The sequence below is a fragment of the Triturus cristatus genome, chromosome 1_2, assembly GCF_964204655.1.
Source record: "Triturus cristatus chromosome 1_2, aTriCri1.1, whole genome shotgun sequence".
Classification (NCBI taxonomy): domain Eukaryota; kingdom Metazoa; phylum Chordata; class Amphibia; order Caudata; family Salamandridae; genus Triturus; species Triturus cristatus.
The window spans coordinates 410,579,990-410,724,168 of record NC_140580.1 but is presented as its reverse complement, the minus strand read 5'-3'; positions in this window follow the sequence as shown (position 1 = coordinate 410,724,168).

Here is a 144,179-nt window from a genome sequence, read left to right as displayed (position 1 = left end):
GGACACATGGGCACGTGTCTCCCCTAGCTTGCCTACACAGTGGAACCCTCAGGTTTGTCGACCGGGGGGGGGCATCATGTGGGGAAGGACCAGGCACCGCAGGGACAGGAGGTGTAAGGGTAGGTGTGGTGGGTGCAGGGCTGGACGCCTCCACCACAGGGGGTGGGGCAGCACCAAAGGTGGAGGTGAGCTCGGCGCTGCACACTTCTGCCAGGTCGTCCAGAGTATCCCCTGCACCGGAAGAAGCCACAGGCACAAAGGAGGGGGGGTCCAAGGGATGGGGTGCAGCGCTTCTGGGGGAGGGGGTGGACATGGGGGGCACTCAACTCCCCTGCCCGTGGAGTCCCTTGCCCGCTTGCGGGGTGGTGACACAGTGGGGCTGAGGGCCAGCACAGACATGTAGCTTTTCTTGTCTGACTGTGTGGCATGGGAGCCAAGGGGAGTGCTTTTGGAGGTCCTGGGTCGTGAGGCATGCGGACTCAGACTGTGGCTGCGTGTATGTCTGTGTGCCCCAGACCCAGTGGGTGTGCCTTTATCCCCCTGAGTATGCGTGCCAGGAGGTGTGTGCTTGCCCTTACTTGGTGTTGTGCTGCCTGTGTCTGGTGGGGTGCATGCTTGGGAATGTCTGGGTGTGCATGGGACCGGTATGGGAGTGGGAAGTGTGGATGGGGCTGGGGTAGGGGGGGACGAAGCGCTGCAGGAGACTCACTGCTGCCGTCAGTAAAGAGTACATGGACCGCAGCAACATCTGTTGCTCAGACATCGTTGCTGACATGCCCTCCATGAACGACACCATCTGTGTCAGCAGCCTGGTGTGGCCATGGAGGACATTCAGCATCGATGTCTGCCCAACCTGCAACTGCCGCTGAATGTCCACAGACTGTGCAGTGAGGGCAGCAGGGGTGACAGGGGCAGGGGGTGCGGAGCCTGGCTCGAAGGAGACATGGTGGTGCCCTGCACGGACAGAAGGGACCGGAGCAACTGGGATGGCGGTGATGGGAATGGAGGAGGCGGGGACAGATGTTGGGCTGCTGCCAGGTGTTATAGCAGCCTCCGCACCCACGATGAGGTCAGCCTCGGACCCGTCAGCGTCGTAGTTGGGCTCGCCACCAGACAGGTCCTCCGACTGACTCCCCTTGCCCTCCATGCCACTTGCTCCCGCAGACTTGCCAGCACTGGTGGCACCGGTGCTGGATCCCTCCTCCAGGTCCGTGCAGGTGTCTCCCTCGGTTTCCTCCGATGATGCTGTGGGCAAGGTGAAGATACAGAAAAAGAATCAGTCACCTGTATACATCTGACACATGAGTCCAAACAAAATAGGTCACAGTGCATATCAGGCAATGCATCATGAGTAACATCTAGATGACTCCGCACATATGTAAGCCCTGTACTCCCCAGTTGGTTGACCCACCATGCCACTTGGAAACAAGGAAAAATAGGACACACCAGCCAAAAACTTGTTTGAGAAATATACTGAGAAGCTAGTGTCTGGGAACAGTTGAGCACAGCAATGCTATGAAGTCATGCCACCTCTTGTTTACCGGGAATGAAACAGTATTGGTGCACCCAAGGCTAAATACCAGACCTCAATGCTAAAGGTATCCCCACACTCAGGGACCTGTAAGTACTTTGGAAACCCGAACTAAATACATTTTGATCCCTTGGGAATCACGCCACTTTACACAATCGACATGTTTAGAATGTGTGAATGTGCCACTTTGTGAACAGAACACACATGTGCCTGTATAAAAGAAGTCTCACAAGGAGGTGCACACAAAATTACATTTACCCAGTCATTGTATAAGCTGCCAGCCTTATTCAAAGAAGCCACTGTTAGAAAGAAATGGTGTTTCAGAAAGTACATATACATGGGACCACGCCGGTCTGGATGACTTGACACTCGTAAGTTGGTATCACCAACAACCAAGGACTTACACAAATTCCACCACACTGTGGGAACATGGATATGTATAATCTGAAAAACAGTCTTATTCGAACTGTGCCTTTCTTTCAAATGGGCCAGCTTGTTCCCTGAAAGTGTAAAGGTGGTTTCTTGTGCAGTTCCTTGGGAGACATCGGCCATGCAGGCACATTATTGTCCTTCACAACAAAACATCAAACTCAAGCATTGAAAACATAAAGGCATGTTGACAAGTGTAGAGAGTGCCAAGGTACAATACTTTTTGACTAACAACTTGAATCATGCCACCTGTCACATGGCCATCCGTACCATGATGACACAGTTGGCAACACATCTGACCCACTGCCTATCATGTGGAATGGCACACATGTCCAAACACAGGCCAATGCATAAGCTAATGGGCCTGCAATTGTGTTGGAATAAGGCATACCTGCAGTGAGGAGACACCCTCATGGCAAGCCAGAATGTCCACACAGATGTCAGCACACAAAGACAAAACTACGTAGCATCTGGACCACACACTGGTGCCAAAAATGGATGAGCAGGAATCGTGTATTTAAACTATTGACACATGCTGCAAAGCACAAACATTAAACCCTGCACAGCATGACTGGGTCACTGCATGTTGAGTTTCTGTCCAGACAATTATCACACACAGGTCAGACCTGGCAAGGAGACATAAGGTTTGGACATGTAGGACTTGCCCGCACAAACCCACCATACCTGAGACAATGGGAATGAGACAGATCAAGAAGTGACACCTCTTAATCAGGGTTTACAAAAATGTGCATTAAGAATTCCCAAATGTACTCCATATCACCTCGTGAGGCTGCCAACACATATTTGTGACAAACAACCATCAACAGATAGTTGGAAATAGACACACAGGCACTGCCCAGTGTGAGTATGCACAAGCCGAATGGGGTCTCCCTGTACAGTGGACACATGTAGCACACTTTAGATAAATACAAATGAGGCCAGGGAACAATGCCACAGAGGCCAACCTATGCTGAACACACAGAGAATGGGCACAGTGTTGGATGACACACATGATTCCGAGGCAAGGGTGTCTTAGGGGACTGTAGTGGGCACACTGCTCCATGGTCGTGGAATGATCTGACTGTAACATGAGCAACCGTCCTGGCACTATGCATATCTCCCACTCATGCACATCATGTCTGAGGCCACAACATCAGTCATGCATGCTGCAAGTGTGTTAATTTGAAACCTCACACTCCTATGTTGAGACTCATCATCAGTGCCAAAAAATATGGACCCCCAAATGACTGAACAGGACAGGGCACAGGCAAGGTACCAACGCATGTCACAGATCACCCCCACACATGATGCAGAAAGCAATGTGTACTTGGATTAACTGGCAGCCTAGATGACCATGTGCAATAGTGATTACACACAGACCAGGAAACACATGTCAAGGAGGGGAAGGGAGGAATAACTGCACCGGTTGACTTGGGGGGAACAGGATATGCACTGCACATATAAACCCTGGCAGTGTATCCAGGCGACTGAGCACTTCCAAAAGCTGGTGACATACAAACAACAAACACACATGTACCTACCCCCTCCTTGCTGCTGTCTCTCCTGGAACTGCCTATCCATGTCAGGGAAGACCACCGCCAGGACACACTTCATCTGGTGGGTCAGGCGTTGGCGCCCGCCGTGGGGGCGTGGAGGTAAGTGCCCCAGCTGGACCCGGGCGATCCTTTGGGTCCAGCACCGGATGTCCTGCCATCGTTTTCGGACTTGGGCTAGGCGCCGACTGTGACCCTCCACCGATCCTGACGGCCCGCTTCCAGATCTCCCCCTTCTCGTAGGCAGTTACCTGTGAGGATGACAAAGTGAGACAACATCACTACACCTGCTACATGTCAGAGAGACACATATTTGAACATCTTTGATATGTTGAACAGGGCATAGGATGCTGCCAAGGAATAGCATCTTTGTCAGATGGACATTGTCCTCTGTGGAAGCCCCAATGCACTACATAGCATTGAAAGTACACAGGTGGTATGAGGGTTGCGACACACTCCATGATCATGGCACACACTGTGCATCACAAGCAACACCAGGCTGTTGGACAGCACCTCCAAGCAGTTACATGCCCGAGGCCACTGACGCAACCTCAGCAGAGTACACAGACACACACAGGCACAGATCAATCACCTGGCATTGGCAACAGCGGATACAAACCTCACTCTGCACATGTGCCACTTGCCTGTGGGGTGTCACAGGTGTGGGGCTAGCTCAGCAAGTCAGACACACAGCACGGCTTACTTCTCACATCAGATGGGTAGAGCTGTAGCCTCCTCCATGCAGCTGTGGTGCAACACTTCACATAGACACTCACCCACATGACAAGGAACATTCACACACATCAATGTCCAGGGGGCATACACATCACTTGGACACTCTCACCACAGCTCCACTAAACTCACACACATCTGTGGGTACAGTCACCTGTCACACCGGGGGGACCACTGAATCACCTCAGGACTATAGAACAAAAATGCCACAAAGGATTAGCCAGGCTGAATGTGTCATGCACTATGCAGTGAATGTCACAGTAAGCACAATGCAAGTGAGGAGTGCACACATGAACTACATCATGCTCTGCATGAGAGACATAAGCCATTCCCCCCCGGGACCCACTCTAAACAACATTGCATGTCTGTCACACCTGGACACAATGCCAGAAGTGACAGTCACAAAAAAGGTGCACAGTCAAAGGTAGTGGAGTCAGCACTCACCTGCTCCCATGGTCTCCCATACAGGCTGGGGTACTGTGGGAGGATGACATCCAGCAATGCCTCATTCTCCTCCTGGATGAATGGCTGGGCCCTGAGTCTGCACAGACCTTGACATGGTGCCAGAGGAAGCACAGACAGCAGCAGTGTTGTCAACAGGAAAGGTGTGCAGGCATGTGCCCTCTCATGGGTTCTGGCTGACTTTTATCTGTCTTGCTGAGGGGCATTCATTAGGAGGAATACATAGTGATTAGTCAGATTAATTCGCATCTTACGTTTACTCCAATCCCTTTCCACATACACCAGTGACAGCATTAGCATTGTTCAAATTTTGAGCATCATGTCAAGTCAACAACCACTTTGCAACATTGTATTTTGTGGCCAAATGACTTTTCCAGGACACCTGGTGGAAAAATTTGAACTGAAAACTCTGTATCCATGACAACCAGCATGCATTTAGTGCCTAATACTTGTCCCTTATGTGTCCCCTATGTAATTTTCGAATCCACACACAGGTACGGCGCGTTTCACACGTACCCCTACGGCACCAGTTGCACAGTGCGTTTCACACATACGTGTACGTACTACCTAAGTACACGTACGTGTACTACCAGTGCCTACACGTATGTGTACGCACTGGTAGTACATGTATGGGTACACACTGGTAGTACACGTACATGTAGGCACTGGTAGTACACGTAGGGGTACATGTACTACCAGTGCCTACACGTACGGGTACGCATTGGTAGTACACGTACATGTAGGCACTGGTAGTACACGTATGGGTACATGTACTACCAGTGCCTACACGTACGGGTATGCACTGGTAGTACACGTACCAATACGTGTACTACCAGTGCCTACACGTACGTGTACTAAGGTAGTACACGTACGTGTGTACGGTCCGTACCACGCGTGCTCCTACGGCACCACTACGTACCACGCATACTCCTACGGCCCCACAACTCTAGTGATACAGACCGTACACACGGCCTCAGAGCGTGTGTACGGTGCGTTTCACACACGTACACTGGTGATAGGATGCGCACACGAAAGGAATGGAGGTCTCAGACTCGCACAAGGATGTACATCAAGTCATTGTCATTGCAGTCCTACATGTGCAGGGCCTAGGTGTGTCAGGCAGTGATATTGCACATGTCTCCTCATGTATTTGCACAATTGATGTGTGATGACCTGTGTACACATGTCATGTGTGATGGGGCACTATGTGGCACACTTCCCCTTCACACTTTGCACATGTGTGCATGTAGTACAAACATGACAAGCACAGCATCACTGGTATGGCACAGTCACCACCACCCGCAACTGTCCCCTGATGCCAGGGACAGGGACACTAACAACTGACATTTAACGACCAGCGTGCCCCGATGTGACTATGTCATGTGTGTGTCATGTGTTCCCATGAGCTTGCTGTTCCGTCAACTGCATCTGCTGTTGCTGCATCCAACATGTGTCTGTGTGTAGATGGGCATGGCACACATCTACGCACACCATGCCACATGTGGATTCCCACGTAACGTGTGTCTGTATGTATCGAACATGATATTTAGACATGAGGACATATCTGCGTCGTCTCAATGTCTGTGTTTTCTGTTTTCACGTGTACCCCTTCATCGCAATGTGTGTGATATGTACATTTGACATTCCACGTGACCTGTGCGTCTAGCTTGCCGTCAGGTGTCTGTGTGAGATGACATCCTTCAAATGCAGATATGTGAATGTATGTCACTCTTGTGATGTGTCTGGCTGTTCACTTACACTGGCACACAGCTCGTTTCAGGGCATGTCATGTAGACTTGCCAATCAACGGGTGTAGCTTGCTTTCCATAGGAGTATCACCTGGCTGGCATACGTGTCCTGGATGTATTGCACAGACCAGACTCTGTATTTAGCAGATGTGTATTAGCAGTTGAGTATGTGCTCAGTTCATTGACACTGATGCTGTTATGTTCTCACTCTTCGTTATGCATTCCAATTTTCTGCAGGGCACCGCCTGTCCCCCGACCAATGCCAGACTTGGGTGCCATGAGGGAACGTGACTGCATGCGACGTTACAGATTCACCCAACAGTTGATTGAGGACTTGACCGCCAAGTTGGCACCACACCTCCAACCACGACACAGGTATCCTACTGCGCTGACCCCCAAGATGAAGGTGATGGTGGCCCTACATTTTTTTGCCACAGGTACGTTTCAATTCACCATAGCTGATGTTGGTGGCATGTCACAGACGATGCTCAGCCGTGTCCTGCATGATGTTTTAGCAGCCATGTTGGAGCACCTGGATGAATTCATCCATTTTCCGACTCCTGAGGAGTTGACAAGTGTCAAGGGTGATTTATGTGCCCTGGGAGGGATGCCCCATGTAATTGGGTCCATTGATGGGACACAGGTGGCTTTGGTACCACCACAGGCACAGGAGGTAGCCTATCGCAACCGTAAACATTACCACTCTATAAATGCCCTTGTGGTGTGTCTTGCTAACATGCTGATTTGCCATGTCTGTACACGTTTTCCAGGGTCAGCACACGACGCCTACATCATGAGGCGTAGCAGGGTGCCACAAATGATGATGCGGCTGCACAACGAACGAGCATGTCTTGTTGGTGGGTATACTCTGTTTGTCCACGGAGATAAGACCGAGGTGATCATACTAGGCAAACAAAAAGATCTCTGGGGTCCACGACATTGGCCCAGTGACATGGGTCCTCTGCCTACCCCCGTGCCTGTTGCTCGCAACCTCGGTGTCCTAATCGACGACAAACTCTCGATGAGGCAGCAGGCAACTAGGGTCGCTGCGATCTGCTTTAACACCCTTCGCTGGTTGCAAAAGATCATATGGATGCTGCCTGAGTCCAATCGTAGAACTGTCGTACAGGCCCTTGTGATGTCCCATATCGACTATGGCAATGTGCTTTATCTAGGAGCAGATAAAGCTACAATTAATAAACTCCAGGTCGTACAAAACTCAGCCGCCCGCCTGCTGCGTAATGTCCCAAGGAGAATGTCCGCAATGCAGGCTCTACGTGACCTCCATTGGTTAAAAATCTCGGATCGAGTGGCCTTCAAAACTTTGTGCATCCTCTTTAAAATTCGCCAAGGCTCCGCTCCAGCCTATTTGCACAATCTTGCGCAGCCATATCAGCCTGGCCGCCTTTTGAGGTCATCCAACAGTGGCAATTTTGTGATTCCCAGAACCCGATTGGCAAAAATGGGAGGCCGTTCATTCGCATATCTGGGTCCCAAGATGTGGAATGCTCTCCCATTGGCGCTTAAAACAGAACCCAGTCTTCTGGCTTTCCGCAAAAAACTGAAGACCCTTCTGTTCTAGTTCCAGATTCCTCCAGTCTAATGTCTCCCCCTTGCAACCACTTGTCTTCCGATTTCTCCTCCAGTCTATCCCTGGCGCCGGGAAACCCACTGCGGGTAGCTGCGCGCAATATAAGTTCAATAAATAATAATAATAATAATTTTGTGGTATCTTTGTATCTTACGGCATCTCCTGACCCACTTCTTTACATGATGTTTCCATGTAGGGGACTCAGACTATCCCAACATGCCATGGCTGATGACGCCTCTCCGCAACCCAAGATCAGGTGCAGATCACCGTTACAACAATGCACACGGGCAGACCAGGCGAGTGATTGAGAGGACGTTTGGCCTCCTGACGAGCCGATTCCGGTGCCTTCACAAGACAGGCGGGTCCCTCCCATATGCACCGGCAAAGGTCTGCAAAATCTTCCTCGTGTGCTGCATGCTGCACAACATGGCAGTGGAGAAGGCAGTGCCACTCACCCTGGAGCAGGATGAGCAGGAACATCCACCCATGGAGGATGAAGGGCTTGTTCACGAGGCAAGTGAGGAGGAGGAGGAGGATATCCGGAGTCAGCTCATACGCAACTTCTTCTCATAATAGTAAGTCACTGGGTCTGAGTATGCACGCTTTGAGCCTTGTGTGGCATGTGTTGCAATGTGTGTCCAGCTGACTGTATTCTAAGTGACTTAGATGTGTGTTCTGATGTGTTACTCGAGTGATGATATCATTCCACACATTTTAGCTGAGACACTAAATTTTAAATTCGCATGGTGACAACATTATTCCTGTAGAGTAAATGACCATGTATGCGGATAACAATCTTTTAGCTGACTTCTTGTGTGTCTGTCATCCACAGGTTCTTGCGCATGTTGTCTGGTCGTGTCATCGTTGGCCTCCTGCTATTCCTCATGAGTATTGCAACGTGTGCTGATTCAGCGTTCCATGCATGGGCATAGGGAATAGTCATTTTGGGTAAGGATTGCAGCATGGCATTTTGGGGGTGGGACGTGTTTGGAATGTGTGGGGACTGCTCCTGTGCATGTTGTGTTACCATGCATACATGTCGACTCACCATGGGGCACATGACATGTAGCATGACTCCCATGAATTGATAGTCAACCTTCGTGACAGTCATCTGTAATGGTTTGTGGATTCTGATGAAGGCATCAATGTGTGTAAACTTCCCTCAGAAACATACGGGATGCTAAGGGTGGACATAGTGTGGGACATCCCCATAAGAGGCTCAATGGGGAAGTGCTGCCTCTCCGTGTGCAGCAGGGGGTGTTTGGCTCATCCCCTTAACTTGTGTGCCAGTTCATTTGGATTTACAACATCTGTGTTGTGAAGGGGGTGTCCAGTGTAGGTCCCACATGTTCAGCCAAATGACATGTGAGTCTGTTCATATTGATGCATTTCCCTTAGTGTGAGCCTGAGTAATAAAGGTGTTACTCACCCTCCAAGGTGCCTCATCTCTGTCAATGCAGGTCTCTTGCCACTTTGCATGCGGCATCTCTGGCATAGTTGTCAAAGATTGTGCATATGAGTCTATGTGTAGTTTGGCAACATGTATGCAGTTCTTTATGGGTTAGAATCTCTATTGTGCATGAAGTCCATGGTTGTGTATGTATTTGGCCATGTTTGTCCCCACAACGGGCCGTCAACGCCTGCTGAGGGTGTGTCTCCTGTGCGCAGCTCGGCCTTCTGTTTGCTGATCCTGAGTCAGTCATCTTTGGTGATTGTGCATCCATTTTCTCTGGGTGTGCCATGGGTGACCGCACACTCCTTCCTTTACATACGCCTGTTGCAGTTGTCCTTTCTGACATCCTTGTCTTTGTGTACTACTTTTGGCATAGTTTCCAGGACATGCCGCCTGCTGCTGCGGCCCCTGCAGCAAGGGCCCACAAAGTTGCCGGATTCGGCAACACACACGCCTCAAAGATGCTCCACTCTTCCTCCCTCCACCCATTCATTTGGCTGTCATCAGCTTGTCTGTGCCACTGTTTTGGCCACACGGGGCCAAAGGCAGGACCGTCAGCGCATGCAACGTGCACATTGCACGAGCCTCATGTCCTTGCATGACCCACATCACACTACAGTCTGATGTTGCAGCCACCCTCCAAGCAATGTCCATCCGAAAATCAACTGCCTGCTCTCAGGCATACCCTAAGCGCACACACAACACCTTTGCATGCTGAGTGTGCAACTCCAACTGCCTACACAGCGCTGCCCCGCCTTCCAAGCCCTGTCACACCAACCAGGTCATGTCCCTCCTACTCCACACCGGCTCCGTACACCAGCAAGGCCATGGGAGTGGGACTCAAGCCTTCAGCATGTAGTATAGTGGCGTCATCTGGCACATGGCCCAGGGATCTTCTCTCAGCGTGTCAATCTTCAATGTGTCCAGGACCCCCCTCTCCACCATCACATGCGCACACAACCTCATCATCAGCTTGTATGCCATTGACAGCCAGGTGCTCCTCACCCTCACCAAAGATACAGCCATTGCCAGTTCCAACATTCAAGAAGGCATGAGGTTCATTGATGAATGGCTGAACATCAGCCACCTGAGGCTGGACTTGTACAGGACTGAGGTAATCATCTGAGGATTGTCCCCTTACAGCTGGGTCAACTCTTTGTGTCCCACCCGCCAGGGCCCTACACAAGCACCCAGTGGCCACGCACACAAGATGGTGTGCATCATGGATTTGTTGCTCACATTTGCCATGCAAATCACCAGCATCTGTACCTCATGCTGCAACACCCTCCGCATGATGCACATGATCCACAGATAGATCCACTCCAAGGCAAGACAGACCGTCCCCCAGGTCCACGACACCAGCCGTGTCAACTACAGCCCCGCCCTCTACGGAGCAAGTACTGCCAAACTCCCGGAAAACTTGTCCACATCCAGGGTGCATCTGCACACCTCAGCTTCAACATCCCTCGCCCCAGCCACATCACCGTCCACATGAGATAGCTGCAATGGATCACTGTCTGCTGCAGGATGACCTTCACACTCCTCACCCACACTCAGGAGGCAGTCCACAACCCCAGACCCCAAACCAACCTTGGATGTCTGTCAGCCAAGACCCCGTTGGGCCAACTCCGTGCATCCAACCTTGCCCTGGCTACCATTCTTCACATCCACCGAACTCCAGCATGCAGGACATAGTTCTCCCACCTGGCCAAACATACCTGGGACTCCCTCCCCGGGAACCTCGACATGAGCCATGACCTCTACGCCTTGATGATACTCTTCCAAATTGGTCTGTCCGCACAGTATTGCAAGCCCCCCCACAGCAGCTTGAGGCCATCACGGGTGAGTATTGTGCTCCATGTCTGTATTGGATGATACATTGTGACCCCTGTGTGTCCTGTACTGGACTCAGATCCCAGGGTATGGATGGCTGGAGTTAGTTCAACACTCAGGCATAGTTTGACATTTCCCCACACGTATGTTGTGGACTCATGCAAAATGACTGCAACATCTAATTAAAGAAATGTAGTTTTATTCTCGGTGGGTGCCGTGTTTTGTGGGAAAAAATAGGTGCTATACAGTGTGCCTAGAATCCAAAGTTCACAGGGGGAGATGAGATCCTTGGTATTTGAAGTCATCAGAGTCCAGACCACAGTGTTTGTCATCATTGGTCAGACTGTGACCAGCAAGTCCATGTGGCAGACAATGTCAGTGAATGAAGTGCTGCTGTTGCGCATGAAGGCCAGGTGCCAGGCCAGGTGACCTGGGAGATGTGGATGGTCCGCTGCCTCTCACGGTCTTTTCCGTGGACGACCCACCTTCCTCGGGGGACCCTCAGATGCAGGCCTTGATGATGTTTGGGACGCTCCGTCGGACGAATCCTCCTTCTCCTCCCTCCCTGTGGCTGGTGGTGGTCTTCGCCTGGTGGCACAGGAAGGGTTGCCCATGTTGTCGGCAATCCGACGGATTGAACGGCTTATGTCCGTTTGCACCGCCAGGAGCTCAGCCAGTCTTGCCTCCAGCCGTCCTTGGTGTTGTTGTTGAGTGGCGTGTTGCTCGGCCTGCTGGTTCTTAATCTCTGTGAGGGTCTCCACTACCTGGCTGATGGCCCTGGTGTCACGCCGGTATGTGTCCAGGACGTGGCGTATGTGTGACATACCGGTCCCTTCAGCTGGCTGGTCAGGTTCTCGCCTCCGCCTGCCTCCACTTCCACCACCCCTGCCCACACGAGCCTGGCCTGCCGTTGTGGGCACATCGGGTTTACGGGACCCCTGAGGGATGGCATTTGCGGGGTTGTCTGCCTCCTCCTGGGTGCCTGGAGAACCTTGTCCCTCCAGGTCAGACTGGCTCAGTTGTTCAGTGCGGGCAGGGCTTCTGGGTGTCTCCCGGGATGTAGCAGGAATGGGGGTGGTGGTTGGCACAGATGTACCTGAAGCAGGTGCTGCAGGGCTTGGGCACCAGAGGATCCAGGTGGGTTGGGCTCATCCACGGAGTGTTGAGAGTCGTCGCTGCCAGTAGGGATCAGCTTCCTGCCGAGCCTACACTGTGATTCTTCCCCCCCATTGTTGGGGGGAGATCCATGACGTTGCCCTGTGTGTGGGAGAGAGACAATGTTAATGCTGTTTCATGCAACATCCATGTTTCATACATATTCAAGTTGGCACAGTTCCTCCAGGTAGATGGATGTGCCTAGCATTCCTCTCAATGTTCACTTGTGGATGGGTATGTTGCGGGGGACAGATTGATATTTTCTCATGAGTGTTTGACATGTAGATTTTTGGCTGTGATGCTTCTTTGGCTATGGATTGATCTTGTTGTGTCACATGTCCATTGTGACGTTGCGGTTGCGGTTCAGCGAGCTTCTCCTGGAACTCTAACACATGACGTTGACATGACATTTGGGGTTGACCGAGGCAAAAGCACCAGAGCCGAGTGGGTGTTCAGTCAGCGATGATAATGTGTCCTGCCTGGTACGGACTGGATTGGATTGGCATGAGGCCTGCTGGACCGCGGTGTAGTCCGACGGCATAGTCATCAAGGGCCCACAGACACATGTGGTTGGTATGGCAGGCACATACTTGGTGTCACCACATCGAAGGGAGTACAGTGATGCAAACTCTGCATTAATGTGCCTACTCGGACAATGTATGATCAAGACTCAATCCCAAATGTGTGACCTACTCGCCCACAGCGCAGGTCGGAGGCAGCGGTCAGCAAGGGCCCACAGCCATGTGTCGTTGTCTTGCGATGCACAGAGTTAGTGACACCAGGGCAGTTGCCGATAGTGTTTGTTCACCTCCGCAATGATGATCCTTTTATCTTCCAGACTCAAACGCGTCATCCTCTTACACCTCTCCTTGCATGCAATGACATGTACTCTGCCGTTGACAAATCAAGACTCAGTCCCACATGTGTGAACGACTCGAACGCAGCGTCTGCGGGGGCACACGGACACCCGTGGATGGAATGCTATGCACAGACTTGGTGTCACCACATCGAAGGGAGTATAGTGAGATAAAATCAGCCATAATTGATGTTCTATGCCATAGTGTAATCAAGACTCTGTTCCAAATGTGTGACCTACTAGTCCGCTGTGTATGCCGGTGGGGTACATCAATGAGAAAGGAGTACTGCGGGACTGTGTAGCGGAGGCTGTGATGGTTTGAGGAGGCTGCCAGCTTCGCGGCACTCAAGCTTGGAACTTGCACCGGCACGTGGTGGGTCCTCATCGATACAGGCCGGTGTTGGCAGGTGTGCATTGAGGCCTGGGTGTGCCAGGCCTGGCAGGACTGGTATGGGGTCCTGCGGCCCAGGGTGCAGCAGGCGCACAGGAACACAGGCAACACCGCTCATGGCAACGGCGTCGGCCTCGTGGCGGGGTGAAGGGCGCCACCCTGACAGAGTCGTTGGACATTCCGGAAAAGGACCACGCCCAGAGCTACGTGCTTTTTATTCACACCCCTACGCATGCCCAGCATACGCCGGGCCAGCCCACTCTGCTCACGCTTACAGGGGGGGACGTAACAAGCTACATTTCTGGGATCTTCCCCACTGGCTGGGGTGATATGGTTGCATCTGTCCACTGCACTCCATACACCAGTGGTGTATGTTGACATGGATATGTGTGTGGTCTGCATACTGCAGTCTTGCCATCGCTTCGACGCCACACTTGGCATTCTGTACATTGTCATTCATCGTTCTCTTGCCTCCTTTGCACATGCCTGGTCCCCACCTCTTCCCACAATCTGCTATTGTGTGGCTGACATGCCATGCAGTTGATGGCTTATGTGCATGGCTGGCCCAGGTTGCCAGAGTGAGATGTGCTGTTGTGTCTGGTGGGTGGGCATGTTGTTTGGCATGTTGTATGTGAGTTTGTGATGTACGCATTCCCAGTGTTGTGACTTCCATGGTTGTGGAGCTGAGGTATGTGGTGAGTTCATTTGGTACTTGCCAACGAGCAGCGCATTTCCGTAGGTGCCAGCCAGGAAGCGCCGGGTGATGATGGTCTGTCGGAAGATGTAGGACTCATGCGCTCGGAATGGGTGGTTGGCATTGACGTTGGGGGAGATTCCCAGGTGGTCCACTATTGCCTGCACAGTGATGGTATGCGTGTGCTTTAGGTAACCCTGGGCGTAGTGGGCGTAGTGGGGCTACATGGAGCAGTGCGTAGTGTGGCAAAATCTACGCACACTCGCATGCTCCACATAGCCCCACTACGCACCGCCCGCCTCCCACCCGCCCTCATTTTAAAATAATTTAAAGAATGTTAAAAGTAAATAAAATACCTTACCTGCAGTGCGGCATCCCGGTGCTCCCTCTTCCTGCTTGACGGCAAATTCTTCACACAAATGCGCATGCGTGGACATCCGCGCATGCCCATTTGTGTGAAGAAGTTGCCGTCAAGCAGGAAGAGGGAGCCCTGGGACGCCGCACTGCAGGTAAGGTATTTTATTTACTTTTAACAATCTTTAAATTATTTTAAAATGAGGGCGGGCGGGTGGCGGGCAGCTCTGCTTCGCCGTGGCGTGTGCGTAGTGCTGCCTGCTACGCCTACTTCATAAACGGCGAAGCAAGCAGCGCTACGTGCACTCCGTGGGCGAAGCAGAGCACGACGCCCAGGCTTAGCTTTAGGTAGCAGGTATTGTGTGCAGTGTTGCCAGGGTGAACAAGTAGGACAAGTGTACATTCAATTGCCCCCTGACCGGTGAGGGAAGCCAACTACGGCTTTGACACCTTGCTTAATCTCCAACTGTTTCTGCTCAGTGTGGAGGAAGGATAGTTAGTGTGGTACCAAGCTGATGGATGGCATCCAAGACAGTTGGGGGGGGCTTGGATGTGGCTGGCTGTGAGACTCCTCCAACTCTGGCGGTTGTTGGTTGGCAGGTCCTAGAGGCCAACAGGTGTGGCATAGCCAGCAGCTTTGTCTGCGGAGGGATGTTGGTAGTCCACTGTGTTGGTACCGTCGGCCTGTGGGCAACGGTGGTCATGATTCGTAGGATGGTTGTCCTTTTGAGCCTGTGGTTGGCAATGACGTTCCCTGGTGTTGGGTCTGTGAGGCTGGTGCATTTTCAGCAGGTTGCTGTCTTTGTCTGCAGTGCCTCAGTGTTGGTCCGGGCGGGGGGGTCCTAGGGGTGGTGGCGGTGGGTGTTGTTGCCCTATTGGGGCTCCGGGCTGCATGTTCAGTTTCCTGGGTGCATCTGTTGTTCTTCATGTTTGGCTCTGGGCTGTGCTTTCTTGTTTGTTGCCGGTTGTTGTCTGCCTTTGCATCAGGTCAGAGCAGGTGTTAATTTCCTGCTATTAACGCGCCTTATCGCATGTTTTGTGATCATATCACCGATCTGGCTGGTCGTTGAAAATGTTGCAGAGTGGTGTTGTTGCAGCTTTTTGCACGGGAATGCCTACTCTGCATCACATTAGCGATAGTTGCCGGGGTCATCTGTGGTGATGTTTTTTGTGGCTGCTATCACGGGTAAACTTGTGTTATTGGCTGTTGACATCAGCATGTGAATAGGGCGATAAGTTTCTCGCAACTTTGGCTGCGATGAAGTGCCATTAACTCGGCGATAGCCCCTTGAGAATATGCCCCTATGATTTTTAGTATTGATAGCATAATTCTGCTTAATAAAAAATAAAAAATAAAATTAAAAATCATCTGTGGACTGTGCAGCCGCTTGATCTTAAGCAGTTTGGTGTCACAGCTCTATTTCACTTCATCACTGAGATTTACACTGGCTCCTTTCACCCCAAGCCTTGCTATCATTGAAACTGAGGTACAGACAATCAGTCCAGGAAAGGTGGTAGCATCTTCTCTAGGTTAGCTATAGAGCTCTGGAATTCTCTTCCGATTATCCTTGGCCTATTGCAATGATGAGCTACAATTCCATAGACAGCTAAAAACCAGGGGCCTCATTTATGGGTTTTGTGCCATAGGGCAGTGCAAAAGTAAAGGGCAGGAATGCAAAAGAAAAGGGCAGGAATGCGCTGTATCTACTAGATACAGCACATTGCTGTCCTTTTCTCCTACGCTGACGCACAATGGCTGCCGTGCACCAACGCAGGCACATTTGCACCATGTTGCAAGGGTGCCTGCATTGCAGGGATGATTATTTTTGTGCAGGAAGGAAAATCTTCCTGCACAAAACAATCACGAGGCTTTTTTCTCTTTCATTCTGCAGCACACATGGAAAGAAGAAAACAAGAAGAAATAAAGGTATTTCTCCTTGTTGTGCCTCCCTTATGTCTCCCCTGGGAGGTCAAAGTTTTTGGCGCTGCCTCAAGCTTCGACTGAGTGTCAAAAAGCCATGGTTGTTGCCGGGAAAGCCACAAGCATTCCGCGAAAAGCGCAAAAATGTCAAAATTTCAGCATTCCGCAGCTTGGCGATAATTTGGTTCTTGCTCGCGCTGTAAAATAATACATTCTCGCGCGCGCGCGATCGCCTTACCTGAATCCCTGCGTTCGCCGACAAGTTTTCTTGATCCGGTCGCGTTCTCCATGAGATGTTGTATTGTTTTTAGCCATTTGCGCTGTCTCGCGACAGTTCGCGCCCGCAGTTACGTCATGCGTCGCGCGATCACATCTTTCTTCTCGTGATCATGCACCGCGAGACAACTGAAAACAAGATGGCCGCGCCCGCGAGCAACCAAATGGGTAAGTTGGCGAGCCCCAACCATGCAGAAAATCTCGCGAACATGCGGGAAAAAAACTTCCGCATCTTTGCGATATTTCCGCGTGTTTGCGATAATTTTTAACATTTTCGCAATAATTTGCGAAAGTGGATTTCGCAAATTCTGCCCACCCCTAGTGCAGAGGACATAATTGCGTCCAATGTGCACTAGTTAAGCAAATTCTGGGAAACTTCTCAGTTTTTATTACTTTTGGTGGTCCCTCGGACTGAACAAATTAAATGAAGCCTACAGCTCACTGTATTTAATATACACTGTTAGACTTGGCATCCTTGGCATGGCTTCCCCTGACTTTTTGCCTCTGCTGCCTATGTTTTTGATGCTGTGCCTAATTTTGTTTTTGCTGGCTTAGATGCTTAGGGCACTTTGCCACCGCTGATCAGTGTCAAAGTGAAAGTGCTCCGTTTAAATTGTTATTGCAATAGGTTTTCCGTGATTGGCATATTTGATTTACTGATAAGCCCCAAGTAAAGTGCACTAACTGTGCCAGGGCCTGTAAATCAAATGCTACTAGTGGACCTGAAGCCTTGATTGAGACATCCACATAAGTAGCCCTGCAAACATAACTCAGACCTGCCACTGCAGTGTCTCCACTCAGTTTTAAACTGCCATGTCAACCTGGCAGGTGCACCCACTTGCCAGGCCCTAATATTCTCTTTTGGCACCCCTCAGGTAGGCCTAAGTTACCCCATGGGCAGGGTGCAGTGTATGTGAAAGGTAGGACATGTACTGCTGTGTGTGACATGTCCTGATAGTAAAACACTGCCAATTTTGTTTTTCACTGTTGAAAGGCTATCTGACCCATAGGATAACATGGAAGTTAATTGGTAACATCTTATAAATCTAACTTTCCATTAGCAGAATAGAGAGGAATGGAGTTTAGGCTCTCTGAACTCAGAATTTAATAACACATCTTTTAGTAAAGATGGTTTTCAAATTGTGTGTTTGAAAATGCCGCTTTTAGAAAGAAGGCACTATCTTGTTTAACCATTATGTGTGCCCCTGCCTGTTTGTGTATTCAGCATCTGGTGGTTGATTGACAGGGGATGAGATGTGCATTCACTCTAGACCATGGGTACTCACAAACTTTCTCTCGGGGGCCAAATTTACAGTGTGGTTTGTGGCCGAGGGCCGCACCAGTGGGGGCGGGGTCAGAGGGGGAGGGGCGGGGCTAAAGCAAAAAAAAAATTGCCCATGAGGTTGAGCACAGGTCCCTGCAGCAGACGCCTTCGTCCACTGAGCCACCAGACCCAGCATACACAGATCTCTCTCTCTCTCTCTCTCTCCCTCTCCCCCTCCCTCCCCTTTCCCTCCCTCTCTCCCACTCCCTCCCCCTTTCCCTCTCCCTCCCTGTCTCTCTCCCTCCCTGTCTCTCTCCCTCCCTGTCTCTCTCCCTCCCTGTCTCTCTCCCCCTGTCTCTCTCCCCCTGTCTCTCTCCCTGTCTCCCTCCCTCCATCGCCCTCCCTCCATCACCCTCCCTCCGTTGTCCTCCCTCCCTCTCTGTCACCCTCCTCTCCCTCTATCGCCCTCCTCCCCCTCTGTCGCCCTCCCTCTGTCGCCCTCCCTCTGTCACCCTCCCTCTGTCGCAATCCCTCTGTCGCCCTCCCTCTGTCGCCCTCCCTCTGTCCTCCCTCTGTCGCCCTCCTTCGGTCGCCCTCCCTCTGTCGCCCTCCCTCTGTCGCCCTCCCTCTGTCGCCCTCCCTCTGTCGCCCTTCCTCCCTCCCTCTCCCTCCGTCTCCCTGTCTAACTCCGTCTCCCTCCCTCCCTGTCTCCCTCCGTCTCCCTCTCCCTCCCTCTCCCTCCCTCCCTCCCTCTGTCTCCATCCCTCTCCCTCCCTCTCCCTCTCCCTCCCTCTCCCTCTGTCTCCCTGTCTCCCTCCGTCTCCCTCCCTCCCTGTCTCCCTCCGTCTCCCTCTCCCTCCCTCTCCCTCCCACCCGCCCTCTGTCTCCCTCCCTTTCTCTGTTTTCCTCCATCTCCCTCCCTACGTCTCCCTCCCTATGTCTTCCTCCCTACGTCTCCCTCCCTATGTCTCCCTCCCTACGTCTCCCTCCCTACGTCTCCCTCCCTCCCTCTGTCTCCCTCCCTCTGTCTCCCTCCCTCCGTCTCCCTCCCTCTGTCTCTCTCTCTGTCTCCCTCCCTCTCCCTCTCTCCCTCTGTCTCCCTCTCCCTCCCTCCGTCTCCCTCCCTCCCTCTGTCACCCTCCGTCTCCCTCCCTCCCTCTGTCACCCTCCATCTTCCTCCCTCCCTCTCCCTCTGCCTCCCTCCCTCTCCCTCTGTCTCTCTCCCTCCCTCTGTCTCCCTCCCTCCCTCCCTCTGTCTCCCTCTCCCTCCCTCCATCTCCCTCCCTCCCTCTGTCACCCTCCGTCTCCCTCCCTCCCTCTGTCACCCTCCGTCTTCCTCCCTCCCTCTTTCTCTGCCTCCCTCCCTCTCCCTCTGTCTCTCTCCCTCCCTCTGTCTCCCTCCCTCCCTCCCTCTGTCTCCCTCCCTCCCTCCCTCTGTCTCCCTCCCTCTCCCTCCCTCCATCTGTCTCCCTCCGTCTCTCTCTCTGTCTCCCTCCCTCTATCTCTCCCTGTCTCTCTCCCTCCCTCTCTCCCTCTGTCTCCCTCTCCCTCCCTCTGTCTCCCTCCCTCTGTCACCCTCCATCTCCCTCCCTCCCTCCCTCTGTCTCCCTCCCTCTGTCTCCCTCCCTCCCTCTGTCTCCCTCCCTCCCTCTGTTTCCCTCCCTCCCTCTGTCTCCCTCCACCTCCCTCTCCCTCCCTCTCCCTCCCTCCGTCTCCCTCCCTCTGTCTCCCTCCCTCTATCTCTCCCTGTCTCTCTCCTTCTGTCTCTCTCCCTCTCCCTCTCTGTCTCTCTCCCTCTCCCTCTGTCTCTCACCCTCTGTCTCCGTCTCCCTCGCTCTCTCCCTCTCTGCCTCTCTCTGTCTCTCTTCCTCTGCCTCCCTCCCTCTCCCTCTGTCTCCCTCTCGCTCCCTCACCCTCTGTCATCTCACCCTGTGTGTGTGTCAGCCCTCAGCCGGGGCTGAGACAGCTTTCCAGCGCGCACACACACAGCCACACTGAGGCAGCTTCCCAGCGCTCACACACAGCCCCACCCGAGTACTTCACAGGTCGTTAAAAGACCATTTACATGTTAAAGCTTTGTTGTATTTCACCTCTTAGGCCCCTGCAGCTCCACTTTGACAATCACTGGAATCCCCCGGCCCCCACAGAGCAGAGTCTCAGTCCGGGCTGCTGCACCGGACACTCTGACAGTGCTAGCTAACATTTTTTAATTTTTTTTTAAACACATGCAGGATGTCTGCAAGGTCCGCGGGCCGCCGAGGTAGGCTTGCCGGGCCGCTGGTGGCCCACGGGCCGTACTATGAGTAACCCTGCTCTAGACAGTCACTGGGGGTTTGAGGTCTGCCCTGCCTTGCCTGTGTGACTCATTGCTGGGCTGAATAGACCTTGTCTGCATTTAGAGTGATGGGAGGAGTTTCGCTTGCACCTGAATAGGCTGTGTCTTCGTTTCACAATGGTGTCTCCACCCACTGTGGTCATGCTGTAGCAGGAAGAACAGGACTGGGTAAAGAGACCCTTGCCACAAAGTAGAAGAGCAGAAAGACTGTGTGAGGAGTGCTTCCATTTCTGTGTTTGGGGTGAGTTGGCCTGCCGTTCCTGCTTCTGTCTATGGTGGAGGAAAATAACTGACTCTTTTTGTCCTGCTGTGGTATCCTGCTTGTGAAGAACTCTCCAAGGGCCTGTGTGTGCTGGCCTCCTGTTCCAGGAAACTCAGGGATATCAAAGTTTCCATTGTTGCTTGCCAGATCTACAAGGATTACTTGAGGCTTTATTTTCCTGAAAAGCCTCTCTGGGCACTGTGTGGGGAAAGTATCCCATCTGCATTCACTAGGCTAATTATCTGGGAACTTAGGTGCTGAAAGCCTCGTGCTGCTGGTTCTTTTGTGTTTCCCAAGCACTGCCTGGGCTCTAGACTGAGCCCCACATGCTATTGAACAGCAGCAGGAGCCGGTCGTGGACTTGCCCAGCAAACACGCTGTCGGTTGGAAGGATTCCTCTGAGCTTCGCACTAACCCATGGCCGAAGTTACAAGCATTGCCCACCAACCTCCCAAAGAATCATAGCCAGTGTGGTCTGAACTGCCAGCAGGCACAACAGTGAGTCGCCATGCAGTCGGTGCTGCAGAGAATCCCGAGTCCACAGCGGTCATCAAGGATGGTCTGAGCTACCCCCAGGTACAACAGCAAGTCTCTGGTGCGGTCAATGCTGCCATGAATGCAGAGCCGGACCACCGCCCCTGCGCCCCAGCCGCACAGGACCGCCTGGCTGGGCTCTACTGGGAGGAGCCGGCAACACGAGTCTCCCACCTTGGGGACTGAAAGGGGTACGCCTGTGGGCATTGTGCATATCGACCATTTTTTGCCCCACATCTCCAAATAAGACACAGGCTTGGGGCCCCACTGCACTGATCGGCATGAGCACACCAGGAGAGTGTGCTTGCCAACGGCAAACCCCAGGGTGATGGACCCAGGAAAGTGGATCCTTCACCCGGTTATTTTTCCCACTGATAGCATCTGGCCGGTTGTGACTAACCAGTAGTATCCCTCTGGGCCCCGTTTTATTGAAAGGCCCAGCTTCATGGCCTGGCCGAATAACTACAATTGCATACATGTGCTGTGTGCGATTTATGCACAAAATATGTATGCTACCTCTAGGGCACTGTCAGTAGTGTTATGTTTGCATAATTGATATTGTTCATTTCTTTACAAAGTGATCTATGTGCACTGCAAGTGATAAGTTTGCCTAAATTGACTTCATTCATTGCTTTACAAACTGATTTATGTGCAAAGCAGGGATTAATCTATGTGATTTTAGTGCTATTGTGTTTTCCTTTTTTTATGAATAATACAAAGGATATTTTTATATAACCTTGTGTGGAGTCCCTTTTGTGGTGTGCCTAGTGTATCGCTGGTGAGTGAGTGTGTTGCGCAAATGCTTTAAACATTGCCTCTGTGATAAGCCTGACTGCTCTGTCAAGCTACTATGGGTGAGCAGGGGTTATCTTGGGTGTGTAACTCCCTTACCCTGACTAGAGTAGTGGGTTCAGCCTGGCTTAGGTATATACCCTAGCCAACCAGAAACCCCATTTCTAACAGACACTAATAGTGATTTAAACGGCAAACTAATGGTTGACCTATATAGGTGATGAAGGTCCTCCTAATGCCCTTGAATGGTAAAGGCATGTTTAGATTGTTACACTAAGTCTATTCTAAGGAGGTCCATTAGGTTACTAATTTTTAGAAAAGCTGTGGCTAATGTTAGAACTAAGGCTGGAAGCTGCGATCGCCCTCTGATCTATCTCTTCCATGCCCTCCCCATTGAAATCTAAGTTAAGTAACAACAAACAAGAGAAATATCTTACTACCAACATGATTTTGGAAGGAAAGTAGAAACACTCAGAAGGAACTCCAATGTCTATAGTAACTAATGGTGGAGGATTGTTTAGAAAAAGTTTAGCACTATTTAGGTTATAAGATTAGTGTGCGAAAATAGAGATGTATTTTACATTGTGAGAGACTGTGATGAATGATATGCCTGCTTTGGTCTTGAAGACGTTCATGAATCCCTGAGGTAATAAGAACAGGTCTATCCTTCCTTATAGCATTGCACACTCCTGAACATCATCTGTTTCTTTCGATTGGAGCAGTTGTTTCCCCAACTCTTCCCTGGAGTACATCGAATTCTGATAAAACTCTAAGATGAACAAATACTTTATTTAATAGAGATACCATTCCAATACATTCCAGTACAAAACCTAAGTTAGAAATAACACACACGCACACACGCACACGCACACACACACACACCTCTGCACTATACTGATCAGTGAAAAACAGGTAACCCAAACATTACAAAGGGGGGCACCACTGCCCAACAGCCTTCCAAATGCTTTATTTCAAAAGGATGTCTGCTTCTGGTCCTCACACTTAACCTCTCTTTTCAATTATGCCATGGTAAAACACTATTTGGAATCCTGGTGTGGCAGTAACTTTCAGCCTATCTATAAATCAGGTGAATCCTCAAATCCGTCCAACTATAGATTAATCGCCCTAACAGACATAGAAGCCAAGATCTATGCCTCAAATTCATTAATTGATTTAGAGGACTGGATCTACCGCTAAAACATAATCCCAAAAACCCAGACTGACTTCAAAGCAGGAGTGAACACTTAGACAAACTTGATGACGTTCACTCTTTTGGCTGAACAAGCAACCGCCAAAACCAGCAAGCTGTTCTCCTGTTTCATTGACCTTAAGGCCACCTTCGATACAGTCCTGAGGGCCCAGCTATAGAAGAAAATGTACCAGTAAAACTGCTGGAGGCTATAATCAACCTGTACACCAACACACAGGTTCAAATTAAGATAGGAGATGGCTGAAGCACCACCAAAAAAAAACTATACGAACATGGGCTTAAAACGGGTGCGTCCTTGCACTCGGTTTATTTAATATATTTATGGCAGACCTCAACAGCCACTTGGCCCTAGTGCAGGGGGATCCATCCAGGTTGGGCACGTCACAAATTAGAAGTGTGCAATCTGCCTCTTGATTAAAGTCCCAAGTGGGCTGCAGCGTTAAATTGATCAATTATTGGGGTATACCAACAATCACCGACTGAGCTTGAACTACAGCAAAATTAAGGTTCTTTACTTTAGATGTCAAGGTAGCAACAGGTATCCCTAATTCACCTTGACGGCTGACTGTAACATTTTAGAATTAGTCAAGACCTATAAGTATCTTGCTGTCCACCTTGACTCCCATTTAACATACAACCTGCATGTACAATCTAGACGAGCCATCGCTAATAATCTGCTGTATGCATTGAAAACGTTGAAAAACATGACACGATACACCTCAATGCTTCATCCCCTTCAGGATTTGGGATCCAAATTCATGACTTCAATAACTTATGGGTCAGAATTGCTTAAAGGCAAAGACACTGAAACCTTAAACATCTTACAACTGAGCCTCTTTAAAAAAACTCTTTGCAATTACGCATTATGTCTTGCAAGCCCAAATCAGACTTGAGTTTGGTCTGCTCCACCAGGGCCCATCCAGGTAGGGTGCCCTGGTAACATTCTGCTGGAGGATGAGGGCAGCTAAAGAAAATTCGCTGGCACACCAGTCTTGGGTGGAAAATCAAAAGGCAGGCCCATATAAAGAATTCTGTGTTAGAAGATACCTGGCACACCCCCATAGACTATGCTCGATTTAAACGTATTACAAATGAATCTGCAACATTTTCATCATTCATTATTGATAAGGCTACCATAGCAAGCAAAGGGCATGCGTGGGCAATCATACAATAATATGTATCTTGGGGATCCCTGCCATATTTATATCCGCACTTTTCAGAGGGCAAGAAACATGATCTCATGCTTATATGTCTGAGCTTGTTCACGTAGAAAGATCTTATGCCCCCTTTGAAACAGCACTGGACCACTTCAGAGTGCTAGCTCTGTGGCCAAAACAATGCATTGCTGCTCCATCTAGTGTAGTGTTTGTTTGGCCTTGTTAACACACAAAGAGGTAGATGTGCGACCATTTTTTGCTGTCGCAAACGGGAATTTGGTCAGCCCCATGTATAAACCATATTTTGCGAGTCGCTAACCTATTAGCGAATTGCAAAATATAATTTGCGACTCGCTATTAGGAAGGGGTGTGCCAAGTGCGTCCCTTCCTAATAGCGAGTCTGACTGCAATGTATGATTGTTTTGCGACTGCATTTGCGGTCGCAAAACACTCGCAGTTTACCACCCGTTTCAAAACAGTGGTAAGCTATGAATGGATGCGAAAATATTTTTTAGAAGCAGGCAGTGGTCCCAGGGACCACTGCCTACCCTTAAAAAATGAAACTGAAAAGCATCATTTTTCTTTTTTAAATGCTTCCTGTTTTCCTTTAAGGTAAACGGCATGCATTTTTTTAAAAACTGCTTTATTTAAAAAGCAGTCATAGACATGGTGGTCTGCTGACCCCCAGCAGGCCACCATTCCTGTGAGTGCAAGCCATTCCCAACGGGGTCGCAGACTGCGACTGCCTCATGAATATTAATGAGGCATGCAATTTGCGACCCCATTGGGAATCGCAAACAGTGTCTGAGTCACTGTTGTACATTCACTTTTGCGAGTCGCAATTTGCGCCTCGCAAATGTGAATTTTTGTACATCTGGACCCAAGACTCTTACGTCCATCTCTAAGAGCTCTGCAAATCAGGTCATGTCGTCCAGCTGTTATTTTTTTATTGGGGGAGCTTCAGTGCAACTGGCATGTAGGACAGTGAGATTCTTGAACCTTGCTGGAAAAATGCAGCACCTAACACTTTGACTTGTGTTCCCAGTAGAGGTCAGATCAATGGTTTCCCTTGAAGATAACAGGCAACAGAACTGGTACACTTTTGGGACTTCTCAGTATTTTACCTTTTTAGTGGAACTTTACTTCCAGGCGGGTGACTGTAGTATCCTACAAACATTAAGCCCTTTAATTTTCTTAGATTCTCCCATCAGGAGAACTGCACTTTACTCAATCCACCATACAGTTACATAAAAAGCACCTGACGGCAACATGTTTGCACAGCACGTTTGCACTTTTACTATCACTTGTTGGATGGGTTTCCAAATTAAAGCAGGTCTTGGTCTATTCATATCACACTGGATGTTATATTTTAATGGCCTGTATTAAATTATTAATGTGTGTGCCTCTGTGGCTCAAAATATCAATTTGAAATAATGCACTGTTATGCAGTTTCTCTTATTTATGATTCTTAGTGACTATATTGTAACATCATGGAAATATTTTAACCTGTTTTTTTATGTACATCTAATGGATTTAGTTAACTATGCATAAAATAAACTTACATACTTACTTACCTTTGTTCTATGAAGCAAAGGTGTCTGTGTGTGTGTGTGGCACTGGGCAGTTTGTTAGAGCACCAGCAGAGGGGTTAACAAAAGCAGCACTATACATTTGTAGATACTACTATGGTCCATGTTTCCCCGATTGCGCAACGCAAAGCAGCAACTGTGGCTGTTGCTTAGCGCTGCCCAGCTTTGTAATAAATTTGCCTCATTGCCACTGCACTACCTGCCTCCTCTCTACCTCTCTTTCAAATGCGTAGAAGGCAGCAACTGCTTCCTCCCATCTTTTCGTGACCTGTGGAAGGTCGAGGGGTTCAGCGTGAAAGGTTGCTTCAGTTTCTCTGACGTCACACTGCGGTACAATCAATTTATTTATCAGCTGACAGAAGATTCCAGAATAAAAAAAAAAATGTTTTGTAAAATGGCTTGCAATGAAACCATAGACAAATGTGAAGCTCTGGGTTTATGCATTAATACTTATTTCAAACTGGGCGCGTTTTTACAAAGCATAGAAGAATCATTTTTTGTATAATCCTAAATGGAGGTTTAGTTCATAAGATTGCATCAGAACATCTCTACTGCTGTTCACGCGAAACAGATATATTTTAATATATTTAAAGTGAAATATATTCTTAACTTTGCTAAATATTTAAGGTCTGGGTATTTTTGCAGGTTGCAAAGTCATCTTTCCAAATTGCAATTTAGTTGGCAGCATCTGCACTGAAGTCAAAGGATAAAAAGATTTTGGGCCTCATTTATGAAAAGTGACGCATCACTGCGTGAAAACAGTGATGCGCCACTTTTCACTGCGCCCTCCCTGCGACTCCAGTGATGCGTCATATTTACAGTATGACGCATCATGTCGCAAGGAGTCACAGATACGTCAGTATTTCTGACGTATCTGTAGGCGCAAAAGTGACGCATCGCTGGAGTGTGTCACAAAAGTGACGCAACTCCAGCAATGTGTCCTTTCACATGGGGCAAGCCCCATGTGAACGGGCCTGCGTCAGTCTTACGCCTGCTGTGAGGCAGGCGCAAGAAATTGACGCATTTGCACACTAGAAGTGGCGCAGTGAAATCTCGTAGATTTCACTGCGTCACTTCTACGACCCTTTTTTGCGTCAAAACGCCCCCCTTGCATACATTATACCTGGCACAGGTATAATGTGGCGCAGGGGTTTACAAAGTGACGCATCTACCTAGATACGTCACTTTGTAAATATGGCGCAACATGGCGCATGTTTTATGCCACTGGTGCGTCACAAAAAGTGACGCACCGGCGGCGCAAAAGTGACGCAGGGGCTCATAAATGAGCCCCTTTGCATTTTAGATACTTCTGGTCCTTTCACACCATAGAAGGTTTGGGATTTGTCGACGGAGGACTGTGAGGTAATGTGCTGTAGGCTTACCTCTCAGGACATGCCTGGACGTCTACGGCTTCCATTGCTGGCAATGGCACAGATTCCGCAGACCGCACAATCCCAAAACACAGTGAGAGGACCCGCTTTGTATGTACGACACACGCAACAGCCCTCTTTGAGGAAATGAAGGTGGCTGATCCCTCAGATTCTGTTGCTCTTTCATGAACTCAATCTCTATTCCAGTTCAGTCTCATGCAAATGTGCGATAAGCATATGGATTATGAAAATCCTGTCGGCATCAACCGAGCTTTCAGTGTGGATAAAATGGAACCCCTGATGGCGTAACTGCAGTAGATCTTAGATTTACTTAAGTTTATTGCAGGTTGTCCGTCTGCACCTTAAGGTTTATTTGCTCGCGTGGGTGAAGGTTTATAACTTTCATGCAGTCACACTATTTTCTAAAAGCATGCTTCAACAAGCATTTGCAATGCAATAGGTCTCGTATACACAAGAGTTTGAACTATTGGCATTGTAAATAACAGTGCCTTTTATTTATGCGTTTTTGAAACAGATAAGTAAAAGGCATTGTCATTTACAATACCAATAGCTTAAACTTTTGCAAATGCGAGACCTATTGCATTGCAAATGCGTGCTACAATTTTTTAAAAAAAAGTTTTATGAGAGAGCGTGTCCTGCCTGCAACAGCAGGCAGGACAAAGCTATTTGAGAAAATAGTGCTCGGAGGCTGTAATTAAATCTTAACAAGAAACAACACACATAACAGGGGGTGTTGATGCAGCGCAGAACGTCAAATTCCTCCTTCGGCACAGACCAACTACCTCGTCATTCAATTTACTCACATACATTCATTGGTGGGGCCCATAACACCAATATACTTACACTCGGTTGACCTGTTTTCTGAGGGAAAATACGTTTCTCAACGCTGACATGAGAGGAATACCTTTTACTTTACCCTAAACACTTTGACATCAATCCTAAGATATCCCTCCCATACGTAGATGGATCATTTAGTTGTTTTACTTGGTTTTAATGAATAATGCTCGTCTATCTATACATTACTTCATTACCACATTTTATTCAAATAACTGACACAACACATTTATCAATTAATCAAATACTCTTTATCTAAATTATTTTGCAAGAAAATTAGAAATCATCATCATCAGCATTTCAGAGCATCTCATTTACCTATTCTGGCTAAGTCGTCCTCTAAGTCAATCAGTCAAAGAAGAATTTGTTCAGCAAAGTTAGGCCGCAATTCAGTCTCTCGAAGATTCAGGATAACAGCTGTCCAGCAGTGTCACCGTCCTCTCCGTCAGCATAACGTCAGGAAATCGAGTTCATCAAAGAAGAGCGAGCCGGACGTAGCATTACTACCCTAATTCCCTACCTACTTTTATAATGAAAATACTAACAAATATGTATCAAGATTGGGTTTAGAGAGTTCTGATTGGTCAATTTCGCCTGGCGATGAGCCATTCTCAGGGTGTTGAAGATGAAATCATCAAACTTGCTTGTTCCGGCTTTTAAATTGGGCATTGTCTCTTAATCTTGGATGAGTTCCCGGAATGACCTTGGAGGGTACATGTTCACCCGGGGTCAGGTCCAGGCCACTGTTGCTGGCGGTGACGCTTCACCCAGAACCTCGTGTTGTCAAGGCAGCCACGTTTACTGTCTTGTATAGGCCGAAATGGTCAACTTAAGCAAAAGAAACACAAAAACGTAATTAAAAGATGGAAATGACTAATAAAATGTTATCCCCTTACTAATACCCATATGTGTGTGTATTTATCTAGAAGAAGCAACACTCAGAACGGTTTATACTCACTAAATAAAGCACAAATCACAAATATATCACTTAAAGCAACATATAACATATATATTCTAATTTTCTACTATTAATATGCATACACAAGTTAATTCTTAATTAATATAGCCATGCAAAGTGCAATTCCCCCTTCTGGCTGTCGGCACCTCGGTTGGATTAATCAATTAAGCGAACCCGGTGACGGAGCCCGCCAGGAGGAGGAGCGGAAAAGAACTCTGCACATCTGCACATCTCCGTGTAGGTAGGCCTGTGGACCCAGCGAGCAGTAGTAGCTCTCATTTGCATTTACCGGCTGTGTCTACCGGAGGCGATGGAACCAAGTGTGCTGCTCTGGAGACGGGGGTGAGAGCTGAGAGCAGAAAACTGAGGTGAGGCTGCGTGGAGCACGGAGTATGGCGGGGCTAATACCGGTCTTTAGCTTTAGTTTGAGCTCTAGTCTGTGACTCTGAGGAAGTTAGTGTCTCTCTACAGCTGTAGACACGTAAGGGAAACTCTTATCATCATAGCGCGAGTCACGAGCAGTCTGCTGTCTGTCTGTTGATTATCCAGGAAATTATTTACAGAAAACTACCGAACTACCGAATTACCGAACTTTTTTGTATGTCCTCATTTAGCTAAAGAGGCTGCTGTATCGCAACATCATTCATTACTCCCTGTCTGGTGCAGAATTCTCTTCTCTCTCTCCTCTGCTGAGGGGGGATATATATTTACCTGTTTGTTGGAAACTGCTGAGATTACTTAAAAGGCAGATCGTGCTCTGCTCTATTAGTAGTTGCTCAGCCTGGTCTAAGCTGTGCAGCATTCTGCTTAATAAGGTCTCTAATCGGTCAGGAATAAACGGGTTAAAAATAAATAAAGCCTGCACCTTGTACCACGAATGGCAATTAAAGGACACTGAATCGAATTAAAACTTAGTAATGTAGAGCGGAGCAAATCTAATGGGGCAGAGCTGTGCTGTGCTGAGCTGAGGAGTGTAGGCTGCCTGCAATGAGAGGTGGGTCAGCAAGGAGTAAAAATCTGAAGCAGCAGTCAAAGCAGAGTTCAATATTGGAAATCCGATTCATAAACGGGTATACACAGTTTATCTCTGGCCCTATCAGATATCAATCGGTGAAAGCATTATTTCGAATCGTGCCTGGAGGCCACTATTTTACAAACCCGACAAGCTATACTTACAATGTACCTCATGAGTGCAAGCCACTGCTAAGATCACAGCCCCCTGTTCAAGCGAATCTCCCTAAGGGAGTTCGAGGCACACAGAAAGCACAGCAAGCAATAAAGATCGAGTTGCGAGGAGAAGCGCTCACCACAGTCTCTTCGCTCAGCACCCAATCGCTTTGTATCTCAATTTTAGGACCAGGTAAAGCATTTATCAGAAGTTCATCTATGGAAGATCTGGTTCATGGGGCTTGCGCCGGAGATGGAGATGGAGCATCAGAATCGCTGTCAGCGATAAAGGAGCCAATAAAGCATTGTGAGACCAATCTAGGAAACTTCGGAAAAAAAATAGAGAATAAGCTGGAACTATCAAAGGACTTAAGTAACCCAACGATACCCTCTAGTAGTAAGGAGGGGGGTGTCTACACATCTGAAATCGAAACTGAAATCGACAAACCGAAGGAAAAAAACATAGACAAACGAATAGAGACAAAGGGACCAGAAACTCGGGGGGCCAGAGCGAAGGAAACTAAGGATAAATCGAGAGAAGAAGGGAAGGGGAGAGAGAAAGATAAAGATAAAGACAAAGACAAAGACAAACCAAAACGGAAAGAAAAAGAAAAAGACTCAGATAAAGACAAAGACAAAGATAAAAGTAGAAATAATGAATCGGAATTCGAAAATGCAAAGACTTTGGAAAAAAATAAAAAATATCTTGCTGAAAAAGAGAAAGTTCAACGTAAAGATAAAGAGAAAGACGATACCACTGAAGCTACAGCAATAGATGATGCAGAATTAATGGCAAACAAAAATAGCCAAGCGACTACAAACTATCAAGAATTTGAAAGCTAATGCTAAAGCCACCGCCACTGACCAAACCAATACACTACAGCCTAGTATATCCAGCATCTTCAGTCTTATGCCCAAGGAAGGGGCGAAAAAAGCTTCAGAACATCCAGCATCGGTTGAGCTATCTAAGAATGAAGAGAATAGAATGACATATCCAGAAACAGACCATCAAACATCTACAAAGCTTCTTATTAAGCAATCTGGCTATATTGAGACTCCCAGTTCCATACGTAATCCATTTATCGCGAAGCTGAGACAATCTGTAGCGGAAAATCCATCTGAGGGATCTGAGGCTGACTTATATGAGACTGGTCTATCCACAACAAGTGATATCAGTGATGACAACATCATTCTTGCTCGAGGTTTAACACCTGAAGCTACAGATTCCTTAGTCGCAAGAAACCCAGTGTTCCAGATAGGGAAAAAATTTGAGAAAAGGAGAACAAGGAACCTACGGCATAATAAGTCAAACTTCGAAGATAGTTCGGACCAGGGAAGCATAATTGGGCAAGGTAGTATAAACAGCAATACATTCAATCATTCAGACGAAGCTATACCGACTCAGCACAGTGGAGAGGAATTAAATGGATGTGACATCCAGCTACAACATGGCTTGGCTATAAGAAAAGAGAAAGTGGCTGAGCCTTCCTTAAAAGACATTTTGATGACTATCAGAGACTTTCATAAGGATATAAAGAAAGACAGTGAGAGAAACCATGCTGCTATTCAGAAGCTAGAAGCAGCGGTCAACAAAGTAGGTAGTACTTGCACCGAGATATCGGAAAGGATGGCTTCGCTAGAAACTCGGACCGAGTATTTAGAGAAAGATGTTGCCTGCCTCCAAAAGCAAGGCAAATCTCAAGAAGGGATTATCCAAGACCTAATGTCTAAGGTTGAAGACCAGGAGAATAGATCCAGAAGAAACAACCTCCGGTTTCTTGGCATTCCGGAAGCCGTGGAGAGAAACGATCCCAGGGGATATATAAGTACTCTTTTGAAAAAAACTTTCCCGGAACTGTAATCCTGGGATATGGATAAAGAAATCCAGCGGGTCCATCGCTTTCCCCTCACACAACGTAAACAGGTCAAGAACTCCACTACATACCCAAGGGCAATGTTAGTGTATTTTGGTAACTTTCTGTTACGGGAAGCCATTTACGATCTAGCCTACCAGCAAACGGGCATATAATGGATTCTCCTTCTCTGTAAGACCAGATTTTGCACATCCAACAGTTGAAAGAAGATGGAGAATGCGGCAACTTTTTTCTCCTTTTGAAAAAGCCGGTGCTACTGTGTTCTTACAAAACTCTTCTCGCTTGAAAGTAATTTTCAAAGGTACTACACGTTTTTTCAATAGCGAAATTCAAGCGGAAAGTTACTTGCAAGAAATATCGGATTCTGTAAGGAAAGACAAATGATAAACATTAAGGGGGCTATCTAATTGCCTGAGATTTAAGAATTAATCACTGTCTGGGTATAGATTTAAATTTTTCATCTTTATGGTTTGTTTTTCTTCCTTTCCTATTTTTGTCGTAACACTCTCTTCATTAGTCTCCAATGGCGGGCCCAGAGGCTCCGAGAGCGATCGTGGTGCTCGGACCATACAGACGCCTACACCTGGATCTAGCTGGACCCAGGATGCCTCAAGGGGAGGTTGAGGGGGTGGGAGGGATTGGGTGGCGGAAGGGAAATGGGTGGTTGAGGGGGGTGGGAGGGATTGGGTGGTGGAAGGGGATCGGGAGGGAGGGTTGGGTAGATGCTGGGGGGTGCAAATCAAAAAAAAGAGAATTCATGATTCTATTGTAAATATAATTAGAATAAGATTGAAAGATGTACGAAGGTATGTAGTCAAATGTGTCTTTATTATATTAAGGGGCAGGTTGAAACGTAGAAACGCTCTAAAACCGAAGTATGTCAAAACTTTGGATCTGCTCTACGAATATAGGGGGTCAAAACGACTGGAAAAAAAGGGGGAAATTTGAGGAATTTGTTAAATTTACACGTACAGACATTATGTGTATACAGGAGACCCATTTGCCATGGGGTAAAAGGCATTGGTTAAACATAAAAGGCTTTGAGATCCTATCCTGCTCCTCCCAAACATCTACTATCAAGGCTGACACCATGGGGCGGTGGGCATTATGTGAAATGAATTTTGGTATCACTATTTGCAGTATATATGGGGCTAACAGCGACAACCCTGATACTTTCAATCATATCGAGAAGGAGCTAGCAAGCTGGCCAGCACCCATAGTGGTTTGCAGAGATTTTAATATCTCTGCAGACTTCGAAGGGGGAACAGGATATACCGGGCGAAAACCCCGGGTATATCGGGCAGTATGCTCAATGATGGATTCACATGGTTTGAGAGATGTCTGGGGCAGTATTGAATCTGGGAATTCAGGCTTTACATATTTTTCGCATCCATTTAAGAAATACTCAAGCTGGATTATTTTATGATTACCACCACTGAGATCAGCACAGCAGAAATCAGCAAACTACCTATGATAATATCAGACCATAATCCTTTGTTATTATCAATAACTTTGAATAGACCAGCTAAACCATTGAGATCATGGACTTTTGATAAGAAGCTCTTAACAGACACCACATATATAGCACATATGAAGACTTGGTCACAGGCCTTTTTTTACGCTAATAGATACAGCGCATCGCGAAACTCTGTTTGGGACAGCTATAAAGACGCCTTAAGGGGAGAAACCAGCAGCTACACCTTTTGCAATTGTAAACGACTCAACTTAGAAAGAGAGCAATTAATGATTAAATTAATAGCAGCGGAGGAACAGCATAGGAAAGATATAGTTGATAGAAGGCCGGACACCATAAGCCAAGAAAGAGTGAGTACTATCAAAGCTGCGATACAAAAGCAATTAGCCGAAAAAGCTGCTGCTGAATATCAAACACAAAGAAGGAATATGTATGAGACGGGGGAACAAGCGGGGAAAGCATTGGCATTACGTATTAGACAAGCGACCTCGAAAAATATTATTTCACGCATAGTAGAACAGGGCAGGACCTACGAGGAGCCAAAGGACATTATAGATGTCTTCAAAGGATATTATCAAACACTGTATCAGGAAGATCTGGTGACAGAGGAGCCAATGGCTGAGTGGACAGGATTGGGGATCAAAGTGGCTCAGAATGATTGAGAAATTCTAGAACAACCCATCACTATGGATGAACTCTTGGAGGCCATACAAGAATTAGCAGCAGGAAAGGCTGCCGGCCCTGATTGTTTACCAATTGAGATCTACAAAAGCTTTTTTGAAGAAACATCTATACTTTTGTTAGATCTTTTCAACAGGGTTATAAATACAGGTTTAATCCCTGAGTCATGGATGAACACCAAGATTGTGGTGTTCCATAAAAAAGGTAAGCCCACGGAAAATCCGGGTTCATATAGACCCATATCTCTAATAAATGCGGACAATAAATTAACTGCTAAGATCTTGGCAACCCGCTTGGGACGGATCGTTGGGTCCCTGGTCTCTCCCTGGCAGCATGGTTTCATTCCTGGTAGGGGAACCACAGATCATATCAGACGAGTTATCACGTTGTTTGATATCCATGCTGCCGGGGAGGGAGGGGTCGCAATGATCCTCCTAGATGCGGAGAAAGCTTTCGACCGCGTCAGATGGGAATTCCTGTGGAGTGTGCTCGTCGAAAGGGGGTTTGGACCAAGGTTTGTGAAGGCTATTCAGGCCATGTATGTTACCCCACTGGCGAAAATTCAAATGATGGGTGAGAGTTCTGATAAGATCTTTATTACGAGGGGGACAAGGCAGGGATGCCCATGCTCACCTATCCTTTTCGCACTATATATAGATCCTTTAATATGTCAAATAATTAACAACTCAGCAATTAAACCCCTAGTTACAAATGGTTTCCAAACAAAAATTCTGGCATATGCCGATGATCTAGCTGTCATCACTACTGATCCCGAAGCAGCTATGCTGGAAGTAGTGGGTACTACGAGTAAATTTGGTGGACAATCAGGCTATCGTCCAAATGTGGATAAGACACAGGTGCTCTGCTCCAAGAACATAAACAAGCTAGACTCCAGATTTGTCGATTCTGTGGTTTACCTGGGGATAACGATCAACGCCCAACCGCAGTTGATAATTAGAGATAACTTCATTCCTCTCATGAAATCCATGAGGGAGAATCTGAAAAGAATGGACACGCTACAACTCTCAATAATTGGTCGCGCCAATGTTATTAAAATGACTATGTTCCCCAGGGTGTTATACAAATTTAGGTCGATCCCCTTTAAAATAGAGGGGAAAATTATTAAAGAAATTGAATCCATCTTTATGAACTTCTTGTGGCAATATGGCAAGGTTAGAAGATCCATGAAATATATGTCTTTGCCTCAGGAAAGGGGTGGTTTGGGAATGCCAAATATCAGATATTATCATTGGTCCTGTCTTCTTACGCAGATGGCCATTCTATTCGAACCAGTGGGAAGCAGCTCAAACTCCCCCAGAAGACAAGACGCGATTCCATCTATTTTCGAATTACTACTTGGTAGCGAGGCTACCGGGGTATTACTAAGGAGAACAGAAAGGAAATAGTATAGTAAGTCGAGACTTAAGACACTCGAAGGAATATGGAGGGTCTGGGCAGCAGCTCAGAAAGCACTGGCAATCTCCAAATACAATCACCACACACCGCTCTGGAATTCTAGCCTTTTTCCCAATTTAAGCAATGATGGGTCCTGGAGACACTGGGCGGGAAAAGGTGTTTTGACACTAGGGCAAGTTATTGTCAGGTATGAGTGCAGAACTCTGGAAGAACTAAGACAAAGGCACTCCCTCCAGGGTATACAAGATTACAAATACGCTCAGGTGGTCAGCACAATCAGATCAATAAGGCCCCGAATTATTTTAAGGGAGAGGTGTAAGATATTGGACTATTTGAAGGTCGGTGAAACTCGAATTAATGGTGTGTATAGGCTATTTTTGGAGGAATCCCAGGACGACATGGGCAAAACCGAGGCAGCCTGGGCTGCAAAGTTGGAGGATCCGGATATTGACCTGGATAGAGCACTTGAAATGGATAAAAGATTCTTACGTTCCTCAAATTTAAGAGCTAAACATTTTAAAACATTATTTAATCTTTATTACACCCCTTCTAAACTTTATGATTGGGGCAAGAGGGAGAATAATAACTGCCCAGATGCTGCAAAGGCCCAGCCGACATCATCCACATGTTCTATCAGTGCGAGAAATTAGAATCAATTAAAAGAGAGATTGAATTATTCTGGTCAGGACTGTTGGATGCTCAGATAACCTTGTCTCCGACACTTATGATTATAGGATGCCAAAGTCAATTGAAATTAAATATTGAGACTGAAGCTCTAATTTTTATTTCCACAGCTGTACTTAGAATTTTAATTTCAGCAGCTTGGAAAGATACTGAGGCCCCAACCTTTCAAATGTGGCTATCCAGATTATTGGCTATACATAATGTGGAGGCGGCGGCTCTGTATCAACTTAAGGGTAAAAATCTTAGAGATTTGGGGATGAAGATATGGGCACCAGTTGCTGCTTGGCGTACTAGTAGATTGTAGCAAATCTACTGTTTTTTTTTTTCTCTCTCTCCATCTATCTATAACATCACATGATCTACAACCCTCAACTTCAATTAGTTACTAGCAATGTAACTCACTAATTCGACCTCTACATACCAGGTCTTTATGTTCCATTTATTTATTTCTGTGGTTTGTCTATATCGTATCAAGTCTTTTTCAGTCAATCTATTCACACTGCTTTGTTATAATGTTATATGAATTCTCAATAAAATATTATTTTAAAAAACAGTGCAATTCCCACATATATTTCTCTTGTTAATATAGTTGGTGAGTTAACACTTCAAACAGATGAATAATATTACAATTAATTGATTATTCAGATTAATATAACATGCAGAATGGGGGTATACAAAATGTTGTAATACCGGCTCCAGCAATCCCCCCTTTGGTGATTATATCACCACACTAACATAACATTTTGTAGTTTTTTACGGAAATTTTGAATTGATTTCTTGTTTCATTCATATTTCAGTTTCCCCCGTTTCTTGTCTTTTTGCTGTTTTATACATGCTGTCTTTTAACTCTTCTAGTTCTATTTCTCCAAATTCTCTCTCTTGTTTCTTATCCCTTTTCCTTAAGTTTTCTCTTTTTACTCTTTTCTGGTTTTTATTCTTTCTACAACAAATACAACCTAGTCTTAATATTAATACTAAGTAAATCACACAAGTTAATGGTAACAATATCTTACCTATAAATGTACTACCTAGTTTTACTACAAAGTCTTTGATAGCTGTTATTTTCTTACTGATCTTCTCCCAAAGACCTTCAACCTCCAGTGGTACAATTTCGTCATGCAATTCTGTTATATTCTTAATACAAATTTACAAGTCTTTACTTTCGTCAGGAATGTAAGTACAACAATGTTGAACTTTCAGCATTCCACAGACTCCAACCTCTTTTGCCAATAAAATATCAAGGGCAAGTCGATTTTGCATTACCATAGAACGCATGGCAACCATTTCAGTATTTACCAATGAGAATCCTCCAGCGGTGCTTGTTGACAAGCGATCCACTACTGTTGAAAGTTTTCTAATTTTGTTCGCATTCAGAGATATTCCCACTGCGGGTATCAGTGCTCCAAGAACGTCACCTACAATTTCAGCCCAAGCTTCTCTTTTACTTTGTGCTATGTACACCATCTTCTCCTCTATCCATGTGAAAAATCTTTGGAAAAACCAGGCCAACATAACATGTGCCCTACCAATGGTCTGGCAAACGATAATATGCCCTGTTCCCACAAATGAAATACAGTCCTGGAAAGACTGGATCTCTTCCACCTTTAAATCCCCATCCTCCCATGATCCGGTATGTATCATGGCACTCACTATTCCCTAGAAAATAATTGTCATATGCCATCTGATTCCTTCTTATACACAGTTTCCCTTTCGGAGGCCAATCTAAAGCCATAGTTGGACTCGATTCTCCTCTTAAATGTTTCTCCGTTTCTACATCCCAAACAGTTTTCTCCACTTTCCCTTCTGAAACCTTCATTTGCATTTTCAATCTCCTTTCTTCAACCATATCCAAAAACATCTTCTCCTCTTTCTTTAAACTGCAAGTCAAGTTATTTCTAAATATATATTCTAACGTTAGTACATTTGCAGGTTTTACTTTGTTTAGCTTGTTAATTGACGGTACTTGTGAAAATATAGTATCTACATCTGAAAAATAATACTCTAATTTACCTGTTAGATAAAACAAAGTAGCTATTACACTACATGTTATTCCATATGTTACAGGGAGGTGATGATAAGTCACTCCTTCAGATGCAGATGCAGGTAATTGCATACAAACGTAGCAATCTCTTACGTCCATAGTTTTTACATATTCATACAACAACTTTGAAAACACATTGTTAGAGAAATCTGTTATTGACATGTCTTTATGTAAATAGTTTTTATCTATTCTAGTTGGAACTACCTTTTGAACCTTCCCTATTTTAGTTATGTTATCACTTATCACTATGTCCTTCTAATGTATCAACAGTAACTTTAAATAAAATTAATAGAGCAAGAATACTCCAAAGAAGCATTAATAATCCTGTACAACAACAACACATTTTGCACCATCTTCTAAGGAAGGTACATCTACTTTTGCTACTTTCTATGTTTGCCATCTTTCTAAAATGAGCCATGCCTTTTGACTTAGCCTCTTCTACTTCACAACTAGTTTCTAACCCAAGGCTTCTAAGCACCTACGTGATTCTACCATTTTTTGTCTTATTCAGTATTTTATTGTCTTTCCATTCGTAATTTCTTATCTCATTCAGTTTGGCATCTCATCATCTTTCACCTTCCCTTCGGTTTCAACATACAGAATGTCCTGAACATCCGCTTCTTCACCAATATCGGACAAGATAGCTCTCAGGATTTCCGATTCTTCGTCTTCCTCAACCACTTCCGGTACAACCACCTCTGGTTTGCCTTGGCTATCCGCCTCTTCTTTTACTTCAGGCAGGGCCACATATGTCCATTCCGGTGATTTATACTTCTGGTTAGGCTTTCTTGTTCGTTTGTTTTCTTTGACTACTGTCTGTTCTTCTTCTTTCGATCTTTCCTGACTCGTTACTTCATTCACCTGTTCAGCTCTTGGCGAATTTACACTTGTCTGCCGATATCTCAGTCTCTTTATTTTGTTTGGCCACACTTCATCTTTGGCCGCTCTTTTCAGTTTACTCCCTTTATCATTCTTTTCAGTTCTCCAAGCTCTCTTTCTCAGAACTCGGCCTTCTGGTATTGCATCCTTGCTTTCCTCAGATTCTGCTTCGACTTGCTTTTTACCTTCAACTAGTTCTTTTTCCACTTTTTTTGTTTTCCCTACTTCTGTCCCTCCTCGAATCTCCGTAACGCAATCTTCCTGCTGACTACTTGTCCCTGCTTCTAACTGGATGTTGGAGTTCCCTACACCTCCTCGGGGGTCTTCCGCAATAATCTCTCCCTCTCTCTCTGTATCTGGCACCTGTCCATCTAAAGGTGTTGTTTCAGGTGGAATTTCTCTCAATCTTTCATCTGGCACTTCCTTCTCACAGGTTTCTTTTATTGTCTCTCCACTGTCCTTTTCTTTGTTCTTCCTTTGTTCTTTCTTGGATGAATGGGCTCTTTGTTCGGTCTCTGAGTCTGAACTGGATTCAGAAATCTGCAATCTTTTCCTCGGGGAGTTACTTCTGGGGACCAAAGTTAACCTTGGCTCTGTCTCCCCCCTTTCAGAGTTTTCTCCTTCCTTATCCTTTGGCTCTTCGTCATCTGACTCAGTACTGGATTCTGACTCATCAAAATACTCTTTCTCTTTACAATCCACTGGATTTGGAATTCTCAGTGTATGACTTGCATGGATCCAGTTCTTCAATCCAGAACACTTCACAGCTGTTGTCGTAGTCAAGATGACTTGCCTTGGTTTTCCCCACCTGGGAACCAAACAGTTTCTTCTTCTGTGTACTTTTATCCTTACCCAGTCCCCTGGGCTCAGATCATGAGCTGGCTTCTTTTCAAGAGTGGTGGCATCCGCTCCAACCTGATGAAACACAGAATGAACTGCGTCAGCCAGGCTTTTACAGTATTCCAATACCATGACATCAGTTATTGTCTTCAGCTTGTTGACTGGTATAAATACATGTCTCATTGCGCGTCCCATGAGGATCTCATGAGGACTCAAACCAGTAGTTCTGTCTGGTATTGATCTAATAGTCATGAATACTAGAGGCAAGACATCGGGCCATTTCATACATGTGGCTAAACACATTTTCCCTATTTTGTTTTTGATAGTACCATTCATTTGTTCTACCACAACAGAAGCTTCTGGTCGGTAGGCACAATGCAGTTTTTGTCGTACATTCAATGCTTCACAAATCAGTTTTATGATCTCGTTATGAAAATGTCCTCCTCTGTCTGATTCAATTGTTACTGGGAACCCAAATCTAGGTATAAATTCCCTCAACAATAATTTTGCCACTGTCATTCCATCATTTCTTCTTGTTGGGAATGCTTCTACCCACCTAGAGAATAGGCATACCATTACCAAAACATACCTCAATCTGTTACAAGGAGGCATCTCAATGAAATCTACTTGCATTCTGGTAAAAGGCCCTCCCTCTTGGCCTATTGTTCCTAGACTCACCACTGTCTTTCTTCCTGGATTGTATTGCTGACAAATTAGACATCTTTGACATATACTTTCCGCCACAAGCCTAAGCTTGGCATTATACCTAGTTTGTTTAAAGGAACGAATCATGGCATCTCTCCCTATATGTCCCTGTCCATGATACATCCGTGCCATGGCAGACATTATGCTATCAGGCATTACTGGTCTTCCATCTCGATAGACCCACACATGATCTTTCTCTCTTGGTGCACATCCTGCTTTTACCCACTGTTTTACTTCTTCCTCTCCTGCTTCTTCCTGCAATTGACTTACCTCATCCCAGGTTCCCACAGTGTTAGTAAACATTGGGAAACACGAAACCAATTGTTTTACCTTTGCCCGATTGATTGAATTCTGATTTTGTGCACAATACTGTGCCATGTCATTGGCAAACTTGTTTCCAGTGGCAATGGAATCACCACTGCGGCTATGAGCAGCACATTTTACCACAGCCAATTGCCTGGGCAGCTGTATTGCCTCAAGCAACCTTCCAACCACTTCAGCATTCTTAATGGGAGTCCCACTTGAGGTCAGGAAACCTCTTTGCAGGGAAATTTGGCCGAAATCATGGACCACCCCGTAGCCATACTGGCTATCGGGTATCACAGTCACTCCCACACTTTTCCCAATCTCACATGCTCTGGTCAGGGCGATAAGTTCAGCTACTTGAGCCGACCTTACTCCTTTCAAATATGATGCTTCCATCACTGCTGCAACCGTACATACTGCATATGCTGCACTTAGCACTCCATCATCTGTTCGCAAACAGGATCCATCAACAAACCTGACATAATCACTTTCTGTTAAAGGGTCATCTTTTATGTCAGGCCTTGGTTTTGTACAAAAATCAAGTGCATCCAAACAATCATGATCTGCTTCATCTCTTACCTCCACATGCTCCACATCAGGCAACAATGTTGAAGGATTCGCATTCACGCATCTCACAAGACTCACATTTGTTGCGCCCAAAATGACCTTTTCATACTTAGTCAGTCGGCTGTGCGTCATATACTGAGTAAGACTCCTTGTTAAAAGAATCGCCACATCATGAGGCACAAACACTTTCACAGGATACCCCATCACAATTCCTTCACTCTGGTCCAAACTTCGACATGTAGCAGCCACTGCTTTCAGACACCCAGGGAGGGCTACAACTACTGGGTCCAACATGGATGAAAAATATGCAATTGGTTTCCTCAGTTTTCCATGTTTCTGTACTAGACCAGAGAGTGCACATCCATTTCTCTCACTGCAATACAACTCAAACTCCTTGTCATAATCAGGCATACCCAATGCAGGCGCTTCACACAATCCTTCTCTCAATTTCTTGAATGCTGCCAACTCCTCTTTGTTCAAATCAATTGGATCTCTCACATCACTTCTTGTCAGTCGTACCAAAGGTTTGGCAATCAAGGAAAAATTTCTTATCCATTGACGACAATATCCAACCATTCCCAGAAACATTCTCACTTCTCTTTGGGTCATTGGTGGACTCATTCTTTTTATGATCCTGATTCTATCTACAGTTATTTTCCTGTGTCCTTTCTTAATGCTGTGTCCCAAATATTGGACTTCTCTTTTGCAAAATTGTAATTTTGATGGTGAAACTTTTAGCCCTCCATCTGCCAAATGATTTAACAAAGCTACCGTGTCTACCTCACAAGCTTCACAAGTTTTCGATGCCACAAGTAGGTCATCGATATACTGGACTAGTACTGAATTTTCAGGCATTTCCAGACTCTCCAAAGACTTCTTCAATAGCTGATTAAATATTGAGGGGCTTTCGGTATACCCCTGTGGAATTCGGCACCACGCCAAAATACGCTCGCCGAAACGAAATGCAAAAATCTGCTGGCTATCATGGTGTAATGGGATGGAAAAGAATACATGGCACAAATCAATCACTGTGTACCACTCTGCATCATGAGGAATCTGATATAAAATCACAGATGGATTCGGTACAATAGGACAACATGGTACAACAATTTTGTTTAACTTTCTCAGATCTTGCACTATTCTGAACTTCCCACTAGGCTTTTTCAGTCCCATTATCGGTGAATTACATGGGCTACTCATTATTTCTCTCAATATTCCTTGCCTTATCATTTTCTCAATCACAGGAGTAACTCCTTCGATTATTTCAGGAGTCAATTTATATTGTGGGACATTTGGAAAACATTACTCTTTCTTTTACAGTTATCTTTACTGGATCTATATTTCTCATCAATCCTACATCTTCTCCTGTGAAGTCCCAAACTTCTGCTTTTACTGATTGTTTCAATTCTTTTGTTAGTTCGTCTGGGTTGAATACAGCATATGTTCCTGTAACCTCTTTCTCTCTGTTTGCCAATGTAATTTTATACAACACATCCTCATCAGGTGTTTCAAATGCTATTCCATCTGGAGTACAAAATATAGTGCAATTCATCTTGCACAATAAATCCCTACCTAACAAGTTCACCGGACTAGTGTCACACACTACAAATCTGTGCATTTTAGAAAATTTCCCTATACTAACTTTAACGGGTTCTGTAAGGTAGGTTTTAATCTGTCTGTTGGAGACCCCAACTACTTGGATTGTTTCATCCGAGAGAGGAAGATTCTTAACATCAGCTGATCTAACAGTTGATCGAGTAGCACCAGTATCAACTAGGAAAGTAATATTTTCATTATTAACTTTTCCGTCTACAAATGGGCCTGTCTGGTCTACTTCTAGAGTTGCGCCAAGTACGCACTCTTCTTCCTCCTTTCGGCACCGTCAGTAACCTTCTTCTGAATCGCTTTCATCGCGTTGCATAAATACTGCGAAGCAGCGCTAGTGCTTTGTGGCTTATTTACCTGTTCTTCGTTGTAGAATCCATTCTCCTTACTATACTTCTGGCAATTTTTGTTCTGTGGAAAAGGTGGTTTTGGTACCTGATTCTGTTGCGTTACACCCTGCTGCTGTCGTTGCTGTTGACCACTCACCTCATTCTGCACCTGTGGATTCAATGATGCATTTTCATCGTTAGTACTTGGAGGAAATTTACACTCGGATTTCCAATGCCCTATCCTACCGCAATTATGACACACATTGCCTCCTTCTCTTTTAGTTTCCGCTGTTTTGCTTCAATTTCATCACTGAAATATTTAGCATGTCTCAATACTTCGTCTATTTTCTTGTTTTGCCAATCTACCGTATGCTGTTTTATGATTTCACTAATTTCTGGACGAAGACCATATACAAACCTGTATACGAAATGACTCAAATCCTTGTCACTCAAATTCTCATCTCCACTGAATTGTTTAAAGGCTAAAATTAACCTCTCATAATAGGTATGTACTGATTCTTTGCTCTCCTGATGTGGTCTGTCAATTTTTGCCCAATCTGTCTCCTTAGGGGGTACTTTGTTCTTCAAAAATGCCATAGCCTGTTCGTATTTCTTCATCACCTCAGGGTCTGGAGCTCCTGTCTTAGTGTTCCTTGTGTATTCCTGGGTTGGCCAATCTATTACTATTTTGCATTTTGCCCATAAATCAGCTGGTACAATTATGTCAAACAGGCTATTCTAATCAATCCACAATACTTTGGATAATTTCACAAATCTGTCTACTTGTCTATACCACTCGACGGGCTTTTCACGCAGTCAAGGGAAGTCATTCGTAAATGACAAAATATCCTGTCTAGTCCATGGGACATGAACATATCCTCCTCCTGGAATCTCTCTCATAGGGCATTCTGTCACAATTTTCTCTTTTTCTCTCATCGGATAGGCTGAAAATGTTTTGTCTGAAACTTCGTCTCACTTACGATACCATCTGCTCTTCCATTTGTCCACATCTCCCCATTTTCTTAATAAAATAATTATATCCTTAATCTGACCTATTCGTCCTGTAGTATTCATGTTTTCAATGTCTTTTTCAGTGAAATCTACTCAATTGGGTTTCTGTAAGGCTTTTACCTTTTCAATATCAATACCCATTTCATTTGCCACTTCTCCTAATCTTTCATGAAGATTTTTCGCTCTCCATGTTACGCTTTTGCACAGAAATAACAATTTCTCATCTTGGTACGTTTTTAACTTCTCTGTCGGAATAGTTCCTACTATTAATTATTCCAGTACCATTCGTAATTTAGCTACATCTATTGACTGAGATTCCTTGTCTTTCTTTTGCAAGCTTCTCAACCATTCACTCAACTCCTCTGTAGATGATCCTACTGGCTTCTCTACATTTCCTTGTTCAAAATCTTTTTGTGTTTCTGACATGGTCTCTATCATTTCTCTGCACAGTTCTGACCTACAAACGGGTTGTTTGAAAAATTTGGTTCAATAATATTCATAGTGTGTCTCCATGGATTCTCACTCTGACTCACTCTTGGTTGTTCAACCGGTTTATTACTTTTATAAGGGACTGTCAAACAATGCTCACTGTCTTTTTGCTTATCAAAAATAGGCATTACTGGACCTATCGTTACTGGTACGGTTACTGCTTCCAGATTCTTGGTTAATTCTCTTATTTTCTCTGTTGGTTCTAGGGTTGTTTTGGCTAATTCTGCTGAATTTTCTCCATCCAATTTTCCTCCAGACTTCTTTTCTACCTCTCTAGTAAGATTGTTTCTTCCTAAATCTTGGAACTCTGGTTCCGATTTTATGATTTGTACTGTTTCTTTCATTGGGGCACTTGGAGTTAATATTTCTGGTTCTGGTCGGTATGGTGGTGGATTCTTATAGAACATATCATCAAGAACATCGTCCTCAGATTCATTCACTCCATACCCTCCCGATTCCACATTATTCCTCTTTTCTACACACTTTCCTCCTTCATGCTCTCCTACAGTTCTTACGGGAAACAAACCCTCAGTCATGCTTGCATTCCGCCACCTTCTCATTCGATCATCATGTGTCTCATGTCAGTACGATCTGCCAAACAAGTACCTATATCCTCTACCATTTTTCTGTCTTTCTCGGTCATGCATTTCGTCTTCCCATTTCGTCAAAGCTTCAAATTGAGTCGGTCTAAGTCTCGGTTCTAAATTCATCATTTTCTCTCTTAACCCCTTGTACGCTCATGATGGAACCACGCCGTCATGAGCCACGGGCGGCGTGTGCTCATGACGGCGTGGTTCCGTCATGCTGTGGCCGTTGGCGGCCGCTCCTCCCACGCGGCTCTAATTCCCCGCCTGTGTGGGCGAAATAGAGAGTGGGCGGAGTCGTGACGGAACCACGCCGTCATAAGCACAGCTCGCCCGTGACTCATGACGGCGTGGTTCCGTCATGAGCATGGCGGTGCCACGCTCACCTCTCACCCCCCCCAGCGCTGCGGCGGAATTCGCCTCGCAGCGAAGGGGTTACATTTCTCAAAACGGCCAAATTAAATGAACCATGTTCTGGAAAAGCTAACACTCCGTCCTCCTTTGTATACTTAACCCAGTTGTCTAACCAGACACAGGTGTGAGATCCATATTTTGCAATCATTAAAGATGCAGGGGTTTTCGGCAGAGGAAGTAACTGTCCTTCCCTAGTTTTGACCTGTTTGTTTTCTTAAACCCCTTCTTAATTTTCCCGAACCATGACTTTTTCTCTTTTTCTGGTGGATCGTAATACATTTTCCTTTCTTTTCAGGTCTCACTAGTTTCTCCCTACAACTGTACCGCTACTCTGTCCAATCACAGCGTGACTCACACTAACGCACCAATCCGGAGCGTCTACGTCACTGTCACAATTCTCAAATCTCAGCGCGGCTCACACTATCGCACCGTTTACGTCACCCTGTATTTCTCCACTCCTAGCGTGGCACACACTAACGCACCAATCCAGAGCGTTTTACGTTTCTGACCGACTGTCCAATCCCAGCGCGGTCGTTCTGATGCCAGCAGCCACTGCGGCAGCTCCTGCTCCTGTCTACCCCTCCTTTACAAATCTGCTCAGTAAGTTTTTGTTTCAATCTCTACAATTCTGTTAGTAACAACATAAAACGTCTCCATTGTCCACTTCGCTAACCAAAGAATAGCAATAGACCTATCCCACGAGAATTCCGTCTTTCCCGAGAGCAGCGCTTACCTCTGCCCTACTACGGAATCGTTACTTCCGTTGATAAAGTAGCACATCCATCTACTTCATCCTTCTAACAAGCATTAGCTAACTGTTTCTCTAGCATTTAAGACACATAGTTGGAGACCCAATGCTCCTGAGAAATAAACCCAGAATCTCACAATTAACCTGAATGCTATTTCGCTTACGCACTTTCACACTAGAAAATGTAGTACATTCACACAGAATTCTGTCTTTCCCGAGAACAGCGAACATTTGCTCTACTAAAGAATTATAACACACGTTAACAAAGCAGCGCTTACCTCTCCTTTGTCCTTCTAACAAGCTCTGATAGTACCTATTACCGTTCCAGTGATAAGCATTATCGGAATGCCAGTTGGATCCCTGGTACCTAAGACCAGAATTTCACAGGTAACCTTCGCTATCATACACACTTCTCTCACACAGAAAATGTCAACACACGGCGATGTCACCGGATCGAACCCAGACAATGCGTCGTGCAACTTCAATCGTCACACGTTTTCTCCTGTGTACCTACAGGATAATAACAATTCCATCTTTCCCGAGAACAGTGCTTACCTCTGCTCTACTACGGAACCGTTACACTTCCGACTTCCTACATCCCAGAAGCCGTACAAACAACATAAAACTCAACGCGACTCAACATAGAGTGTTAGTACATAAACCAATAGCAATAACCAATAATCAATAAGCTATTTACAAGCAAAAATCACCAAACCAGAACAATAAAACCATCATACTGCTACCCTTCAGCACAGACCAACTACCTCGTCATTCAATTTACTCACATACATTCATTGGTGGGGCCCATAACACCAATATACTTACACTTGGTTGACCTGTTTTCTGAGGGAAAATATGTTTCTCAATGCTGACATGAGAAGAATACCTTTTACTTTACCCTAAACACTTTGACATCAATCCTAAGATATTCCTCCCATACGGAGATGGATCATTTAATTGTTTTACTTGGTTTTAATGAATAATGCTCGTCTATCTATACATTACTTCCGTACCACATTTTATTCAAATAACTGACACAACACATTTGTCAATTAATCAAATACTCTTTATCTAAATTATTTTGCAAGAAAATTAGAAATCATCATCATCAGCATTTCAGAGCATCATATTTACCTATTCTGGCTAAGTCGTCCTCTAAGTCAATCAGTCAAAGAAGAATTTATTCAGCAAAGTTAGGCCGCAATTCAGTCTCTCAAATATTCAGGATAACAGCTGTCCAGCAGTGTCACCGTCCTCTCCGTCAGCATAACGTCAGGAAATCGAGTTCGTCGGTCGTAGCGTTACTACCCTAATTCCCTACCTACTTTTATAATGAAAATACTAACAAATATGTATCAAGATTGGGTTTAGAGAGTTCTGATTGGTCAATTTCGACTGGCGATGAGCGGTTCTCAGGGTGTCGGAGATGAAATCCTAAAAACTTGCTTGTTCCGGCTTTTAAATTAGGCATTGTCTCTTAGTCTTGGATGAGTTCCCGGAATGACCTTGGAGGGTACATGTTCACCCGGGGTCATGTCCAGGCCACTGTTGCTGGCGGTGGCGCATGCGCACATCACCCAGAACCTCGTGTTGTCAGGGCAGTCACGTTTACTGTCCCGTTCAGCCATCTTGTATAGGCCGAAATGGTCAACTTAAGCAAAAGAAACACAAAAACGTAATTAAAAGATGGAAATGACTAATAAAATGTTATCCCCTTACTAATACCCATATGTGTTTGTATTTATCTAGCAGAAGCAACACTCAGAGCGGTTTATACTCACTAAATAAAGCACGAATCACAAATACATCACTTAAAGCAACATATAACATATATATTCTAATTTTCTACTATTAATATGCGTACACAAGTTAATTCACAATTAATATAGCCATGCAAAGTGCAATTCCCACGTATATTTCTCTTGTTAATATAGTTGGTGAGTTAACACTTCAAACAGATTAATAATATTACAATTAATTGATTATTCGGATTAATATAACATGCAGAATGGGGGTATACAAAATGTTGTACTACCCGCTCCAGCAGTGTCACCATGGGAGGTTATAAAATGAGATAAGGCGGTATTAAGTAGGGACTACTAAGCCTTTTGACCAATGAACAGCCACAGTTTACATGCCAGGCTCGACCTAAAATCTGCACAGGCATGCTTAAGGGGAGGGCGAAACACAAGAAGAAGCAGTTAAGTCGGTACGCATTGACGAAAGAGGTGTGAGCAAATTAGGGTGACGAATAAGCTAACCAATGGGCGAGCTCTAAGCCCCCTGAAAGTGAAAAAAATGTCTTGCAAGCAGCAGTGTATGTACTGTTTCAGGCAAGACCTAAAAATTATGACAAACTGCCCCCAAAAAAAAAGAGAGAGAACTAGCAAAAAGTTTCACATCCCTATCGGTTATTCTTTTTAAATGTTACGCTTTTATTGCAAGCATATGGTGGTCCCATTAGGTGGAGGTCTGTTTTTTTTTTATGGCATACTCTTACAATAAAAAATAAAAAAAGAGGAGAGCCAGACCAACAGGCTATCTCAGTGCTTGTTTTTTCTCGTATCCACTTAAGGTTTATTTGTCGAATCGTGTGTTTGGCAATGCTGTTTTGTGTTGTGAAAGATCGTGCTTCTTCTGTAAGCTAATGATGTAGGCAGGAACAGACAAAAGAAACGCTAGAGACAATCGATTTTTATCTGCCTACTGATAAAAGAGGCCGGGAGAGACTTCAATCCGTCTCATTCCTGAAAATTAAAACACAGCTGCTCACTGATCTAAGTAGACCATTTCACACAGAATCCAGACAGTTGTATAGAGCAGCGGACCTTACCGTAATGAAGAAGCTTAGCAGATGAAGACAGAACAGGGCAAGTCAATACAGATACTACACAGTCTTGGTGCAAGTCCCCACTGTGTCCCGGCATTGTCACAGAAGAAGGACAAAGACCGCGTAGTTTCCCGCATAGCAAAGGGCAGCGCGACGGCCATCTTGGAATGTGGTGAGAAACGTGCATTTCCAAAGGCAACAGGCCCATAGGACAATCTACACACCCTTAACAGCATATGAAACGGATACGGAATACTACTCATTTAAACTTAGCTATAGAATTGTTTTAAAATTGAGGACATCTTAAAGAAAAAGCCAACAAATTGCACAGATCAACCTTCTTTCAATAATTTTCAAACATTAAACTGTCTCACTCCGTGCCTCTCAATTAATGATGTTGCATACCTGAGGAGCGCGCGCCCCCGAGGGGGAGGTCGAAGGGGAGGGACGACTCGCGAGCAACAGATGACGGGTGGGCGGGGCCTAAGGGCAACAGGGTGGACACCAACACTGGTTCCAGAGAAGCCGGACAGAAAAGCAACAATAGATCTCGCCAAGGAGAAGCAGCGCATGCGCTGCAACGCAGGCGAGACCTAAAACTTGCCTCACTTGCGGGTTTCTAGGTGAACATCTGTTGTTGACAATATGGAGGCCTTTTCTGGTGTGTAATTGCACATAGTGTGTAGCTACGACTCATGCGGAAAATCTATCACATTTGTGTATTGGCAACATCATGTTCTGTTTTTTCTTTAGGAAAAAGCATTTTTCTTGCATAGACACCACTTTTCACACACCCACGCCAAATTTGGCAGTGTGCTCCTTCCTCTTGCCACCTTTGTAAGTGATTTACTCTGCTCTTGGCAGGAGTAAATGTCCAGTGTTTTCCAGGGAAGGTAGGGCATCGAAGAATTGATTGAGATTACCCTTAACTCTTGAGTTTGGGAGATTTTTCCAATTTTATCAAGCAAATAGAGACGTGGAAAGCTCATTTCCTGTCCTTTGAGTGAGATTTACTCATGGGAAATATGATTTAAACAATCAAAATCAACTTTTGTGAACACCTTTCATTTGTAAATTAAGCCCTTTTGGCCGTATGTCAGACTTACATGTGCAAATGGCTCGGCACATCAAGCTCAAGGGGTATATTTACACGGGGATAGCATAGCACCACCAGAGCGTCACTTTTAGCAACATTCTGGAACGTCACTTTTAGTGACGTTCTGGTGGCTCTATGCCCTTCTTCATATTTAAAAAGCGGCACTTATCCACTTTGAGTGGCTTAATGCCGCCTTGCAAATATGGCCTCTTTACACTCATCACTTTGCGTGAAAGTGGCGTGCTGTGGGTGTTGCTGTGGGTGTTCCACTGGAACACTCACTGCATTTTGACACAGCCCCAGATTTACAAGGATATTAAAATCTGTGGCAGCACCGAAAACTAACTCCATGCAATAGCAGATGTTGGAATGGTGTAACAAGGAGAAATATTTTTATTTCTTCTCGTTTTTTCTTTTTCTATGTGTGCTGCATTCTGCGGCACACATAGGAAGAGCAAGCACCATTATTGATTGTTTATATGCAGAAAGGGACACCTTCCTGCACATAAACAATAATTTCCAGCAACCCAGTCACCCTTGCACCATACTTGCAAGGTGCCTGCGTTGGTGCTAGACAGATAATTTTAGCGCCAGGGCTAGGTAAAACACAGGGATGCGCCGTATTGTTATAAATACGGTGCATCCCTTCATTTTGTGTATGTTGAAGCGCAGGGCTGCCAAATTTGATGCCGCTCCAGGCTCCGACATTTCCTTGTAAATAAATGTCTTTCAGGTGTTTTGAGTCAAATCTACTCCCATAGCTGGCAAGTTTCCCCTTGTATATGACAATCTGAGACAGTTATAGCTTTCTAGCACACAGTGCTTTACACAATCCAATTATGAAGGCTCTTGATTAAAACTGGCATAAAGAAGTTAGCCTGCAACTGATAGAAACCTGGGCATTGGGAGCACATCTGACCAGCGGGCAGCATGAACCAGCAGCCCCGAAAATACTTTGCCGGTATCATAACCCTAAATACGTACAGTGTTTGTGGAATGGGTAAGACTTATTTGTGACCTATTGGGACACTTTTGGTAGGTGAGGGGTGATGGAAAGTCAGTCAATCAAGGACTTCTATGTTTATGACAGGAGGGTAGAAGGTATTACAGATAATTAAAAAAAGGTGATGCCCACCGTTTTCAGGAATACTTAGGGGAAAAACCTGAGGAAGGTGCCAGAGGCCAATTTCTTCCTCACATACAGACATTAAGCATAATGCTAAAAACGGAGAGTGGCCAAATGAATGGTAGACATATACATGGAAGGGATTTACACCCTTATGCATCAAGCCAAAATCCAGTCGGTAAAATACCGATTCGGTAATAGCTCCCGGTATTGTGTGAAAAATACCCAATCCCACAGCATCAACCCAAAACCCGAGCAACTAACGAATCGCTAAATAAACAACCTCGAACATACCGAATCGCTAATACCCAAAATGCTAATTTACCGAATCGCTAAATACCGAATTCGCAATTACCGAAATCACTATTAGCTCCCGGAAATTGCCAATAGCAAATAACGAATCGCACCCCAATGCAACAAAACTCGCTAATAACGAAAATCCCAAAAATCGCTATTTTGCCAGAGCTAAATAAGGGGAATCAAAACCTGGAGGTAAAGTCACAAAAAAAAAAAAAAAATCTTCCTACATGTGCAGATGATTGAGGCAATCACTAAACCCTTAAATGTGGCCCAGGAGACCCTGTTGGCTCCCACAAAATGGCTGCCCTCTACGTGCTTGCAAGGAGGATGCGGATCAATGCAGCAGGACAGCGCAGGAGAAGGGTCCAGGAGCGAGTGTTCAGACTGCGCATAACCCTGCTCGGCCAGAATGAGGACGAGGTGTACCAGAAGTATCGCCTCAATCGCGCTATGATCATGCGCCTGATTGCAGACCTGGAACCATTACTGCAGCACCAGACACACAGGACAAATGCTATCCCTGCGCACGTTCAGGTCCTATGCAGCCTGCACCTACTGGCCTCAGGGAGTTTCCAGGGGGTAATTGCGGTTGCCGGAGGTGTTTCGCAAAGCGCACTGTCACGCTTCTTCAAAAAATTCCTAGATGCCATGCTGACAATGCTCCACACACACATCAGCTTCCCCACAACCCCACAGCAGTTGGACCGCACCAAACAGGCATTCTACCAGGTGGCACAATTTCCTCATGTGATTGGATGCATCGACTGCACGCATATCCCCATATGTCCTCCGTCAGCAAATGAGTACCTTTTCAGGAACCGCAAGTCATACCACTCGATCAACGTGCAGGTTGTGTGCGATGCCAACAACATCATAACGGACCTAGTGGCACAATTCCCAGGGAGCACACACGACTCATACATCTTCCGCAACAGTGGAATGCACAGGCGACTACTCAATGGAGAATTTGGAGAGGGACTCCTGTTAGGTACGTAGAACTACGCTTCCCCACACCAACACCACACATGTATGTACATCACCAATGCTAAGTCTATGCTTCTATCTTCTAGGTGACAGTGCTTACGCCCTGCGGGAATACATACTCACCCCATACCTAAATCCAGCAACCCCGCAGGAACATCGCTACAACGCTGCACACATCAGCACGAGGAATGTGATAGAGCGGACTTTTGGGATTCTCAAGAGCCGCTTCCGTATCCTCCACAAGACTGGCGGCGCCATGCTATACCAACCAGACACATGCTGTCGAATAATTGCTGTATGTGCAATGCTGCACAACATTGCCACCAGAAGGGGGATACCCATGGAGGTGGACAGGGATGACGACCCCCAGGCTGACCAACCACCCGCCCAACGACGACCGGCACACATCCCAAACACAGCAGAGGGCCATAGGAGGCGGACAGACATAATGCAAAATCATTTTTGACCCTGGGTAAAATGAGACATTACAAGTTGGTATTGGGTGCAACTGTTTAATGCACAATAGCACTGAGGATTGTGCAACAGAACTAGCATTGTGAATCATGCTCCGATTGCATAAATGTAAATAAAAGGTTCCTTAAAGTCAGGCCTGTGCAAACACAATAATTGGATGGCCATGGTTGCTCCACCATGGACCTGCAGCATGTCCAAATTTCTAGTGGCGCTTGCCACGTACACCAAGCCTCCGCTCAGGTGCATCCAAAGCCTCACCACGGCCTGTCCCCGTGGAGGCACGCGAACTTCGGCGCCTGGTGCTGGCCTCTGCCAGTGACACGCTGCTGACACTGGAGGCAGCCTCACTGGTGTCATCCCCTCCCAATGCTGCAGCACTGCATGTGCTGCTCTGAAGTTGTTCCACAGCAGTGGTGATGTGTCCCAGTGACTTGGCCACATCACCGCAGAAGTGCCCAAGGTCCACCTGCAGGGAGACTGTGCGGCGTGCCAACACAGCGGTGCAGTTGCTGTGCCGTTGTATGGCCTTGGTAGCGGCAGCAGAACGCAACATTAGCTGCCGGTTACTCCTCCTCTGGGACTCATGGCCCTCCCTGATGGCACGGGTGAGCTCACGTACCTCCTCCCTGAGCTGAGCATTGCCATCAGCAACCGCAGTGGTCTGGTCCCTGACCGCCGTGCCCATGTCCCTGACCGCGGAGCCCATGTCGGTGACTGCTGCAGTCATGGCGCGCATCTCCCTCGCTAGGCGCACGATATTGCAGCTGATGCTAGCCACATGTCTTCCCTGCAGGTTCTGTGTACGCAGCATCCTCTCCTCGATTGCAGAGGTTGTTGGGACATCCTGGTCTGCTGAAGAGACGGAACTGCGACGGGCCCTGTGACGCCGTGCGTGTCTTGAGCCTCCAGGTGGTGCAGCAGGTGGTGTGGATGTGCGCTGCGTGGGTGCCAATTGCGGGGGGGGGGTTGCCATCTCCTGCAAGGGCGCAACTTGGTGCCTGTGCCTCTGCGGTATTGTGGCTGTACTTGCTGCAGGCTGTCTTGCTGGTGCCGTTGCTTGTGGCGCAGGTGCTGGTGCCTTGGCTTGTGGCACTGGTGCTGGTGCCGTTGATTGTGGCGCTGGTGGAGGTGGTGCTGGTGGGGTGGCAGGTGTTGGCGGTGCGTGCGCATCCTGCGCAGTCTCCTGGTCTGACTCCACGGGTGTCTCAGAAATGATCAGCTGGTCGCTGTCGTCAGAGTCCCCAGGTGATGCATCTGTGTGTGAAACAGTGCATGATTAGTGGGATGATTACACCTACATAGTGTTGTACCCATTAATGTCCCTCTGTGGTCCAACAAATGAACAGTCTACAGCCATGTACAAAATATGTGGTGTGTGCTCAGAGGATTTATGCCTGTACCTGCACTCTGGGCTGACTAGACTACAACTCCCAAGATGCAGTAGTGTCATGTGTGGAGCTGTCTGTGCCAGAGCTGCAGACACAGTGAGATTGGGCTGGGGGCATGGGTATGGATTTACGCTATGCTGGGTGTGGCACAGGCATGCATCTTACCTTGGGCACTTGTGGCTGCGCCGGACGTGTCCATCTGGATCACCCCCACGACGGCTTTCCGCTCTATCGTCCCTTCCACAAGGTCCTCCAGGGCTGTGTTGGATGGTGCAGTGGTTGTTCCGCCTCCAGTCCTTCTTGCCTCCCGGAGCCTCTCAGCAATCCTCTCTTTTGCGCGCTTCCGCAGGTCATACCACCGTTTTTTAAGGTCGTCGATGCTGCGGCTAGTGACGCCAACCGCATTGACCCTCTCACGGATGCGCTGCCAGATGCGCCGCTTCTCGGTCTCAGGCACCTTGAGGGACAGCTTGCCAAAGAGGCGGTCGTGTTTGCTGGACACTCCCTCGATGAGGTACTCCAGCTCCCTGTCCGAAAACTTCTTCTTGCGCTTGCGTGCAGATTCTGCGCTGGATGGCACTTCCTGCGACATGATGGATGTGTGATGTGAATGGCAGAATCTGTGTGGCCTTTCTCTGCACAGCCTGTCCTTCTTTCCAGCTCCTGTCTGCTCCTCTGTCGAGGCTATGTGGGTGGGGCAGCAGTATTTCCTGGTTGGTGATGTCATCAGCCTGTTCCCGGAGCGACGCGGCAATTTGCGATTTCGCTATTACCGATTCGGTAATAGCTAATTCGGTATTACCGAACTCGCTATTAGCCAAATCGATATTACCGAACTCGCTATTTGCTAGTGAGGCCGTTTGCGTGCCCCGCTATTAAGGAATCGGTAAATTTAGCGATTTTTAAGGAATCGCTAAATTTCACCGAATCTGTTGATGCATGCCAATTACCGATTCCTTAATGGCGATTCCTTATTTTTCGCTATTAAGGAATCGGTATTAGTTTGGTTGATGCATATGCCCCTTAGTTGCTAACCTGGTGATCAGAGAGGCCAGTATGTATGACCGAGTGATTGATCTGATATTTGTAGAGTGCTTAGTCACTCATGAGGATGCTCTGGTGCTAAGAAAGGGAGATCAGCTGGAAGAAGGAGAGTGTCTGAACAGAATTATGTGAACAGAAACATCTTGAGAGGTTTACTGAACGTTGAAGAAGGATCTGCAGGGAGTTTCAGTCCTGGCTCCCAGATAGGAGAAAGACCTGCCTCCCATGCGAGTTTTGCTTACAAGAGATTAAGGAGGTTCATTTTAGAATACTGGAGGGGGCAGGAGGAAATGTAATGGTAGAAGAGGGACTAAAGGTAAGGCGGGCAGACAGATGGATGGCACTATTCACCAAATAGACCTGAAGAGGACACAATGCACAATAGGGATCCAATATAAGCTGGGCAACTTGGCAAAAACAGAAGCCTTACCATCAATCCCCAGAATGAGATGGGATCTTACATTTTTCACTATTTTAGGTTTAGACAAGCTAGAGTTAGAAAGCCCATCCCATATAGAATTATTGCCATGTTGTAGAAAGAAAGATAGAAAGATGTCTGTGACAATGGATTCAAAGGAAGAATTGGAATTCATTTCCTAAACACCCAGATATAGAAAAGTATTTGGCGGAGTTGCAGGTAATCTTGTTGAAGAAAGTCAGATAACTTTAAAAGTGAAAGACTAGATTCTTGACATTAGTGAACAGGATGCGGGATCTTGGTTGGTCACCAATCAGGCAACCACCGAGTGGTAGGACCATGATAGGACTGCATCGTTTCCTTCCAAAGGCAAGCTTCTTTAGAACAACATTACATAGTGCTCTTGCAGGGAGGTATGAACATTGTTGTTCTGCATTCTGTTCTTTCACACGGGCAGTAGCATCTTAATGGATTTATTCAAATAACACTGATGAGCTAATGAGCACACTGAAAATAGTGTTAGACTTCATCCACTGTTCATGTACTTACCTTATCTGAATAAAAATCACGAAGAGCAATAAAACAGAGTGTTTAGTAGGGGTGGGCGGAATTTGCAAAATTCACTTTCGCAAATTATCGCGAAAATGTTAAAAATCTCTGTAAACACGCGGAAATATCGCGAAGATGCAGAATATTTTTTCCCGCCCGTTCGCGGTATTTTCTGCATGGTAGCGGCTCGCCAACTTACCCATGTGGTTGCTCGCGGGCGCGGCCATCTTGTTTTCACTTGTCTCGCGGTGCATGATCGCGAGAAGAAAGACGTGATCGTGCGACGAATGACTTCACTGCGGGCGCAAACTGTCGCGAGACAGCGCAAATGGCTACCAACAATCCAACATCTCATGGAGAACGCGACCGGATCGGGAAAACTTGTCGGCGAACGCGGGGATTCAGGTAAGGCGATCGGGCGCATGCGAGAATGTATTATTTTACAGCGCGAGCACGCAAAAAATTTCCGGTAAAATGCGGATTGCGGAAATTTTGACATTTTCACGCTCTCCGCGAAATGTCAAATTATCGCAATTTACGCGACCAGAACGGAATTTTAGCCCAGGCCTAGTGTTTAGCTGAAAGTTTCACGTAAAGCGTATTATAACTAGAGCCCGACATTTGACTTTTTAGCTTTGGCATGCACTGGAAGCCCTGTTGGCCTCTGGGAAACAGGTAACCACATTTTCATTAGCCGTGTGATACAAGCATGAAAGAGTAATCAACATTGGAGCACGCACTATCGACTTTTAAGGCCCAGAAACTTGTAAATAAGTAAAAAAAAACATAGGGGGATATGTTCAAGGAATTGATGGAGTGAGGCGTTAGCCGTCATGGATTAACGCCTCACTGCGCCGCTTCAGAAACGCAAGGGTAGGGTGCAGCCTTGCGTTTCCCCCTACGCTGGCGCTACACTTAGCAGTGTAGCGCCAACGCAGACACCCTTGCACCATAGTGCAAGGGTGTCTGCATGCAGGGGAAAGGTTGTTTATGTTTGCTGCTTTAAAGATTGTTTATGTACAGGAAGGGGGACCTTACTGTACATGAAAAATCCAAGACATTTTGCATTTTCCATGTGTGCTGCTCAAGGCAGCACAAATGGAGAAAAACAAAAACGAGAAGAAATAATTCATTTCTCCTCATTTCGCCAGCATGGTCTTAATATTGATGCTGCCTCCTATTAACGCTGCCCTTGTAAATAGGGGGCAGCATCAAAATCAATGGGTGTTGTGGTGGAACGTCCACCACAACACTCATTGTCCACACCTTTCACGCTAAGCATAGCGTTAATGGGGGCCTTATTTACAAGGCAGAGTTGAGTGGCTTAACAATACCTTGTAAATAAGGCAAAGCTCCTATTGCCACCACAATGTCGTAAAAGGTGATGTTGTGGCGGTGATAGGGGCTTGTACATATGCTCCTTCGACTCAGACTAACTATTATTCACACAGAACAGCACTGCACTAATATCATCAGTGCGATGATGCTCAAATCCAAAACAAACGTGCAGCACCAGATGCAGTATGAGTCACAAGCAGATCATGTCATCGATTTTGCTCACTCAAGCTAATTTACCAGATTCCCAAACAATGGGGCATATAACAATTCAAGGATATAAGGAAAACCATACCAGTGAGACCAGATAAAGGTAGGTGGAAGCCTGTCTCCAAGTGGGAGGACCTGAAAATTGAAGCAGATTAAGTAATTAAAGAGAATGCTTATTGGACGACAACAGTATGTTTGTCCACTCAGCATACAATTTTGCATTAAGTCAATCCATCAGAGACAGGAGTACACCTCCACAGATGGGTCGGCAAACCACCTGTCAAACTCTAAAAAAGACCATTATTAATTATTTTTGAAGTTCAAAATCCCTGAGTTAGGCAAGGGAGAATGCAATAGCTGGTGAAGGCTCCATGAGACCGCATGTGTATTTTTCAGGGTCCTGCTGAAACCTTGGGCTTTGTCATGAAAAATGTAGAGCAGGTCAAATTTGTATATCATAGCCAATATAGTCTTTTCTTTACCAAGGTTACTTTGCTGTCTTTTCCCGCTCTCACTGTGAACACTTAGACTTTGTCACTTTAAACCTTAGTAATGTCTAACAAAACAAGTCTGAGTGTGGGGCTCCCGAAAACCAGATACTTGAGCACTGAAGTTTCACTGAAGCCTAATTGCAAAAATATTCTAGCTTCCTAAAACAGGAAATTTTGTCCACAGTGGCCACATCCTAAGCTCATCCATTTGTAAAGAGGTCAAAAAGTTTTAACTCTCTACTTCCTTCTTTACTGAATTTGTTCAACTAGTCACCCCGAAGCTTCAGAATTGCACTGGGCAAAATTGGGGTTATCAGGGCTACTGTTAGCAGCCTCACTCACTCTCTTCAGCTAGGGCCCTGAAAGAATTCAGTCCATTGGTCAACTAATAAGTCTGTAAAGATGTCTTTCTTGTCATTAATGCCACTGGGCCACCACAGGTAGAGACAGGGCCGGCTTTATCGCTCGTGGCGCCCGGTGCCAAAATAATTTTTGGCGCCCCCACACCCTTCGAATTCCCTCACAACCACTGGGCAAAAGTGCCCCTCATCTCTCCAATCTTAAGTAATTGCTCAACACAGCGCTCCCCTGCCTGAGGTCAGCACCCCTTCCAGGTCAGCGGCCAGTGCGGCCGCACCAGTCGCACAGCCCTAAAGCCGGCCCTGGGCAGAGAAGTTCTTGGAAGCTTGAGTACAAGGGAAAGCGGATGCCAACCCTCAATCCTTTCCTCAGCTGACCCCAACATCAGGTCTTCTTTTTTCCCTTCTAAGTCCACATTTATTCTGAAGTGCCTAGCATAGCATACGTTCTTATATTAGTGACTGGCTCTTAATTGTGTGATAGGGTCCAAACCTATGCAAAGCAAACTCTAAACCTTCAACACCCCTCAGTCATTAGCAGCATAGTCTCTAGTTAACTGCATAGCAGTCTGAGAAAGCTGTCATGCAAGGGGTTTCAGAGATGGAGAAATACCAGGGCCTATGTGTGTACTTTATAAATCTTTGTCAATTCTATCAGGGTGGCTCATTAATTAAGAACCTTTTCTTCCCGCCAAAAAAAGCAACTCTCCAAGACTACTTCAAGATCCTCAGGATCTTCTTGGGAGACACAAGCCCGCATGCTCAGGGGTAATGCCAGGGCCAAAGGTAAACTTAAATCTTAATTATGTTTAGTATAATAAAAATGCTTCCATCTGGTTTCCAGTTCCCCCTTTGTAAGTTATCTTTTTCTTTCTCCTATCGTCATATTCACATACAACTAGGAGTGTGTAATGAATCTTCCCCTGTTAAGCTACCGGATATCTGCCAGAAGGCCATCTTCTCCCAAAGGCACTTTGTTCCCCTGAGAAACAGGAACATTTAATTGTAGTCATTGTAAGAGGTTTGACTGATGTAGGTTCAGTTCAGGGACTGTCAAGCTTCAGACAGAGATAAACAACTCTTAAAATCCTCTTGAGGACATGTTTGCCTAAAATCTATGTTTATCAACGACTTCCAAAAAAGTTTCCAAGTCTGAACGTTGAGAACTTCATTTAGACCCATGCAAAGCAGCACAAAATCGACACTGACGCCTGCCTTGGCACTAACTTCACACGCCTTCCTGCCTTCAATGACGACCACATCATGGACCGTGCTGTTCTCCAGCCCGCTGTCATTGAGCTGTACTTCGGATCCATCTTGCAGCTTGTCCTTGTTAGAAGTGGTGTCACTTGTTGCCAGAGGTATGTACCTGCTCCAAGTAAGGATCGTCAATCTAGTCAAATACACAGTGAAACATAACCTGTGCTCACCCTCTAATAGCTTTGCAAAGAGCAAACAGGCTTATCTAAAGAGGCAAAGGGTAAAATATTTGTGCAATACTCACAAACACACACAGTCGCACAATGAAAACACCATGACAAGAGTCCACATATAATAGATCATAATTTTAAAAATAAATCAAGGCCAAAACAACAAAAATCAAATAAGAAGTAGTTGAGATATACATTTTTATTTGAAGAGTAAAAGTGTGTCTAAAGCTTAGAAGCAATAACTTCTTATGGGGGTTATCTGGTCGTGCTGGACCAGAACAAAGTCAACATTTCTGGCTGACGCAAAGGGGCACAGGCGACAAGAGCCACACAGGCCCAGTGAACAGAGTACCTTGATCCTGGTTACAGCACCGAGATGCTGGGTGCAGACAAGCGATGCCTGAGTTTTGGGCACATGGTCGAGGTGATGCATTGATTTTCTTCATGGAGTGGCAGCGATGCGTCAGGTCAGTGGAGCAAAGCGCTGGTTCCAAGTGTGGCAGATCTGAAGACAATGCACCAGGTCAATCCAAACTGGAGGGTGATACATTGATCTTCTCAATGAAGTAGTGGCAATGCTTTGGTTAGAAAGTGATGGCTCCTGTAGTGATGCAGCAGTTCTGAGTGCAATGCAATGATCCCACTCCTGCAACAGTGTTGATGCTCCAGTTTTGCTTCAGGCGAACTGGAGATGCATCAATTTCTCTGGTGCAAATATCTGGGTCCACATCCAGTGAACCAGGCACAGGAGCAGCGTAAGAGACTTTGATAGCCCTGAGTCTCAAGTAACAGGAGGCATGACAAAAATCCCTTGGAGATCACTTCAGTTGCAAGGCGGAGTCTAGCTTTCCTCAGCAGGGTCAGAGAGCAGCAGGCAGTAGGGCAGCACAGCAGAAAAGAAGAAAGCCTTCAAGGTCAGCAGTCCAGCATAGTGTGAGTCCTTGATGCAGCACAACAGATCTTTTTTAGGCAGAGTCCAGTTGTAGGTCCAGAAGTGCCTGAGTTGACGGGGTCAGAGACCCATTACTTATACCAAGTTCTGACTTTGAAGTTTAGGTGACTATAAAGAATGGTCTTTGCAGTGCACAAAGGTCCTTTCACCCCAGCCCTGGCTCCAGGCTATCAGTAGGGGGAAATCAGCCCTTTGTGTGTGGACAGGACACTACCTATTCAGGTGCAAGTGTCAGCTCCTCCATACCTTCCTACCCAGGAAGAGCCATCTGAATACAGATGAATGCTCAGACACACCTAATCTTCCTGTGTTTGTGACCATTCAGAGGGAATGTAGCTGTCACCCATCGCATACATGTATTGGAGACAGGCTGCAGGCAAACAGAGCAGTACAAGTGGAGACATGCCCACTTTCTAAAAGTGGCATTTCTAAAATAGTAATTATAAATCAAACTTTACCAGTAAAGAGGATTTATCATTACCCATTCCAAAGATATAAAACATGATACAGCTACTCCTTTCCAATCAGGAATTAAAGCTTAAAAGTGTAGTAAGAAATATCCAATGTTTACTTATGAGAGGAGTAGGCCTCACAGTAGTGAAAAACAAATTTGGGTGTTTGTCACCACTAGGACATGCAAAACATAAGATTCCATGCCCTATCTTTTACTTACAGGGCACCCTGTCCTATGAGCTACCTAGAGCCTACCTTAGGGGTGACATATGTCTAATCAAAGGCGAGTTTAAGGCTTGCTAAACAGTTTTAAATGCCAAGTCAAAGTGGCAGCAAACTGCACATACAGGCAGTGCAATGGCAGGCCTCTGACAGGATTGAAAGGCTACTTGTGTGAGTGTTACAAGAAGTGCTGCAGACCGACTAGTTGCATTTAATTTACAGGCCCAGGGTATATAGTATACCACTTTACAAGGGATTCACAAGCAAAATAAATATGCCTGTTGTGTATACACCAAATGTTACCATGTTTAGGGGAGAAGCACATTCACTTTAGCATTAGTCAGCAGTGGTAAAGTGCTCAAAGTCCTAAGGCCAACAAAAATAATCAGCAAAAAGAGGAGGTAGCTGGCAAAAGGTTTTGGGGAAAACCATCTTAAGGCTGCCAGGTCTAACAGTCCTCGTCGCTGACCACTTTTTCTCCATAAATCTTCTAAGTCAGAAGATAAACTTTCCACCAGGACGAACCTCATCCCAGTATCTGACCGACCATAAATTTTGATTTTGGCCCGGTCTAGTGCAACCACATACCCATGGTTGGCGCTTGGTGCTTTTTGGTTATATTTTTTATTCAAACTTTAAAACTTCATATCTTTGGTTCTACTTATTGGATTTTTGTTGTTTTGATGTCATGTTATTTATTAACCTCTTCGCTGCGGGGGTAATTCCCCTGCCGCGCGGGGTGGGCGGCGGCACTGTGCTCGTGACCAGCCCAGCTCGTCATGAGGTTCAGGGGAGCTGTGCTCATGACGAGCTGGGCTCGTCACGACTCCGCCCACTAATTGATTCTCCCGCACAGGCAGGAAATCAATTACGAGTGGGAGTGGCGTGACCGTTATGACGAGCCCAGCTCATCATGAGCACAGCTCCACTGTGCCTCATGACGAGCTGGGCTCGTCATGGGCATACAAGAGGTTAAAATATTCTCTATTTCTCTGGTTTGGTATTTTTCGTATGTTTTCACTTCATTCCCATTGGAGTTTTGCATAAATACTTTACACATTGACTCTAAAGTTAAGCCTGACTGCCCTGTGCCACAGGGATTGTGAATATTATTTGAAGTGGGATCTCACGCCCTTCCACTAATATTCCAATTTCTTATAATACCTAATTAAAGAAACACATTTACAATTTATGTAACACAGTAATACAACGGTTTGTTCAGCTAATGTATACAATTCGAAGAGCATCAGCAGAAAGCCTAAAAAAGTTACAGAATAAAGAAACATTCTGCATCATATCATCAAGCAGAAATTTCTCCTTGTTTCAAATTGTTGACCTCTTCTATAATTACAATTTAGGCCCTTAATATAAATGGCTTCTAGAACCTTAAAAATTAGAATGATACTCATTGTAATGTATATTGTTATTATTAGTATGGTTTTTATTATCATTAGTAAACCCTTACCCGATCAATTAAACCATCCACCAATTGTTTCCAGCATACTAGATTCTCCCATTGGGTGAATCCCATTCACAATATTAGTTATGTTATCAATATATTTATTAATACTCCCTGAGTTATCAGGGTCATAGGTGCAACACACATTGCTGTACCTTACTACCCAACACATGCAACCTTCTTTCACCAAAACCATATCGAAAACAAGACAGCTTTGAATAACTATTGAGCGATCAGCAAACACTTATTCATTAATCTTAGTTAATGCACCAGCAGGTTATCCACCAAACGTTCCACTAAAGTAGGCAACTGAATCTGAGGAATAAACACATCAAACACTTCCAACAATGTATGTCCTACTTGGGGGCGTGACCAAGATGGCGTACAGACGCGCAGTGAAAAGCTCCATACCAGGCCCGGCAAAATCCGGTAAAAAATCCTGCTCCTGAATTCTGGAACTGCTGGGAAGCCCTGCACACCATACCAGGAACATCGATGGGGTCCGGAGACGATTGGTGGCGGTGAGGAGCCACAGATGAAGGGAAGTGCAGAGAGTGCAGAGCTGATCGGATGGACGTGGGCGGACCAGCCTGGAAGTGAGGCACCGGTAAGAGACAAGGAGTGTGAGCGGCACACAGCCCTGTATCGGCACGTGGTTGGTGCCGGGAATCACTCGGTTGAGCGAGAGACCTGGGCTACACCGGTGCCGCCCCCCAAACTCGATCACAAGGAGTTGGCCAGACAAAGCAGAGACAGCAAGTGGCAAGGAATGGAAGGAGAAGCGGACTACCTGTTAGGCTCAATTGCCTCCACGGATGATGCCTGCTCTGGTTGCCACAGGGCAGGTGATGGATGGTGACGTGGTGAGGCCCAACGAGGTGAGGCCCACGCGCACGGGTGTAGCCCTGAATCCTGGAGTATGGGCAGGGCAGTGGTAGAGGGGGAGGAACATGGTTTCTGATCTTCTGCTTCTCCTCGCTCCCTTCACACGTCTCAACTGGAGCAGAAGCAGCGGCACCCTCTGCAATACCGAGATTAAGGGGCACGAAGGGGGCCCCTCCTGCCAATTTCGCTCATGCTTGACACAGCTAAAGAAGAGACCCAGGGAGCCCAGCACTTGCTCACCCTTCCCAATGCTGATAACAAGCGGACATCTTGAACGACGAGCCTAGGCCTACTATACAGGCTCTACAATGACGCAAATCAACACGCCTGTGAAGTGTACAGTACCGAACTATCACTTGAAATTGGAAAAATAATATATAAAGTGGTACACAGAAAGTGGGCGGCCTGCTTTCGTTACCCAGTTATTATATTCCTACCCCTCTCACCAAAAAAGAGACAAAAGACCGGGGCACAGTAATTAGACTTCAGTATATAACAGAAAGTTTGGCTAACAAAAGCGTGAATAAGCACACTCTCATGGTGGAAGGGAAGATCAAACTAAGATATATACACAATAGTATAGTTTTGAGAGTGCGAACCCAAGCAACGAGCATGCAGAACACCCTCTCTGCCTCTTTTCTCTCCCACATAGAACAGGACGCAGGGGGGAACAGCACAAAGATACCAAACATATTGCCTGAACAGACATGATGACGCCAAAGCCAAGTAAAACTGCATACAATAAGGGGGGACTCAGGGATCAAATGCCCACCCTGCTGAGGAAGAAAATGGAGAAGGAGCGTTGGTGGCTTTGCTCACTGACCATACTCGGAAAATTGAGGAACAACTCACAGCAGTTATGGACAATAAATCCACACTGGAACCGAAACTAGATGCAATTAAAATTGATGTGGGCATTCTAAGGGAAGAACATAAGAAATTAAAAGATCAAGGGCCATATGTAGGTAGCTAAATACCGGTCGGTAACGGCCGAAATTCGGTTAATATGCCGTTACCGACCGGTATGTAGTCAAGTGAGATGTAGGAGGCCAAAAAACAGTTTTCGGTAAATATGAAGCGGTAAATACCGATTCATATTTACCGAATACAGATTTACCGAATCGGTAAATATGAAGTGGTAAATATGAAGTGGTAAATATGAAGTGGTAAAACTGAAAAAGACAATTAAGAAATCCATGAAATTCGGTAATTAAGAGTCGGTAATTAACACGGATTGAAAGCAGGTGGTAAGCATCAACAGTGCATATAAGCAATCCCAAAATGCAACAGCGTGGACAACATGGCCGCTCTGTATGTCATTACAAGGCGCCTACGTCTACAGGCAGCAGGTCTGAGGATTTGGAGACGGGAGGAACGCATTTACAGACAGCGCATCACACTATTCCAACTGACTGAGGATGAGATACATGAAAGGTACAGGCTACACCCCCAAACCATCATGGACCTGATCAGGGACCTGCACCCACTCCTGGACCAGCCAACAAGAAGGGCGCTTGCCATACCACCACATGTGCAGGTGCTCTGCAGCCTACATCTACTGGCATCTGGCAGTTACCAGGGGGTGATAGCTGCGGTGGGCGGTGTATCCCAGAGTTGCCTGTCCCGTTTCTTCAGGAAGTTCCTGGATGCCATGATGCAGAGAATGCACCACTACATCAGCTTCCCAAACACACAGGCTGAACTGCAGAAAACTAAAACTGACTTTTATCACATGGCACAGTTCCCCCATGTCATTGGCTGTATTGATGGCACACACATCCCAATCTGCCCACCAGCTGCCACTGAGCACATCTACAGGAACAGAAAGTCCACCCACTCCATCAATGTGCAGGTAATCTGCGATGCAGGGAACATCATCACTGATATTGTAGCGAAGTTTCCTGGGAGCACCCACGACTCCTACATCTTCCAGAACAGTGGGATCTACACACGACTGCTTGCTGGAGAATTTGGAGACGGATACCTGCTAGGTAAGTAACAGTGACGCCCCATGAGACTTGCAAATCATAGTGTATTGAGACATGTGACTGATGGTTCACTTTCACTCACCTAGGCGACAGTGCATATGCCGTGCGGTCATTCATCCTCACTCCCTACCTCCACCCATCAACCCAGAGTGAGAGACGCTATAACGTGGCACACAAATCTACACGCAACGTGGTGGAGCGCACGTTTGGAATATTGAAAAGCAGGTTCCGCTGCCTCCACAAAAGCGGAGGCGCACGCCATTACACACCCATCATCTGTTGCAAGATCATTGCCACTTGTGCAATGCTGCACAACCTTGCCACAAAGAGAGGTACAGAGGTGGAACTAACAGATTTTGAGGACAATGATGATGATTCAGGTCAGCCAGAGGACAACGCTGCTGGAGTGCCAACAGCAACAGATGGGAGAGAGAGACGGGCAGAGATCACATGCAACTATTTCTGAGTAAGTAAGGGGACACAGCCAGTTGTTGTATGTCATGACGTAGTTTAATAATGCGGCACTACGCCACGAAACCAAGATTATGCCATTCTGGCAACATTGCGTATTCACAAGTTTGAAGTCCAGGGTTACGTCACCCAATTGTCTTTTGCTACGCGGTGCAGCATCAATGTTTGCGGCCACGCGCTACATTGTGGGATGGCACGGATTCAGCCTCCTCACTGGTGCCAGCCCCTTGCCGCCTGCTGCTCCTGTGTGTTTCTGGGACCGGGGGTGTTATGCTGCTCCTGCTGCTGGTGTCGATGCTTTCAGCAGCATCCCCTGCACCACTTGTGGCCGCCTGACTGGTCAATAGCACCTCCAGGGCACTGGTGACCTGCACCATCCCCCTAGTAACGTCGCTGCTGCAGTGTGTCAGGCCCCCCTGCATGTTCACTGAGCGCCGGCAGAGTAGTGAAGTTGCAGTTGCCAGGCGGTTGAGTGCCCTGGTGTGCCTGTCTCCCCTCTGCCGTTCCCGGCGCCTTGCAGCTCTATCTGCGTCTAACTTGCTGCACAACAGCTGCATGGACTGTGACACGTCCCGCAGGCTCGCTGCCATGTCAGTAATCCCCGCCGCCATTGCGCTGATGTTCCTGTCCATGTTTTTGAATGTGGTTCTCAGTCCCCGCACATGCCGCTGAACTGACATGACTGCCTCTGTTTGTAGGCGCTGCTGCTTGAGCATGTTGCCCTCGAGTCCCGCAAAGACCCCATGGCTGTCACCGTCTGCTGGTGGACTCTGAACCCACAACCTGCGGCGCCGTCTTGCACCCGTGTGTGCTCCCTGTGAGGTGGAGGGCACAGTAGCATAGCTCCCATCCTGGGGCATTGTGTTTGGCTCCGGGCCCCTGCTGTCGTCGGATGAGGTCTCTAACGCTGCCAACCTGCCAGCAGCATGCCTCCTCGGCATCACAATTGCAAGTGGTGATGTGGGCGGTGACTCATGCATGAGTGGTGATGTGGGCTGTGGTGGTGGTGATGCAGGCTGTGGTGGTGGTGATGCTGGCTGTGCAGTACTCGTGCTGGCCAGAGCTGACCTGTCTTGCCGGTGTGCCCTCTCTCCTGTACCATGTGCAGTCCTGCGCGATGTTACATCTGTGGACAGAAATGCAACATCAGCTCAGTGTACCTGAAGGGCTGCATTGCAAGCATCACAATAAATTCATGTAACACTCTCACATTGTCCTCTGCCTGCTTTTGGCTAATGTGTGTACCATGCATTGTTGTCCTGTGCTATTCACTTCATGGTTGGGGGTTCCCTGACTACATCTCCCATAATGCATTGCCTGTCTGCACTAACACATGGACTGGAGTGGGATACTCATTTCACAATGGGGGATGTGGGATAGGGGTAGGAGTGGCTACATTGCTGTGCATTTGTCTTACCTTGTTGGGTGGCGGCTCTGGCAGAGCTGTCGGCATCTCCATGCCCCACGACGCTCTCGTGCTCTATTGTGGCCTCCACCAGCTCCTCCAGTTCGGTGAGGGCAGGTACCCTGTTGATTCCACCTCCAGTCTGGCTGGCCTCCTGCTGGATTTCCCCCATCTTCTGCTTTGTCACAATCCTCAGGTCGTACCAGCGCTTTTTGAGTACCTCAATGTCCCTGTGGGTCACTCCCACAGCATTGACCTGCGCCTGGATACCCAGCCATATAGTGCGCTTCTCAGACTCCGGCACTTGCAGGGACTGCCTCCCAAACAGCTTCTGGTGCTGCTTCACCACCTCCTCCACTAGCACCTGGAGTTCCTTGGGGCTGAATTTCATCTTCCTCCTCCGTTACCCTCCATCTCTCTGTGTCCTCTGGCTGGACATGATGATTTTGAGCTGCACAAACAGGCACTGGCTCCCTGCCTCTCCTCTGCACTCCAAGCCTCTCCAGAGTCTGTTGATTGTGTGCACCTGCCTGGGTGTGGCCACTTCCTGGTTGGGTGGGGTGTGGTTGCACAGGATTGGCTGTTTCATCCAGTCATGTGATTTTCTGTTCCTGATTCGGTAAATACCGATTCGGTATTTACCGAATCGGTAAATACCACCTTGGTATTTACCGATTCGGTAAATACCACCATGGTATTTACCGATTCGGTAAATTCCGATTCTTGAATACCGAATGTTACCGATTCGGTAAATATTACCGAATTATTACCTACATATAACTTACCGATTCTTAAATACCGATTCGGTACGGTTCGGTATTTAAGAATCGGTAAATTTAATTTACCTACATGAGGCCCTAAGTCACTGATACATAGTGCACACTGGCCACAATTCGACCCACAGTTAAGGAATCAGACCGTAAAATACAAGAACTACAATCTGTAGTACAGAATCTGAAAAAGAGATTAGAAGACCAGGAAGGGTGGGCTTGATGCAACAATATACGTAGAGTGGGCCTTCCAGAAGAGGCAGAAGGGGAAAGTATGGAACTGTTCCTGGAAGAGTGAATTAATGACACTGTACTGCAAGGCAAGCAGTCAACTTTCTTTTAGGTAGAAGGAGCACATAGAGTTCCAGGTTGACCACCTCGCCCTGGTGCCACCCCACCAAGAGAGTTCAGTATATAACAGAAAGTTTGGCTAACAAAAGTGTGAATAAGCACACTCTCATGGTGGCACTCCTCTTCAATTACAGAGACGGAGATCACAGTGTCCAAGTTATGAGGGTGAAAGGGCCATGGATGGTGGAAAATACACCAGTGCATATTTACCCAGACTACACCCTTGAAGTAAAAAAATGCAGGTCCTCTTTCCTCGGCATTAAAATACGCTATGGGAACACAATATAAAATATGTCAAGCAATTCCCTGACACCCTACGTGTACAATACATTGGCGCCACACTGTTTTAGTCAACCCCAGAAGCAGCTTGGGCTTGGCTTGAGTAGAAGGGATAGCTCCTAAGAGAGGTGAAGGAAAAGACTCTGTATCAACCTGGCAAACTGCCAGAGCCCATGAAGGAACAGGTTGAAAAAGGGAGATCCAAGGTGGTAAAAGAAGTGGAACAACACGTAATGGCATCATCCCCCTCGGGTTCAGAGTCAGATTCACAACAAGAAGATACCCCTATATTAGACGCCACACAGATTGCCATGGCCTTAAGGTATGGCCCAAAGGTCACATCTCAAACTTCCAATGAACTGGGGTGATGTGGTCCTGATCAGGTTTGGAGGCGGGTCGGGTGGCAGGGCAGTTAAGATTAAACAGCGATAATGCAATGTTTCCATAATGGATCCCTATTCCAAGAGACGAAAATAATATCCAACAAACCGGGCCTATGGCAGCCACAAAGTGCATCTAAAAAGACAATTTGTAACTGTACATTTTGAATATTTATTGCCTTAATTATCATTGCATTTTAGTGCAAATGGCCGCCCGCCCATTGGTAAATTGGCCGGGGAGCAGGAGTTGGGTCTTATTGTTGTATTATTCACAAAATGTGTTAAGGTTGTACTTACACACATGCGTAGGATGAGCTATACACCTTTGTCACGGGAGGGTACACACAATGATGCGCTGATGGGAAAACCACACCAGGGGAGCGCAAACCTGACTTCAGCACAATGCTAACACAGAAGTCTAGTTAGAAATCAGAAATGTCACTGGTAACCTGGAATGTCCGCGGGTTAGCAGGATATACAAAACGATATATAAAATATCAGCATCTTCGAAGGCCCAAGGTAGACATAGCTCTGATACAGGAAAATCACCTCACAGCTCAAACACTGATAGCCATGCGTAAATGCCAGAGGGGAACACTTATAGGTACCACATACTCTAGCTACGCCAGGGAACAACACTGATCTGGGTTGCCCCAGGGACACCTCTAGAGATACAATATACACGCATCGATACAGAGGGCCGCTGCCTAGTGATCGGAGGTAGACTGGTTGGCCTCCCGATGTCACTGATATTGTTGTATGCCCCCAATAACAATCAGACTGCCTTCTGTCAAACTCTTGCTCCCACCCTACTACATGACACAACGGCTCCTGTCTATTGGGGAGGAGATTTCAATTGTACACACGATCCTGACAAAGACAGCTCATGACCCCAACTTGAAGTACTCCAATTTTTGAGACCCCAGAGGTGCTAGGGGTAGCACCCTATGACTTCGAGTACTTCCTGATGTGGTATTATAAAAGTCTGCATATCTTGATAATATAACAAAGAACTTGGCAACAGAAGCTGAAATATGAAAAGACATCTTTATTAAACTCAAATGAGTGAGACTACGCCGTACAGAAGCCTTAGCAACTGAATGAGGCAGTCTCCAGAACAGAAACCAGTGTTCGCTTTTATAATGCATATTACGCTCTGGGCAACACCGCCCTTCTCTTGCAGTTGGTCATTCACATATTTTACTTCAAAGAACAAGCAGAGTCATGATTGCAATCTCACATTTCAGTTCAGCCAGCCCGCAATTATTTACCCAGCAAGGCTCAGATCCCACATCAGATATCAACTGACCCCAATAAACATGAGCATCTCCTGTTTTGGGAAACAAGCCATAAAGCAGGAACAGTCAGGTGTGAAAGAGATTAGCCAGAGGCTTGAGTGGGATGAAAGGACTTTATGGCGTGTCAAGCCCTGATACTAATCACAGGTGGCCGGAGTAAGGGGAGCTCGTGAGACCAGTTTGACCTGGGGCAGCAGAGCCAAGCTGCCCAGGTCATGGAAGAGTCATGGAAAGGCAAATGTGCTGTGAGGCCCGTATTTGCTTCATTATAGCCTATGTGAGGGCAATCACAAGATGGCCACCGCTTCCAAAATGGAACCCGCGTAGTGATGCAGAATAACGTGTACACAGTGCATTCATAGCTAGAACGGTATACAAAGCACTTGTACATACCGCATTAACCATTTGCGGTTCGCCAATACCAGGATAGACAGGGGTAGGGCCCTGTCTCCTACGTGGTCCCAAATATCAAAGTACGACAGACCCTCCTTTTGCCCTTACATAGGCAATCACTATACTCATACTGATCTTAGTCCAGGTCTACATTCACCAGATCATCAAGATGTTACTGATGGAGCAAAATCCTAGTACTTGGACTCTCTCTCTGGACAGGTCTCCTTGAACACGAAGAAGCACAAAGGCCACATATGGCAGGACAAAATAAGGAATACCTCTATCTAGGTGGCATAAGATCACACCCCCAACAATTAGTGATGTTCACTACTAACTAGTGTCGATGCAGAAGCTGTATAGAAGAATTGCTTACGAATTCTAATCTTTTAACCTGCTCATGTTCAGGAAAAGGGTGAAAAGAGTGCAAAGAAACAGTAGTGGAAAAAAGACATAGGTTGGGAAGCGGGTGCAGAAGTCAATTGGGTAGAGAAAAACAATCCCACCCATAAATGACAACGTCATGTTTAAAAAACACTAGAAAACTTGTTATTAAAAACATAGAGACAACGGGAGAAAGTAGTAACCACTATTACAAATGAAACAATAATTTTTATGTTCAGGTGAAACAGTGGTGACCCTCATCAATGCTCTGAGGTGAAAAGGGGGTACCCTTCCACAGAAAATGGATTTTATTCTGCTTATACTAGACAATGCCAGCAAAACAAACAGTCTTCTAACACCTAGTCTATACAATCACACGGAAACCTCTTGTGAAACCACCTATGCCCAGAGTCCGTTCAAAAAGCCTCTCTGGCAGGCTTCTATTGTCCATCAAATCTTCTTCTGTTGTTTTCTTTTGCATGGGCCTCTTCATTCAAGCCTTTCATGAGAAAAGAAAGTACTGCTCAGTTGGAGTGCCCTCCTGGCAAACACTCACAGCTCACTCGGAAAAAAAAAAGGTCTCAATGTCTCAAGGCAGTGCGCCAGTATCTTTCCTTTGCGGCAGGCACTACAGGTAGTGTGCTCTCCATTGATCAAGGGCACAGGTCATCTTGTGCAGGTTCGGGACCATTCTCAGACTCCAACACTCGTCATTCAGTGTCAGAGGACGCTCAGGCTGCTCTTCCATGGGCACTGGAATGTAGTGCCTTCTGTCAATCTTGGATCCGCCGGTGCACTGCACTTCCATTGGAGCAAGGGAAAAGAGGGGGTATGTGTGCCAAAAACTCAGGCCAAGGGGCTCAAGGGACTGCACACTGTCAACGGTTACCAGCACATGACAGGCGCTCTTTTGCACTGGAATTCTGGTTCTGTGGCAAAACCAGCTCCTCCTTCTTTTCTGATGTTGAACGCCTTCTGATGAAGCAAGTGCGATGCTTTAAACAGTTCGTTGTATAACAAGGGGACTGTAAACAGGTGGCCTGCGGTCCTTCAAAGGAGTGGCCACACGCCATGGGACAATTTTGTTCCAGAATACACTGTCTTTCTCAGGAAGCAATACAAATAAAAAGGCAGTAGGCAAAACAGTGCCTCTAAGCTTTTCAATTGGGTTTCCGTGTGGGAGCCTCCACCATCTAAGGGTAGATAACTACACGAGAATTCTATCTAAAATGGATGTCTTCACATATGGTGGCATTGTCTAATAGGGCAAACACATTTTTTTTTCCTGAATGATTACATATAAGTGTTTCTAAATTCCTTATCTAGGACATTTCAATAGAGAAATCACATGATACAGATTATCATAGGCATGTAGAAACCTTTCACATCAGGTGCACTAGGCAATACACAGGCTAATAGTCAGATATGAAAACAAAAGACAAGAACTAGAGGGTCCTGATATTTACATGATTAGAACACATCTGATCCCACCAAAAATTAAAGCAGCAGGAACAAAAGGGTAAAAACCACATTAAAAAATAGACATTGAAAATTTGTCGTGTTCAAAAGGGTAAACGCAAGATATCTCCTATTGGTATGGAAAACTTGTCTTACTATAATATTGAGTCAGTTAGCCAGTCTATCGCTATCCTGACAGTCAGGCTGGAAAACATTGAAGCAGGCCTAAGGAAAATTCTTGGAAACCAGTCTGGTCATGCAAAAGGGAATTGTACATAATATGGGGGTTCCTGGTGCATCACTGCAGTCTGGAAGTATGTACCTGAACAATACACCTACAATAATAAATGGGTTGACTGGTGAAAGGAATACGGAAAAGGGAATTGGAACTAGGACACAACTAAAATCCCCAATCACTAAGCATAATGCGACATTGGGCAGGGAAGAAACAAAAGTAATAAAAAATAAAAATCTATAGGAAGGACAAGAATTTACTTGGGTGGTAGTCAGGCATGTGATACTACACCAAGGGTACGGGTGATACACAAAAGGCCAAAGTTACATACATTTTAACTCTACCGCTGGCGACTACACAATATACGGTAATCTTAGGTAATGTTCCAGTTCCTTCTGCAGGGAAAAATGAAAACCTAGTTTCCTTTCAAGAAGCAAAGGCCATATGCTACTTAGGAGACAGGACACCATTACCTCATGTAATATAGAAATTAGGCCACCTTGAGTCACAGATCTATAATTTCATCCTTAGGTCCAATCAAGGATACATAAATGTAGGGCTGCCTGTTCCTTTAAGGGAAGGGCAGTAACGTGACAGGTGACAGGTGACACACTTTGATCCTGTAGATCTCTTTTAGTTTTCTGTAATACCATTATAGCCAATTTAGACATGCACTGGTGAAGTGTTGCCTCTCATGTTCACAGCATGAAATATCATTAGCTGTGGAATTTAGTAACCAGAACAAGTTCAACCAACTGTTGCGTAGCGATGGGCATCGTCATGACCATCCCCTTCACAACACAGGTAAACTTGTAATAGTGTAAAAAGCAGCAACAAAAACAACGAAAACATGCAAAAAAATAATAAAAACGCACAAAACGTCAAGCCATCAGATATACTTGCTGTATATCAAGCACAAAAAGCATAGACAAAACAATAGCATATGTAATAAGCGGTGACACACAAACACCATGTCATGTACTTTATGCACTGTAAAACTGCAGCCCAAAACCCAATATTTGGGCCTGTTTAATTTGTCAGGTTTAAAATACTTACCCTCCTTTTTGACAGTAGATCACCAGGCAATGGAAATCTGCAGTCAAACATAACTCTACTGTTTCTCTTCTAACATACAGGACCAGCAAGAACAATTCATGATAGCAATTCGTTCACATTTAGGCATGGAGCCTTAAAAAAACTTTAGAATCTTTTTGTCTGTCTAAGACTTAATGCAACACTTCGTTTTCTGTTAAAGAAGAGCAACTATAGCAGGCATCATTCTATTTTCTTTTTTAGAGCACCAATGTATCAGCAAAGCCTTAACATGATGTTTGGACTTTCAAAGAAAACCCCTTTGCTATATTTTCCCTTTGAAATTAAGTTCTTTAGTTTTAGTGATGCTATGGAGAAACCAGAAACCCCACCTTTAGAGGCCCATGTAGCAAGGTCATTCTGCATTCCACAGAGGCAAGGCCCTAATTTAAAAGGTCATAAATGTCAACTCCATTGTTTACGGGAAAGATAGCATCTCAGCAGCGTGACCGAGCCAGCCTCTGCAGCTCTCCCAACCCCCAGCTTCTGACACTCTGAATTCGTCAAAGCCAGAAGGCCTTCCTAATTCCTCCTAACTTGCAATAATTCGCTCTATGTTGAAAAATAATTTCTCCTTTTTAGGCGCTAAAAAATTATCCCTATTTCCAGATTGTTAAACTACATGTACTGTGAATAATTCACAAAATTTAATAACACACATACCAGTTTTTAGAATAAATGCTTGTTGCAATCCTATGCAATGGTACACATTTCATCAACCTTAAATGAATGAACGTCTTAGTAGGCCCAGCTAAAGTTAGACTGAACTCCAGCAAGTGAGACCGCTTTCTGCCCCAGTCCACTGGCACTGTGAATTGTATTCGCAATGAGTTTTGATATTTTCTTCATCATTTAGTCATTTGCCTTTATTTAAGCTCTGTTTGTCGCTTTCATATTAGCATATGAAACTCAGTGCCTCCCGCCAGGTAATTACAATATTTTCACCCCTACTGCTAGAACCTGCAATCTCATCTTTCCCCTCCTACTTACTCAAACCGGTACCACATTCCTCTTTATTCCCTTCGTCAATACAACCTTCCTCACGCTACTCTTCATGTCTTTATTACTCCCCTTCATCATCTCTCTTCCCTCCACGGCATTCTATTTTCCCAATTGTTCCTCTCCTTCCTACGCATTACCTAGTTCCTATAACCGTGATTCTACCTTTCTCCACCCCTCTATCATTACTGACTTCATCACGTACCTGCTCACAAACATCCTCTATTTCCTTCATCAAAAAACAATACTCCATTTCTCTTTCTCTGTGTGGGTGCTAACTTCATTAAAGCCGTTTTTTATTAACATCAAATAGTTGCGGGTTGCGACACCATATTTTATTTAATTTCCCCAAGTTTTTAAAAAGGTCTTGTTTTTCATAGCGTGTTCAGTAGTATCATGACAGACACAGCTAAAGTTAGAACCTTCAACCCTGATATTAAAACAAGCCTTTGTACTGGCACATTGACTCATTGAATCATAAGAAGGCACAACCTGTAAATATATATCAAAACCTAAACATATGCATTTACTGAAGCCTGAGACACTTTAAACAGTACTCTGAATGAAAGAAAATGCAATTGAAACAGTCTTTTTACCCAAATTCGACTTTGATATTTTAAGCATTAAAAAATGAATATCCTACAATTTTCTTGCATAATATGCATTACCAGAATGTCTATTACATAACCCATGAGTCAGGCATTGGAAATAATAACTTATACTTTATAAAAATGAGCTTGTTTGCGCCTGCGCCAAGGGAAAATTGTACGCGCGAATGCTTGTCATTTTAGTGATGCAACACAACTTAAATCAAATTTTAATGCTAGGAGGTCATAGTATGAGTATTAAGCTTTATAAATATCAAAAAACGATTTTGAAAAGCACTTATTTTTTTTTTTAAATAATTATTCCCATGATTAATAATTTTCTTTTAAAAAATCCCAATTATTCGTTTTTGTGATAATTCCATGTATAAAAAACAAGCTGCATCCCTTGCCTATCATTTTGGACACATTTAACTCACAAGCCTAAGCGCATAAGCCCAATTTGAAACGCGTCACATTTTTGCGCCACTTTCATTTAAAAGGACGGGTCTGCCAAATTTCACCCGTGTTCAACTGGGAAGGTGCTGGCTGAATGAACATTTCTATCAAATATACTGCAGCTGAAAAGTTTGCCTGTGAACATCTAATACAATGCATCTAAGGAAAATGCTGTAAATTTATTTACTTTTGCAAAAATAGATAATTTCGTTTTTGGGGCCTTATTTATATCTATTGCATGTGTTTCTAATTTTATCCTTTAAGCATTTAAAGGCAGTTTTGTATATGTGCACAAACGCTCATACTATAAATTGAAGAGCACCATATAGCTATTTTATCACATCACATGGTTCATTTCTGGATTTCTGTTTTAAGTTTCTACTTGATATTAATCAACCAGCAATCTACTTAACAGACCGGAAACATCAGAAGACCCACAAACACATATTGAGCTCATTTCAGACATAAACAGAAAGGGGTTAAACAGACAATACAGCGCGCTTTAGCCATTTTTCATAAATAGCGCCGTCGCAATTTACTTACGGAAGTTGCACTAATGAAAAAAAAAACACAGACATTTAAACACACAGTTGACTTACAAATCAATACGCATGACAGAAAGAAAGAACAGCTCACAGACTATACTTGAAACAAACCATTTGCAAATACTAGTTGTAGGTCATATTTACAAGCAACGCTTTTCAATAGTGTTCCAAAAGGCTGCATAAACAGCCCCACAGACAGATGCATGTCCAAGAAGTAGTGAATGCGCTCAATTCACTAGCTTTGCCTAGCAGAACACCACACAAAATCGTTCTGCATATCTTTATTCATGAAACTGCGCAGAACGAAGGATCCTTGTTTTGTATTATGTCATATTTTAATTCCCTGGGGATACAAAATCACCAAGGAAGAAATATGTTTTTAAATCTAACCTATTTAGATATTTCCCACACTATGGTACCTTTCAAAACAAAAAGCAACACATTTTTCCATGTGAGCTTACAAACAGGCATGCCAAAAATACTGCGGAAAACGCAAGTATTATAATCAAAACCAAATGGAGAAATATCTCCTCATTACCTGCCTACACAAATTGCAATTCGCATATCCAAACCTATACAAACCAAAAGCTACATTTCCAAATTTGCTAAGATCAGGCATCTTATAGCTCACTAATCTAGCTTGAAACTTCAAGGGTTTATCTCTACCAATAAACTCGCAAATATGCGAGACCCTCGGTTTTGGTAATTGCAATGACCAAATCAGAAACCAAGAAACCAACCCCTCAGCTTTGGTAATTGCGATAACCAAATTAAAGACCCAAAGAACCAAAGGACTGGGAGCGACCCACTTATACTTAATTCTTATTCTTAATAATCAAAAAGGTTATCCAAATTCTAATTGTCAAGTTCTACATGCCCAAACGTCTTTTATAATACTCACGCCAAAAGGGTTCTTTTTCTCACCTTTTGAGTGACATCATGTGGAGGATCAAAATCAGGAAGAGCAGAAATATACCGGACTACATAATCAAAGAATCTCCAGAATCCCTGTGCACAGAGTACCTTCTTGGTAGAATCCCGTTCTGTCCTTCCAGTAGATCTCAGTCTCCTGACAAGATCACTCCCACAGAAAGTCACTTCTCTGATGAGGCCCAGCTGGTGGGCGCCAACTGAAGTACTCCAATTTATGAGACCCCAGAGGTGCTAGGGGTAGCACCCTATGACTTCGAGTACTTCCTGATGTGGTATTATAAAAGTCTGCATATCTTGATAATATAACAAATAACTTGGCAACAGAAGCTGAAATATGAAAAGACATCTTTATTAAACTCAAATGAGTGAGACTACGTCGCACAGAAGCCTTAGCAACTGAATGAGGCAGTCTCCAGAACAGAAACCAGTGTTCGCTTTTATAATGCATATTACGCTCTGGGCAACACCGCCCTTCTCTTGCAGTTGGTCATTCACATATTTTACTTCAAAGAACAAGCAGAGTCATGATTGCAATCTCACATTTCAGTTCAGCCAGCCCGCAATTATTTACCCAGCAAGGCTCAGATCCCACATCAGATATCAACTGACCCCAATAAACATGAGCATCTCCTGTTTTGGGAAACAAGCCATAAAGCAGGAACAGTCAGGTGTGAAAGAGATTAGCCAGAGGCTTGAGTGGGATGAAAGGACTTTATGGCGTGTCAAGCCCTGATACTAATCACAGGTGGCCGGAGGAAGGGGAGCTCGTGAGACCAGTTTGACCTGGGGCAGCAGAGCCAAGCTGCCCAGGTCACGGAAGAGTCATGGAAAGGCAAATGTGCTGTGAGGCCCGTATTTGCTTCATTATAGCCTATGTGAGGGCAATCACAAGATGGCCACCGCTTCCAAAATGGAACCCGTGTAGTGATGCAGAATAACGTGTACACAGTGCATTCATAGCTAGAACGGCATACAAAGCACTTGTACATACCGCATTAACCATTTGCGGTTCGCCAATACCAGGATAGACAGGGGTAGGGCCCTGTCTCCTACGTGGTCCCAAATATCAAAGTACGACAAACTCCCAGGGGTTAAGTCAAATATGATGGCTCAGAGCCTCTAGCAATAAGCAAAAAATTCCCAACTACGCGAGATATGGCAAGAATTGTACCCTAACGCCAGAGAATATTCCTACTATTCGGGCTTGCACGACCTGCACACACACATAGATATGATATATGGATCACAAAATGCACCGACTAAGGTGGCTCGAGTAGAATATCTTGGGCACACACTATCAGATAATAGTGTGCTCCAGTTAAAGCTGGCGTGGGGAACGAGTGGCCCAGAATCCCCACGTGGCGACTACCTACTGAGGCGCTCAGGGACATACCGTTATGCACCTTGCTGTCCAAACACATAGACACTTATTTCCAAGACAATGAAGGTACAGCGGCAAACTTAGGAATTGAATGGGATGCATTCAAGGCAGTATTGCAGGGACACATGATCAAAGCCATATATAGCACCAAACTAACCCTCAATGGGAAACTGACGCAATTGGGACGAGATTTGGCCAGATAGAATGAGAGATTCAGGGCGACCCAACAAAGGCAACACTACTGGCAGACACTAAACTAAAACACAAGGAAACATTAGACCGCTTGGGAGCTATAGATTACAAAGAATACATGGCCAGATGACACGCAGAAGGAGACAAAGCGGCTAAAATACTGGCGGACGATACTCTAGTGTACATACGCAGCAATGATGCAGTCCTCCAGGAACTGATGAGGTTACTATCACTATTCAGGCGGGGGTCAGGTCTAAACGTCAACTTGGACAAGTTGCTATTATTCACAATGGCATACCTAAAGCTAGTTCAAAGCGGGGCACTCCCGCCCACTCCTCTTCCCTGGTTTTACAATACATTTAAATATCTAGAGGTACAAGTCTAACACGCGCCCACTGACCTCCTAAAATGGAACCTGGTCAAGGTACTGGCTAGCACTAGAACCTCATCACCCTTTTGGACGGATATACCTCTTTCACCAATGGGCTGCATCGCTATGTCTCAGATGTTATTATTACCAGATTATTGTATTACTTCGATGCCATCCCTCTACAATACCTCAGAGAATAATTTGAGACCTAAGGTCGATACAGTCGGCCCTGATCTGGGGGAATAACAGAAAGTGGGTCTTGCTAAACAAATTGTAGGCACCGCTATCCGAAGGGGGCCTAGGAGCCCTGAATTACGAATATTATTATGCAGCAGCCCAACTACAACGGCCTATGAAATGCTTAGCTGAACAAAATCTCTTGTAATTGGGAAATTGGACTGCCCCACTACACGCAATGCCGATTGTGGTTAATGAGTAAAAACCCCAAGACAATTCAGAACCAAAACAATCTATTGATGACCATGACACGCTACAACTGGCAACATTATCTACACAAGAAAAAAACCTTTACCCTCTACGCACCAGCACTACCACTAGGGATGGACGTGGGCAACACACCACAAAGACATAGAGCTGAAATGACAATCTTGGACGCAGCTGGACTAAAAACATGGAGGGAAATGTTTATAGACAAAACTCTTTGCACATTTAAAGAATTGATGAATGACTATGGTATAGCAGTGGGCACATTTCTCTTATATGCTGCTCTGACAAACCAATTGCATCAAACCTGGGGACAGACACATGAGGAACCAATGACCTCCAACCTACTCCAAACACTTTTAACACATGGCACAGCTCTCCACGCCATCACCATGCTGTACACTTCACTAAGACAGGGTGAGACTTCTCCGATAACGCCCTGAAGGAATTATTGGGGCACAGCATTAGAAGTCACGCTGTCAGATAAGCAATGGGAACAATGTCTAGGAATCAGGAAAATCTTCTCAATCAATGCAAGGCTAAAATACACACAGTTATAGTACCTGCATCACACATATTTAAACCCGCAGAGGATAGCACCAATGTTCCCAGGTGCAGCGGAATCTTGCCCACATTGCGAAACCCCTGAGGCCTCCTTCACACACATGGTATGGTCGCGCACACATAAAAAAGCCATACTGGTCGGAAATAGCTGCCATATTAACAGAAGCCACTAACAGGATGATACAAGTGACAGGGCTGAATTTATTTTAGAGATTACAAAACGATCATTCAAACGCAGAGCTCTGAATAAATTTATAGACCTAGCACTGGTAGTAGCCAAACGCAGGCTGGCAATGAGATGGAAGGCACGCCAATCCCCTATGGCTTAAAAACCTGTGTACTGCCCTGATAGCTGAAGTCGAGAGAATCAAAGATGCAACACCAAAGCGCCCAAACATAAATAATATGCCAGATTGGAGAGCATACCTTGCTACCATAGAGACTAAACTGATAAAGGACTCCACCATGACATCCTGTTGGCAGACTAGACTACCACATAAACAAGATCGGGGGATGAACCATAACAATTGAGCGAACTATAGAGATTAAACAGCCCCAACCGAATACGATGGGTCAAGGCACTAGGAACCAAGTACAGCCACCATAACCCTCCTGTTAGAACTGGGGGTCTCTAGTTGGCAGAGGCAGGTACCTTTGACCAAATATGGACCTTTGATTCTAAGTCAGGCGAAAGGGGATTACTCTACTGGATAACCCCTGCTCACCCCCTTGGTAGCTTGGCACGAGCAGACAGGCTTATCTCAGAGGCAGTGTGTTAAGCATTTGTGAACACATACAGTAATACAGTGAAAACACTACAGATGGACACCACACAGGTTTTATAAAAATAAGTATTCTTTATATAAACTTAACACAAGACCACAAATGACAAAAATCCACAATACCGTACTCAAAATTGACTTTAAGGATGGTAGAATTGGGAAACATCCTTTACCACGCAACCATTACAACGCGGTATGGTTACATCGTGGTTTTTACAACGAAAGTCGTTACACCGACTTGCACTGGAGGGCGCTCTAGACTAAGGAATAGTGTGAATTACTATTCCAACACCTTCCCTACTGTACGTAGACTGGAGTTGGAATAGTAATTCACACTATTCCTAAATCCAGTGCCCTCCAACGCAAGTCGATGTAACGACTTGCGTTGTCAAAACCGCGATGTAACATACCACGTTGTGATGGTATGCGTTGTACCAACATACATCCGATGAATTAGTTTAGTTCAAGTTGATGGTAAATGCGACACAGTTCTCACAAAAGTCCCTGGATGCGTAACGCAAATAAACAAAGGCTCGCAGCGTTGGAGATGCGTCGGTTCCTTGCTTCTGGGGAGACTTTGCGTCGCGCCTAAATGCTTGCGCAGAGTAGGGGATGCGTCTTGATCCTTACCGGAGAGGAGGTGATGCGTAGATTCTCATGCTGCAGCCAAGTTGCCACGCGGCAAGATGGCACCTCGATGCGATGCGACAATCCGGTGCGATGTGATAAGATGGCGCCCTTGATGCGACAATGTGAAGACGATGCGGGCACGCCCTCGCAGCCTTGCAGCGACTCTGTACTTTGGAGCCGCGACAGGCCCTGTAACACGCTTCTTCGGTGATGCGACGGTGACCCTCACGGTTGCGACGTGCTTCTCCGGTGATGCGACAGCAGACAGCTGCGACAAAGACACGCTTCTGCGAGACGCGGCGGTGGCACGCTTCTCCGGTGATGCGACGACGACAGCTGCGGCGGTGACACGCTTCTTCTTGTTGCGTCGCGCTTCCAGCTCCCAGCGACACGCAGGTTTCTGCAGATAGAATTTCCAGCAAGAAAATTCAGAGGGGAGCTGGTGGTGAAGTCTTTTGGCCCTGAGACTTCAACCGGAGGCAAGCACAGGTTCAAGCCCTTGGAGAAATATTCTGCAAGATGATGAAAGTTCTGTAAAAAGTTCCTTCTCCTCTCCTTGGCAATAAAGACACCACTGCAGGCCAACCCAACATCACAGCACACTGGCAGGGGGGCAGTCCAACTCCTTCAGCTTCCTTGGTTCTTCTCCTTGGCAGAGGTTTGTCTTGTTGTTCCAGAAGTGATCTAAAGTCTTGGGGTCTGGGTCCCCATATTTATACTACTTTTCTCTTTGTTCTCTGAAGGCAGAGAGGCCTTTGCCTAGTCCAAACCAGTTCTGGTCAGTCCTGGAGCCCTTTGTTGACAAGACTCCTTCTTTCCTTTCACAGTGCAGGCCAAGGACATCAGACGCACCACAGGAGGTGGAGCCAGCATTGTGGAGGGAAGACACAGCCCTATTCAGGTCCCAGGTGCAGCTCCTCCCACCCATCTACATGCAGATCTTTCTATTCAGCCCTGTGCTGACTCACCCTCTCTCCTGGAATCCCCAGCCCCGTCACTCACAGAACCAGACACACAATACACAACCTAGCAGAAGCAGATTTGGACAGTTAAGCAAGAAAATACCTACTTTTTAGTGGTATTTTCATCACAGAATGTTAAAACCAACTTTACTATAAGATGGATTTTATCATTCTGAGTTTGGGCATACCAAACTCGAATTTCTACCAAGTTCCCTGAGTCAGTTAGGATTATAAGATGTAATAATCAAACTGCTCATTCGGGCCTATGGGGAACAGGTAGCCTTGCAATAGTGAAAAACAAAAATGGCTGTAATTCACTATTAGTACATGCCACACACACCAGGGCATGTCCTACCTTATACTTCACCCCTTGAATGCTCATGACGAGCCCAGCTCATCATGAGGCACAGTGGAGCTGTGCTCTTGATGAGCTGGGCTCGTCATGACGGTCGCACCACTCCCACGCGTAATTGATCCCCCGCCTGTGCGGGAGAATCAATTAGTGGGCGGCGTCGTGACGAGCCCAGCTCGTCATGAGCACAGCTCCACTGTGCCTCATGACGAGCTGGGCTCATCACGAGCACAGTGCTGCCGCTCCCGCGCCGCGGGGGAATTACCCCCGCGGCAAAGGGGTTAATATGCACCCTCCCCTTGGGCCTGCCATAGGGGTGTCTGATATGAAGAAAAGGGAAGGCTTAGGGACTGGCAAGTGGGTGCACTTGATCAGTCAACATGGCAGTCAGAGACTGCACACAGGCTCTGTAGTGACAGGCCCGAGACACACTTTACACGCTGCTTCTGTGGGTGGCACAACCAGTGCTGCAAGGCCACCAGCAGCATTTGTTTTACAAGCCCTAGGCACACATGGTGCACTGTACTAGGGTCTGACAAGTAAATCAAATAACCCAATCATAGAGTCACTAATCAATACATCAATTTAACATAGGGAGCACTTGCACTGTGGCACTGAATAGCAGTGGCACAGTGCCCAAAGCATCTAAACCAGCAAAACATATCAAAAACAGAGGAGGCAATCAGAAAAAATAGAAGGGAGACTCACGCCAATGGTACCAGGTCTAACAGCTCCCTACTAATACACAAGGTAACCAAACAGATCAGTGGAAATTCTCCCCCAATACGCTACACTGACTTAACACTCCAGCTAGGTGTATTTGATATAGAATGTGGTAAAACATAGTATATCATGAAAGAAATAGAGTGAACAACCTCAAATAGTGATATTAATGTGCTTAATTTTGTTTTACCTTTTACTTGGTTTTGGTTGTAGAAGGTCTGCAAGTGTTGTAATATGCATATCTCATGCTATACAGAAGTCCGGGGGTTACTCCTGCTCTAAACTGCGGACATTGTTTTATATAAAATGATATGTAATGCTATGCAATAACATGCCAATATGCAATTGTAACAATATGTTTGGCAATAAGATCGATTTAGAAGTAAATTATATCAAAAAAGAAAATTGTGGAAAGATACATGTAACAGAAGATCAACAATATAAAAAAATAAAAATAAAGATGTATCCCCCAAAAAATGAATATCCCCTAAAAAAAAGAAAAAACAATGTTTGTCCTACTTTCTCTCTTTTCACTCATCCATGACGCATTACACTTACTTCGCTCAACCTAATCAAGCTAAACACCTTTGAGAAAGCTAAAGCTAACTAACAAAAATCTATGCAACCTGGCAGAAGAGTAAAATAAGCACTCTTATTACAAACATTATGTATGCCTTGAAATATATTGTTAATTGTTCCTAACATATAGAAACTATATATTATATAGCTATAAGTTCATTCATTATACCCTACTTCCATTGTACTTTCATGCATACTACGTTTTTTTCACTTAAGATATAGACTCTACCTTTTTACTTCCAAATCTTAAGAATAACAAGTACCTGTGAACTCCAAATCATTGTCTTTTCTTTCATTTTAGACTTTACTTATACATTAGTAAGTAATCTTTACTGCATGATTTAAAAAGAAATCTTTGCAAGGTACATGAGATAAAATGATGACACTTATTAAATTGATAAAAATACGACACTTATTAGGTTTGGTAAAAGTAGAACCCTGGTTCCAGTGATAAAAAGTACCCAGCCCCCACATGTCCGAGCTCCCTTGTTGGTGCGCTGCACCTCAGGTGCCTTTGAAGACGATCCCTTCAAGGCAATTGTGTTCAAGGTTGTGTTTTGAGACCCAAAGGTGTCCAGCCTGTGCGCACACCATTTTTTGTATCAGTTATGCTTTGACAATTCTGACGGATTTTCGTATATCAGGGTGCTCGGAAGGCAAAATTTCCCGTTATTGTGGAGGTCCATGGATCTGTGCCTCTAGCTGAGGTAGCGATCAACATCTCCCCTCCCCTAGTTTTTTTACTGCGCAGTCCATAAACCTCACCAGTGCACAGTTAAGTGTGTTTTCCGTGGGTCGAAGCAGGCCAATACTGCAGATCTGCACGACCTAACTTCCTTGTTGTTCCAGGCCCTCCGTAGAAGGGACCTTCTTTCTTTCAGGAGGCTTGGACACAGGCACAGAACATGAATTATGTCTTCCCTATGGTTGTCACACAATCGACATGGCTCTAGGGCTTGTTTCTATTTGGGAAGATGGCAGGACAAGTTGGTCACCCCAATCTTAGTTTAAAAAAACAATGTTTAGTGCGTGCATTGAAAGTACAAGTTAAGTAGCTCTGAAGTGTCAGCTGATCGTATGAAGTGAGGGTCATCCAACCATGGCTTCTTCTTGCGAGACTCGCCTTGTCTTCCATTGAGGAGAGCTTTTTTGCGCTTATTTTTGTTAGCCTTTTGAACTCGTTTTGGCTAACGTGTAGGTCCCATACATCGCTCAGACCTAGGGTTTTTAGCCTGCTTGACAGATAGCGATGCCCCGCTTGCCATCGTTTTGTATTCAGATTGGACCATAGGTGTTCCGTTAAGGTGCCCTCTTTTGATGACCTCAGCTTGTGGCAGCACATTAGGAAATTCGTCATTCTGCGTAGTGATTGTTTACAGATGCCCAGTTCCAGCCTGATTTGTGCCGGTGACGTGAAAGATGGTAGCTGGAAGACTGTTCTAAAATGTTTTGCTATGATTGTGTCTAATTGGCCGCTGTCCAGTCCTTGTAGCACCTCGCTTCCGAATGTTAAGGTTGGGATGACTTTTGCCTGTGCCACCTGAAGTGTAGGAGCGAATGTTGGGCCGAGTAGTTTCTTATGGATGGAACTGAGAGCAAATGCTAACGCTGTTCCTTTCTTTTTTTGCTCTCCCAGGTGGATTTTGTATCTTCCGTTGTTGTTGAAGAGGACTCCTAAATACTTGTGGCATTTGGATTCTATAATGCTTTCCGAATTTAAGACCCATGCCAAATTTTTAGGCCCTCCCGGGTGAACCGCAAAGATTTTTGTTTTGTTGTTATTTATCTGGAGCTCGTTCTTATTTGAGTATGCGGCAGTTGCGTCCATAAGCCTTTGTAAGCCTACCTTTGTGTTACTTAGGAGGACCACGTCGTCAGCATATAATAGATTTGGCAGCTGTAAGCTGCCTAGTTTGGTAGCATGAGAGTTGACTGTGTTTAGGGCATCTGGGAGATATCTGATAAAAATAGATTAAAAAGTGTAGGGGCCAAGACGCATCCTTGTTTGAGTCATTTTGCTGTATAAATTGGTTGTGACAGCCTGGAACCGTCGCCAATCTTAATCCTGACCCATGTGTCCTGGTGCAGTAGCTGTAGAGCTCTTAGTAAACCATTTGGGATGTTCAGTGCGAAAAGCTTCTGCCATAGCTTGGCCCTATTGACTTTATCAAACGCCAAACTATGAGAGAGACATATGGTTAACCACAGTGCCAGTTCCGCTTGTAAAACCAGTTTGGTTTGGAGGGATTATTGAGTGTTCCTCGGCCCAATCCCGCAATGAATTCAGCGAAATCCCTGCAAAGTACTTCGCTTCATTATCGATAAGAGCGAATAACCGATAATTGCCTGGGGATTTTTTGTCCCCTCCTTTGAAGATTGGAACAAGAATCGATCCTCGCCAAGAGGGTGGAATGCTGTTCTTTGCTAAAATGGAAGTGAAAAGTGGAGCTAGTTTAGAAGCCCAGAAGGCGGGATCCTCCTTGAACAAAGCCTGAGGAATACCGCCTGGTCCTGGGGCCCCATTTTTCCGACCCTTTTTTATCTGCCTTTCAATTTGGTCCTCCGGAACTGTGCTGTGCTCAGTGCAGTTATCATCATTTTGTCTCTCTGTTTCCTTTTTGGTTATTGGACTTTTATGAGAAAGCTCGTCCGTTCTAACCTGATTCGTGGTGTGGTCTTGTCGGTCATTAAAATGTCTATGCAAAAAGAGATACCACTCGGACTCCAGTATATTTGACGAGGCAACTTTCGGGACACGACCCCCAAGACTATTTATGGTATGCCAGAATCTCGCGGAGTTGTTTGACCTTATATCTTGATATAATTTGGCCCAAAAGGAGTTCCAGTGAGCCCTTTGATGTTCTCTTTTTGCTTTCTTTAGATGGCTGTGAGCTCCTCTCAATTTGATTATAATTGATGTGTCCATTGGTTTTGTTTTTAATTCCCGCCATAGCCGGTTCATGCTTTTTTTCGCCGATCGTATCACCGGATCCCATGAATTCGACTGTTGGGACCCCATCTCTTTTGCATGAATTATTGGCTTTGCGTATCTGGCTGTCAGCTTGCTTGCAAAACTTTTCCAGTTTGCAATTTGATCTACAGTTGTCTCGCCGCAGTTCTCTATCATATACTTTGCCTCCTTTGATACTTGCTTTAGGTTATTGACCGAGCACTTGATGCATTTCAAATTGATCGTGAAGCTTTCAAAAGCTAGTGCCCCCGCCACCTCATGTTGCACCAGTCTGGTGCTGAGCAACATTTCTTGAGGACTGTGATCGCTTTCAGGTCTGTTGCCAAACCCGGAGGCGATTACTTGATTCAAGAGAGAAAGGTTGACAAAAGTGTAGTTGATTAAGGATGCACCAGTGTTTGATGGGAATGAGAGGCCAGGTGGCATGTGTGGAGTGAAACGCCCATTGAGGGCTCTAAGACCAAGATGTTCTAGGTTTCCTTGTAGGGTGCAGACTTTCTGGTCATCCTGCACCATCCGGGGCGATCCTGCGGTGGAATAGCCCAAACACTTTCCTGTGATATGGTTACCTCATTTTTTTGTAGGTCTGACATTAGCCACATATTAAAGTCTCCAGATAGTATGATGTTGGCGTTCGAGAATCCTGATCTTATTCTTAGCACTGTCGCTATCAACTCTTCTGAGAGTGTTTGCCTGGACACGGAATTTGGACGAATGTACACAATCAATAAGATTATGGTCCTGGGCTGGCCTTGATGGGTGTTGAAAGAGATTCCCACAGACTGGAGAGAGTAGGAAGGGCTTACAAGGTCCCATGAGGTGATTGCATTGATTGTTGATATATAAATAGCTAGACCTCCGCTGCCTTATCCTGGTGATTTCATTTTAATAGCTGGAGTGTGGTGAGTTTTGAACCCTTCCAAATGCTGCGGCTCTACGAGCCATGTCTCTTGTAGTAGTATGATCTCAAATGACCGTAAGAAAGAGATCGTGGCTTCATCTCCCAATTTGTTTGATAGCCCATTGATGTTCCAAGAACAGACCCTTAGTGGGCAGGCTTCTTGTTCCAGTTAGTTTAAAGAGCCTGCCACCCATGACCATGTGCAGGCCTGTTCCGTTCCCCTATTTAGTGTATGCTGGCCATTTCTTGCTTTCGGTTCTTCCGAGTCGGGGTGGGAGTTTTATCCCGGGCACTCCTCAGAACTGAGTAGACCTTTCTCTGTCCAGCTCTCTGGCACTCGATGGCTGCAGAACATTCGGGTATCCTGGTTCCCTGCCGGGGGAGTATAGTGATGCCCCACTGATTGAAGGTTTCCGAGTGACTTAAGATCTTGTTCATTACCTCACTTGAGCGCCAGGTGACCTTTGTGGCTTCATTTGTTTGCCCCTGGCCTGGTGCTATAAATTCTATCAAGATGATGTCTTGTGAGGTTACCACGTTAGACAAACCAATGGCCTCTATCAGTTTCATGATATTACCGCGGTTTAGTATGTCGCAGCTGCCTTTGGACTTATACTCTGGATATAAAAGCGTGAAGGTTGTAGCTCCGTGAGAAGGGGCCTTATCAGCCCTGGATAGTAACTCGGGTCTTAGCACACAGTGGGTTAGGACAGGTCCTGTCAAAAGGTCCAAGTATTCCCACCTTCGTTGCTTTGTGCTCAGGTGTGGGAGTCGACCTGTTCAATGCTCCAGGGCTCTTTTGGATTGCGCAGCATCCATTTTGCGCTTCACCTCCTTTGTCCTGCGCCGATGTTGAAAAGTTGCCCTGATGAACATTATGCTGGCTACTGACTTGAGCCTGATTGTGTGCTTTAATGCTATCAGGCGGCTCTACAAGCCTGGTACGCCTATGGCCCTCTTCTCTTGTTGAGGACGTGGGTTCTGGGAATATCAATTGGATGTTGGTACTTGGCTCAATGTTCCCCCCTTTTCTTAAGTGCACCTGGTCTTCTCCTGCAGCTTCCTTTTCCTTCTCAGGGGATGAAGAGCCCATCCGATGCTGCTTGACACTGTTGGATGAAATTGTTGGGATCTCTGTTCCCTTGATTTCCTCGTCTGTTCTTGTTGGGTCATTTTGCCTGATTGAATCTGCTTGTTTGTAAGTGTTGAACAGTGGGTAAAGACTCAGGTGTTGCCTGGACCGGCGATTCCTATTTCGGCCTTTTCGCTTCTTTTGTCTTTTCCCCTTTCCGTTAAGGTCTTCTAAGTCTTGATCTGAATGAGATGGTGAGGTGGGATCTACTTTGCCTGCGGCTGAGAGTTTTTGTTGATCGATCATTGTACTGCCGGTGGCCGGAGTTTCCAAAGACGGTGACATGGCCCTGACTGCGGCCCCTCTTACCCCTAAATTTGCCACCACCTTGGCCTTGTTTATGGGGCATATGGCATCTTCTCTTTTGCTTGAGGGCAGAGGCTTTGCGTTTGTAGTTTCTTTTATGCCTTCCATCAATTTTGTCAGCAGGGGGTTGATGTCCGCTTGAGCCCGTATGATCAGGTTGTTTAGATTTGTGATTTTGTCATCTATATTAGCGACGTACACCACCAATGTGTTTAAAAGAATGATTTGTATGTCTATTTTGTTGGCTTGGTAGGTCATGGCATCAACTGACCTTTGTAAGATGTCTAGAGCTGTGGCCCATGCCGTCTCCTGTTTAAGATCCTCCTTCTTCCTCTCATTTGGGACCGGTGATGGCCTGGGATGGTCGGTGGTGTCTTTACCAAATGATGTGAGCATGTTTTCCCATTTTTTTGATTAAAAAAAGGAGATATCTCTCTCCGCAGCATGAGCCTCTTCCTCACCTGGTGAAGGCATAGACCAGCTCTGCCTTTTGTTTGAGGGCTGGGCTAGGTCTCTTTCGCCCTCCCCCTAAATAGTGGATGCTCTCATGGTGCCAACGGTGTAATTGCAAAAAAGTCCACTCCTTGTTCCGTCGCGTCGGTTGTACTGCCCTTTGCGACTTTACTTATATATAACTCTCATCTCTCTCTTGAACTTCTGTTGTATTCTTTAATTAAATCACACTCAGTTTTACTAAACGTACACAAACTGCTTGAATTAATATTTTTAGCAATAGTAGCATGCAATCTCCAAAAACTTTTAGAAGAAAACAATGTAGGTTATTACTTATAAGCTACATTATTTTCTTCTAAAACATTTTAAAGATTGATCAAGGACAAATTAATTGTACAGGACAATCCGTAGCTAAGCGGCACTTAAATATAAGTAACACCTTTAAAAACAAGACTAGGTAGCTGAGTACATATATAATCATCAGATATATTCAGGACTTTTTTATATGCTTTTAGTAAGTTTATATAATACATTTCTCCAAACTCTTCGTTATAACTATCACTATGAGCAAACCTATCCCTCTCTGTGTTATTAACATATGTTGAACTACTGTTGTTAATTGGAGTATAGCCAGCAGGGAAATATACATATAACAGGATGCCAACTATGGTTACCAAAACGAAAAATTATAAAAAATATTTGAAATGCTAAACAAAAGATTTCTCTACTTGAAGCTATCTTCTTCCATTCAAAATGTAGTCTCTAAATAAGTCTTCAATCTCCAAAAGCAAGGTACAAAATTCAAACATTTTCAAAGTTCATAGCGTCAAACAATCCTGTGGGCCTTTCGTATTTGTTCACATATGTAACTGTCAAAAATTCAAAAAGTCTGAGAGACAATTTATGTGGGCACAAAGTAAAACGAAAAACCTTCAAAAATATGGTTCTAAAAATGTAAAATGTGAGCAGGTTTTTAAATGATAAATGCGGGCACAAAACTTCCAAACAAATTAAAATGTTAAATGCAAATCTTAGAAAGAGAATATGAGCATTTTAATGTGGGCAATTAAAGGAATGCATGCTATTTAAAAGGAGATTTAATGCAGGCATAAATTGAAATCCAAGTCATAAAAAATATAAAGGCATAAAATGCATTCTCAAAGTTAATTCATTTAGACTTTTCAGTTATCAAAATCAAACATTCAAAGTTCAGAGTTCACACCTTCATCAAGAAGCCTTTCACATTAAATTACTTAATTTCTCAGTTCATGTGACACTACATGGAGGTTCTTCAAGCAAGCAACAAAAAATGTTCAGGTCAATGCCTCTTTCACCGGGCATTACCTTTGTCTAATATGCCCATTTCAAAACTGTGCATTTCTTAATTGACACTCTTTCTCTTGATTTTCTTCTGATTATTGCTTCACCAGTTTCTTTGTCATTCAGTTCTATTGCAGCATCAGCTGAACTTCCATCAGTTTCTTTCAGGCTGTCTTTTGCTTTGTACTGGGCTGCATCTGTCTCTCACACTTCCAAGTCATTCAGCTTGAATCAAGTCTGAATTTTCAGTTTCATAAGTGTGATCTGCCTCACAATCTTCTGCTTTTTGATTTGCACTGTCTGCAACTTGAAAGGTCTTGTTTGCTCGATGACTTGCTCTTGGGGTTTTCAGAGTTTGATTTTCTTCTTGTTGATTTTGACAATTGTTATTTTCTTGAATTTCTTGTTCTACTTGAACTTTTTGTTCCATCCCCTCTGGATCCACGTAACAAACTAAAGCTTGACTTAGTGAATCAACGCTTTGTGTTAGGGTTTCTTCATTAGCAGTACACACTTTTTATGTGTGATATGCATGGATACTCCACATTTCACAGCAGTCTTCACCACCAGGACGACTTGATATGGTCCCCTCCGCATAGCTTCAGGACACAGCTTTCTTACATGTTTTTTCTCCAGAACCCAGTTACCAGGGTCTAGATCATGGCAGGGTTCCATACTTAAAGAAGGCAGTGGAAAGTTTACCTGGTGTGAGAGTAAACAGATTACATCCGTCAAATATTTTGCTGAATTCCACATCAAATCATCAGTAATATCTACAAAAGCAGCAGATGAAGGAATGCCAGTAATACTAATGGTCGTCCCTATGAGAACCTCATGGGTGCCAAATTAGTCTTGCTGTTCAGGGTGTTTCGCAGGGTAAGTATAACTAAAGGGAGAGCATCTGGCAATACAGCATGGCTAATTTTGCTTTAATTGTGTACCATGGGCACTCTCCACAGCTCCTGATGCTTCTGCAAGACAGCTAGAATTTAACTACTGCTCGATCTTCAGAGCTATACACAAAATGTTCACAATTTCATTCTTAAAAGTGTACACTTATCTGTCTACGTAGAAGTCGGCAAACCAAATCTTGGGGTCAGTTTTGTCAGTAATAATTTTAACAATGTGAGGGCATCACACATCCTTGTTGGATAAGCTTCAATCTATTTTTAAAACAAGCAAACAATCACTAAAATATAATTCAAGTTATTGCAAGGTGACATTTCTGCAAATTCCACCTGCAACTTTGTGAAGGGACATTCTGATTTTCCTGCATGACTTATACTCACTACTATAATAATCTTCTGATATGTGATACATTTCTAATACACATTTTCTGCAATGTTTCAAAAATGAGAATTAATCCAGTACTTTCTTAATATGTCCACAGTTCCATTTCATCCTACATACTTAGGTCTATGTATGTATCTCGCCATCTGCAATAGCAAGGAGTCTGGCAAAACAAACCTCTCCTCCTTTGATTTCCGCAACTCATTTTTGTTTTGTTTATCCTGACATTTTCCACTTTCTCTTTTCCTCATCCGGTGCCTCACTCAGCAAATCCCTCAATTCATCCACAGTTTGAATTGTCATGGAAAGAAAATCATTCACAATTTTAACATCTGAATCATCTGGCTTTGAATTATCATCTAAAATTTGTAATGTGGTCGACATAGGAGCACAGCATTTTGTAGTCCCATCTGAAAAATGGCTAACCAATGTAACAATGTCACTGCTACACTTATGTGCAACATATTTCACAAAAATAATCTTTTTGACTACTCTAAGGTGTTTAGAAAGTCAAAGATGCTTGGGCAGGTCCTAATTGGTTTGCCTATGGGCACCATGAACCTGCACTGGGACTGCAATTGAGCAAAATCATGGACTTCTGCAAAATCACATTGACTATCCATCTGAATTGTAACACTTGACTCATTGGCTATGCAGCATGCTCTTGTGATGAAAATCAATTCTTCCACTTGTGCTGGGGTTACATTTCACAAATATGATGGTTTCGCAATGTATTACAATGAGAAAATTGCATCAGTTGCTCGTAAGTCTCCATGATAGTCTGTCAACCATGAGCCATCCACAAATTACTTGACTAGTACATCCTAAGTGTCTGGTATTGGTTACAAATTATGTTACATTGCAACCGTGATCATCTCCTTATTGTCATTTTCATCTTTACAAATAGGCAACAATGTAGAATTAATCAATATATCACACCTCTTTATAAAAATGTGTTCTGCAGCCATGATTATTTGCTCATATTCAGGTAAATGGTTGCTTGTCAAGTGCTGAGTACATGTGTGAGTCAACAGTGTTTCATGTGAGTGTGGTACAAAATATGGAACATATTATATGCTCATATTCAGTAAAAAGACTGCTTGTCAAGTGCTGAGTAAGTGTGCAATTTAACAGTGTTTAAACCGAGTATAGTACAAATGCAATCAATGTATATCCCATTACATTTGTTTCACTCTGTGTGATGGCTAATGCTGTAGCAGCAATATTTTTCATGCATCCTTTTAGAGCTGCCGCCAATGGGTCTGGTGTTGCAGAAAATCTGCAAATGGTCTCTTTTGTATCAACATGTTGTTGTGTAAGAACAGACAGTGCACACCTTTCTTTTTTTATGACAAAATAGGTAAAAATTCTTCTTTTAGTCAGGCATTCCTAAAGCAGGTGCTGAATAAAAGAGTATCACAACTCTAGGAAGGCTTCCATATATTCATCATCTCAGGGTACTGGATCGATCACATCATTTTTTGTAAGTCTCTCTAGAGGCTTTGCAATCAAGGGAAAGTTGGAAATCCACTGACAACTGTCACCAACCATCTCCAGAAACAACATCACTTCTCTCTGTGTTGCAAGAAGGTTCATTCTCACAATGACAGAGAAGTGGTCTTTAGACACCTTCCGCATTCCTTTCTTAATTTTAGGTCCCAAATAAATCACTTCTTTTTTACAATATTTCATTTTAGTGGGAATAATTTATGCCCATTTTCTACCAAATGATTAAACAATGCAATTGTTTCCAATTTCAGGCCTACATTTTTTGCTGCTAGCATCAAATCATCAATGCACTGTATAAGTAGTGAGTCGCATGGCAATTTCAAAGATTCTATATCTTTCTTGAGTATTTGAGTTTGTTTTGCACACCATGACATTCCAGTTTAGTCCCAGCCATATGCAAATCACTCTTGAGCCTGCTCTCCATGGGAACAGTCCAGCCCAAACTGCCAGACCAGGTCCTCCCTGGACCAGAAACAAGAATCCTGGGAACGGTTTCAGGATATCACCCCTCAACAGTCAGCCTACCTTGACTCCTGTGGCAGGGCGATCAGGAGACCCACGTCTGGGCAAACCCTTCCCACTTAGGGTGAAAAATGCAAAAAGAATACTTGATAGAAGGAATGCTGGAACAATTTCAAACATTCACTGCCAGTATAGAGATCTTGGAATAAAGCCATTTTTTTTGCACACCATGCCCTCCCAGTTTAGTCCCAGTCATATGCAAATCAGTTTCGACCCTGCTGCCCATGGAAACAATACAGCCTGAACTGCCGGGCCAGTTCCTGCCTGGACAGGAAACAAGCATCCTGGGACCACTTTCAGTGTATCACCCCTCATCAGCCAGTCTAGCTAGACTCCAGTGGCATGGTGAGCACCGTGACCCACGTCTGGGCATAATCTTCCCACTTAGGTCAACAAATGCAAAAAAAACAATTGATGGATGGAAAGCTGAAACAATATCAAACATTCACCCTCAGTACAGATCTCTGGGCCTAAATCTATAGTTTGATTTGCACACCATTCCATTCCAGTACAGACCCAGTCATATGCAAATCACTCTTGACCCTGCTTTCCATGGGAGTCCAGCTCGAACTGCCAGAGCCTGCAACACGTACGTGCATGGTGTGGCATGCACCATGTCATGCATGCCACGCAGTGCACACACCAAGGTGCTATTGTAGTGCAGCACAACATGTGACTTCCCTTATGACCCCTATGTCCATATTCACCCGGAGACTCAATTAGGGCCCCATTATATCCATTACTACCACCCATTTCATGGCAGTGTCCCTGCCATGAATTGGGCAGTGGAAACGCAGGTAATTATATGCTGGGTGGTACCGCATTGGAACTGCCAGCATAGTCAGTCCCTTTTCAGACCATCGCCGCAGTGTGATCCTTGATCCTGGCGGAGGCAGCGGGCTTGTGATGGTCCCACCACCACCATCGTAATACAACTGTCAGACTGCCTGTGGTGGTGGTAGCCGGACCACCACCGCAAGTACGGCAGTCCCAGGACCTCTGTAATAGGGTCCTTTGCGTATATTGAGGAGTACGTGGATAAACTGTATTCGGTTTTACTGTAATTTACACTGGTTTTGCACTTTAATAAGCCAATTTCTGTTCATGTAAATTTCTAGTCCTCTCCATTTACAATGTTTCTTAAGGCTGGGGGTAAGTACTCAGGTGTTAGAACCAGAAAAATGACAAAGTTTGCTCCTTGAGATTTTAATATAAAGTTGACATCATCATTTTTGTCTGAAAGCAAACTCCATTAAGTGTGCAATAAATGATGCAATCTAATTTGCACAATGGATTACAATCCAGCATATTTAATGTACTTGTACCCCTGATATTAAACCCATTACTACTTGCAGTTGATCTAATTTTTACCGGAACATTTACTGACAGCTAAGTCACTTGTTTTTTTTAACAGACTACAAATTGAACTTTTTTTCTCAAGAGGATTTTGTTTAGAATTTCCCCCAGTCTAAACATTGTTCAGGTAGCACCTACATCAATAAAATATTATACAGGTTGGCCATTACCTCTCCTTCCACATATGAACCATTCTGGTCTACCTCTAGGACTGCAAAAAGCATGCAATCTTCCACCCTTCTAGGGCATAGTTCTTGTGCATGACTCAGTCTAGAAGAGACTCTGAGGGTAGCTGTGAATTGTGAAATATTGTTAATTAAGGCTGAGTATTTCTCCTGAAATCTTACATTTGTTTAGAATCCAGATGTATTATGCAAAGGTTGCCATAGGACTGGGACTGAAGGCATATATTCCTGTTGATCTTACTTGTATTCTACATGTTTTACACAGATACCAGAATGTCTGGGACCAATGTCTACATCAACCTATTCTGTGCCTTTGGTATAGAACTCAAATTCCGATTCACCTGCATGGGATTCATTGTAAAATCTATTCATATTAAACGTACAACTCCTTTTCTAATGTTCTTCTTTCCCGCACGTATGGCCATTGTTAGCATTATTAACATTAACATTGTTAGTAATACCTCTCCCTCTCCCTCTCCCTCTCAAACTTCCATTTTCATCTTCTTGCCACCTTGAAAAGTACGTTGATCTCCTTTCTGAAAGAACTTAGGGGCATATGTATCTAACCCTTTTCCCGTTCGCAAACGGGCCGATTCTCAGAATCGGCCAGTTTGCGAACGGGAAAAGGCCTTTTGGGATGTATTTCCCAAAAGGACATCGCGAATTAGAGAATCGCAAAATTTGCGATTCTCTATTTTGCGATTGCATTTAAGGAATCGCAAATTGCGATTCCTTAAATGCAATGTATGAAGCCTAGAAAAATTGCAATTTGGCCGTAAGAAATTGTAAATTACCACCAACTTCAAGTTGGTGTTAATTTGCGATTTCATTGAAAAATGCACTTTTTGGCATTTTTCAAAGTGCCATGTGACGCACAGACATGCCCTTATGGCATGTATGTGCGACACATGTGCATACATACATATTTCAGGGGTGCTACAGGGTGTCCTTTTGACACCCTAGCACCCTTGAAATTGCATTCTCATTTTGCGATTCTCAAATTGCGAATCGCAAAATGAGAATGTCTTCCCATTCATTCCTATGGGCCTCCTAGCCCATAGGAATGAATGGGAAGGATTTCCTTAATTGCGATTAGCAATTTGCTAATCGCAATTAAGGAATGCCAAGGAATCGCAAAACATTTGTGAATTTTTTATTACATCCCGTTTTGCAATTCTCAAGTAGCGATTCCCTAAAAATCGCTATTTGAGAATTGCAAAAACGGAACTTGATACATATGCCCCTTGGTCTGTGCCAGCATAATTTCCCTAGTAGATTTCTTTTTTGCATCATAATAATGCTTCCAGTACTTTTCATAAGCTAGTATATTATCTTATGATTTTGTACTGATCTCCGGTCACAAACCCAACACAATTTTTCCACATTAACAGATTCAGCAGGTGGGACTGCATTTACAGCACATGAAAGGCATATTCAATGTCAATGATTTCATGCTTTATATATTTCCCAGATTCCGGTGAAGTGCATATTTCTATGACTATGTCCATGACTGCCATACCAATTTCAATATAGTAGAAAGAAGTCTTATTTGTAATTTCATGCACTACTGTTGTGGTTTGTCCTAAATTGTACCTGACATAGTAGAAAAAGATAGGATACATATGTGAAAGTACCCGAAATGCAATTCATATTACAACAAGTTTTGCATTTATGTTTTATTTAGTTGACTTTAAATGGAAAAAGGAATGTGAAATCCAATTAGTTCACTTTGTGTCTATCTGAAGTCTTTCATGAAATACACACATTAAAAGAAGCTATATGGTACTCAATCCCATCATCTGTGTGGTCATCAGCAGTTGCAAAAATGCAGGCATTAGAAAACTGTGCTTTTAGTCAAATTGCTATCAGAAGAAAATAAGGGCACCTTTCTGGGGATGCTAGATGGTTTCAATATTTTAACAGCTATCTTTGCTTGGGATATCAGGGAAACCCTCCTTAAGCATTGGTGCATAGTGGAATGTTTCCTTTTCCAGCATCAAGACCATCACTTTCCCTGTGGTCATCGTGCTGAATTTGAACTTTTCAGCGATTGCGTGATCTTTCAAGGATGGGTTCCCCTGGTACTCCACCTAGAGCATCAACAAGCTACCTGCTTATGGTGCACAGAGTTTTTCTCCAAACCCCTTTGTCTACCCCCTTGAGGATCTTATCCTGTGGTACTGCTTAGTCCACAACAGCTGCTATATTTACCAGACTATGGGTGTGCTTCACCCTCTGGTTTTGCCAGTGACCCTTGGGGTAGGTAAGTTTCAGGAAAGAAATTAAGAAAGCCTCTTTTTCATGTTACTAAAGATTAGGATTGAGGATTACATGCATGGATTTTAAACCATATCCCACCCCCAAGAACTCATGTTGGAATACACATCAATGTGGGAAGTAATTCCACAGAATTCATCGCCAGGATGTAAAAAAATGTGCATAGGGGCTTTTGCAAAGAGCAGCTTCAGTGCACTTGTGTGACTGATATACACTACACAAACTCATATCACCCTGGCCTAGTAAAGTAGTGAGGCATGTTGACCAGCTACTGGATGCCACTGAAATTACAGGCAATACAGCCAAGGGAATGGCACTATCCAGAGAATTTTTTTTATTCATAATCTGTAATATTTGATAAGTTATATGTAGTAGCTTTTTTCCTGACCCGCTTCTCTCCTTATTTCAGTGGTTACACACATCAGTTCTCAATCTAAGGTGACAATTTATTGTGGTGGCCTGTAGCAAGCATGCTGCAGAGGATTACCCTGAGGTATGTGTACTTTGCATGTGATATATATGGGCCGGTTTCAGCACACTTCTGGATGCTCGATCATTGTCATTCACAAAAGACGTTTTGTGACGTTCCGTGGTGCAGGAGCCTGCTCCATATTTACGAGGCAGCACTAAGCCACATTTTTGGGCTCAATGCTGTCTTGTAAATATTGTTCCGTTTAACGCAGATTTCAGAGTTAAAGGGGCGTACAGTGGGTGTTGCTGGAGGTGTTCCCAGCAACATCCATGCCTTTTTGACACTGTCCCAGATTTATGAGAAACTGTAAATCTGAGGCAGCACAAAAAACCTACGCCTCGTAAGGGAGGCACAACGAAGAGAGATATCTTTATTTCTCCTTGTTTTTTTTCTTTGCGTGTTGATTTCTACAGCACACATAGAAAGAGTAAAAATCCATGGTTCAATGGTGCCTGCTGTGGCGCACGGCAGTCTGTTGTGCGCAGGTGGAGGGGAAAAGGACAGGAATGCACCGTATCTGATAGATATAGTGCATTCCTGCCTTTTCCTTCTGCCATAGGGCAGCGCAACAGGAAGGCCAGCGGCGCTGCACTACGGTAAAACCTCATAAATGAGGCCCTGAATCCCTTCATGCATGTCCCTAATATTACTCTGTACTTTGTATAGGTTTACAATACGGAAAATTACAGGAATTGCCCCTACTTTACAGCCACTACAGTGGTTTCCAGATGTCTGAAATGCAAATAAGAGTGTCTTTTTCTTACACATTTAATTGTTTTAGAATTTTGGCTAGGACGTATTTTCCACAGGAAACATAACTAATGATGCAGGTGTGATATTCTGGGTGGTAACAGGCACAGACTCCTCAAACTCTACCTCTGCTAGGTGGTTTAAAGGTAATATGTCTGTATGTGTGATAATACAGTGCAATGAGGATATAGTCATACATGTATCTGCATGATCACAAATAGTTTGTGTTCATGTTTAAAGGAACCATGCATCTTTATGAATTGAGAGAAAGTTACATTTTGACTAACTTCACCTTGGGCTTTTTTGTATATTCTCAAAGCTGCAGATGTATCAATGTCAGGTAAGCCATTATACCATACGATTATACACTAGGGTGTTTGTGCATTTCCAAAAGGTTCTCAGATGGCATCAGGCGTGTAAGCTATTTGGTTCCCTCACCATTCATCCTGCAGACTAGTTACCTTATCCAATTATATCATCAATTCTTTGGAAAACAGCAATTTCATTTAATCACCGGAACCTTTCTTCTCCAAAGCTCTTCCAGCACCAATAAAAGTTACTCCCAATTTAAGGTATCCAAAGCCTTCTCCTTGTCGGTGGAGGCTACCACTGGGAGGGCTGCATTTGGTGAGCACTTCCACAGGACATGAACGAGGTGACTCACATTTATTGCTCTGTTTCTCAATGGTTTGAACCTTGATTGATACAAAAAGATCAGTTTAGGCAACAGTGGGGAAACTGTGTTGGTGAGTACTTTTTCCAACATCTTGCAATCCAGATTGAGCTTGGAGAGGCAGATTTGGCAATGCCTTGGCTATGACTTCCATTGAGTAAGGAGGTAGAACACTGAATTCAAAAGTGTCTAAATTCATGGACAGCAATTTCAGGGCCAACAAAACAAAAAGTAGTGTACAATTCGGCTTGTAGTTTGTCACTGCCAGGAATTTTGCTAGTTACTAGATATTATTCCCAGACAGTCCTCCTCTAGTATAAAACAGGCATTTAAGTCCTCAGTAGTCAAAGACGAAATGTAGTTCACTCCCTCTGAGTGTAGAAATGCAATGAGTTGCATTGATAATGGCTGGGATTGTTAGCTATGCTGTCTCGGTGAATTGTTTGACTGATACAGGATTTTTTGCAAAGGCTTGTTTTGGTATGTATTCCTACGCAGCACGTTTCATGCAGTTTAAAGAGTTTTATTTACATTTTAAAACGTGTCCCTTCTTCAGCATTATTACAACTGACAATGTGGCAAAGCATTAATGTCTTCCATGATTCCATTTCACTCATACATTCTGAGACGTACTGGAGGCATCATTTATGTATCACATGAGGCATTATGAGAAAGGCTCGATGTACTAAACTCCATGAAACATGGCATGTCACCTGCTCACGTACAGCACACATTATACAATAAGTTCAACAGGGTGTCTCGAACATCTCGTTTAATCGTACCATAATGGCCACCATTCATACATATCTTGCATTTAAACGTCACACAAATGTAACTTCTATCTGCTACAACTGCAACAGACTCCATACACAACATTTAGTTAGTATGTGACACAAAACTACATTTTAAGTGCAAATGCTGTCTGGATTCGCATCACGATGCAATCATAATGACTTTCAATACAGTCACACAAATGGTAATGCAACTAAAAGACCCAGAAATACATTCTGTCCTATCTCGTGATTTTTTCACTCAGCCAAAGACATAGCACCATGACCTGCTCCCGCTCACATAGTAACAGAATATTGTAACCAAAATATTACCTGAAGGAAATAGGGTTTCCTAAACATCATTTGCAGAAATATTGCCTCATTACTGTTAAAAATAGAAAATATACACCCAATGAGACAGTACGTTTCTAAGCGATAATAAAGACACACAACCTCTGCCAGACAGTATTTTTATAATGATATTCTGACATACAACCCTGTTGATATTCCACCTCATTGGTCCACTATGCTCACTAAAGGTCCATTTGATACATCGCAGAGTAAAAGAAAAGACACTCACTCTAGAACAGATGCACACCACTTAAATTGCCCACGTACTGTTATGATATTTCTATGTTTTTGCTAAAGTACCCTACCATCCGTCCACCAATAGACAAAAAGAATGTACATAATAGTTTGTCTCCTGAAAACAATATTTCCATAATCAGTGTAGCACCCAAAAAGTATTCATTGACAATTTTTTTTTAGCATATGAAAACTTCATGTACAACCAGTGATGAGTGAAAATTTTAAAATCCAATAAACCCACCCCCTAAAAAATATTTTCGCAGAATAACCAAGGACCTCAGAAAGAGCTTGTCTCCATAAGCTCCTAGTAGGCCCTTCTGAATTGGTTTGACCACCAGCGAATTCTGTAAATGTCTAAAGCCATGCAGGGGGGGGGGGGGGGGGGGGTTCTCTGGTGGTGAGCTCCGGGGTGAAGTTCATAAACATTGCATTTGACGGTGCTAAAAAAAAATCCTAGTTTGGAACACGTCGATAGGTAGCAGGCAGTGGTGGCAAACCATGGATGCATTGCACTGCAAACCCTAACTAGAAGGGGGCCGCTTCGCTGTCTCTTCCTGTTTGTGATGGGTAGAGGATCGCAAAAGCGCTATTATTAAACGGGAAGAATTTTCCGACTTCTAACAGAGCTTTAATCCATTTTAGAAAGATATTTTGTATTTGAAAAACCTGAGTTTTGTTGAATTGCCAGCCTACCAAACACATTTGCACACGAGGCCATTGGCGTCTTCCATGTTACATAAATTCTGTGAATCAGACGCACTTTCCAACGCATATAGGTGTGAGTATTTTTTGAAAGGTGTATTTGCTCATCTGTTGGAAGGTTTATCCTTTTTTCTGAACAAAACAAAACACGAAGTCAAAACAAAAATATAAACAGACAGCGTTTTGCCTCTGTCATTTCTAATTGCTAACAGTATGAAATATGATGCCTATCACATGTATTGTCTGCACATTTAATCCACCATGTCTTGCCTCTTGAGAACAATTATGAGTAATCGGTTTGCTTAATGTGTTGATTCCTTAAGACCTCCATTTACCCTAGAGTCTGTTGCCATCAATGAAAAATCCACCTGCATTATTTCTCAAATAGATTTTGGAAAGTCACATATCATATTTAAGCAATACATCTTGATTTGCGCTCTTCATTACTTTGGTATAATGGGAACAGCTGGAATAATTTATCTCTTGTAATCAACTACATGCTCTGAATTTTAATTACCTATCACTGCAGATGCTGACATTATACATCAAGGGGAGAGTCTGCACCAATTGTCTTTGAGGTACACGTATCATGTTTGTGACTTCTCTGTTCGAGGTGGTTAATTGAAGGCAAGTTGTTAAAGGTGAAGTTGTTTTATATTAATTAATAGATTGCTATTGTCACCGATCCCAAATAAAAGTGGTTGTGTTGCTTATGCAATTATGTAATGAAACTGCAAGAAGTGAAAGTGATATTTTAGAGGGAAACAACATTTGCAAAGAAAGCTGAGTGCTACTGAACACTTTTGACACAGCAAAAAGTGAGCAGGGGATACATGGTTTGCTCACTCCATTTTGTGTGGGCAATAGAGGAGAGGCCGGTAATTCAAGCGAGAGGTGTTAGCCACACATGCACGCTCCCTCACACCCATGCATTCACATGTATGTACACATTCACCCACCAATCCCATGCACATACACATGCGCACACACACATCCATTCACAGCATGCACTCACAAAAACACATACATTCATACGTACACACACAATCACACATCCATGCATGCACCAAATATTATAAAAAGTAAAACCTACCAAGTTGCAGCAGTGATCTCAGGTGGCGAGAGGAAAGCCTCGGTGGTTCCTGACAGCTGGGACTGCCGCTTCCTTTCATTGACTGACTTTGTTATGGATCAGCCAAGGACAGGAGATGGCAGTCCCTTACTCATCACAGAGTGGGATGGGTACGTGAGCATGCTGACCTACCCCACTCTGTGACAAGCGTCACTGATGGACACTTGGTCTGGGCACTTCACAGCTCAAAACTGAAGCACACAGGTCCTAGGCTATCAGTGAAACTCCTCCTCATCATGAGGGGGAGGACCATCAAGAGCTTTGCTGGCCTGAGGAGGTCATTCACACAGGGCCCAGTTCAGCTTAGGCAGCCATGCGCTTGCACTTTTATTGCAAGTGCAGCATTCGGCTGCCTGACATGAACACGAAGAGTGTCTCTCTGGCTGACCAATGCTCAGCTTGACAGACACTATGCAGGTTTGGAAAAAGATGGTGGACCGGGAGCCTCTCCCCTTAACCCCTTCGCCGCGGCACGAATTCCGCCACGGCGCTGGGGGGTTTGGGGTCAGCGCGGCGCCGCCATGCTCATGACGGAACCACGCCGTCATGAGTCACGGGCGAGCTGTGCTCATGACGGCGTGGTTCCGTCATGACTCCGCCCACTTGCATTGATCGCCCGCACAGGCGGGGAATCAGTGCCACGTGGGCGGAGCAGCCGCCAACGGCCGCAGCATGACGGAACCACTCCATAATGAGCACACGGCGCCCGTGGCTCATGACGGAGTGGTTTCGTCATGAGCAGGGAACGGGTTAAGGAGGAATTGCTGTTGTTGGGGAACATTGTACTCTAGCTTTAAATATCTTCTCCTTGTGTTATAAATGAATTCAGAAGGCAGATCTCGCTAGGAAATAGCAAAGGACATTGTCCCCTATTGCTTGCTGTGATACATTACAGGTGGCGTGTGAAGTCTCATTGCCCCCTGAAAGTATGGAGCATCTCTGACAAGCAGCTTCGCTAATTGCATGCCTCATGGCACAAGCTAAAAGTTAAATTGGCTGTTGATTGGCAGGCACCTTCGTACCACCAAGCCTTCTATTCATTCTACTACTGAAAAAATCTCCTTGTTCCAACTTGAATAGCATTTCCACAGGGTCTCATGCTAGAGCACATCAGCTGCAAAAAAGCACAGCCGTATGAGCGCGCTACTCTCAAAGTGTCTTATAAAGCCATTTGATTCCAAAGGACGCTAAGCTTTTACAGCAGAGTCTGCCGGAAAAAAAGCCCTTCAATCATGTGGGTAAACTTCAACAAGCATTGGCATAGCCAATAGGTCTTGCCTTTGGGACCTTATAAGTATTTAGTTATGCAGCACAATATCCTTACTGCAACAACATTAACTGTTGCATGGCTAAACACTTATAAGGTCCCAAAGGTGAGACCTATTGGCTATGCCAATGCTTGTTTCACTTCCATCTGGGCCAAAAACAAAGGCCTGCTTTAAAGGTCCATCAGCGCTTCTTTTGTTTTAGTTTATTCCTGGGTGGGAGCCATCTGTAGCCTAAAACCTATACGCCAATGCAATGGAGGGAAACAAAGGCACTCAGGTTGTTATAGTTCCAGAAATATTTAACAGAAACTATGAACTGGAGCCAGGGCTTTGACTTTGTTCAACACCTGCAAGTAAGAGATGCATGCACTGTAAGAATGTCAGGAGCATCTGTATTAGTAATTACACAAATAGTTATTTAACTAGAACTTACTAATTAATTGATTTATTTACTTTGTATATACCTACTCATTCCATTGTAGGTTGTCAGAGTGCTCTGCATCACACACATACACATATTATACACAGACAATAAATCATCCAAATGTGTAAATCAAAGTGCAGGAAATGTTATATAAGTCAATGAGGGTTACAATGTATTGCCCATACTGCTAGGCTTTATATTAAATAGTGCATGGTCGGGAGAAATACAAAGTCAGAATATAAAAGGTAACACAGTGGTTGAGGTTATCTGCACCAATAAGGCCGTATCACTCCGAAAAGGAACCCTTTGTAGTAACCTAAGAAAAATGGTAGCTTGAGAAAAAAACAATAAGGTTCTAACCCCACCATAGCTAGGAGCTTGCATGTAGCGCCTTAATGGCACTTCATAGCTCACTGTTCTATAGTATAAGGATTGCAACGTATAAACTGCAAACAACATATGGATCTCTGTGTCAAAGGCAATGATCAACTTACTTATCTACCTAAAATACAAATCTGTGATCTTCATCTTATGCAATGTGCTTTTCAGCAGATGCAGTAACACTTTATGCTACTTTATGAGTCAAAACTTTGATTAGATAAAACACAGATCACTCCTGGAACTACCAGAATTACCTTACCATTATTATCCAATGAAAGTACTATGCACACAAAGATCTCAGCCGCCAGTGCCTTCACTTCATAATATATTTTAAGATGCAGCCACTGTGTGACCAATTGGGTAAGCCAGAACAGACTTGCTGTCTCGTTTGTCCTTAGTGCCAGTTTCTATGTAAAGTTGACTGTTAAACACAGCATTTCATGACTGTTAGAATCCGGGTTCTCTGGTTGGCACAGGTAGGTACTTGTGACAAGCAGGGAACCTTTCCTCTAGTCAGGGTAAGGGGTTACACTCCTAAAATAACCCCTGCTCACCCACTAGGTAGCTTGGCGCGAGCAGACAAGGCTTATCTCAGAGCGTTATAGGTTAAGCATTTGTGAACACATACAGTAACCAAGTGACAACACTACAAATGGACACCACACAGGTATTTATATTAAAAATAAGGATTCTTTATATAGGATTATCACAAGACCATTAAACGATTAAAAATACACAATACGGTTGCCTAGTTGGTAGAAGATTGCTTAGTTTCTCTTAAGTTCTTAAATGCGACACTTTAAGTCAATGTACCTTAGATGCGACACGCAGGGCAACGCAAGTGTTGCAGCTATGCAGATGCGTTGAAGTTCTTGGTGCAAAAGAAATAAAGACGGGATCTTCCAGCTGCGTTACGCTTCTCCGATGTTGCGAGAAGGCTCGATTCGATGCGTCAGCTACAGCGGCGTCACCTTTGGCGAGATGCGACGACAGCGGCCTTGGCAGCGGCACTCTCCTCAGACGTTGTGAGACGCTTCCGCTCGATGCGATGCTGCAGCAGCGACACCCCTTCTGCGAGATGCGACGACAGTGGCTCCGACGGCGGCACGCTTCTCCGTGGATGTGAGGCGCTTTTCTGGATGCGGTGCAATGCGACAACTACGATGGCTGCGATGGCGACACGCTTCTTCGGCGTTGCAAGACACTCCCGGAATGATGCGAGATGCTTCCACTTGATGCAATGCTGCAGCGGCGACACTCTCTGCAAGATGCGATGGCAACAGCTCCGACGGCGGCACGCTTCTCTTCTTTGCGTCGCGCTTCCAGCTCCTTGCGACACGCAGTCCCTCAGAAGGCCCAACAACAGCAGCAGGCACTTCCAAAAGACTTTGGGGAGCTGGGGATGAAGTCCACTGGTCCTGGGACTTCGTTCAGAGGGCAAGCTCAGTTCAAGCCCTTGGAGATCTTTAAGCACAAGTTGAAATAAAAGTCTTTGTAGTCTTTTCTCCTCTCCTTCCAGCAGCAAGGCAACCACTGCAGGCCAATCCCCCAGGTCAGGGACAGTACTCCTCCTTACAGCTTTCCCAGTTCCTTCTCTTCTCCTCAGGCAGAGGTTCTTCTTGTTTCAGCAGGATCTGATCTAATTTCTTGGGAGCAGGGTCCCAGTACTTATACCCCTAATTCCTTTGTTCCTCTGGGGTAGAGGGGCCTTTGCTCAGTCCAAACCAGTTCTTGAGCACTCTGTTGACATGACTCTGCCTTTCTATTCAGGGTGCAGGGCAGAGACATCAGCCGCTCCGCAGGAGGTGAAGCCAGCATTGTGGTAGCAGAGAACAACCCTATTCAGAGCCCAGGTGTACTCCTCCCACCCATCTGACTGCCAATCTTCCTATTCACCACCAGGCTGCCTAGCCCTGCCCCTCTAGGTTTCCCCAGCCCTGTCACTCACACAACCAGACAGGCAGATACACATCATAGCAGAGGCGGCTGAAATGGTCAGGCAAGCAAATACCAACTTTCTAAAAGTGGTATTTGCAAACACAGAATATTAAAATAAACTCTACTAAAAGATGTATTTTATTATTCTGAGTTCAGGCATACTAAACTCGAATTGCTACCATGTTCCCTGGCTCTGTTAGGATCATAGGATGTAACAATTCTAACAGCCCATTCTGGCCTACGGAGAACAGGTAGCCTTACAATAGTGAAAAACGAAAATGGCTGTAATTCACTATTAGGACATGCCACACACATCCGGGCTTGTCCTACCTTATGCTTACAATGCACCCTGCCCTTGGGCCTACCATAGGGGTGACTAATATGAAGTTAAGGGAAGGTTTAGGGACTGGGAAGTGGGTGCACTTCCCCAGTCAGCATGACAGTACCAGACTGCACGCAGGTTCTGCAATGGCAGACACTAGATTCATTTTACCAGGCCGCTTCTGTGAGTGGCACAACCAGTGCTGCAAGCCCACCAGCATCATTTGTATTTACAAGCCCTGGGCACTCCTGGTGCACTTTACTGGGGTCTGACAGTAAACCAAATAAACCAATCATGGAATCCAACCAACATATACATTTTAAATAGGGAGCACTTGCACTGTGGCACTGGTTGGCAGTGGCACAGTGCTCTGAGCGGCCAACACCATAAAAACACATGAGGCACAGCGACAAAAAGTGGAAGGGAGACTCACGCCAAGGTGCCAGGTCTAACAATGACTCCGCCCTTTTGTGCCTCCACCCCATTCCTCTGCCACACCTGCACCCAGTAAAATTAAAAGCAGGTTGGGCTGGAGTTGTGGTCACAGGAGCAGCCTGGCCCCACCCGACCACCTCCAGTGGCACCCCAGCAGCCCCTAAGCCTGCCCTGCATCTTCAACTCTGCCTTCCCCACCACCACCCTGTGCCTCGCGTTGCCCCTCCTCCAACTCCCCCTACACCCTGCTACCATTAGCTAAAAGCATGTGGTAAATGGTAGCAGAGATGTCCCTGAAATCAGGTATAAGCCAGCGGCAAGGGAACCGGTAATTAAAGGTGGACATGGTTATTACCGACCTGGAGACTGAAACCCCTCATTGCATGGCGCAGCGATGCAAATACAATCCACAACGTTGGCATAGGCCTTTAGCTGTTCATATGTGTGATGGAGAGCACTCATTCGTTACAATCAATCAATCAATCAATCATTGCATTTGTAAAGCGCGCTACATACCCGAGAGGGTCTCAAGGCGCTGGGGAGAGGGGGGCTGCTACTGATCGAAGAGCCAGGTCTTGAGGAGTCTTCTGAAGGCCAGCAGGTCCTGTGTCTGTCGTAGGATGGTGGGAAGAGTGTTCCAGGTCTTGGCGGCGAGATAGGTGAAGGATCTTCCTGCTGGCGGTGGTTTTCCGGATGCGGGGGACTGTGGCGAGGGCGAGGTTGGCTGAGCGGAGACTTCGGGTGGGGGTGTGGAAGCTGAGTCAGTTTTTGAGGTAGGTGGGTCCGGTGTTGTGTGCGTGGATGAGGAGTTTGAAGGTGATCCTTTTGTTGACGGGGAGTGTTAGACGGCGACCTCAGAGGAGCCTGGAAGGGGTCCTGACTACCCTGAGACCCACCCTCAAAGTATCGTAGCCGGGCACTGGCGGGAGACTCCCCAGGGGGAGGAATCTCGTATCTAGGATCGTACTTCTGGCACCACACGACACAGAGTGACCACACCGGGTATTCTGAGAAAACAATCTTTATCAAGTAGGTTATCACTGCAAATATGTACAAGGTGAGCGCGGGCTCAAGAGTCTCGGAAGGGGTAGGGGGTAGCGGGACAGTCTCTGGTAAAGGTTCAAAGCAGGGACGTATCCGGCGCACAGCTCACAATCCTCGAGCTGGGGGATACGATGTTGTAGTCGGGGTCCGGCGGGACCGTGAGAGTCTGTTGGAGCCGCGAGTGACTCAGCGGGCTCAGGTACAGGTTCGGAGCTCTTACGATCTTCAGGGAGCCGCGAGTCACTCAGCAGGGCTCAGGTACAAGTTCGGAGGTCTTACGATCTTCAGGGAGCCGCGAGTCACTCAGCAGGGCTCAGGTACAAGTTCGGAGGTCTTACGATCTTCAGGGAGCCGCGAGTCACTCAGCAGGGCTCAGGTACAAGTTCGGAGGTCTTACGATCTTCAGGGAGCCGCGAGTCACTCAGCAGGGCTCAGGAGGATCCAAGTTCCAGGAGCCGCGACCACGTCGGCAGGCTCTCGTTGTTCCAGCGTCGAATCTGCCGGACAGACCCAGAGCACCCCTTGTTATAGGTCGACCCCTCTTTGATGTCCGGAGTCTATGCAGGCAGGGGTCTTGTCACCTGGGGGTCGCTTGTCGGGATTTCCTGCTATTGTCTTTTGATCCTTTCAGGGCCGGGTCGGGAGGAGTCCCAGACACCCAGCAGGCACGGAGCCAGCCCTCAGGGAGGCCGGAGGGCTGATCGAAACCCATCGTCCCAGGGGGTTCAGAGGTGCGACAGATACTGCTCCTCCCTCTCTCATCCCCTGGAAGCGGGATGTCCTCCAGCCGGAGTGGCGCCTCTAGGCCCGGGTCGCGCTGGGGCCGGGCAGCCATCTTGGTGCATGAAGTAGGCACGCGGGCCCGGGGTGGCCGAAAGGAGAGAGGCCATGGACGGGGATGTCCGGGTCGGTGCGTGTGTCCTGGTGGGGAGGGTCGGCTGGGCCGTGTGCTTGGGCTGCAGGTACCAGGTTTCGGTGGTGCGGGGGCACGGAGGGCCACTGTACGAGGCCGGGTCCAACACGCGTCCCCCCCAGCTGAAAGCCGGAGAGAACTGCCCATCAACTTGGGGGGTTCTCTTCGCTGAGGCGGAAGAACCGGGAGAGGCCGTCAGCATTGGCGTGGTCCGTACCAGGGCGGTGTTCTACGGTGAAATCCATCCCCTGGAGGGAGATTGACCACCGCAGTAGCTTGGGGTTTTCTCCTCGCATCTGCATGAGCCATCGCAAGGGCCGATGGTCAGTTTGGACTCTGAAATGGGTGCCGAACAGGTAGGGTCGTAGCTTTTTGAGTGCCCAGACCACGGCAAAGGCTTCGCGCTCTATGGTGCTCCATCTCTGTTCTCGGGGCAACAGCCGCCGACTGAGGAAGGCGACGGGCTGGTCTAGGCCTTGGTCATTCACTTGGGACAGGACGGCCCCAATGCCATGCTCGGAGGCATCGGTCTGGACTATGAACTCCTTGGCGTAGTCGGGAGCCTGGAGGACGGGGGCAGTACACATGGCTTTTTTTAGGGCATCGAAAGCTTCCTGGCAGGCAGCTGTCCACTGCACTTTCTTTGGCTGTTTTTTAGACGTGAGTTCTGTGAGAGGGCCGACAAGGCTGCCATACCCCCGAATGAATCTTCGGTAGTAGCCCGTGAGTCCCAGAAAGGCTCGGACCTCCGTTTGGGTGATGGGTGGTTCCCAGGCCAGGATGGCGTCGATCTTTGGCTGTAGAGGGGCGACCTGGCCGCTCCCGACCTGGTGCCCCAGGTAGACTACGGATCCTTGCCCGATCTGGCACTTGCTGGCTTTTACTGTGAGGCCTGCCTGGCGCAGGGCGGTTAGCACCCTCCGGAGGTGCTGGAGGTGCTCACTCCATTCTGAACTGAAGACAGCGTTGTCGTCCAGATATGCCGCGCTGAACTGCTCTAGCCCGGCCAGGACCCTATTCACCAGTCGCTGGAAAGTGGCCGGGGCATTTTTCATCCCGAAGGGCATTACGCGGAAGCGGTAGTGTCCATCGGGGGTGGAGAAAGCGGACCGCTCCTTGGCCCCTTCGGTGAGCGCAATCTGCCAGTATCCGCAGGTGAGGTCGAATGTGCTGAGGAACCGGGCTGCCCCTAGTCGGTCAATGAGTTCGTCGGCTCGTGGAATGGGGTGGGCATCGGCTCGGGTAACGTCATTGAGCCCCCGGTAGTCCACGCAGAATCGGAGCTCGGGGGCGACACCGGGGGCCGCTGCCTTCGGGACCAGGACCACGGGGCTGGCCCAGGGACTGTCAGAGGGCTCGATCACCCCCAGGGTCAACATCTTCGAGACTTCCGCTTGAATGCAGGACCGGACCCGGTCAGGAACCCGGTAGGCTCGGTGTCTCACCGGCGGGCTGTCCCCGGTGTCCACGTCATGAACACACCAGTTGGTGACCCGGGGGGTCAGGGAGAAGAGGTCGGAAAATTGTCTTAGGAGCTGGCGGCAGTCCGCTTGTTGCTGGGCAGTGAGGGCTGGGGAGAGGTTCACTCCTTCCACGGAGCCATCCTGCTCCTTGACACACAGGAGGTCCGGGAGGGGATCTGACTCATCTTCGGCCCCGTCATCGGTGGCCAGCAGGAGGCTCAGTTCTGTCCGCTCGAAGTGAGGCTTGAGGCGGTTCACGTGCAGGACCCGGAGGGGATCCCGAGGCGACTGGACGTCCACCAAGTATGTGACTTGACTCTTCCGCTCAACCACTTTGTAGGGCCCAGTCCATCGGTCCTGGAGGGCGCCAGGCTTCACGGGGGCCATGACCCACACCTGCTGGCCCGGCTGGAACTCGACCAGAGTGGCATTCTGGTCGTACCAGCGCTTCATCTCTTCTTGACTTGCCTCCAGGTTGGCCTCGGCCAGTTCCCGGAACTTCCTGGTCTGGTTCCGGAGGGCCAGGACGTATTGGAACACATCTCGGGGGGTGGTCTGGGGTGCCGCCTCCCACCCTTCCTTAACCAAACTGAGGAGACCTCGGACGGGGTGTCCATAGAGTAATTCAAACGGGCTGAACCCTAAGGACTTCTGGGGGACCTCCCGGTAAGCGAACAAGAGGCAGGGGAGCAGGACGTCCCACTTACGCCGGAGGGGCTCTTCTAGGCCAGCGATCATCCCTTTCAAAGTCCTATTAAACCTCTCTACTAGGCCGTTCCCTTGGGGATGGTACGGGGTGGTGAACTTATAGGACACCCCACATTGTTGCCACAGGGACGTCATGTACTTCGAGATAAAATTAGTGCCGCGATCGCTCACGACCTCGCGGGGAAAACCCACCCTGGAAAAGATCCCCATTAGGGCCCGGCCCACCACGGGGGCCGTAATGGTGCGTAGGGGAATAGCCTCAGGATAGCGGGTGGCGTGGTCCACTAGGACCAAGATGAAACGGTGGCCTTGGGAGGTGGGGGGGGTCCAGTGGTCCCACGATGTCGATTCCGACTCGTTCAAAAGGGGTACTGACGACCGGGAAGGGTTGGAGGGGAGCCTTGCGCTTCCCCCCACTCTTCCCACTAGCCTGGCACGTGGGGCAGGACTTGCAGTGGGCTTCTACCGCTGCTCTCATTCTAGGCCAGTAAAAATGGGTCACGAGACGGCTGTAGGTCTTGTCCTGACCCAGGTGTCCGGCGAGGGGGACGTCGTGGGCTAAGCCCAGGAGGAAATCTCGGAAGCGGAGGGGTACCACCAGTACCCGTCCGAATCCCAGCTCCACCGACTTCTGCTCACTGTACAAGATGTTATTTTCCCAATAGATTCGGTGCGTCCCGGTCTGGTCACCTGCGGCTTGGCCCTCGGCCTGGCGCCGCAGCCCGACCAGGGAAGGACAAGTGGCTTGCTCCCGGCAAAATTCTTCCCGAGTGGGCCCGCCCTCGTGGCGCCAATGGGCCAACTCGGGTAGATCTCCCAACTCGGGGACCGGGGCGGGGTCGGATGGTGCGGGTTCGTCGCGGGCGACGGACCCTTCTGATGGGGGGACGGGAGGACCCTCGGCGGGGACTGTACTGGTCTCTTCGATCGGGGTGCTCTCGACTTCTCTCCGGGGAGTGAGTCGGGCTGACATAGATCGGGTGGTGGCGCACACCCACTCGGGGAGTCCAATCATTCCTAGGTGGGCCTTGCGCTCGACGTGCTTCCAGGGAGAACTCTCCAGGTCGTTCCCTAAGAGGCAGTCGACCGGCTGGGAGGTTCTTACGGCCACCTTGAGTTTACCTATCACCCCTCCCCACTCAAACGGCACCAGGGCTACCTGACACATACTTTCCCTATTGTCTGCGGATATTACGGGCCAAAAGACGTTGGGGAGGATCTGCTCCTCGGGGACTAGGTGCCTGAGGACACCGGTGATACTGGCCCCGGTGTCCCGCAGGGCCTCTACCTGGTGGCCATTGATCTTGACGAGCTGCCCGTATTTCTGTGTGTTGGAGGGTAGGAGGCTACCAGGGATCATCTCCCTATCTCCCAGGGATACTAGGGCCATCGCTGCGGGTTCCCACTCCTCGGCTTCCTCAACCTCCTCCCCCAGGGCTACGTTGGCTATCTGTCTCGCAGGGGCGGTAGGGGAGACTTGGGTGGCCATGGGGCACTCTGGGTCATTGGCGTAGTGCCCGGGTTTCTGGCAACGGAAACATGTGACGGTCACCCGGTGTCCCCGTCTCCCAGGGGGCCCTGTCACCGGTGGGGGGGGCGCCGGGAAAGGTGGAGGTTGTGTCTTCGGGGGGCTAGGCTGGGACTCTCTCGGCCCTCCCTGGTTCCCTCCCCCTCTCTGGCGGGGTGGTCCCTGACTGGCTCGGGGGTACTCTCCTACCATGCCCCGGAAGACCCGGGTGTTGGTCCAGCGGTCGGCCTCCACAGCCAGCTTCCCGGGATCTGTGAGCTTGCTGTCAAGCAGATGCTGACGTAGTTCTATGAAGCAGTTCGCAGCCAGATGTTCCCACAACATGACGTCAGTGAGTTCGGCAAGGGTGGTGACTTTGCTGCCCTTGATCCACCCATCGAAGGCCCGACTGAAAAAGTTTACATACTCCACCCAGGTGGTGCCCGGGATCTTCCTGCAGTCCCGGAATCGCTGACGGTACATTTCTGGGGTGAGGCCGTATCTTGTGAGTAGAGCCTCTTTCATGTGGCTGTAGGAGGTCTGCAGGGAGAGGGGTAGGTCGAGCAGGGTGTCCCTTCCTTCGCTCAGAAACCGCCCCCACAACCCCGCCCCCCAGTCCTTCTGCGGGATCCGATGGGAGGTCATGGCGACCTCGTAGGCCCTGAACCATTGCTGAATGTCATCGTTTTTATAATATTCCTTGACCACATCCTTGGGGATGTGGACCTTCTGTTCCGCTGGGGAGGCCGTCTCTCGGTTGCCCGGGGGCCTTCCTTCCTCGCTTCTGGCCTTGAGCTCGATTTCTTTCAAGCTGCGTTCGTGCTCTAGTTGGAGCTTCCTTCCTTCGTGCTCCCGTTGGAGCTTCTTTTCTTCTAGTTCGCCTTGTACACGCATTTGCTCTACTGCTAGCTTTTTTTCCGCTAACTTCAATTCGCCCTCGATTTTGAGTTTGGCTAACTCGAGTTCATGATTGCGGCTTCTCTCTCTGTCCGCGAGCTCTTCCGGGGATAGGCCCCCGTCTGGTACGATGCCTCGCACCTGATTGCTACTGCTTTCACTTTGGGGGGGTTCGGCTTCGTCGGGGCGCTCCCCCGTGCCTTCCGGGCGGGAGGCCCCGGTCTCCACCCAAGTTTTCAGTGCTTTCTGCAAATCCTCTTTAGTGTTGAGACCAGTGGTAGCGATTTTAAGTTCTTTGCAAAATTGCTTTAGCTCTTTGTGTGTGTATTCTTCTAGATGCTCCACCTGGAACACCCTGTTGGCGTTGGTTTCTGCGGGGCTCACGGCGCTTCCTTCTGCCATCTTTGTCGGTAGTGCTTCTGTTGTTCACGGTACGATCTCTAGGTGATGGGCCCGAATCCCGTCGCTTGCCACCAATGTTAGACGGCGACCTCAGAGGAGCCTGGAAGGGGTCCTGACTACCCTGAGACCCACCCTCAAAGTATCGTAGCCGGGCACTGGCGGGAGACTCCCCAGGGGGAGGAATCTCGTATCTAGGATCGTACTTCTGGCACCACACGACACAGAGTGACCACACCGGGTATTCTGAGAAAACAATCTTTATCAAGTAGGTTATCACTGCAAATATGTACAAGGTGAGCGCGGGCTCAAGAGTCTCGGAAGGGGTAGGGGGTAGCGGGACAGTCTCTGGTAAAGGTTCAAAGCAGGGACGTATCCGGCGCACAGCCCTCGAGCTGGGGGATACGATGTTGTAGTCGGGGTCCGGCGGGACCGTGAGAGTCTGTTGGAGCCGCGAGTCACTCAGCGGGCTCAGGTACAGGTTCGGAGGTCTTACGATCTTCAGGGAGCCGCGAGTCACTCAGCAGGGCTCAGGTACAAGTTCGGAGGTCTTACGATCTTCAGGGAGCCGCGAGTCACTCAGCAGGGCTCAGGTACAAGTTCGGAGGTCTTACGATCTTCAGGGAGCAGCGAGTCACTCAGCAGGGCTCAGGAGGGTCCAAGTTCCAGGAGCCGCGACCACGTCGGCAGGCTCTCGTTGTTCCAGCGTCGAATCTGCCGGACAGACCCAGAGCACCCCTTGTTATAGGTCGACCCCTCTTTGATGTCCGGAGTCTGTGCAGGCAGGGGTCTTGTCACCTGGGGGTCGCTTGTCGGGATTTCCTGCTATTGTCTTTTGATCCTTTCAGGGCCGGGTCGGGAGGAGTCCCAGACACCCAGCAGGCACGGAGCCAGCCCTCAGGGAGGCCGGAGGGCCGATCGAAACCCATCGTCCCAGGGGGTTCAGAGGTGCGACAGATACTGCTCCTCCCTCTCTCATCCCCTGGAAGCGGGATGTCCTCCAGCCGGAGTGGCGCCTCTAGGCCCGGGTCGCGCTGGGGCCGGGCGGCCATCTTGGTGCATGAAGTGGGCACGCGGGCCCGGGGTGGCCGAAAGGAGAGAGGCCATGGACGGGGATGTCCGGGTCGGTGCGTGTGTCCTGGTGGGGAGGGTCGGCTGGGCCGTGTGCTTGGGCTGCAGGTACCAGGTTTCGGTGGTGCGGGGGCACGGAGGGCCACTGTACGAGGCCGGGTCCAACAGGGAGCCAGTGCAGGCCTCTCAGGTGGGGTGTGATGTGGCTGCGGCGGGGGACGTCGAGGATGAGCCGGGCCAAGGCGTTCTGGATTCGTTGGAGTTGTCTCAGGAGTTTGTTTGTTGCTCCTGAGTAGAAGGCGTTCCCATAGTTGAGTCTGTTGGCGATGAGGGCCTGGGTGATGGTTTTTCTCGTGTCGAGGGGAGTCCATTTGAAGATCCTGTGGAGCATGTGGAGGGTGTTGAAGCAGGACGCGGAGACGGTGTTGACTTGCCTGGTCATGGAGAGAGTGGAGTCGAGGATGACCCCCAGGTTGCGTGCGTAGTCCGTGGGTTCCGGGGCTGTGCCTAGCGATGTGGCCACCAAGAGTCGTCCCAGGCTGATGGGGTGGGCCCGAGAATGAGGACCTCCGTCTTGTCTGAGATCAGCTTCAGTCTGCTGTCCTTCATCCAGTCGGCTACGGCCTTCATTCCTCTGTGGAGGTTGGCTTTCGCGGTGTGGGGGTCTTCGGTGAGGGATATGATCAGCTGGGTGTCGTCGGCATAGGAGATGATGTTGAGGTTATGTTGTCGTGCGACGTGGGCGAGACGTGCCATGTAGATATTAAACAGCGTCGGGCTGAGGGAGGATCCCTGTGGGACGTCGCAGATGATCTCGGTGGTTTTGGAGTGAAAGGGTGGGAGGCAGATGCTCTGGGTTCTGCCGGAGAGGAAGGATGTGGTCCAGGCCAGGGCCTTCTCTTGGATACCGGCTTCATGGAGGTGTGCAGTGGCAGACCATGTCAAAGGCTGCTGATAGGTCCAGGAGGATGAGGGCGGCTGTTTTTCCTTTGTCCATCAGGATCCTGATGTCGTCAGTGGCGGCGATGAGGGTGGTCTCGGTGCTGTGGTTGCTGCGAAAACCGGATTGGGAAGGGTCCAGGATGTTGTTGTCTTCAAGGTAGCGGGTCAGCTGTTTGTTGACGATCTTCTCAGTCACTTTTGCTGGGAATGGGAGCAGGGAGATGGGCCGGAAGTTCTTGAGGTCCTTGGGGTCTGCCTTGGGCTTCTTCAGAAGGGCGTTGATCTCGGCGTGCTTCCAGCTTTCTGGGAAGGTTGCTGTCTTGAAGGAGCAGTTGATTATTTTCCGGAGGTGGGGCGCGATGGTTGTTCTGGCTTTGTTGAAGACGTGGTGAGGGCAGGGGTCCGATGGGGATCCAGAGTGGATGGAGTTCATGGTTTTGATGGTGTCTTCATTACTGACGTTGGACCAGACGGTCAGCCGACTGGTGCGGGTGGTAGTCGCAGGGGTGGTGGACTCGGTGGTGGGTGCAGGGGGGTCAGAGTTGAAGCTGTCATGGATGTCGGTGATCTTGCGGTGAAAGAAGGTGGCCAGGAAGTCGCACAGGTCTTGTGATGGCGGGATGTCGTTGGTGTTGGAGCTGGGGTTGGAGAGTTCTTTCACGATGCTGAAGAGCTCTTTGGTGTTGTGTGCGTTGTTGTCTAGGCGATCCTTGAAGGTGGTCTTCTTGGCGGTCCTGATTTGTTGGTGGTGTCTGCGGGTGACGCTTTTGAGGGCTGTGTGGTTGTCTGGTGTTCGGTCATGGAGCCATTTCTTCTCCAGCTTCCGACAGGTGTGCTTGGAGATCCGGAGGTCCTCGGTGAACCAGGCGGCTTTCTTGTTGGTGTGGTTGGTTGTGGGGGTCTTCAGAGGGGTTGGCGCAGTCGTTGATCCACTGTGTGAGGTTGGTCGCTGTGGTGTCTGGGTCGGTGGGGTCGGTGGGTGGTCTCAGGGCGAGGGCGGTAGTCAGTTGGTCCTCGGTGACCTTGCCCCAGCAGCGGCATGGTAGCTGTTGGGTGCGGTGGTGTGTGGTGGGTTTCCTGAAGGTGAAGTGGACGCATCTGTGGTCGGTCCAGTTGGGTTCGGTGGTGTGGTTGAAGGAGACGTGGGGGTTTGCGGAGAAGATGGGGTCGAGTGTGTGTCCAGCGGCGTGAGTAGGTGTCGTTACGAGCTGTTTGAGTCTGAGGTTGGCGAGGTTGTCGATCAGGGCAGTGGAGTTGGCATCGTTGTTGTTCTCGAGGTGGAAGTTCAGGTCCCCGAGGTGGATGTAGTCCGTGGAAGCGAGGGAGTGGGTGCTGATGAGGTCGGCGATGGTGTCGCTGAACTGTGGGCGGGGTCCAGGGGGTCTGTAGATGAGTGTTCCTCTGAGGGTGGTGTTGGGGTCGGTGTGGATCTGGAAGTACATGTGCTCGGTGGTGGTGAGGGTGTCGTCGGTGTTCGTTGAGATTTTGATGGAGTCTTTGTGGATGATGGCGATTCCTCCTCCCACTCCGTTGGTGCGGTGTCTGTGGGAGATCTTGTTGCCCGGTGGGATGGCTATCGTGATGTCTGGTGCTGAGGTGGCGTTCAGCCACGTCTCCGTCAGGAAGGCGACATCGGGGGTGGTGGAGTCTAGGAGGTCCCAGAGTTCGATGGCGTGCTTGCGAGCGGAGCGGGTGTTGAGGAGGATGCAGCGGAGGTGGTTGGGTTCTCTGGCTGGTGGTTTGGATGGTTGGATGCTGGTGAATCTGCAGTTCCGGCAGGTGAAGGGCCCTTGGGTGCGCTTTGGGGTGGCCCGGTAGCAGGGGTGGTCTCGTTCGGTGTTCAGTGCATGGAGGGTGCTTGCGTCGTAGTGCAGTCTGGCATTGCGGAGGGTGCGGGGTCCAGGGGTTGTGGCCCTGGGCGCGGTCCAGGCGCGGACGGGCGCAGACGGGCTTGCCTTAGGCGCGCCTTCGGCGTGCCAGCGGTGCGCCCGCTGCGCGCATCCGCTGCGCGGCCTCTTCACAGCCTCCATATAAGGGGCAGAGGGAGGAGCAGCTGGGAGGTGGGAGCGGGGCAGCCAATTGGAGTGAGGGGGCGGGGCCGCAGGGGCTCAGCGGCGGGAGAAAAGCGGCGGGAAAAAGACGGTGGGAGAAGCAGCGAGGGTCACAGAGGGAGGGGGGGATAACAGAAGAAAAAGGGGGCACAAGGAAGGGTGAGAGCACAGGGGTACAGAAATAAAAAGGGAATAAAAATACAGTCAAGTAGGCAAAAACGGCAAAACGGAGGTGACAGGCAACACCGCACACAGCCAGGATATAGGCGGCTGACACGGGTGTAGGCAGCGGGCAGCGGGTCCAATCACATAGTGGGCTGCGTGGCGGTTGGGGGGAGCGACCTGCCTGGTGACAGGGTCAAAGGTCGCTCTCTACCACCACTTCGCGGCCTCCATATGAGGGGCAGAGGGAGGGAGGAGCAGCTGGGAGGTGGGAGCGGGGCAGCCAATGGGAGTGATGGGGCGGGGCCGCAGGGGCTCAGCGGCAGGAGAAAAGCATTGGGAAAAAGACGGCGGGAAAAAGACGGTGGGAGAAGCAGCGAGGGTCACAGAGGGAGGGGGGATAACGGAAGAAAAAGGGGGCACAAGGAAGGGTGAGAGCACAGGGGTACAGAAATAAAAAGGGAATACAAATACAGTCAAGTAGGCAAAAATGGCAAAACGGAGGTGACAGGCAACACCGCACACAGCCAGGATGCAGGCGGCTGACACGGGTGTAGGCAGCGGGCAGCGGGTCCATTCACACAGGGGGCTGCATGGCAGTTGGGGGGAGCGACCTGCCTGGTGACAGGGTCAAAGGTCGCTCTCTACCACCGCTTCGCGGCCTCCATATGAGGGGCAGAGGGAGGGAGGAGCAGCTGGGAGGTGGGAGCGGGGCGGCCAATGAGAGTGAGGGGGCGGGGCCGCAGGGGCTCAGTGGCAGGAGAAAAGTGGTGGGAAAAAGACGGCGGGAGTAGCGGCGAGGGTCACGGAGGGGGGGATAACAGAAGAAAAAGGGGGCACAAGGAAGGGTGAGAGCACATGGGTACAGAAATAAAAAGGGAAAAAAAATACAGTTAAGTAGGCAAAAACGGCAAAACGGAGGTGACAGGCAACACCGCACACAGCCGGGATGCAGGCGGCTGACACGGGTGTAGGCAGCGGGTAGCGTGTCCAATCACACAGGGGGCTGCGTGGCGGTTGGGGGGAGTGACATGCCTGGTAAATGGGTCAAAGGTCGCTCTCTACCACCGCTTCGCGGCCTCCATATGAGGGGCAGAGGGAGGAAGGAGCAGCTGGGAGGTGGGAGCGGGGCGGCCAATGGGAGTGAGGGGACGGGGCCGCAGGGGCTCAGCGGCGGGAGAAAAGAGGTGGGAAAAAGACGGCGGGAGAAGCGGCGAGGGTCACGGAGGGAGGGGGGGGATAACAGAAGAAAAAGGGGGCACAAGGAAGAGTGAGAGCACAGGGGTACAGAAAAGTAGGCAAAAACGGCAAAACGGAGGTGACAGGCAACACCGCACACAGCCGGGATGCAGGCAGCTGACAAGCCAGTTAATCACTTGCATATACTTTAATAAAAAAAGAGAAGGGTTTGTCCTTGTGTAATGTAACTGGTGGTCATGTAAAGCGCTGCTATACCTTCGGGTGGTGGTTGCACTACACAAAACTGCAAATGCAACCCAAAAAAGACTTCGGTAGTAAAGTGAAACATTGTAGAGCCTGGAGTCGCCTGTGTGGGAGCAGCTCACCGAGGTACTCTGTAAAAGGAACTGGAAGCACATTGCGTTGATGGGCAGTTAACATCTTTGGAGTTACTCACATGACGTAGGCGCAGGTGGAACATCCTCATGTGTCAAATATGTTCCCCACATCAACATCAGTTTACCATCTTAGAGCGTCTTGGCGCTTCTACGCTCTGTGCCCCGTCACCATCACTCCACAATTCAGAGATTTCCAGGTCAGAGAATGCCCTTTTCAAATATGCGCAGATATTTGCACCATTCTAACGAAACCCAGGACCTTGTTAGACTACTGGATTAATGGCTTCAGCTTTGTGGTCGCCGGCCAGAAGGAGTGTGGTATGCAAGGCAAATGGGCACCACTCTGCCTGCTAAGCATGGGAGGTGTGAATGATGATAGCAGCCCCTTTGAAGCTTGTTTACTGAGAGGTAATAAATGAAAATGAGCAGGAGCCAGGAGGGAGGAGCAGAGAGGCGAGCCAGATGGCGCTGCAGGGAAGGATGCCTGCTTTGATAAGCGGGTGCTGGTTGATGTCAGTGTTTGTCCAGAATCTTATTAAATCAAAGCTTTGCTTATATTGGCTCCATGAAAAAAAAACAAGCATTGGCCGCGCGGCAGTAAAAGTAATGCTGCGCGGCCGTAAAAGCGAAAGTCATCGCGATCGCTCTGAAAGTGACAGTGATCGCGATGACGTACTAAAGCACAGTTTTCAAAGTGCTGCTGAAGGCTGGCGGTTCGCGCGTGCACGATCGTGTGAACGCAAGTGCTAGGCCAGTCAGCAGCACTTTGCAAACTCACCTACAAAATGTCTCTCCGAGCCAGCGCATGCGCTGGGCTCAGCGAGACCTAAAAATGGGACGTCTACCCTTTACTTGTAACCAAAGGCTACCTGCTTTTTCAAATCTGAAATAGATCTGTAGAATTTTTTGATTTTAATGTTACTAGTGCATTTTGTTGCAAAATATTACACTTTAGATCTTTTTTTCCTATTTTTAAATTATGTCATAATACATCCTAATACGTCTACACAATGCTCTTTTTTCCAGCAATACTGTGCTAACTATGATTCTGCTCTTTTAAAAATATTTGTGCTTACCACCACCAACCCCTCATGACCCCCTGAATGGAAGGGAATAGCCCACGGTACCCCTCTCAATCTCCCCTATTAGTGCACCTGGATGGGCGCTCCTGCTGGGTGCCATGTTGGAGCACCCTGAGTGTGGAACCTACCCCACCTGCCATACAAGAAAGATAGTACATTTCTCTGGCTTTAATTCAGCCTTTGTCTCAATTTTTCACCTCTCTCCTCTCACTCTGCCCCCGCATCTCTTCACCTTGTCCTCACTCTGACTTAAACTCCTGGGCTTGAGATGAATTGCAACATTTCTTGAGCTTCTTCAAGATTTGTGAACATATGAAATTTGCCCTTTACTAAAACCCTGATTTTAGACTATTGGGCAATTGCAGCCAGAGCAACCGGGGCCTTAAATAGATAAAGGAGTTTCACACATTCTTTTCTGCATCGTGCAGCTGCAGCAGACATACATACATTTCTTTTTCATTATATATTTTTATATTTTATTTGAAAGATTATTTCTTATACGGAAAAAATTCTGCCATGTATATTGTGGTGAGAAATTGTACCTGGAAGTTCCACCACCTAACAAGTGCAACACAGATCTATCAGGTGATTTGTGATTCCTCTTGCATTATTAATGGGTCTAACAAGAGGCTTAACAGCCCTTCAGAGGCAGTGTGGGACTCATTGAAACATGTACGCAGAGGGTGCCTCAGAGGTGCCCCCTGAAAACCTACCAACCCTGGATTGGTCAAAGACTAGCTTTAGGCAGTCTGCTACCACTAGAGATGTTTTTGCACCATTTGGTTGAGAGCCTCTTCTCTCTGGGACCAGAGACAAAGCAGATCCTGGGTGAAGGTGTCACACGTTATCCTCCAGGATGGGCACAGTGCTCCAGAGGAAAGCTTCAAAGGCCTGCGTGCCTTTGTAATGCGACTGCCAGCCTATTCTGCTAGCAGCAGATGGCAGCCCCCAGTTTACACCCCCACTTCTGCCGGGAAAACCTAGGAAGAATAAGAGGTGTGCTCACCTTGCCAACTCTACACATATGGTGGGGGAGGCGAGATGAAGCACATCTTTCAGTCACCAGTGTCTTGAAGATGGGGAGATCACTCCAATCATGGCTAGAACTATGCCCCCACATACAGGAGGGTGACATAAAAGTTGGAGATACTACAGGTAAAGTGCCCATTGGCCTTATCTGCTACACCCCTAAAGCGCCCCTAAATTTAGTATTTAGGTGGTCCCCTCAGACCTGGAAAATAGTTCCTGCTGACTTAAAAAGAAGGATGAAGAAGACGCCATGCAGCTAGCCTCAAGACGCCTACTGACTTGGCCCTAGCCCTACTGGCCTGTCTCCAGCTCAAAGACCCTGCCAAAAAAGACCACACCTGCCTGCAGCCAGTGACTTCCAGAACCCGAAGAAGACTGCCTGACCTTTTATAAAGCCCAGAACTCCAGAGGACAGTGGACCTGTCCCCAAACAATCTACACAAAGCCCTCAGGAACTGTGGGTCCTGACCACTTTGCTCCATTAAAAAGCATTGGGCGCCCAATGCTATATTTGCACCCTGTGCTGCTGGTGGTGTAAGTTTGGTGCTGCCTTGTGGCCCCCTGTGCTTTCTCTTACCCCAGAAGCTTGGCCCCTGCAAACAATTTAATTACCTGCAAGCAGCGTGGCTTCAAGTGTCCCCAGTCTCATTAGAAACTCATTGGACCTATCTCCGAATTTGACTTGTGCAACTGGCCGCCCCTGCTCTGCTGATGCTGAGCACTTTGTACTTATCTGAGTCCTGCCCTTTGGTGACCTTAACCCTGAAGACTGGAACTGTAAGTTCGGTACATACCCATGAAACCACATTGTTGTTTTCCTCCATAAGTTAACATTGAAATGTTTGATAAATATACTTACATTTATGTGAAGATCTTGGTCTTAAAATAAAACTCAAACAATGCTTTTTTGAAATATAATGTCTTACACTCTTCTGTGTTAGGCCTAAGGCTGCTCATCCACACAACCACTAATGGAGAACTTTGGGTTTTCATTGAACTCTGTTTGTACACTTCTGAGGGAATACCTGGACTCTGTCCACTGTATAACAACCTTGTGGCATACTATATACAGAGCCAGCTTCCTGTACCCATCTTCTAAATGTAAGTCTTAGGATAATTTATACTGATGCTATTGACCCTTTGAAAATGGGTTTCCCACATGGGTACCCTTTGTGAATCAATAAAACTCTGATATAACTTTAATTTCAAATGCTTATAGCCCGACAAGTATCTCCATATCATTTTCCGAAATCAACTTTAATCATTTACTTATTCCAATCCTTATACTGGTGGGGCCTGTTTTTTATCTGTAGTGTTTAATGCACCAAACAGTAAGCACATGATAACCTAACATATCACATCATCCCTGTTGTTTTCTTTACTGTAACAAAGAATTGTAGTCTTTACACTGAAAATACTGAGACTTTCCCCTGCACATTGAACACAATGTACCTAATCACGAACAACCTAACTGTCTCAGACTGAATCACACACTATCTAACAAGTCATGTCACCTGAATAGACTCTGGGAATGTCTGAGTCTTAAATAGTAGAATTGTGAGAGAATCTTTATAAGTGTTTTGTAGTTAAATGTTTCTTTTTACTTGCTCCCCATTGGTACTTATCCTGTGAACCATATATTGGTGTGGTGGAAGTTTGAAATCCTTTGTCTGAAGTCTTATAAAAAAAAAAACTGCTTTTTCTCTGACTGGGGCTCTCACCTTTTTTTTTTTTTCTTAGAAGGCTAATCTATGCCGGATTTGCAGCAGAGTTCTTCTTGTGTTCTATGGTTTATATGCCCATATGCTCAACTGATTGATGGTCCAGCTTATGTATTTCAGTACTTATATTCTTTGAATAAACTTCCAAACCTTAGCCCTTGTCTGGCATTCATATTGAGACTATGTACAGCTTCATTCATAGGTGTGATATATAATTAAATAGACAGAGGTCCATCGGAGAGCTCCAATGTCGATTAGGAACTATACCATGAAAAGATCTAAGCAAATGGCACGTGTTGGGCAAGTAAATGAGATTCAGGATAGAGTGGCAGCATGCTGCTATTGCTAAGACTACATGAATATCCTTGCATCCCTGCAACTTTCCTTTTCTATTTAATCAAGCCATTCATCTCACTATTCTTGCATTGTTTTCTGTTTTACTCTACAGCACACAACACATATTATTCTCCATTGGCCTATCTCTGTGCATTTATTTTTTCTTTACGTATTTTCAATTTTTTGGCAGGCCTTCCCATATCACTTCCTCCTTATGTTTCCTTCTCTATATACTTAGGAAGAGTCTGTCCTTTTTTACTAATTGCCTCTGCATGCTATTCATCTAAAATCCTTTACTTGTAAATCACACCAATCATAGTATGTCTTTTCTCCCAAGTAATTTATAATTGTTACACCCTGTTATGTAACTTCTTGGTTTATCACTGTAATGTTACTTTGATTTTGTTTCATCTTGTCCATTTGTTAGTTACTATTCAGCTAACTTTTTTTCCTGCAACCTAATTTTTGTTCTCATCTTGTTTGTTTATCCCTTCCATGTGATCGTAAATGTTCATATTGATTTGATCTTGAAAAAGCTGTAGAATTATCTATCGAGTCTCGTAGCGCATTGGCTTTAGTTCTTCTTAGCCAAGAAAACTGTTCTGATATAGCTCTGCATGAGCAGAAAACATTAAAAACATAAGGGGCCAGAAGTACGACCCACCAATTTGCGATCTGCAAATTGCGTCGCATTTGAGACTCGCAAATTGGGATGTATAACAATGTCTCAGACACTGTTTGCGATTCCTAATGGGGCCGCAAATTACATGCCCCAGGAATATTAATGAGGCAGGCGCAATTTGCGACCCCTTTAGGAATGGCTAGCACTCCAATGGATGGTGGCCTGCTGGGGTCAGCAGAACACAATGTCTTGGACCGCTTTTAAATAAAGCAGTCATTATTTTTAAATGCAGCACGTTTTCCTTAAAGGAAAACGGGATGTATTTAAAAAAGAAAAATGAAACTCTTCAGTTTCATTTTTTTTAGGGGAGGCAGTGATCCACTTTATTATATATGTGTATTTGGTCTAATTGCAGTGTAACATTTTCATTTTCTGTGAGTATGATTTAAGTGGTTTGATGTTGTATTTTTTGTAATATTTTGTCTATGAATGTTTATGTCCAAATTGTTAAATAAGAGCCTGATTTAGATCTTGGCAGATCGAGTCCCGCCATGGCTTTTACAGGGGTCTTCCCACCTGACAGCTGGTCGGTTCACCCTCCCCATTAGATATTAGCAGGCCCATAGATGAAAAACTGCTGTGGTCCGCCGTCACCATCAAGAAAATCTTGACTGCATCGACAGCGGGCTAGGCAAAAGCAGCTGTCAGAGGGAGGAACACAAGTTTTTCAGCCGGGCCATTCACGATGTGCTTTCCCACCGACGTGACTTTGGAGGTAATTCTCCACACCTGAGTTAGCAGAATGGAAGGGATATAAGGCAGAAGCTCACCTTTTCTCACATTCACACTTACTGCTTCACCATGGATCCAATCTTCCAAGTCCTGCCGCTGCTTGATGACACACAAAAGCAACACCATTGTGGATGCAATCGACGGTAAGCTCCACTTTTAACTGCTACCAACTGACTTGTCTGTTAACATTTGCACCGGACTCATGCATTTATAGATCTCTTTAAAGCAATAGCATATCAATGTGCAATGCAGGTGTCTGTAATGTGAAAGTTTAAGCAATTCAAAGAAACACACCTATATGATTACATTGTATGTATAAATTTGGTGCAAGCTGCTTTACACAAAAAAGCATATCCAAAATGTATAATAAAAAAGGCACCATACATCTGTGCTTGAAGACATTTCTAAAATGTCCACATTAAAAACATATGCAGCACACATCCTAGGGACAATTGATATGTAACATGATGTAAAAATTGCACTACAAAAGGTATAACTCTTACGTTAGAAATTAAAAGTAAAATCAATGTCAGTCACACATTAGAAGTATTCAGCATATACATCCATGTAACATTTTCCCTTGTCTATGGCAAATCCTGTGATGTATACAATTTCAACAGTCATAAAATCTTTCATACTAATCAGAAGTCATGGTGAAACAAACACACCTGTAGTAGCACAACCAAATAATTTAGTTAATACAAGTGGCCATTACTATGATGAATGCCTGCATCTAAATTCAAATGACCATCACGTACTATGGTGACCAGTGTGTGCACTTAACAAAGTAGATATTAAAAAAATCAGCTGTATTACCTGCCATCATGGTAAAGACAAATGAGTACTTCACATTTTACTCAGAAACATTGCTAGGAATCATACAATTGCTAAGGAAAATTAATGCCAATACAAATTTGGTGACATCAAAAGTATGGATTTATTCCACAAATTGAGATAAGGCTCTGAAAATAATACTAAAGCCAAATGGAAGTCTATAAAGTTTAAAATTGGGCACTGTTGTGCAGTGCAACAAAGTTTGTCTCCTAATTCACTGCCAAGGGCAACCTCCTCTAGAAGGAACATTTAGTGGGCAGAGCAGGCACCTAAAATATCTTACATGGGAGGTGCGTTTGGGTTTGGGAGAGGTGCGCTTGAGTTTGGGAGGGGTGCTCCTGTGTTTTAGAGGGGTAGGTTGGGATGTGGAAGGGGTGGGTTGTGGTGTGAAAGGAGAAGATTTGCATTTGGTAGGGGTTGGTTGGGATGTGGGAGGGGTGGGATGCGGTGTAGAAGGAGTTGATTTGTGTTTGGTAGGGGTAGGTTGGGTTGTTATGTGGAAGGGGTGGGTTGGGGTGTGGACGGGGCAGATTTGAGTTTGCTAGGGGTGAGTTGGGGTTTGGAAGAGGTTAGGGCAAGGGTAAAAATGATATCTTCTGTGGGAAAATGTATAGGGTGTTTGTCAGGGCGTTGGATTTGGGAGGCAGCGGAAGTGGCACTGTCTGATGTTCATGTCCATTGAGGGTGCAGGTGCCTGTGGATCTGGTGAATACCATGCACGTTTGGGTGTGTCTTGCTTTTTAGGTGTCAGTTGTTTGGATGAATGTAGGTATTTGAGTTTTGTGAGTGTGAATTCTAATGGGTGTATGTGAGGATGGGTGTGCTGTGGAGGTGCTGGGTATGATTGTGGTGCACGTGGTTGTGGTGGTGGCTGCCGTGTCTGTGGACGTGCTGGTGTTAGGGGTTGTGCATGTGGATCTGGTGGTGGTTGCGATGTCTGTGGATGTACTGGTATTGGGGAATGTGCATGTGGGTGTTGAGGTATCTGCAGTGTCTGTAGATGTGCTGGTGGTAGGGGTGATGCATGAGGGTGTGGTGATGGCTGTGGTGGCTGCATATTTGGTTGTGTGCTGTGTTTTTTGTGGTCTTTGTGTTTATGTGTGTGTGTGCTGCTTGTGATTGTTCGAGTGGGTGTGCGCAAAGGTGTGAGTATGCTTGGGACAGGGCTGGCAATAGGTAATTGGGATGGTGAATGGGCTTGAGGAATGGCACAAGGTTGGACGGCTGAGGTGAGTGAAGAGGTCAGACTTTGAAAAGGCCAGACGTACCACTAAGAATGCCTTCCAGGTAAGTTAGTATTTGTTGCAAATGGCAGTCAAGCCCCTGGATGGCATTCAGGAGTTCAGTCTTGCCTACAGCAATGCTGCGGAGGAGGTCAAAAGCCTACTCACTCAGAGCAGCCAGGGAGACGGGAGCAGGGGGTGAGGTGCCTGGAGTGAAGGAGATGCCCCCCTTTTAGAGGGGGGCAGGTTTGGCCAACTGGAGGAGAGCAAGAGGAAACATGCAGATGGTACTCTAGGTGTCAGACAAGGATGCAGGTGTAACAGGAGAAGTAGGGTCCACCACTACTAGGGACTAGTCACTTGGGGAGGTCTCAGAAGGAGATTTTGATCTGGAGCCCTCCATGCCAGTCTCCACACCCTCTATGGGGCCGTGTGCCTCGGAGGTCTCGCCAGGTGAGACAAAGTGTCCACTTGCTACCCCACCTTCATAGCCAATGTCTCCTACACCTGCTTAAAATACTTATTCAGTAGTTTTATTGTAGCTGTCTGAATAGAAATGATTAACAACTTTGAGCAAAAAAGGTTTTCCTAGTTTCCATATTGCACCTGCTACAAGGCTCACAAACCTAGGTTCTTTAAAGCATTGTCTCATGCATGTAGAAATATTCAGACACCATTTTCTCAAAGATCTGTAATTCCCCATGAAAGCTCCTACATCAACTAAGATCTTGTCTCTTAACCATAATCCTTTCTCTAAAGGAACTGTTGAACACCTCTGAATGGTTGGCCTTTGTTCTCCAGAATAGTGAACCTATGTCACCAATTAGGATATACACGAAATACAAGGTATATAATGCATGATGGGTGAAAGATGGTGCTCACCCATATCGTGCTAGGGTAGGAAACCTCTGCTCTAAAGGATAAAAAATGAACCCTAACGATTATAAACATCAAACTCCTAAACCCACGCTTGCAATTATCATAAAATATGTGGGTAATTAAAGCACAATGAAAATTCTTTGTTTTCTTTCTTCGTTTAGCCAGTCAACACGTGCTTTGTTGTGTAGGGAATAGCCCATGACAGTTCAGGGCTGTCTTGTTCTTCGATCCTTTGTCACATCAGTCCTTCGAATCGGTTTTAATTCCGTCCCGGCAAACCACTTTATCGCGTACCTGTTCCCTATTTCTGTCCGTAACAAATGTTATTGGAAGTCCTAATCCAAAAATCTTAATCCAACACCTCTCTTGTCTGGTAATCTTGTGCTTAAGTCTCTGCCAATCAAAATATTTGCTGGGTAAATAACCCTTCCAAAGCTACTCTTCCGAAATTGTAGTACCTCAAAGCGAGTATGCTTGCAAGCTCTAGGCCGCGTGTGGTAACCGCGATGTCCTAATTCGACTCTCGTGGAAGGACCTTAGGAGTTTTGTGATTAGAAAAAGATGCATTAATGACATACACTAAAAGTAAAATATGAATCAATGTGTGTCAACAAATACTGTGATGTTGTAACAATATTTGTAGAAACTGAAAGCCTGTCTCCTTTGTTAGGCCATTTCACAATGGTAACACTTACCTCAAGTACCACAAGTATTGTAGAAATGTACAACATATTATATGCTTTCAATACTGAATTAGTTTATCAATCTAGCACAGAATATATATTTACCTATGCTGTTGAACACATGTAGACATATTCAGAATCAGAATCAATTCAAGCTTTATTTTCATTATATCAATCATAAAAGCAGACTGCCGTAAAATACAGTGTCCAATAATACCAAAAATTAAAAACTATTTTTGTCATCAACAATCCCAGTAATTGAAATAACAATTCATAAATTGACAACAGTATTCAAATTTACAATGGGCAATAAAATGTACAATTCATTAATAAAAACAAGAATAAAAACTAGAACATTAGCCATTAAAAAATGTTGTTTCATTTTTCCTTTATCAAACTCGTTGATACTTCTTGGATTTCTCCCATGGGCTTAATCATGCTAGATCCATAACAAGGGATGGGTCTTCCTCTGTATTACCTGTGGGCCCGGTTGTCTGCTTTTTGGAAGAGTTTGCTTGAATTCTCCAACACCAACTTTAGCAATAGCTATTACATATGGCTCGTTGGTGTTGGTCATAAGGATGCGCAAAGCTGTGGTGCTCGACCGTGTGCCCATATTGGAGCAGATTGGTTTTAACAATTTTTTATGGGGGATTTTATATACTGGACAGACAATTAAGATATGTAATACCGTTTCATCCTGCTCTTTACAGCACAAACATTTACTATCGGTCATGCTAGACCACTTTCTGGTATAAAAGGTGACCGGGAGGCTGCCTACTCTAAATTGGAAATATAGTCTCCTGTTACTGGGTATAGTTATGAAATCCCCAAAAAGTTTTCATATTTGGGATCAATAGTATGCTCCAGAAACAGACCAGTCAGTGATTTTGCCTTTGTAGAGTTTATATGGTCTGCCTTAACCATCGACCAATATGCCTCCTTTAATTCTTTTTTTGATGGAAACTGGTTGCCAGCCGGTTCCTCCCATAAATGACTCATGTCCATATCTACCAGCATACTCTTAACCCTTTGGAGCCAAACAACCTTACATGATTTGTCTGCACCTACTACATCCTTTACTGCCATTTCATAGTGTGTGAGTTCTGGAGTGGATCACAATCGGCGCCAAAATGCTACTGGTCTGAATCGTGCTTGCTCCACCAGCAAACTGCAGCCCAAGTCGGATAGCAGGGGTGCTAGTGGGGTGCTTTGTGGTAGTCCAGTCAGAGCTCTCAGAATTTGTTCTGGGCCAGTACTAAAGGAGAAAGGTAATTGAAGCCCCAAAGTTCCGCACCATACATAATGGAGGCCCTGACCTTGGTGTTATAAATCTTAATTTCTGGACCTATGGACTTGGTATGGGAAAGATTGAATTCTTTTAATATGACCCCGGCTAGTTGACAGTGTTTAAGGGCCATGGGACCAATGTGAGGCTTCCAATTTAGTTTTCTGCTCAGGGTAATCCCTAAGTATCCAAACACGTCTGTCTGTTCTAATTGCTTCCCGTTCATGGCTACCCACCCTTTAACTACATTGTGCTTGTGTAAGACCATAAATTTTGTCTAGTCTACGTTAACCACCAGGTCATGATCTTGGCAGAATCTCTCAAATCACCTAAGTGCCCTATAATAATGAAAATAAGGTTGGGGCTAAAACACACCCTTGCCGCACCCCTTTGGAAACCGGAAATCGTGGGGTTACATCTCCCTGGGTACCCCATCAGACTTGTGGAAAAACTGTCCTCGTGCAATCGCACTACCATGGATAAAAGTTCTGCTGGCATCCCTAGGCGATGCAATACTTCCCATAGCTTCTTACGCGGTAGCATATCAAAGGCTGCAAAGATGGTGCCACCTGCTATTACAACAATACGCCAACAAATTATATATAAACAAGAAAACTTGGTCAACGTTGCTTATATGAGAATAAAATCCTGCCTGAAGGGGGGATAAGATATCTTTGGTTTCAATCCACGCCTGTATCCTGCTCAGCACTAACCTTGCGGTGATCTTTTGTATGGAATCAATAAGGCTAATTGGCCTATAAATTGCTGGGGCAGGAACAATCCCCTTTTTTATAGATAGGAAGGATTTCGGCACCACGCCAAGATTCTGGGATGGGGGCTCCAAGTGCAATAGCGTTTGCTAACCAAAGTATATACCGTACCCAGTTCTCTTTATCATGAACAAACAGGTCTGCAGGGATACGATCTAAACCTGGTGCTCTCCCCCTGGGTACTGCCTTCAGAGCATTCTCCACCTCTTCTTGGGCAAATAACAGAGGCAGGTCAGCCTTTGGAATTTGAAAGTAGGTATCGTCACCATTTTTGGCAGCAAAATGCTGCTCAAAAAAGGAGACCCACGTGGCCGGGGCGACATGATTATGCGGCTTTTGCCCCGACCCAACATTCCCCCATTTAACCAGATTCCAAAAAGTCTACATATTTTTTCCCTTGCTAGCCTGGAGGAGCTCTAGCCGCCTATGCTCATCCCAATCCCTTTTTGCTGCTACTAGTTTAGTCTTGTAAAAAGTTTGGGTGGTTCTTATTCTCCCGATGTCTTTTGATTTGATGGCTTGAGATAACTGCCTATAAGCCTCTCTACAGCCTTTATTATACCACCTGTCCTGCCTAGCTGGGCATTTGTCGGTTTGTTTGTGTGTTTTAGTAATAAAGGAATTACTTTTTACAAATAAATCATCATGAGCTTTGGTGATAGAGCCGTTACATTTCTCTTGTGGTGTCATATTATGAAAATCTACTAGCGTGCTCTCCACAGCTGCTTTCATTTGTGTGAGGGATTTTACATTAGTTACAATCCTATCCCATTTCACCCTCCTCAGGTCGTTACATAATAGAACTTATGTGGTTTCACACTCAGATGTTGTTCGCTGAGACCTTTTAGAACCCGGGGACAGCATCGATAGCACAAGTGGATTATGGTCACTTTCGTTACGCTCACATACCACCATATCTATAATGGCTGACCATTGTTGGAGATTGATGAGGATGTAGTCTATGCGGCTACTTCTCAAACCGTTACTATATGTGGGTGAGCCCAGCCTGTCTGAGGGCGATCTTCCATTTGCAGCCCTAAGGCCCTTCTCCAAGCATAAAGCTTTTAGTTGTAAAGCGGCCTCAGTCCATTTTCTTATTTTTGGCAACTCTAGTGAGGGAATGCTCCATTGGGCATCTTCCTCCTCACTGAGATTGCCATCCTCCCTAACAAGGGGTTCGAAAGTAGTATTAAAGTCTCCTACAACCACCACATTACTTGCGCCTTTAAGGTCGCCTAAAAATTGATCTGGTAATTGTGGAGATTGCCTTCCTCCAGCAAGCCCCCTCGCATACACATTTATCAGTATTAAGTGACGCATATTGTTTAAACTTAGGCGAGATGGCCATAATATTGGGGCTGTCAACGTGGACTTCCTCAATTTTGTAACTTATACACTGTTTCACCCAGATAGTAAGACCTCAAAGGGGTCTGCCCTTCTGCCCCCTTATTGCAGGTTTAAAAAACTTTAAGTAACCTACACGAAAAATAGGATTTAATGACCACGTTTCTTGGAAGGCACAGATATCATGTTTGTTCATAAAATCTAGCCAATCCATGGATGATGTTTTGGTATATAAGCCTGCAATGTTCGATGTTACGAAAATCAACTGGTCAAAGATCTGTGAGGGGAGAAAGCCAGCAGGGGTATTTAATGCGCCATTTACCACAGCCATCTGATGTTGGACAGAGTTTTCCCAAGGAATGAAATCATCTTGGGCATTCCTACTAAACTCTCTCTTGGGCAACACTTCACTAACCAGCCCGCTCATATTACAGTTAATGTATGTTTGCAAATCATTTCCTGCTATTACCTCTGTGTGTAAAGCTGTCATTTGGCCTGTAAGGGAAGTCGGGTTCCTTAGGCTTCAATCTATATTTGACAGACTAGATCCTTCACTGGCTAGAAAACAAAGGGCTGTTAAGTTTTGCATTGTTGGTGGAATTGGGGTATTATACTTTATTTTTATTTGTGTTAAAATCAGATTTGATGTCCTGATCTCATAGGCCACCAAATTGTCCACCATGTCTGAAGAAGCCAGAGAAAAGCGGACATAATCAACATTGGGGCCTTCAAACGAGCACCTTTTTGCCGAGGATATGTCCTCCCTTATGACAGATCTACATTTACGCATCTGTCTAAGCCAGTGAATACTTTTATTAATCAAAGTGAATTCATCCTCTTTTGCTGAACTAAGGGATAGTTTTGGCACGCAAGTTAAAAATATCTCGGTCCTCGTAGTTCGTGATGTTGCTTTACCCCATTTCTAACCCAGGGGGATGATAGATTTTCAGCAACAAGTGATAGTCCCTACTTACTCCCCCATTCTGTCGTTGGATACCCTGCTTCCCTTTAATGCTATTTGGAGCTATGGGCTGAATGGAATTCATGACTCTGTGATGTTTGTTATTGTCATTGTTAGTTATCAAAAGGTCCGTGGCAGAGTTACTTTTTGGTCTTTCCCTACTTCCGTGCTTACCCTTTTGGATATACTCTCAAGTGATTGCAGAGTCAAAGAGGGTCTGCTTGTATCAACGGGAATGTCTTGCAGATGTTTTTTCATTAACTCTGTTAGCTTTCCAACTATGCATTTAAGTGAGTTAACTTCCTCAGTGAGTTTAATGGTTTGGGCTTTTAAGTTAGTCAACGGGCTAGAAAGTAAATCTAAACACATGGTCTTACACGAACAGAGGGGGGTGGCATCATGTATTGCGTTTGCAACCCCTTCAGTATGAGCTACAACAGGACCTTCTTCATTCAACGAGGTTAGTACTGCAAACCTGTTGGAACATTCTATTACAGGTTCCGTATGGCTGGTGCTTTTGCCGTCGGTGCTTGTTGCTATGGGTTGAGAGTTTCTAATGCATTCTACTTCATCACCCACAGTTGGTCCCTTAGGGTGCACTTTTTTCTTAAACATGTCTGGTACATATAGGGGTGGGCTTCCACATTGGACGCTGGTCCTCAGGGTTGGTGGCTCAGCTGTCATGCTGCTTCCCTGACCCATGGGAGTTGAAGTTGTTAATATCACCACTCATTAACCAAGTCATCGATGCGAGCTATAACTCAGTTACTATTTTGCAATGTTGATCGCTTTCCGTCTTTTTGAGCTTCTTGCCTCTCCCTATTGGGCCTTCTCCCGGGACATCAGTTGCTTTCCTTTTACCCATTTCACCCTTATACAGCACTTACCAGCAGGGATGTGGGCAATAGTGAAACACCAATAGTTTTGGTTTGAGGTAAAAAGACAGGACCTTGGGGCTGTAGCCGACTGTTCGGTATCCAGATTTCAGGGGGGTGGACCTGCCCTGTCTCTTCCTGTCAATGACGGGCAAGGACGGGCCCGCCCACTTTATGGTGGTGTTTCACGCTTTTTGAGCACGTCAAGGATTGTGTGCTCCTCCCTCCAGGGGGTGCAGTGGATCCTGGGACTAGCAGTCCCCCCGGCAGCCAGGCAACAGCAAGCAGTGGGCAGTGAGCAGTGCAAACAGGTGCGTCCTGCGCCGCGTTGGTGTTTCACGCTTTTTGAGCGTGTCGACGATGGTGTGCTCCTCCCTCCAGGGGGTGCAGTGGATCCTGGGACTAGCAGTCCCCCGGCAGCCAGGCAACAGCAAGCAGTGGGCAGTGAGCAGTGCAAACAGGCATGTCCAGCGCCACTGTGGTGTTTCGCGCTTTTTGAGCGCATTGGCGATGGTGTGCTCCTCCCTCCAGGGGATGCAGTGGATCCTGCGACTAGCGGTCCCCCCAGCAGCCAGGCAACAGCAAGCAGTGGGCAGTGAGCAGTGCAAAAAGGCGCGTCCCCTGCTTCCACGTTTCCAAGACTGTCAGTGCCCGAGACTTTGATGGTTTAGGGTCCTTAAGAAAAGGCTTTTGTCCCTATCTATATTGTCATTGTAGATTGACAAATGACTCCAATAGCAAAAGTAAATACATAGGGCTTGATACATTTCTAATCCACTTTAGTATAGAGTAGCTGAATATTCACATTTGACTAAAAAATATCTCAAATTATTACAATGTGATATTGAGAACATTCACTGTCTGATAACTGCATAGTATGTAATGTCACATGTAATTGGTCTACCATTACATCATCCACAGTAGTGAAATAGCATCACACCTGGGACAACAAATACTATAGGCTTGTTCGATACTACTGTCTCTCATGACATCAAAGAACCTGATGTATAGGTGGAGTTTAGGCAGCCATGTGTCTGCTCAGAACAGTCCTTAGGTTGTGAACAGGAATCAGATGGGATCCTTTCCAACAAATTAATAGATAAAGCAAATCATCATGCACATTGTGCAAAATGTACACCTTCAAGAACTCTTCTTGTGCATTGGACATGGGTCACCCTTATTGTTGATCAGGGCCCGACTGGGAACCAAATACGGCCCTGGCAAAGTGCTCACCCCCCCCCGCCCTTCCCCCGGTTTCGGCCGATTTTGTTACAGGGGCCGATTTTGCAGCTATGGGAATGCCCAGTGCCTGCTACATCCAGTCCAGCCCTGATGTTGATGGGTAAAATCCTGGGCCTAATAAAAAATGAGTCATGTAACATATGAAACTCTGATAAGAAATGACGCCCTTGTTGCATGCCCCAGATAGGCCACTGAAATATTGGGGGCTATTGGGGTCAGGGTGTGGCACAGATGCTTCCCACAAGCTGGACTTCGGCTTACTTTCTCGTCCAGCGCTGTGGGTCCTCCCACCTCTTGCGGTAATGGACGCTGCACCACCCCAAGGTATTCACCATCCTGGTGATTGACTTTCAGATGTCCCGCTTCTGATGGGTGTTGACCTGTAAGAATACAAGAAATGAATGAAAAAACAATGGTTTTGTGACGTTTTGTTTGTCTGTATTGATGTGACACATTTTTTCTTCATCTATCAAAAGCATGACTTATAAGTTACCATTTAACATGTGCATTCTCACATACTGACCAAAACAAATATCTTAAAGCATACTTTTGTAGTGACATGTTGACTGCACTCATCCCATGTCAAGGCTAAACTCACTAATCTAGGCCGGTGACATCATCTAGGCCAGTGGGCTTCTACGTCGTCTGTGATGTGCCCTACTTCTGATCAGTGCAAAACATTGTAAACGACTAAAGAATAAACATAAAAACGTATGGCAGAGTGAATAGTGGCCACTGGGAGTAAGGGGTCTGCAGTTTGGACATGACACACTTTGAAATGTGAGTACAATTAAATAAAGTGTTAGTTTAAGAAGTTAGGCAAATCTCCCTTTCAATTGTCGTCCATTTAAAATCTCTCAGGGGCATATTTTGGAGTAAAACTCAAATTTTGTCCTGGTAATGACAGATTTACCTCAGTGCTTCAGTTGTTTGTCCCTGTGACTCAGCCTCAGCCTGCTTATTGTCAGACCCAGCTATCTGCAGCCTGATGATCATGATGTCACATGGGCACAGTATTCTCTTAACATTTACATGAACAAAATGACCATGTGCCCATCTAATAAGTGACTTCAAAGATCTGTGCTTCTCTGAAGGGGCCTGGGAGCTACTGATAGCTCCCAAACAACTGTTTGGAGAACCCTGTTCTAGGCTGAGTGATTTGTGGGATGATACACATAGCTAATATCATTTTCATTTGGTTTGTACAGAATACATATTTATTTAGTTGTAAAGAGTATATAATGTGTTTTCTAATTTGCATGAAGTGAGCCTTCAATGTATCACTTGTAAATCAAACATATACATACATATATCTCTACATAAACACCAAATAGAATCTAAGGCTTCAATAACAAACACATATTAAGGTTGTTATTTTTTAACATTGTAAAGTGCTTACAATTCCCAAACATCAATGTCCCATATAAGGACCAAATAAAATGACACTTAACATCAATCACTAAACTTTACTCAATTACGCAAAGGGACATTGTAGCCTGCATTAATGGAAACAAAAAAAACAGTTAGACAGATTCACATATGCATTTCAAGCATGAACCGGTTTCTTTGGTCACCATAGAGCTGGCCATACAGGTAAAAGACCTACTTTGCCTCCAGCTCCTCTGGCATGAAGGCAGGGACCCTCTCACCTGCTTGACCTGGAATGGTTGCTCTCAGAGGTAACAAACAGCAGCAAAAGTGGAGGAGGTCTTGATGGCAGTAGTGTTACGAGAGGGCCTGGGCAGAGCTTGCAGAGTTTCACTCTGCGGAATTCCTTGGAGGTACCAAAAACCTCAGCGACATTCCACGGAGTTCCGCGAGCTGGCGGAGTAAACAGTAACACCTTGAGTGAACACCTCAGAAGGCAGTGGCAGAAACATCTGGCACCTTTGCACAAGCCCTTCCAAATCTAGACACTGCGTAAAACTCTGTTAAGCAAGCATATTATTCAACATGCAGTTGCTGTTTCATACATTTCAGTATTTCACCTGATTATGCAGCATTTAAATCATAAGCATAGTTTCAATATATAATTTTGGCTGAATAGCAATTTAATTTACTGCCAGTTGGGGTGCCTGCAAAGAAGCCTTAAGAACACAGAAGTAAATCTTAGCACTAACCAAATGCACTTCCAGAGTAGTCGCAGTTCAGAACCTGCTGCTTCAATCCACGTATTATAATTTATGATAAGATACAATCCTCCTAGGGGAACTTGCTTAAAAGTCACTTCTGGGTGATGGTTGTTTGACTATTCGGTTTCTTTACTTGTGAGAATTACTTTCCCCTTTATCTCTCTGCTCCATTTTAGGTGATCTGAAACATTAGTAAGGTAGTCTAAGTGCTGTAGAAAAATTAATACATGAACACATAGTGTTTAACAATGTAGCATGCTCACAGGTTTGACCGATCATAGGACTTTTCAGACTTTGACCAGTGAGGGAGGGGGGCGACCCTGCTCAACTCAAGGTGTGTATATATATATATCCTATATTATAATTTGCATTTTATTTTAGATGTTTAATATAGTCCTGGCCCAACTCAAAGTAGCAACAATGTTTCAGCGTTTTAACCTACATAAGTGTTGGCCCCCAAAAATATGTGCTGGTGGCCCGCACTGGCAATTAATGGCTCATATTAGGCACTGTCTCTATGTAGCCAGAGGTGGCTGAGGTTGTAGCGAAATGAAGTTATTTCTTGAAACCCACTAGCTTTGAAAGGCCTGTTGGACTGGGACAGAGTCGCTCGCTTCATTTACTCGTCCACTTGTTTGCCTCACTTCTGCACTCCAAAATGTAAGGAAATACCCCCATTTTACTGCCTCCCACTGTGTTGTGGTCTGTCATCAATCTGCTGCAGTCTGTCCCTGTCTGTCCCAGCCTACACAAATCAATATGGGTGTGTATCAGTCTGCTTCAGACCTCCCCACTATACCATGTTCTGCCTCGGTCTGCAACATCTTTGCCTGGACTATACAGTCTACTCCAGGCTGCCCCAGTCTGACTGAGTCTACCACTTCTGCCCTGGTCAGTTTGCCCTGGACTGTGACAGTTTGCCTTGATCTGAACCACTTTGAACTGGACTGTGCCGCACTGCCTGAGTAACCTCGGTCTGCATCAGTCTGTCTTGGACGGCCCTGGTCTGTCCAACTCTACCCGACTCTGCATCAATCTTTCCCAGTTTTCTCCAGTATACACAAGTCTGATCTATTCTGCCCCAGTCAGCATCAGTCTGGCTCCAACTGCCATAGTATTCACAACCTTACCCCACACCGCATCAGTTTGCCTCAGAATACATAGTGTCTACCAGTTCTGTCCCAATCTGCATCAGTCTCGCCTGACTGCTGCTATGTGCATGACTCTGTCCCAGACTGTCCCATTCTACCTCAGCATCGCTTTAATGTACACACAGACTAATCAGAGCTCTCTCTCCTTTCTGTTTCCTTACCCTGCAACCTCTTCTCAACATTAATCCACCTTCCCTCCCTTCCAGTGGCTTTCTCATATGAAGGGCCAGCAGGCCTGGGGAAACTAAAGGCCTGTTAGCTGGTAATAGAAATTCCTCTGATTTGCAGGTGAAATGATCAATCCACTGGGGGGCCATCGGCTTTGCAGTTTTTTGGCAGCTCTAATGCTGTTGGAGGATTCTAGACTGGCAGCAAATCCTCCATCGAGAAAAGTAAACACTTAAGATCCGACAAACGAGAAATTTCAGTCCCAGTTGTTGGTCTCTGACCCTCATCGGTGTACAACACTTCTGAGTTCTTACCTATGTTTGATGTCTGCGATCCTCTCAGCTGCTAGTGTGCTTACATGGGGTCAGCTCTAACCCCACAGGATCTTTCTATATCACTGCTTCAGAAAGAATTGCAGCCACACCAGCATTCCCATAGAAGAACAAAGGTGTGTCACTACCTGAGAGCACCAGATATGTAAGAGTGGGTGCAAAACTCCACTTTGCAATGGTTTGCGGAGTTTTGACAAACTTCGCACTCTGCTTGGAACGCGGAGTAGCAAAACTCCACCAGTGGAGGGGAGTTTGACACACTCCCTTAGTTAGGAGGCAAGTGAGCTCTTTTTCCATCCACCACATACAAGCATGTGATATACGTGATCGCCAGTGCAGACTGACAAAGCCATTGGCCTTCGTACATTACTTTAAACAATGTTAGTTTATGGCTGTGTCGTCAGGGAGTTCACTGCCCAATGCGCGGTCTACTTCCGCTGTGCCCATCTGATTCCAAGTGTCCTATAGGGGAGGTCAGGCAACCACCATTTTACAAGTTCAAAATGGTGTGTTTGTGACTATTAAGTGTGTCACCACCACTCAAAATGGGGGCTAGTTTGTTTACCTATTCAAACTTCAGTGGACATTCAGTTTTCTTTAAACAAACATTTATTTGTAGTAAGTTACTGTGCTGAAATGTAATATTTGCATGGTGTTGCACACGCCTCCATTGACAGTATTTTTAGAGAATATTTTTTTTTAAAGAATGTGTAAATAATACATTTGCAATGTATTATTTGTACAATGTTTATATATAATTGTCATTTGTGAAGAATAAAGGACCAAAAGCAGATGTTTGATTAAAATATGTAGTAATATATTTTTATAGAACTACATGACTTTAGTGTTATTTATCAAATGTGTTGCTGTGGAAATAAAACATTTTTAAATGTTTTTCCATTGCAGACATATGAACCCTGAGCCCTGGGAGAGTGAGTATAAGACTGCCTCAGGTGTTACCCTCATTTCTAGACCGTGCAACCATGGAAGAAAGGGATATAATCAAGAAGTTCAGATTGAATTTGCAAATTATATTGGATTTATGTCATTAGCTGGATACAGATCTTGAGCCTATCAACAGAAATCCCACATTGATTACACCAATTGTCAAACTCATTGCAGTACTTTATTTTGTGGCAAAAAGATCCTTCCAATACACTATAAGAATATCTGGTGAAATGTCACAACCAACTTTCAGTGGTGTGCTACAAGAAGTTATATCTTTAATGATGAGACACATCAACAGCTTCATCCAGTTTCCACAGCAGCAGGGTTTAGCCAATGTGAATGTGGACTTTTACTGTTTGGGTCACCTACCACATGTGGTTGGAGCAATTGATGGCACATATACTGCCTATTGCCACCACATGCCAGAAAAGAGTTCGACTAGAATTCAATTCAATCAACGTGCAAGATGTCTACTTACTAGATTTGTACATCACAAGCATCTTTGCATATTTCCCTGGCTCGGTCCATGATTCCTTTGTACTATGGAACAGCTTCATACCCCTGCAAATGTCACAACTTGGACCTGAGAGGACCTGGCTTGTTGGTCAGTACAATCTTTCAAAATATTGTTTGGGAATTTCTAGTTGAATAATCTGAAATTGTGATAAGTTTTAGCACTTTTTGGTGCCGGATGTACGACCCTATTTTGCATGCGCAAAAGGGTTTGCGACCCTTCTGCGCATGCAAAATGTCACATGGCCATGTACAATTCCTAAATTTTGAGTCACAATTTATATGCGACTCGCTATTTAGGACTTGCAAGCTGCTGTTA